The sequence below is a fragment of the Rhamphochromis sp. 'chilingali' genome, assembly GCF_963969265.1.
Source record: "Rhamphochromis sp. 'chilingali' genome assembly, chromosome: 11".
Lineage (NCBI taxonomy): Eukaryota > Metazoa > Chordata > Actinopteri > Cichliformes > Cichlidae > Rhamphochromis > Rhamphochromis sp. 'chilingali'.
In genome coordinates, this window is record NC_137938.1 from 18519895 (window position 1) to 18664073 (window position 144179).

The following is a 144179-nucleotide window of genomic DNA, read 5'->3' on the forward strand; positions in this document are numbered from 1 at the left end:
ACTCCTGAGGCTCTAACACACATCTAAAGAGTCAGAGAGGAGACGTGCAGAGGATCAAAACTTGAGGCAGAACACAGCAGATAAAGATGTGCATCAAGAATGAGACAGTGGTAGGAACGTGTTGATAAAGATGTGACAGAGCTGGATAGGAAGAAAAATGAGACAGACAAGGGGGAAGAGGGGGAAAGAGAGGATTGAGACAGTTAGGGGAGGTAAGAAGCAATGCTGTGACCTACTAATGCAGAACTGAGGAATTCTCACTGCTGACTCCAAACACATTCCTACAGCTTGCAAATATTAACCCCCACCTTACCACCTCTGCTTGCTTTTGAACACAGAAGGCAGCCACCTGGCCCGTATATGAGGAAACTATTCATTCACATTAGAATAGTATAGAATAGAATAGAATTCAACTTTATTGTCATTGCACATGCACAGGTACAGGGCAACGAAATGCAGTTTGCATCCATCCAGAAGTGCTTTAGTGATATAGATATATTAACAATATATATTAGCAATAATATAGATATGTGAGTATATTACAGAAATGGGTCTATTATGGTGTGTTATAATGTACACGGTATGAAGTATGTTGTGAATATTCTATAACTATAAGTATGTACAGGCTGTAGTGAGTACAAGCTATGTACAGGCTATGAACAGGATATAAATATGAAAAACTATACAGAATATGAAATAAATAACTTTACAGAAATCTGAGATATACAGCTATACAGAAATGGGAACTATGCAAGTTGTAAACAGTTGTAGGATTAAAAATTATCGAATGTACAGAATGATTATTTACACAGAGCTATACAGTAGTGCAGTTAAGATAAGTGAGATATAATTCCTACAGAGGCTATATAAAGTGCTAGTGGTTGTGAGTGGTGGTGGTTCAGTCCAGGTTAGCCAGGTTCAGAAAAGATTCTGACACACTAATAGGTGGGAGGACAAAAAATGAAAACACCCTCCACCCAGCGTGACACAGGCTCACTGTCCTCTCTGTGCTCCAATGCACAAAAATCAGGCAACACCATGGAGGCAAATGTACCAGAAGACTCATTTCACAATACCAGAATATAAAGAAGAGCTAAATAAGCAAACACATGTTAAGTGTATACAATTTTCTGTTAGTCTCATTGAGTTGAGAGAGAGTCATGTTACATATTATCATATTTTATTTAAATTCTTAAATTCAACGTGTTTTATAAAAGCCATAAAAGAGGTGACTTATACCAAACACTAAAAGATTGTAACAGTAGCCACTGAAGTTAGAGGCTGATATGGATTCTGAAATTAATTAAACATACATTTTTAAAGAGATGTTACTAACATATGTGCTAAGCAATTGAGAAAAAAAGCAATCATGATGATTCTAAACTATATGCACATCTCAGAAGAAGGAGTGCAGTAGGAGTGAATTTTTCTAGGCCTACAGTTCTCTACTGCACTCCATGTTAAGGCTTTACTGTTTAATGGGTACAGCACTATCGCCTGTACCAAGCTCCTGGGTTCAAAGAAACTTCCTGTACCCGTTCCTTTTCAAGTGTACAAATGAATAATAATAATAATAATAATAATAATAATAATAAAATATATGAATAAAGAACCCCTGTACCTGCACATTTTTAAAGGTCAGCTACATTAAGGTACAAATTTGCCACCAGAGGTTCAAGACTGGGCTCTGTGAGGTACAAATAAGTAAAAGCACGCAAGTACGGTTGCAGCACCTTAAAGAATGCCACTCCAGTGACAAGCCATGGTTCCCCCTAAAATACAAGAAGGTACTTTATGTTCTAGGAGTATATATGCTGGCACCATGATTGCTTTTTCACTGTAGCTGTACTTCAGATAATCTTTTTTTAAACTGCTGTTACTTCTGGGGCGATCGTGGCTCAAGAGTTAGGAGTTCGCCTTGTAATCGGAAGGTTGCCGGTTCGAGCCCTGGCTTGGACAGTCTCGGTCGTTGTGTCCTTGGGCAAGACACTTCACCTGTTGCCTACTGGTGGTGGTCAGAGGGCCCGGTGGCGCCAGTGTCCGGCAGCCTCGCCTCTGTCAGTGCGCCCCAGGGTGGCTGTGGTTACAATGTAGCTTGCCATCACCAGTGTGCGAATGTGTGTGAATGGGTGGGTGACTGGATATGTAAAGCGCTTTGGGGTCCTTAGGGACTAGTAAAGCGCTATATAAATACAGGCCATTTCTAAGCAAAATATCAATGTTAGCTATTAAAAATAACAGCAAATGAGTGCTATCAGCTCCAGTTAAGCATTGAATATAAACAGAAAGTGCACTACCCCGCTTAATAAAAAAAAATCCCTGCACTGAAGATTTTACTTGCATGGAAGTACAACATATTTTAACAGTGTATTCATTTATATCAATTTGTATAGCATTGCCTGATGGATATTTAGGTGTTAATGTGTAATTAACGTGCAGTTGGTTAATGTGTATGGTATAAAAGATTGAGCCTTTTATTGCATTCAATATACGGCATTTGAACATTTACACATTTCAACAGAGACAAAGCATCTGCAGTAATAAACCAGCTTGAATGTATATGAAACATTGCTAGGCAGCTGAAAATAATTCAACCCATGCATTTTTTAGAGGTAGAAAATTTTCTTTTACAAGGTCAGTTAGAGATTTAAACTGGTGCAAAAACTTGCATCCTATGCAACAGAGAGCTTCGTGCCAATAAAGGAGGAGGGCCCTATGGATGTCCAGATGGAGCTCTCGCAGCTCCGGCCCCATTTCAGCCCCATATCCTAGAGAAGGCAGACAAACACTGATGCAACTGGAACACTGAGTCCAGGGGGAATAGTTCTCACTCAGACCGTGAGAGAGCATTAGTACATCTACAGCAGTCACGTGGTTCAGCGCTTTCTCACGCTGGGCCTGGCTGCCTGTTGTGTGTGGCCCTTTTTCCTATCTCTTTCACACCAGAACTACATAATTGATAGCGAAGGCCAAGTTATGTTTTATAAAGTGAAACACATGAATGGCTTCCTCTCCACTCTAATGTTTAGATATACTCGGGTAAGTAAGTGGCAGCCTCAAGTTGAGAGGTTTTAAATAACTGATAGGTTCTTTGTCACTTCAAAAAGCCATGGCAATCCATTATTTCTGCCAAAGGATTCAGTATGGCAAGACACTTCTGTGGCCATGTAGTCAGCGTCGAAACTGCTTATTTGCTCTGAGTGTTGAAAAGTGATAATTAGTGCTTAATTAGCTTTTTTTTTTTTACAGTTTCCTTATTTTTTAGTTTGGCATAACATGATTAAAAATAAAATATACAACCCACTGATGTATTAGTACCAAACTCAAAATGTGGGTAAATCAAGCTCCAAGGAATTTATCATTAGTGTAAATAATGTCTAAATAATCCTACGTAAAGGGCAAGAACAACAACAACAAAGAAAATCGCTATAATAATTCAAAATGATGCACGGATCCCAAATATCATCATCCCCCGTGCACCGTGTATACCACACAGCTACACTTTGTGATGTACAAGCTGAAGTGCCACTCACTAATGCAGGAATTAAGGTCAATGAGCTGTACAATTATCCAAATTATTTCTGTGATTTTGCTGTACGTTTTGGTTACACTGGAGTTGAAGTTGTTGCTGCTTAATACAAACTAAATCAGTAACTGCACTGATAACGATTAGACTTCTTAGATATGAATATTTGTGAGGTTAATGAAGTTTTCAATTATAGTAAATTGAGTATGTTGTGGTTTTAGATGTTTCGGCCACACTATACAGTTGACAGCTTAGGCAACATTTTGACTATGCTTTGATATTTAAATCCACTACTGGGAAAACACCTGCCACAATAATTATTGTGAAAATAAGCTATTTACTATTCTCTTATGTGTTTCTTTTACACTAAATCTAACTCTCATTATGCAGTCAAATGCCTGAATATGGGGGTATTTTGTGCCTTCATTTTGTGATAATACAAAAGATTTTATACTTTTGGCCAATAATGCATGGTACGTAAACTGGTATTCCAAAGCATTAAATTGGGTATCTAGCAGTGAGTTTTTGGTGCAACCATTAGCACACTCTCCGTTTTGGTTCTCTTCCGGTCAATCAAAGGGATTTCTCATATCTACTACTCTATATCCATCTCCCAACTATGAATTTAGAAGGAAAATGAATAAAGATTTGCTCAAATTTAACTGGGCATGGTGATTTGGTGATTGATCTTCATTGTTCCATTGCTACAACCTGTACAAACCAGCCACCAAGGTCGGCGGCCTGTTAGTTTTGTACCAACACTAAGTCTTGGTTTAAATCAGATGTATTCAGATCAACACTCGGAACTGCGATCGTCCCCCTATTCAAACTCTAATCCTAGTCACGAAAACCTTTTTACTCCCCTTTGTCAAATGGCACACCCTTGCACAGAGACTCACTATCGGTGCGTTTTGGAATGAGCGCCTGGATCATATTTTCTTCAAAATGGACAGGATGGATTGTTAAGAATATATTTCAAAGACGAGGTTATATTATAGATTTCCAATATGACAGTAACTTGTCAAAACTACCTAATGAAGGCGAGGCCATGAACAAACAGCGGGTGAGGACGAGATGAGAGGGATGCATACTGATACCACAAACAAACAGTGAGGGGAAGTAGAGGGTGGGACGTGTCGGTCCCAAAGTCGGGAGCATGATGGCCAAATAATCCAAATTCAATCCAAGTTTCATATCAGCTGAAGCTGAAGATCCAAAACTGGGCCGAAGACACATTCACTATGTAACACAATCATTATTAACGCATTATTAATATGTTGAAGATTTACAAAGACAACGACAGACACAAAAACGACACAAAAGTGAGTGCCCCAACCCCATTCTTCTTTCCCCGTTATCCTCCCAGCTGGGCCCCAAAACCAGCCCTGAGCTGTAACTGAACGAGACTTAAGGAAAAACGGTTTTAAAGCAAACGTGCAAATTCTGCTAAGCAAACAAAAATGATAAAAGACATGTTTGAAAGATTGGAGAAGGATGGAGATGGGAAAAATGTTTCAGTGGGAGTGGGAGGAAGGAAAATGACTTTATGTGCACAAATCAAAGCAGATCCAAGAACAGGAATGAAAGAGGCAAAAAAAGGAAAGAAAAAAAAACACGATTACTTCCCAAATAAAACGCCGAAAGAAGGAAATAAGAAAATATTATAATAACATCTAATTCCATTTTTCTTTTACCTTTTCCCACGTATATTTTCCAACTTGAATCTTCCTCTCAGTCCCCTCATCCTTACTCTCGACTTAGTGCTTTGCCTCTTGACTTGCAGCCCTGCATCTCTATGTCACTCCAGCCGCATCACATTTTATCCACTGTTGTCTCGCCTCGTCTTTCACACAAACCATTAAAAAACAAACAAAAAACCCCCCATCTTTTCTTTATCCCGTTGTGGACGTAAGGGGAAACATGCCTTACAGACAAAGGAAATTAACACCAACCATGAGGAGGAAAAAGTGCAGGACGGAAAGGCGGCCGACAAAGTCAGAGGCAGTAAAGTGAGAGGCAGGCTGATCCGCTCCTGCTGCGGCTGCTTCTCAGTTTGTAGCTGGGACAGCATGGTGCTGGAGCTGTGCAGAACGGCTTCCACCGCACGGTTATAACCAGAGGACAAAAAGCCAAAAGTCTCAGAGGTGCCACAGAGAGCTGAGAAAACAGAGAACGCACGAAGAGGAGGGAGAAGGCATCAGTCATCGTGTGAGTGTGTGTAGCTGTGTGTGTGTGTGTGTGTGCGTGTGTGTGTTTGTGTGTGTGTGTGCATGCAGGAATGAAGGCGAGCGAGAGGGAGGGACGGAGATTGAGAGAAAGGAGGTGGGAGGGAATAGGAGGAGTGTATGTGGAAAGAGGAAAAGGGGAGGAGACATTTTTTCCCCTTTTTCCTGTTCACATTTTTTAAATTTTCTTTTTGTGCATGTGCGTGTGTGTGTGTGTGTGTGTGTGTGTGTGTGTGTGTGTGTGTGTGTGTGTGTGTGTGTGTGTGTGTGTATTTGCGAATGAGCCCTATACTGTCCTCAAGTACATGGCTAACATATCAGCAGGGTTATTATTCCACCTTTCCATGCCTGTTTTCTCCTCATCCTGTAACCCTTTGTTTATGGCCAGCTGTGTCTTTAAGCCCGTGCACTTGAACTCAGAGAGTGCTTTTCTTTCTCTGTGTACTTCCCCTCTGCTGGCCCCCAGCACACAGGAAAGAGACACAGCTTGCAGGAGAGAGAGAGAAAGACAGAGAGTGAGACAGAGAGAGAGAGAGAAAGAGAGAGAGAGAGCAGGACAGAGGGGCAGAAAGGGGCAGAAAGACAAATGCAGATGGGGGATGGGAATGGATTTTTAAATGGTGGTTCAAGGCTATGGAAGACTTAGTTTAAGAAATACAGTAGCATGTAAAGTGTGCAGACATGAAAATGAAACGAGGCTGAGCACTCTTTTCATTTTCATGGGCTTCTCTGATATTAAAATAACGATTGATATGTGTGAACATGTGAAGGAGAGGTGGGAGAACAGGCTCCCTTTTGAAATATTGATTTACAATATGAAATATTCCACTGTGATTGTTACATCATGGAAGCATACAGTGGAGAAAGTGCAAGGTTAAGGTCAGACCATTAAGCAGAGCCCTGCATATCTCCACAAAATCTCCATGGCAACTGCTGACATACAGGTGAAATGTTTCATAATAAGAAAACTCATTTGTGCTGTGGGTCATAGAGTGGACTATTATGGACTATTATACCAGCTTATCCTTTTATCCACTTGCCCATTTTTAAAGAAATGTACAGTTACCTCACCTTCACTGGTTTAATTGTTGAGACAGCAAAAAAGGGGGAAGGGGTGGACATAATGGACTCCATCGGAAGGCCATGGAGGCACACAGTAAACTGAACCTTACGCGACGCCTCTCAGACTTGCAAATGTTTAATTGCTCTTCAGCTGTCCCTCAGCATTTTCCAGTTTGCATAACAGGTTCTAAATACACCCTGTGACTGGAGGGTGCTTTAAACGTTATAGGGTTCATTTAAGAATCAATAGCATAAACATATTTTAAACAATGACGAATCTCCATATGTAAATCCTATTTTCCTAACTTTAATACCAAACTAGTTGAAATCCCAGAGCTTATCAACTCACTTCTCAGGTTTTTGAAATTCTGCCCTGACCTTGGAGTTTCACATTCACATGTAAATCTAAAAACCATCTAGCAGAGCGCTAGGAGGAAATTTAGGGGAATCAAGAGAGTGTTTCTTGAAATTTTATTTTATTTGAAAAAAAAACAGGAAATGCAATTTGCAAGCTTTTTGAATCTGTTTGCAGGCTGGTAGATTTTCCACCCACCACAATTCCCACCTGGAAATGTTCATTTATGAAGTATTTTCCCTTCTCAGATTGTTTCTTGTGTGAACTACTTATCTGTTTATCATCGGTCACTCGTTTTTAACAGGACTGCCTTCCAGCTTACTTCTTTTGGGCTTTTTCCTTTTTTTACTTAGCAACTTTAATCCTCCTAATTTGCCACACCTCTTGAAATTTAAATACTATCTGTCCACAAACAAGGAATAAACTGAGGAACCACTCGGAAAATATTGTGGAGAACTGGTGCTAAAGAAGAGAAAACAGCTACTTCACCTTCCTCCTTATTCCCAATAGCAGATATCTCCACAGGTTTGATTTTTTTATATCCTTCCTGGTACACACCCAGTGATTTGATTAATTCACCTAATTAATTGGACTCACTGTAAGAAAAAAAAAAAACCCCAAAAAGATATTTCTATATTACATGGTGGAAAACCTGGAAATTTTCTGTCATTTAATTGTTAATCTATCAGTTAAGTACCGTATTTCCCGGACTACAAAGCGCACCCGAATATTAGCCGCACAAGCTAAAATCAGGGGAAAATCCTGTTTTGTACATACATTAGCCGCACCTGACTAAAAGCCGCAGGTGTTTCAATGTTGACTTATCTTATGTAAGAGAATATGCACAAAGGGAATTGTCAGGAAAGAGATGGCTGTTTGGAGACATCACTTTTATTAATATTTTGATATTTGCATAACTTTTTAGGTATATGTACAAGTACCGGTAATTACAAGTACGAAACATGTACTGTGCTTCATAAATGAGTAACAAATGTAGTACATAACAATAACCTACAGCACACCAGAAAAATAGATTCGGACTACCTTTTAGGCTCAGGTGCAGTGACACGGCTTTAACAAGAAGAAAAGTCAGTCATTCACCACCATCTGCGCACTAAAACCACCAAAGTCCTCTTCTCCAGTGTTGGAAACGAACAGGCTCAGGGTGGCTTCGTCATCCACTCTCGTCATCCCAAAGAAATCCTCGTTGTCAGTGTCAGAGTCGAACACCCTCTGAAGGGCCGTGGCGGTGTCCTCCTCGCCATCATGCAGCAGTCCAGCCCTTCGAAATCCGTTGGTGATCGTGGATGTTTTCACACTTTTCCACGCAGTCAGAATCCACTGGTGGAGTTGGGCATAACTTGCTTTTCGCAAGATTATTGCCGCTCATCGTCCACGCCTCCCGCTGAACGCGTAGCGCTACTTTGAAGTTTGTTTTTCGCGCTACTTCGTACGGCACTACGTTGCCTGTGACATGTGACCAACATACCACTCTTGAACCCCGATCCTTCCGCCAGGCAACGTAGTGCCGTACAACAGCGGAACAAACAAAACAAATCCTCTTACGATATCACAAAAATCATGGACAAGCCATAGAAAAGCCGCACCTGACTAAAAGCCGCAGGGTTCAAAGCTTGTGCAAAAAGTAGCGGCTTATAGCCCAACAATTACGGTACTTTGTGTAGTATGGATTGAACTAAGGGGAGGGGTGCTGTAGTTGTGAAAGCTGCAAAGCCTATAAAAATACAGTTAAAAGTTTATAATCTATGCACCCCTTCACATTTTCTAAAGCTGTCTAGTGGGCAAGATGAGAGTCTTGGCTGGGCCGATTCTGGTCCCCGGGCCTTATGTTTAATACACCTGCACAGCACTATAGCACCATCAAGGATTGCTGTGAAAGACCCTTCTATTAAAAATGAATAAATAGAGGAGGGCTGTTGAACTTAACGTAATCAGATAATGAGCCATTCGTTCATTTTCACTTTTACAGTCAGATGTGGTAACAAACTTTTTCTAACAAGTTCACCGCATAATTTAATGGTGGCGTTCTGGTAAGAGTTTCTTTCCACTGCCCCCTTGTGGCTTACAAAGGTATGTTTAATTACATCTCCTGTCTTCTTTAGCGACATTTTAAGAGCATTTTTCTTTTGACATTCCTTCTCAAATCATGAGTCATTTTAAAACCTCTCAAAGACCAAAACTTTTACACCCACAGGTTGAGAGCAACACAGCCCCTCCCTCATGGAGAAGATGAAGGCTTGTTTCGCTCTTCCACAGCTTTAAATCATTTATGACGGGCTGGAATCTGGATTCTCTTCTGATTTTTGCTTGCCCTCCTTGACCTCCTATCTTTAATTAGAAAATCAGAAAATATGACTTTCTGTTTTTTTAACTGCTCTACGTCACTGGTGATTTTTTTTTTTTTATTTAGTATTACTTTTTGCATCATTGTGGCTGTGCATATGCCAACAAATTCTGAAAAGTTTGAGCTTCTTGTCAAATTCCCCAAAGCTCCCCACTACTTGCGCAACCAAAATAATGCCTCTGAGCATCTGAAGCACACTCGAAACAGGCAAAAATTTTCAGCATAGTGTTGTAATGGACTTAGCTAATTTGCTAAAATATCAGGTGCTCCCTTTATTACTGTCCCAGACAATTTTAGTTTTAAACTCTTTATTAGCAAACAGTAATTATCCTTTTTTTTTTAAAAAAAAAAAAAAAAGAAAAGAAAAGAAAAGAAACAAACACGTGTGGCTCTACAATTTCCCTCATTTTAAGAGTTTTGTCTTCACTTTTCGCTTTTTTTCTGCCCAACTGCTTTACTCTCACTGGTCTTCTCAAAAAAAGACAGCCCACCGTCATCTCCAAAGAGCACACAAATAAGGCAACCAGCTGGTGAAACTACAGGAGAACTACAAGCAAATGACAGGAGCTTAAAAAACAAACAAACAAGTAAATGCTGGACTTACCTCAGATGACGACTCCACATCCATCCGCCCTCTGTTACAGATAAACCCGTGTACATGGTTTGGCTAACAACTCTACCATGGAAAGAGAGTGTTAGCACCGCCCCCGTGTGGACGACAGAAGGTAGGTTTAAACTATTGCTACTATTTCTTGCAAATAGTATGAGAATTTTTCCTTTTTCACATTCTCGTTCACATACCTTTCTAGAGCAACTGCAGTTTGCACATTATGTCAATAATTATGTACATGGAGAGCATTTTATAATATTATAAAACACAATAAAAAAAAGAGTCTTTATAAACTACATCTTAAAACTTTAAACTTTGCACTGATATAGGTTTATAACTTCTCCTGAAAAATAATAGCATTTAGGTTCTCATAACAGGGACAAAGAAGTTACATGATACAGGGACACGCTTTGAACAAAAATCTTATTTCCTTTTAATTTAGCCTTTTCTTTATTCATGTTGTATTTATGCAGAATCAAAAATAATTTATGCACTTATACACACAAAACAACATTTTGTGTGTATAAATCCCAGAGCTTACCTTCTCTCTCATCAGAAATCTGAAAGTTGGCATGGGAACTGAAGATTCACATTCACGTTTGAGCTTCAAACCATCGGCAGTGAGCTACTGTACAGGAGGAAATTTTAGGGGATTCAACAGGGTGTTTCTTGATGGTTATTTTTAAAAAACAGGAAATATATTTTGCAAGCTTTTTCTAACAGAACCAGAATAGAAGAGCTTTTCTCCAAACAGAAAGTCAAACTGAACCAACAGTTATTTTGGTTTTTGTTTTTTCAAAATGATATTCTGTATTGAAATGTTTGTCCATTAATGTATGACTGGAGCTTTATTGTATGCCGTGTTTAAAAAACAACCACGTGACAACCACAGAGACACTGAGCCTTCTTCAAAGCATTAGAGGATAATTAGCATGCTTTAAGCAAAAATTGTGTTTACTTATAATTAATCAATTAAAATATCAATGGGATAAAGTAATGCGAGTTCAGGTTTGTCCTCTACATTATTACTCCATGCACCTATTTTGGTACAAACCCCTTTTATTGCCAAACACAGTGATTGGCCTTCCCTTCACATTCTTATCCTATTATTTCTCAGTTTAGGTCAAACTTCCAGTTTTGCAGTCCAATCTCACTACAAGGAGTACAGGTTTGAAATATACATTATTTACCTATATATCTAATGTGTATACATATATAAAATAAATTTCCATGCGGGGGCTTGTGACAAAGTGGATGAGCAGTTGTAATACTCTCCACTTGTCCCAGAAGTATTGACTTATTGACTTTTTGCACACTATGCACATTATTACCTCTATATATTTATTTGCTATAATTTGCTATTGTCAAAGTAACATTGCTGCACTTACTATCCCGGGTTTGTTTGTGTAAGCATTATGTTGCCAGCAAAACAAACATTCAGCAAATGAAAGCAAATACTCAGTTACATGTTGCTTTATATTTTGTTATGTTGCATAATTAATTCATTTGTGCATACTTACTTTGTTTTTTTTTATTTGTTTTCAGTCAAGGTGTAGGTCAGGTGTAGGGAAAAGCCCGCCCAATGTTTCCTGATTTTTAAAGTACTGATGATGTCATCTCTGACATGAGCTGGTTAAACCAAGAGGAGGGGTTTCTTTTACCATAGGAATGCTTCCTTTTGTTTGTTTTAAGATACAAGGGGATTTATTGAATATTTTTTCTTATTTAGAGCCATTTAGTTAGTAAAGATGTCAATCAGAAGAGTGGGGAGCTAACTGCAGGGAAATTGATAGCATTATATATAGTCAATCTCTGCTTGATTCGGAGGAGGAAGGAAAGGTGAGCTGTTTTACTGAATCCATGTACGTTTGAGTTTTGTTAATTAAGTTAATTTGAGGGAGTTTTGTTAAGTTTCACATATGATGGAGGTCACTGTAAATAAATTGCTCATCTCTAGGAACCCCAAATTTCTGCTGACCTATTACCTTTCTTGACGCTCGAGTAGGAGTACCTCACAGAGGTCTGGGAGTTTGAGAATCCTACGCAGTATCTTTGCTGTTCTTAGGACTGCGCTCTTCCGCTGGGGTTCCTTGCGTAATAGTAGTCCAACAGCATCCTGTTCTCATCCCTTGTCCATCTATGCCTTCTTGTTCCAATAGTAAACTTCTCATCACTGTGTCCTGGTTCTCCCAACACCTGAATGAATCAATCAAGCAATAGAGCAATTTTTTACAGTTTTTAACACAAAAATCTTTCAAGAACATGATATTTGAAGACCCTAATTATAAAAATTAACAAATACAGTTGACCTTATACCATTGTCCTGAGAAAAACAAAGTACACTCCAGGATCGAGAAGCTGAGAATCACTTTTAGCAGCAGTAACTTGAAGTTATAATTTTCTTTATGAGTTTTTATCAGTCTCTCACGTCATTGTGGAAGGATTTTGACTCACTCTTCTTTACAGCATTGCTTCATTCAGGTTTGCAGGCATTTGTTTAAGCACAGCTCACTTAATCACTTAAGATTCTGCCACAGCCTTTCAGTCAGTTTGAGGTCTGGAGTTTGGGCCATTGCACCACCCTGATTCTTATTTTCAGCCATTCTGTTGCTTCTGTATTTGGGATCATTTTCCTGTTGCATGATAGAGCTTTTGCTTAACTTAAGCCGTCTGACAGACGGCCTCACGTTTGACTCCAGAATACTTTTGGTATACAGAGAATCCATTGCCAAATCATCGGCTCCCCATTACCATGCTTGACAGCTGGTGCGAGGTGTTTGTGTTGATGTGCTGTGTTTGGCTTTCACCAAACATGACACCGTGCATTACCATCTCCTCTTTGCTCTCCTGTCCAAAAAACATTGTTCCAGAAGTTGTGTGGTTTTGTTCAGATGCAGCTTTGCAGATTTAAACTGTGTTGCTATGTATTTTTTCAAAGAGGGTTTCTCCTGGTAGTCTTTCCAAAGAAGTTGTGCTTGTTCAGTCTTTTTCTAATTTTACTGTTATGAATTTTAGCATTTAACATGCTAGCTGAGGCCTCCAGAGTCTGAGATGTAGCATGTGGTTGTTTTGGGGGTTTGGTACGGTCTGACCTTTGGGCTGTGCCATCCACCCCTGGTGAGATTGTGGCATTGTGTTAAGGCATGCCTGAAGTGCTCACACTTCCCAATGATCAGTTAATCAAAAAACATTTGATTAGCACCATCTGGCTGCTACTTAAAGTCTTAATTCCTATGGAAGCAGTAAGGGTGTATAATATATTTATTTGTTTATTTATTTAATTTCCAGTTGATTTTAATGGTGAAATTGTTAACATTCATTTAAAATCAAACCTGCCTGCAAGACGGGAACTTGAGAAAGACCAACTTTTTTTAATCTAAAAAGAGGGAAAGGGTGTAATGCATTGCAAATACAAAGAGGTATCGATCCACTGACAGGTGGGGAGAAGGAGTGGGGTGTGGTGAGGATTGATAAAGGTCAAAGCATGTGTGTGCTGCATCTGGCATACCTTTTGTTAAAGAGGAAATTAAAAGTTCCATACTCATCCGCATTACTGGGGACCAGAGAGAGGAGGAGGAGGGGGATGGATGCCCAGAGAAACAGTTTTCTGTCTTAATGCAGACAAACTCTTCCCTCAGGCCAAGGACAATCATTAGCTGAAGGGAAAGAGCCAGCATGTGTGTTATAAGAAGAGATCCTTATACTGGCACTGATCTTGAAAGAGCCTGGACGATCGATCGCATTAAGCTCCCTGTGAAAGAGAGAAATCAATATGTTTTTAAAGGCAAGGCAGGCTGCATGTGGCGTATGCGTGTGGGCTTCATTGATACGGCCAGATGCATTCAGGGAGAAGCTGTTCCTGAAAAAGAATCACATTTCGAGGTCAAGTGGTCTCATTTCCAATACTTCCACAAAATGGCAATGCTTCTGAGAGAGCCATATAACGGGAAAAGGTGGCAAAGTGTGTCTGAAGAGTCCCAGTTTGGGTTCCTGTTATCACAGCAGAATATCAGTCAATGTTTGAAGAGCCCAGATGACACACTGGCAGGGGGAAAAATCAATAGTTTTCAGTTGGATAAAGTTATACTAGGTGAGGAGTGTGAGAAATACGGGAGGGAAAGGAAAAGATAAATGACCTGTGAGTGTCAGAGAAAAGTCAGTGTTAAAGATACAATTCATTGCCTGCATGGGTTAATGGGAGAATATGGAGTGGGGCAGAGGTCAGCGAAAGAAAAACAAAGAAAAACAAAGAAAAACAAAGAGAGAATTGAATTCCAGTCAATTGTCAAAACAATGCTAATCAATACAAAACACAACCGCCACGCAGCAGATTTGTTGCTCTCACCCTTGCCTTGCCTATCTCTCTCTCTCTCGGGTATACTCACAGTAATAATTGACTCTTTTCATGGTATCTGGGTGAGTGAGTTCAACCCACTAAAGGCAGGAGTGAAGAAAAATGAACCCAAATGAGACAAACTCCCATGAGGCACACACACACCGACACACACATCTTATAAAGCGGGCTGTTTTTTAAAACAACCCTGATCTGATTTGATTAAGGGTGGTTCGGGGGGGGGGGGGGTACCAGTCTGTGGTTGCATAAAAAATTGAAAACAATAAATGGGTGGGTAAGATTTGAGGGGGATAATTCAGGAAGTAATATGTGAGAATGAAGATAAAGGAAGCAAGGCAAGAAATTTCAAATGTGGCTCAGTGTTGTAGAACAGGCCAGTGACTCTTCTTTTAAACAAAATACCACACTGCCCTCACATGGTCACAAAGAGAAACAAACTGAAGTGTTGAAGCACACTTCTTGCTTGAGTTTATCTTCTTTTTTGCACATAATTTGCCACTATAGTCAGAAACATTGTACATATATTTGTATTTAAATTGCTGGAATAACCAAGACCTTCACTAAAATATTTTTCGGCATTAATATAACCTTTATATGCATATTCTAAGTATTTTGTTTCACATTTGTTAGTAGTTTTTTTTTTTTTTTTTTTTGCTGGTATATACATAGAAAATAAACAAAAATCTCAATTTTAGCACTTCATACTCTCTCTGTAATATATATATATATATATATATATATATATATATATATATATATATATATATATTTAATTTAATATAAAAACAAATGAAAACATTTCTTCAGTGATTTGAAAATAGTCACTGCATTGCATCAAAATGATGAAGAAAAAACAATAAACCACCAAGATTGACTCGGGTGGTGGATTTTCTGCCATTTGTGATTCATGTGGAAAAGGAAAGTTTATGACATTTTTTGGTCTGTTTTTCAAAGTCTAAAGATTGTTTTATGATTAGTTTGTTATACACCATATTTTAGGAAAAAAGTCTACTTTTCAACATTGTAACAGTTGAAATATGTTCTAGTTTGATTTACTGTGAATTTAGAATTCCCTTTTTTGTCTTTTCCCCCAAATTGTTTTCTTTGATAATTTCAGAGAAAATTGTCGAAGTTTTGCTATTGTTTTCATATGTATGGCTCTCTGGCTTTTTAACTTTTAGCACCCTCTTGAGGTTAAAATATTTTGCCAAAGATGCTGGCTGATTATCACTCAGGGGTGGAGTCAGCACTGGTCTGTTTTGGAGGCTCCAAGAATAAATTTGTTACATATTTTTTAATCTAAGCAGACTGTCCCATTTTTTTTCCTTTAAGAAAAAGAGAAAAGCTTTTACAGCTCTTATATGCAATTCTTGTGTCAAACTCTAAAAATGTGTTTGGTTGTTTTTTACTATACATGCACAGTAATTGAACTGTCATGGGCTGGGTCTTTTGACCCAGCATGTTGAGTTTCATGCCTTTGTATTACAAAGTTTGTGTTTGTATAGTTTAAACTTCAGTTGGTTCTGTTTGAGTTCTGTTTTTTCTATCTAGGTTCCTCTCATCTCCCCACTATGTTGTTTATAGTGCAGTGTCCTCTGTGTTTAAGTCTCCCTCGCACTTCGTGTGTTTCAGTGATGTCTTTGTCTTCCTCCCGTCATCTCCTGTTGTTTACATGTTTCCCTCCTTGTGTTTCATTCAGTCTTCCCCGTTTGTCTTGTGTAATCTCCTTGTCCATTTAGGTTCTCCTTGTGTCTCTGTCCTGTTTCCCTCTCTGTGTTTATGTGCATATGTCCCTTTTTCTACTCCCATGTTCCCCTTATGTTCATTCCATGTCTCCTGCCTATCTTGTTTATCCATGTTCCCGTGTTCCCTCGTTTAGTTTTGCTTCCCCTGTGATGTCATGTTCATTTGCATCAGCTGTTTCACCATTTGTTTTCACTTCCCCTGATCGCCTCCTGTGTGCATTTAGTCTGTGAGTTTCATTCATTCCTTGTCCGGTCGTCTGCTATGTCATGCCATGCTTCCGGGTCTTCATGTAGTCAAGTTGTCACATTTAAGGTTTTTTCATGTTTAGGATGTTTCATGTTATATTTCTGGTTTTCCCCAGTTTAGGTTATTGTTTTGCTTCAAATTGATTTTGCCCTTTTATTTTTCTACTGCTTAATCAGCCATAATAAATAGCGCATTTTCTGTTAGAGTCAAGTTTAGTTTTTGCGTGTCTGCATTTGGGTCCTCCTCCTCACTCCACACAGTCAGCTTCCACCTGACTGTGACATGAACTTAGCACATGAAGCTCAAATTATGCAGTGACTCTATAAACTAAAAACGCTGCTGGCCCATGCCTACAGTTTTAGCAAAACTGCAAGAATTACTGGCCTTTCCTTCCACATTACCATATGTAAAAGCATGATTTTACTTACCAATCAAACATTTTGTCTGGATAACAGCACAAATAGTAAAGAGGGACATCTGAAGAAAGATGAGGAGAAGGAATAATAATAAGATGGAATGAAGATCACTAAGAATCAGTAACACAGCTGTGTAACTGATTGAAGCAGAGTCGATGTAGCTGACTTTGTTGTGGATCATGCATGTGCAAGGCTGAACAAGTGATTCAATTAAATCAAGCAGTGTGTCCGAAAACACCAAAATGATACATGCATCATCCACATATGTTGAAATTAAAAAATAAATAAATAATGTGTTTTCTGTAATCCTACTGAACTTTTATAACGACCAACATACATCAGCAAGAATAAGTTCGAGTAAGCACTTCTCATCACACTTCTCTGTTCATACTCTCTTCTTGAATTTTTCTCTGGATTAGAAGCTGTGTGATCATCAGCCCACTGATCAGCTCGTCTTCACAAGGCTTGAGCAGACACTGATCAAGCTTCATGTTAGGAATGGAAACAACACTCTGGGTGGCCCTCTTCATGTTGCCTAGCTAAAAATACATTTTCACAACATGAAACAACAAGTCAAACAAAAATGAACTCATTCTGAGTTGGGATTCATAGTAACATAGCATTGTTCCACAGCTTTTGCTCCAAGAGTGGTTGGTATATTTGTTTTTCAAATGCAAGACGCTCAACCTGTTGCCTGGTGTTTTTAATTTAATTCATTTTAGATGTATTTTCTATGTATGTTTAGATTTTGTTTTTGAAGCAAGTATCTGCATTTCAGGGGATAGGAATTTTTATTTCTTTGAAAAAAATCTCTCAAGGTGACTGTGTGTCAGTGCAGGTTCTCAGTAAAGCTGGAATTATATTTTCTGGGCCCCTGGCTCTCATGCAGACTCATTCGGGTCTGCATGACATATCTACATTAAAATTAACAAACTATGCATGCGCCCCAGGCAGGTTACTTCAAAGGGACTTCAAGGAAGCATAACAGAAATGACTACAGGGTTCCTGGATCTCCTGCTGTCTGTGTCCGTGCCTACAATGGAGTACAATTGAGGCCTTATAGGCCAACTAACACTGTTGATAAAATAGTCATCTTAAGAGTCTTGAATGCTTTAACTGAAGGCAGCTGGTTCTTGAAGATGCTTTATCCCATATCCAAAAGACTTCTTCAGTTCTGAAAACTGATCCAGGGTATTTAACTTCTAATGAAGCTATTACTTTGTGGTGGTCCTGAGCTTAAGACCCAGTAACACACTCAGACAGAAACTGGGAGGTTGAACTGCAATGCACAGAGTGCACTGACTGAGAGGTTTTCAGAAATGCTACGAAGAGTCATGGTATGACATCATATATCAGATTCTGTTTGGAAAGCTCTATACCATGACACACAAGGATCAGTTATAATATTAATAAGCACTGGTTCACAGCTAAGCTGGTTAGGCAGAGACTGGGAACGGAGAAAGTGTTGTGAAGTGGGGACACACAGGGAGTTTCAAAGTACAGCCAGTCCAGTTTAATCCTGTCGTTATCTTTAGGCCTGCTCAAAGGAGTGACACCAGTTCTCGGGAAACGACTTCCGCTCATGTCTGGAAAGGTCTCAAGCAGGCAAGCCTAAATCCCCACTCCACAAGCAACAATTCACATCTAGTGAACAGACTAAAGGGCCAAAAGACTCCCAACCTCCACCCAGTACTTTTCACCCATGTTCCCATTTCACCACCTTGACCATTCATAATACAACAGGTCTAGACATCCCCCTTATTGGTCATCACTTCAGAGGACTCTCCCCAACTACCACAGCCCTTTAAATATACTTTCAGTGCCTTCTTTTAGGACCCATAGTAAACTTCAACTGAATAAATAGTTCAATTTATCAATGCTACATGGATGGAACCTGATTTTTTTTTTCTTTTTTGATTAATGCTAGTACTAATCAAAGCAGAACTAGAAAACAATATTGTGACATGATTAGGAACAAAGACATTTAAATTGGAATTTTAAAAAGCTCCTTGAAGTTTATGACAAAAAAATATACTTGTGGGGTTTGCACCGACCCCAGTTGATAGGCTATGGGTTAAAGGAGAAGGGACACATGGACAGAGAAGGTAGGTGGTTTGAGAAAGGAGTAAAAGAGTCCATCTACAGTTCATAATTTGTTAGACAAAGTGACAATGTTTGTAGTTTTGCCTCTGTATGCTTCTGTATAAAACAGTTAAAATGTAGTTGAAGTACTGATTTTCTGCTTTAATTGAACAGGTTAAGTAAGAAAAATTAGTTCAGGACTTTGGATTTAAGTCTTTAGTCATTTTTATTCATAGTCCTTTATTCTCAGAGGCTCAAACATATTTGGACAAACTAACATCAATATAAATGTAAATATTGTTTTATCACTTGAATGAAAATCCTTTGCAATCAGTGACTGCCTGACGTTTAGAACTCATGGACATCAAATACTGTTTCCTACCTTGAGATATTCTGCTAAGCCTTTAACTTCAGTTGATGCTTGTTTATCTGCACTCAGATTTCTATTTAATAACTGAAAAACATGTTCTGTTGAGTTGAGATCAAATCAAAGATTTAGCCATTCATGAATATTCAATTTCATTCCCTAACAAAACCCCTCTTGTGTTGCTTTTGCAGTATGCTTTGGGTTATTAGATATTTCCACTGTGAAGCTCTATCTGGTCATTTTTGTTGCATTTGACAGAGTGTGATCAGCGACTATTACCTTGTACACGTCACATTTCATCCTGCTACTTCTATCAACAACATTGTTAAAATTGCATCCACCATGTTTGCCAAATGATGTGGTATCCTTTGGATAATGACTTGATTCTTTCTGCGTACTTCATTCTTCTCAAGTTAGTCTTGATTTAATGTCTTCAAATATGTTTTTCTGATATGTTCTGATGTTTACCTGCAAAACCTTCTTGTTCTTAAGTGTAACCAGTGATTTGCACTTTGCTGTAATACTTCGTTTAAATTCAACAAATAAATTCAACCTCCTTGAGCTCTCAACTCGATTAGATGTTGGAAATCATTCTGTCATTATCCATTTTAGTTTGTCATTTGTGAGCTTTCGGCCATTTGGTGTTTTTGAGATGACCAGGTCATGCCTTCTTTTTTTGTAATTTTGACCACTCCTAAAGTTTTTGCTGTCTCTATGGTAGTTTTATTCAGGATTTTTAGCCTTTTTTTAGCCTCCTTCACCTTGAATGGCATCACTTTGGGCTTCATATTTAAACTTACAGTGAAATTCTATAAAATACAAATTCATCACTTTTCATTAATATGGCTGCTTCCATGAAACTGCTTCTCAATAAAATCCGTTGAATCAAAGCTGAAAATCTGCACTTCGATCACATGTTCAACAGCTGATTTAAAATCCTCTGTGATGGTGGGCAGAGGCAAAAATAAATTTTGTCTTTGTCTTAGGAATTATGGACCTAACTATATATCCACTTGAACTAATTGAAGCTAATAGTATACAACACCAAATACCAGCCACCTATAAAACAATTCTGACATCTCTTTCTATGTGTTTCATAACCCCCATTCACACATTGAATTGACTTTAGTGATGGCAGGGTGGTGAATCGTCTCATGGATAATTCACACCTGGGTTCATGCTACCCCACCTTTTGACTGGCTTTGTGACCCCTAGTGATGACAGGGTGGGTCAACGACTCTCAAGACGACAATTTCTAAAGACAACTGTCCCATTAAAGGCTAAATACCTGAGACCTCCCATTAGCTTTTAGAACTGAAACAAACTCAAGAGATAACTGTTATTATTATTGGCAGCTAGAAATGCTATGACTGAGGTGTGTGTGTGTGTGTGTGTAGCAGGGGGTCTTCATGAATTTTATACACTGAAGTCCTTCCAGCCTTAAGCTGTTAGAATGGGCTGTTCTAATGACCTAAATAAACCTGAAGGCTGTTTGTTTGAATGGCTTCACTATATAAAATTCATGAAGACCCCCTCCTACACACACAAATGGTAAATGGCCTGTATTTATATAGCGCTTTACTAGTTCCTAAAGACCCCAAAGCGCTTTACATATCCGGTCATCCACCCATTCACATTCACACACGGGTGATGGCAAGCTACATTGTAGCCACAGCCGCCCTGGGATGCACTGACAGAGGCAAGGCTGCCGGACACTGGCGCCACCAGGCCCTCTGACCACCACCAGTAGGCAACGGGTGAAGTGTCTTGCTCAAGGACACAACGACCGGGACTGTCCAAGCCGGGGCTCGAACCGGCAACCTTCCGATTACAAGGCGAATTCCCAACTCTTGAGCCATGATCGCCCCAAACATGCACACACATGCACTAAACCAACTCCCAGTTTTGGGTTTGGGAGACAGAAACTCCAGATTTTTTTCTCCAGATCAGTCTTAAAACTTTGATTTTTGTTAAAGCCTATACTTTAAGATTTGTGCCTCCCTTAGCACTAATTAGCATCTATCTGTCTCTGTTCAGTGAATCCATGCACTTTATAGATGCTGCTTATTAAACAACCAGGCTTGCAGGAGTTTACTGACAACTTCACCCTAAAAATAAATAAACTTCTAGTATAGATCTCTCTCCTCAGGGTTCCTTTAAGGAAAATTAAAAATAATAATAATAATAAAGAAATGTAAAATAAAATAAAATAAAACAAAACAAAACAAAACAAAACAAAACAAAACAAAACAAAATAAAATAAAATAAAATAAAACAACGATTTTTGGCCCTCATAGACTCGAGGCAATAATTTTTAATTAAAGTGTAAGAACTAAAGAAACTGTTTGGTATAAAATGAACATATAAGATTCAAATACATTTCATTTGATCAATTACATTAAATCTAATGTACTTATGTACCAAATTTACACAGAAAATCATCATGTGATCAAATTACTTACTTAAAGTCAGCATTTTGGGCATAAACATTTTTTAGATCGGTCAACAATTGCTTCAGACCAGTGAGTCTAATATTTTATTGATTTTTTTTATGTAGTTAAAAGTTGAAAAAGTTAACATCCCACAATTTTAGTCTGTAAATGACCATTAAAAAAAATCCACGTTTGACTTCAGTGAAAGTGAGTTCAGCACAATAGCACCACCCATCCATTCTAGTTTATTTGGTATGTAACAGTTATGCAAATCAACCTCTTGAGCGCTTAAATAGTTGTAGGATACCGGCCAAGTCACTTCGAGGAACACTGACAAACAGCACTCACCTCAAACAGAAGGAATCTCTGCTCCCTATTGTAAGTAAAATTTGATTTCCATCGTTAGTTCTGATAAACACTTTTAATTGGTATCTTTCATTTGGTTATCTTTTGAAAATGTCCTCATTTCATGTCCGTGTGAACCGTGGACAGGTTTTTTAGATTCGTCTCAGCAACCCTGGTTACTGTCTAGCACGAGACCAACAGAGACCAATACTTCTTCTCTGTTCCTGTAAATCTTTAGTCATTTATTTGCGTTATCGTTCACACATTGTCGGACTTTTTAGTCTAAGCCACATTCAGACATGCGCGTCTTTATATTTGGTTCTATATGTTATATGGGTATGTCACTTTCCGTAAGCACCTGCAATTGGCAGAACTGGTCATTATGGGGGTGTCTCAGTCCATTGTAAGTAGTTATCTTGGCCAGGGTAATTGCTACATGTATTCCAACTTAATTTGTGTTTATATTTGTTACAAACTGCGGCCCTCTTGTCCAGGTTTGTCCAGGATTTCAATAGCAGTAAAACTTGACCGTGACATATATAAAAATTGTATTATATAAAAATCTCAGATGTAAAGCCACAATAATCTCTCCAAAATCACAAGCCTTTACCCCTCATTGGCATTAAACTGTAAGTTAAATTTAACACAGACTTAAAATTTCTACAAATTTACAAGATAAATCAGCATCTAACAGCAACAACACTTTAACAGTCTTAAGCGACCCGTTTACCCGTGACTGGGTCTTGGGTTATTAAGGTAATTTTCAAATTTACTCGTCAAGTTCATCTCACCTTATATAAGCTCATCATTGTACTAATTAAGTTATTTTCAAATGTAGCACGGCCTTCAGTTCCAGTTTCCCGAGACTTCAACAGAGAGCGTGAGAGAGGTGGTAGGCGTAGGCGTGGGGGAGTACTGTACTACTTATGCAAATGGTCACCATAGCAATGCAGCCCGCCGTTAGAATCGGTTATATGGTAATAATTAGCCAACGAACAGTTAATTAAGTCTGCTGCTAGTGAAGCTTCAGGTATGTAACAATCAAGCATGTAAATCCATTAAAACGTAACTTCATAATGATATATGATTCATAGGAACGCATTCCCTATGTGACATGTGTGTAGCTGTGGGGTACAGTTAATTACAATCCTGGGTTTGTTTGTATAGCACATAGTTGCTAAGCGCTTCACAGTTTGGGTGAAACCACACCTTTAAGAGGTGAGGACACTATTAGGTATCCCCCCACCCACACCCTCTTCCGCCTAGAAAAGCAGCAGAGTGAGGGATTTCGCTCTCTTTCACGCTCATCAGCTGTTTACTCCGGTATTCCATATTTGGGCCGGGCGGGCACTAGTCACCGCTTGCTCACTACACACAGCGAAGGAAGTGAGTCACGCTGACGGTAATCCTACGTCTCTGTTGCTTTACAGCCGAAGAGAACAAGGAAGGAACGTGCCGCCACGAGAGTTCCAGCGCATCAGTACCGAGGGGCAGACAAATACAGCAGGAGGGCACCGACAATAACTACGTTAAAATGTGAGTACTCACTTCTGTACTTCTAACTTTAATTTTATCGCGTTTGGTTGTGTAATGTGTTGAAGTTTTGTCGGCTGTGTTACGTCTGTTTGTTGTTGTAAATTTTATTTGATTGTATTTTATTAATGTTTTTTAAACATTTTATTTATTTATTTATTTATTTAGTTATCTAATCTCATCTCCGGAAATACCCCCCCCCCCCCCCCATCCAAAATACATTGTTTATTAATTGTTAATTAATACGTTGTTTGGGTGAGCTGCCTACAGCTGTACGTTTCTCGTCACAAACTTTCTGAATTTCCATTTGGGGGTTTCCGCACCGCCTGAAAACTCAAGCGCGTTATTTCCACTAAGTAGTGTGACGTTCCCTTCATCACAGCTGGCTGGAGGATATACATTTTTCGCTTTCTTATATTCTTTGTCTGGCTTTTTTATTTTGTATCCCAACGGTCCACAAGCACGTGAACACGCTTTGCGCCGTGTCCTCATCTGCAGGCGCGGGGGGAATATCGACGAAACCGCTCCTAAAAATGGCTCAACTAATCTTTCCTTTTCAGGGCGACATTTTAACAGAGTTTTGCCCTCGTAGTTAAACATTAAAGACCGCAGTATAAGCAGCTGGAACAAGCCTGTGCCTGAAAATAGGTCAAGTTGTTCCAAACAAACCTGTATCAGAGGTTTGCGTATAATGACAGCCGCTCGCCTTTAAACGAGCACAGTAAACATGGTGTGCAGACTGAGAAGCTACCTCATTTTCGAGCTCACCTAACTTGTGATTATAGAGAAAACAAACACCCCCAGTGATGCGTTTAAGTTCCTTCAAAACGTAAATCATCCATCTGTATAACTCCAAATGAACGTGTGTAAGACCATCTGTCTTCAGTAACATGCTGTTACATTTTGTTAATCATCCAATTTAAGGACTTCATTAAGAACAAAAGTTCAAGATAAACCAGGGATTTAAAATAAGAACATCAGTTTTTAAACAACCTTTTATAAATAAATCAAAGCGTTTTTACAGGCATTTCTTACTCTTTGTTCGACAGTAACTAAAATCACTGGTTCAAGTGTCTAAAAATGAAGGTGTAGGCCTGCTATAAAAAAGAAAACAGAAAACAATATTTATATTCAATTCTGCAGATGTGTGGTTTAAATAACTGTTGCGGTCGCATGTACCACAATCGTTGAAGCAATTCTTAAGATATTGTGCTGTTATTAATGGCTTTAATGTCTCTTAGCACTTGTCACCCAAACCATATTGACTCTTCATTGCAGATTCTAGCCTACCCCTGTTTACCTCACGGACAAATTATAAACTGGAAGTCCGAAATGGTGTCTGAGGGGGATAACACATCGATGCTCTCATAGTTCATGCTACAGCAAAACATTTGTTAGGGATTTAAAGTTGCTGCTTGTGTCACAGGATCACGGCTACCCTTAAGGGAAGGCTGTGGCTCCATATAGTAGAGAAAATGATTATTTTCTGTGACAACACATTACCCAGACTGAAGCAAGAGTGGCACGTCGCAAGCCACAATAACAAAGTACAGTTTGCAACTCAAAAGTTCAAGGATGGACTTTCTTGTCAGGGATAACAGGAAGATGTTAGCACTGTCAGCTGGTTTGTCTGCAGTTGGCCAAAGCCTTGGCCCAATTAAGCACATTTTTTCTCTCTCTGATCAAGTTGACACTGACACTCAACCCAAAACAGACATGCTATCAGAAAATAAACAGCACAATGACCTCAATGAATTTGCATAGTCAAATTACTTGGATGTCAACCTGGCATTTATAGTTTGCATCTGATTTGCCCGTGTACAAACTTTATCTTTTTGTTGGCACAGAGCATGGCAATATATGTAAAATTCACTCAGGACATCTCACCCATGCTCAACACTGCCCTGAAGGCAAAGAAAAATAAATATACACTTCAGGGAAAACTGCACAGGGAAGTGTGATAACTGAAGTTCACGGTCTTCCACACCTCACTGAAGTCATAGCAAAACACATGCACAGAATCACATGGATAAATTGTGTGGTTTTCTTCCTTCTTTCTTTGTCTACAGTCACAATGAAGCAAGAGATCAAGGCCGGGGTGGACTTCCTCAAACGAATGGCTGTGACACGTGGTAACTTAGATGGTGCCAAAGCAGAGTTGTTTGCAGAAAATCTTCAAAGACTTCTATGTGAAAAATACAAGGATCACTGGTACCCCGACTGTCCCAGCAAAGGCCAAGCATTTAGGTAATCATCACTGTTTAAACATTTACACAGTGGTCAGTGAGTGACTTTTTCCTGCAAAGAAAGAAGGCACCTAACTTTTAATTCCTGAACTTTTCACAGATGCATTCGCATAAACAGAAGCATACCCTGTGATGAAGTGGTGTTGCAAGCCTGCAAAGAGACTAACATCATGCCCACCAGCCTGGGATTTCCATCTGAGATGACTCTGTGGATTGATCCACTGGAGGTGTCTGCAAGGTGAGTCACCGGGTGCCTGCAGAGGCAGACAAAGACGCAGCCATTTCTCAGTCTGTTCTGTTCTGAACGAGTGACAGTTGTGATGCAATATGTGAAACAACAAGTGCAAACTTGTAGGAAGTCACAGGCTGGAAAATGGATGGCATGACTTAAAAATCATTTACTCCCTTCTTCACAGATCCAAAGAGAACAACAGTCCCTTTAAAGTTGCTTCTTTCGACAAAGAGGAGGAAGAGGAGAATGAAGAGTGTGTGAAGGATGACCTGGATGTGTCCTCGCTGGACTCACTAAGCCAGGAGACTTCAGATTACCACTCTGCCACATCTTCGGATTGTGGTTCAGCTTCATCGAGCGACACGGAGGAGGAGGCGAAAGATGGGGATGTGCAGGGAGAAAAAGAAAAAGAAGGGCAGGTTGCTGAGAAGGGAAAGATGGAGGATGAAAGCTGCAAAATAACCATGGTGCCCAGGATTCGAAAGCCACACGAAGATGGATCAAACAGGGTCAAATACCCAAGAAATATGGTACGTTTTTCTTGCTTTCTTTTCTTTTCTTTTAACAATCTGTTGGTCATTTATTTACCACAATGCTTCTTAGAGCAGTTATCTATGTGGCCAAACCTGTGCTTATGTTAGTAAAAGAAAGCACACCAGGGCTCGCAAAATCGCTAGCCCGACGGGGAGACCAAAATCTATCTCAGCCCCGCCCGTCGGGTTATCATATAGCCCGACGGACGGGGCTGAGATAGATTTTGCGAGCCCTGCACACTAATTAACAATAGTGCTACAAGAAATGACTTCTTTGTTACAATGAACCTGAGTACAGTAGCCTAGTCAGAAAAACCCACATGCAGCATCCAGCTGCCACAAATATACACTTACAGATTCTCATCACATATCAGTTCAATTCAGTTTTATATAGCGCTTCATCAGCAGCAGTGATCAACATCTGTTGATCATCTCAAGGCAAACACCTAGCGTAAAGACCCCACAATAATAAAGAGAAAACCCCAACAATTAGATGACCCCTCTTTAAGCAAGCACTTGGTGACAGTGGGAAGGAAAAACTCAGGAAACCTCTTTCCATACCTTTTGTAAATTTTTTTGGCTGGCCATTCATGAGGTCTTGTTGATGATGATTTCCAATAATGGAACGACCTCTGAGAGTTGAATGAGGTTTGAATGAGCTTTAAGGACTCTTGTCTACATAAAAGCTAATCCTAGCCTGCCTTTGTTGTGGTGTAGCAGATGTCTTAAGTTGTTGTGCTGGAAATCTGGTTGTCAATTCACACGGTTAGATCACTGCCTTAGCATTGCGCGACTATAAATCTGGGCAACTGAGCTACTGAAGGCAAGATTTTTTCCCTCTTAGTTAATTCACTTATTATATAGAATTAATGGCTTCAATAACCTATGCAGCTGAACATTTCTCTATGAAATAAGCGTGAGTTATCTGTGAATTATGCGTTATCCAGTTTTAAGGATTTATGGCCTTGTTGTTAGCGACCGTATAGGTCCAGTGTTGTGATTCATTGGATTTGTTGTTGTTATAAGAAACTGGCTTTATTTCTTTTGGATTAACTGACTCACACTTTTTGCAATTTCTTCCTTTACACAAGTAAGATACATGAACAGCTATTTTTAGTTTCATTTGCAAGTTGTTGTTGATGTTAGCTGCTGCTATATTATTACAGTGTTATGTTTTGTTGTTGTGTGCTTTAGAAAGGATTCATCACATATGGAAAAAATGTGTCTGTTACCATCCTTTCAGATTTCACTCAATCCAATCTTTGTCTCTGTTCAGGTGCCTCCTAACCTTCAGGTCATCTACCACCCTACACCAGTGTGGCCTCAGTTCAAGAAGCATGCTCCAGTTTTCATCAGCACTGTGCCACCACCTCCAGCCCAGCAGGTCGTTGGATACTACGTTGTGCCGCGGACCTTTCCGCAGTTCATCATCCCTCAGGCTCCCCTGCAGCCATGGCGAGCAGGGAAGGAGTAGACCAATTGTGAACTATGGGGAGGGCAAGTTTGGGGGCATTATAAGCATTATAAGCTGAGCCGTCTGATGTCAGGCCTGAGTAGAGATCTTCTTGGACCAAAAGGTTTAGCTGTACAGTTTAATTATTCCTTTCATAATCTGAAAAAAAAAACTCTTTTGTTTCTTCATTTTTCTTTGTCAACGACGGCTATTACTCTGCACAGGGATACCCCACAGCTCAAGTGAAAACTGCTCTTTGAATCTGTTGTGTTTGCACTGCTGCTTTTGTATTGATGAACTGTACTCAACAAGAACAACATCAGTCACTGGGTGCTTGAAGTTGAACTCAGGAATTCTCAGCAATATGTTTAATGCCAAAAATATGTCTTTTAAATTTTTTTTTACCATCTGTAAATCTTTGCAGGGTGTAAAAGTCACAGTTAATCACTGTGAAATGTGATTCAGGGTTTTTAAACTACTGTAGCAATAGTGACAATATCTGTCTATTAAGTAGAAGAGGCTATTTTTTTACTAAGCTGCTTGTAAATATTACCACATCCGATGAGCACTTTATAATCGTATATTTGTTGTAATTTATTCAGCCACCAATGGATGGCAGTCAAGTCACATACAGTCAGTTTTATATATATATTTCAAACTTTGGTTTTACTTTAGAAACTTCACTTTTCCAAACGTGAACATGTTTATTTAATAGCTTAAACGCTCTCTGCTGTAATATACAGAACGCTTGTGTCACTGTCTTTTTCTTGTTTGTTTGTTTTTTAATTTGAAATGGGCTTGCTTATAAAGTCGTGACTTTTTTATTGTTCATTGCTTGCTATGAGGTCCTGCTACAGCTTTATAAACCATGAATTGTTACTTTTCATTTTTTATTTATTTACATTTCAGGCTTACGCATTGATTGATTTTGTTCTTAGTTCTTGCTTGAGCCGCTTGTTTTATCGCAGAAGATTAATCCATGCAGTTTTTTCTGAAATCATTGTTCTGACATGAATCGTACTTTTCAGTAAAGTCTTTGCTGTTGCGTTTAAATCCTGTTTGTGTTTCTTCTTTTTTTATTCACTTGGCTGGGAAATCACCTGTATAAAGTGTATCCTCGGGCAGAACTCTCACTGCCGTCAGCGGAACAGCAGGATCTGGTTAGCGGAAGTACTCCAGTGCGTTGGATGCGTCACGTTGCCCAAGGTCATGACGCTGTGCCTCAGTTGAAAGGGTTTAGGAGAAAGGCTTTTTTTTTCCTCACTTTTTGTGTAGTCTATTTGGGGACTTACCTGTGCAATTTAATAAATATGGAGACATCGAAATCAGAGGGCACAGTTACATGAATGTTTTCAAAATGACAAGAAAAACATTTTCAGGTAGAAATGGAATAGTGACAGCAAACGATGTTAGTGAACCCTGACTACTGCATTGAATATAACCTAGTGCAACTCATCCCCGCCACGGCTCTGTAGCTATTGTGAAACTTGCGCAGTCCAGGTTTCATTGCGTCAGAATCAACTTGAAAGATTAAAATAAAAGCACGGGGGTTACATAACTGAATTTCCATACATTTGCCGTTTGGCGTTTTCTCTCAATTAAAATAACAATGATTGGATTTTTTTTCTTACACATCATCAAATAAAGAAATGTACAAAAGTTTATGTCATTTCACTGCACCTGCAACCTTCCTGTGCTTCACTGCTAAGAGAGTGCGCCACGCACGTGACGAGCGCATCCACCCGCGCACAAAGAAAGCGCTTATCAGACCAGCGCACACTCTTAAATAATAAGACATGCAAATAAGAGCGCAAAGTCCGCTGCAGTGTGGACAGTGTGACGGCGGTGCGCGCGAGCAGTGCGCGTAACCGCTCCGCGCCGGTTGGGCTGGAGCGGTGATTGTGGAGAAGACCCGAGAGTTTTGGTAAACCCGCATCGTGGATGAGGAACGCAAGTGAGAAGGGCCTGCTACGCGACTGTGCCATCGGACTATGCCTTACCCAGCTCTGGAGGAGAGCAACAGGCAAAGCATAGGGCGGGAAAGCGCAAGGCGACAAGGAGAGGGGAGCAGGCGGGCGTCTCGTGTGCGCTCCGGAGATGGAGATGACAAACCGCAGCCTGCACGGCGACTCCAAAGTCGACTGCGTGAGCTGCGATGGCCTGATCAGCCGAAACCGTGGGGACTCCGCAGACGTGTCGGTGCCACTGACACTCCCCGGGAAACGGACAACTCACATGGAGGGAGACGACCTTTACAGACTCCGAGACAGAAAATTATTACTGGAGGATAAAAAGCGTCTGTGCGCGTGGACTCTGGGCACCGCTCTCTTTGGGATACTGCTCATGATAATCCACGCAGAAATATGTCCCTATGTTTACACTCCGGTAGGTTTAAGACACGAAACACGTCAGTGTCTTTCAGACATTATCTCCACACCGAAATGCACAGCTTACATTTGAAATTAAATTAAATGTTTAACCATAAAACTTTATCTTGTATAGTTCGCTACCTTCTGTGTCAGCTGCCGCCTCTTATTATGTGGATTCATGTGAATATTTTTCTTAAAAGTTCTTAAAGCCCACGCTAGAAGTGATGTGACACATTGCTCTTTTGCGCATGTTGTAAAGCGTTTAAATGATAGCATCTTTAATGATAGCAACTTTGCATCTGCAAAGTTAGTCCGTTTGTTCAGCCCTTCTCTGGAAAGAGCAGACAAAGCTCTGACAGCAACATTAAGCTCACTTTCTATTTTCAGGAGCTTACTTTTTTATTGTTTGCCCTTGGACTCATGCTCAAATGCTAAATGAACAAATGAACACTACTGCTTCTACCTTAATTCAGAGGAGCTAAAGCCTGTAAAGACTTGTTCCACTGCTGGCAAGCAGCACCTCAAATCAATGTCAACCTTTTAATAATACACACCTAGATTTGATTTTTCTTAGAAGCACATTTCAGGACACAGCTTTTCATGACTAAATTCTTGGTTAACAAACAACACTAACCGCTTGCAGCTCCAGCAGCATAATCTGCACCTGGTGTTTGACCGTCCGTGACCCGTTAATTAGTTAGTTCATTTCCAGACAGTCTATTTGGTAGCACAGACTCATGATATTAAGATGCAGATCTCAGTGGATAACAATGCCAGTCTACACAATCAGCGAATGATTGACCCCCCCCCTCTCGCAGCACATGCCAGTTCCACATGTGGAAAAAAGTTACGACACGTGCTGCAGAACATCAGACCACATCCATGCTGTGAAGTCAGGGATTGATCATGCTGTCAGAGAGTCTCACATTTCTAATGCACACCAGGTACACCGCTCTGTCTGTTACATTCAATGAGGTTGACCTGGAGAAATTATGATGGTGAAACTAAATGTACTGGCATAAATATGAGTTCAGAATTTCAGTTTACAAACATGAACCAAGAACAGGTGCTGTTCAACTGCTCCTAACAGCAGGCATCGGCTTTGGTATGATGGAAATGCTGATGCACTGGAAAAGTGTTCTCTGCCCACAGTAAAAGCATATTATTTTGGAGAGGCTTCAGTTCTGATTTAACCATAGCTTATATAACTCATGCCAGGATTCATACTACTTTTTGTAACTTCATGCAGTGCCAAAGTCATGAATGTGAGCTGCACCATGGACTCTTTTGGGGGGGGGGTTATCACATAACAGCAGCGTTAATCAAACATAGCATCTATATCTTTCCCTGGAAGTGCACCATATAATATTATTTGTTTTTATGTCATTTTTATGTATGCTGCAGCATATATTTGGAGCGGCTCTATCAAAGTTAGCAATCGTCTACAAAGTTGTATTCAAGCAAACCTTTTTCGTGGTTATGCACAAAAACAAAGCTATTTATGGAACCTTTTTCCACATTTCACCTCTTCCCCTGCAGCATGATTGTTAACAGTACTTCAGGCGATCTTTCCACATCATTTAGTGTATAATTAGAGCGTTTGCATGGCTAGGCTAATGGTCTCTCTGTCTTGACTAAGGTTGTTCTAGTTGCCAGGGGGATGCACTTTGACTTGAATGTGACCTTGTGTCATCTTTTCTGCTGCTTTTTTAATTAACTGGCTTTTACAGTTTGAAACAATTTACATGCACCGAGACTGAAAATGTGAGCATTCGATCATTATTGCAGGCATTTGAGTGATTCTGAGACTACAGGTCAAAAAGAAAGTTTGTGACAGATTGGTCCGCCTGAACATAAATGGGAGATTTTTGTCTCATACAGAAAACATCATTTGGTAGACAGCCCATACATTTTTATAGCATCCTATTGTTGTATCAAACAGCACCTCTCACTAATCATTACTTTGCAGATTATATTTAAACTTAGTCAAAAGCATTCCATGTGCCAAGCAGGTGAAAGTCCTGATAATGAATGTCAATATCATTATCACAACTTTAACGTGGCTATATTTCATCCACTGACTACACAGACGTTTGTTTTTTAAACTCATCACAGCAAAATAATCAGCAGAAATGGATCATCTGATCAAAGGTCAAACAAAATGGGGAGAACATTTTTTTTTCACACACGCAGGGCAGCCACATTTGGTATCCGTGTCCCAATCCCCATAGTGGAAATGACTTCTGTGTGAGCTTTGCTTTTGCTTGATATGGGTCAAAAATGATGTAAATCTTTCTCTTTTTGAATTTGACTTATGTAAATGTAGGCTGTGCAAGCCAGATGTGTGGGTGTGCTGCAAGTACTACACATCCTGTTCTTAAAAATGATGAGTTTAATGTTTCGGTGGTTGCTTTTCCTGTTTCACTTTTATGAATCTACATTGCCTGCAAAGTAGCTGCTGATAGCGAACATAGGTTTGCATGATTATGCCCTTTGCACTAAGAAACTTGGGAAGTCACTGGCATTCTTTGAAAATATGAGTACACAGCATGCGTATATCAACAGGATGAGCTGGTGGTGAGCTTCAGGCTTGGTAGGTATAATGTAGACATCAAACAAAGGAGGCAGCTTGATTAGGATGGATTTTATTTTGTTTGCTGCTTCCCTTTATTGGGATGGTAGTTTGGAGGTTAGTACTGTTGCATTATGGCAACAAGGTCCTTGCTTCAGATACAGGGTGGGCATGGGGTGGCTTTAAATTAACTATAGGTATAAATGTGAGCATGAGTGATTGTCTGCAACCCTGAACTGGACAAGTTGAAGAAGATAAATGGATGCTTCCCTTTCATTTGGTTGAAAGTTTTGAGGTAATTACTATTATTTCTTTAAACATTTGTTAGCAAATGCTTTAATTTTTTCGCCTACTCTTGATTTAAGACTTACCCAGTAAACATTCACTTTATAATTTTCTGTTTCTAAATAGTATATTCTGAACTCATATGGGCATATGGCACAACAGAGAGATTTCAATGTATATCACCAACCAGACAGCAGGAATGTAAAAAACAAAATGAGATGAAGAGGCAGTCAAAACAAAGCAGCATCTCTCTGACGTTAAGAATGCAAGATTTTTTTATTTTTTTTTACCTTTTCCACTACACTACTTTTGATCTTGTCTGATATTCTTTGTAAACCCACACTTAAATTTATTGCAGAGAATGTACATGAACGTTAATGAAACCACAGTGGCTAACAAACCAAACTCGAAAACTAAAGTCAGATGCATGTATTATTACTTTGGAAAGTATTTATTTATTACAAAACTCAACCCAGACCGCTGACTATTGCGCTAGATATAGTGTTTTGTTTTGTTTTTTTATATTGTTTTGCCATACCTTGGGTGGCCTGTTCTGGTGACACTGGATCCTCATTTGTCCAAGACCATCTGTCCAAGTCTGTTAACCCAAAGTAGGTTAAACAGGAAAATGTTACAGAAATAATTTTAGAAACTCGGCACGAAACATGCTGTTGAGCTCTGTGTTATGGTGTGTGGTGAAATGTTGAGCTTTTGCGGGGTCTTCTAATTAGTGCTGGATGAATCACAGACGTGATGTGGATGCTACGGGAGAGACTGTGGAAAACAATGTACCTTGCCAATGGACGTCACACCATACCACCTACACACTCAACTCGCCTCAAGTTTGAAAGTTTGTAATTATCTTTTTGTCAGTAAAACCACACTGAACTATGCTTCTTGTGAAAAAGCAAAAAAGCTTCCACTAATACATCACCTGCACTGACATGTATGGCTCAGCATTATAGACAAATATAGGGCCTTTTAAAACTGCTGAGACCAAGGTGATTTGGTTTTTGATTCATCACGTGACACCGTCTCAATTTTACGATGGAGCAAAGCATTATGGTGTGAGTATCTGAGCCTGTAACTGCTTGTTCCGTGGAATGGAAAGTATTTAATTACAAGCACACATTACTTTAATTAAGTGGTTTTGTATGTATTTTTTGGAGTTCACTGTAGAATCAGTAACTCCTTTTTCATTAGGACTAATTACTGTAAATTATGTGAAGCTCATTTTGGAAAGAGTCAAAAAGTAGCCTGCAATTGTACTGTTATGTAACAGAAAGACAAAAATTGTTCAATATAATATATTATGGAAAGAGAAATTCCAACAATACATTCATCATAAACAAAAAGGGGGCTAATGTACATTTGAGAAAACATCAGATTGTAGAGACTGATTGGTGACCATGCAAAGTAACAGAAGTGCAGCCATTATTGGGCAGTAATAAAATACATGCAGTTTGGCTAGTAGCTTTTTGATTTGTTTTTACTATTTTGTAGTTGTGGATAGCATTTCGTGTTTTATAAAATTGAATATCTTAGGTCTAGTATTATTTTTTAACCTGGTGAGTGAATTACTCCCATCTGGGCAGTTTCTGGAAGGCAGGTGTTTGACTGACAGCCATTGTATACAACAGCAAAATGGTTATTCCTACTCTTTCCCAAGAATAGTGGGGAATTTTATTTTTTATGTTTGTTTTTGATCATTGAACAATTTGGCACTTTTTTCCAAACAAAGCAATTGATCGATCCCTCCACTGGCATGAAACCTTTTTTTTTTTATTATACTTTGTGAATACAATCCTAATTCCAAAAAGGCTGGAATGTTGTGCAATATGTAAATAAAATCAGAATACAAAGACTATGAAACGTTTTTTTTCATGAAAAATGTTACCTCGTTTTGAATTTGATGGCACATCTCAGAAAAGTTGGGATGCAGGCAACAAAAACAGCTGGAGGAGCATTTTGCAGCTAATTAGGTTAACCACTAACAAGTCAGTAACATGACTGGACATAAAACAAGTCTAATCTTAGAGAGGCACAGTTTTTCAGTAAATATGGGCAGTTGTCTACAAATCAAAAAAGAGTGGCTACAATGTTTTGAACATTTCAGAATAACGTTCCTCAACATAAAATTCTAAGGATGTTGAATATCTCATCATGTACAGCATGTACAGTCATCAAAAGAATGTGAGAATCTGGAGAAATATCTGTGCTTAGGGGACAGAGCATCTATTGTTAATAAAATATCAGTTTATGAGATTTACAAATCATTACATTCGGTTTGTAGTTACGTTTTACAGGGCCAATCTTGGAATGGGGGTTGTGTTTTATTATTATTTATGTATTTTTTCCACTGTGATGGACTTATGACATGTCCTTCTGGTGTCCTGTGAGAGCTGCAATAGGTCCCAGGCTCCATTGCAAACCTGAGCTCTGCAAGCATTTAAGACAATATATTGATAGATTTTTTTTCAGATTTTTTTTCAGTGGATTCTTTAGTTTAGAAAGATGAAAGGATAAAATTTACAGTGTCACACAGCAGACCAAGACAAAGACGTGCGTTCTCTTCACAATGCCTCAGAATAAATGAATTTTCCTTAGATGAAACAAAGCCAATCCCCGTTTTGAAATCAAAAGAAAAATGTCATATACAGACTGCACCAAGGACAAACTTTTTTACTGCAAATGGAAGAATTTGACTCTACCTGAGGAGCATGTTAACAGTCTGGAACCCATACTGGCTAACAGTAACCATATGTAGCAAGTTTCTGTCCGTTGAGAGCTCTTATTGTGTCTTTTCTTTTTTTTTTTTTTTGTGCATATTTAGACCAAGAAGAAAAGAATGTTCTGATATATATATATATATATATATATATATATATATATATATATATATATATATATATATATATATATATATATATATATATATATATATATATATATATGTTAGATAATTAAAATATTGTGGTTAAAAGAAACATATTACAGCAACTTTTAAAAATTATTAGTTATTTATTTTTCATCTTTCATCCCTTTATGGTCTGGTTTGATGTAATTTCAGGATATTGTTTTTATTTTAGGTGGATTTCTAGTAAAATGTTGTTTTTTTTTATAAAACAGGTGGATGAAGGAACACTAAAACATAATTTCAGCAAATAATTTCTCATACTCTAGACTTAAGAAGTCACTTGGATGAGTGAAGAAACATTTCTCCCACTGAAAACGCTGTCCACATGAAAAGAATCCACTTATTGGGTTCTCATTCTCTAGGTTTTTTTTTTTTAAATTAAACTTCATTCTGCACACTTAATACTCAACCTGGCCTGGACATGGCACCCCTGGCACACTGGTTTGTGTGCTGTGACATGTTTTTCAAAAAGCTGGTTTCCTATTTACACTTTGGCATAATCAGATTGTTTGTTGTGGGTTTTCATGCTTTTTGAAAAAACTGACCTGATTTCCAAGTCATTTAAATATAATTGATAAAGACAGGAGAGTTTAATGCACTAACATTGCATATCAATCAATCAAAGCTTTATTCGTCACATGCAGGTTGCCCTGCAGTGAAATGCCCCCCCCCCCCGACCTTACACATATAGCACAAACATTACATAGGGATACAGGTCGGAGATTGGCAGAATCAGAGAAAAAACATTGAAATGTACACTACAATGGGGAAAGTACAAGAGGAAAAAAAGAGACCCCTACTCATGCTATGCTTCCATGGTAGGACAACATGAGAACAGGAAACAAAAAAACTCCTCTGCACAAAAAAGCACATAAATGTCCACAGCACAACATTGTGAAGACATGACAAGCCACAGGGGTGGGTGGGGGGTGAGGAGTAATCCGAAGCGAACACAGCAGCCGCCCTGCACAGCGCTACCATTCCAGCGCGGCACACAGACCCGCCGTGTTCCCTCGCAGGAAACAAGCATCGAAGGCGTTGGAAAGGGAGGGGGGATGAGTGAGTGCCTATCAGTGTAAGTGTATGTGTGTGTGTGTCCATAGTTCAGCTGAGATATATGTTATTAATGATATAAATCAATGGGGTAAAAGAAGAAATCAAAGATATATTTGGTGTGTGTGTGTCTGAGAGAGCGTATATTCATATGTCTTGATGCATTCTCAATCATCCAGGTAAGTAAATCTCCAAAAGTTGATTCTGTTGAACAGATGAACAGAATCAACTTTTGGAGACGTGTGTGTGTGTGTGTACTTACTTTAAAAAAGACTTCTTATTATGGACAGTGGGTGCCGTCATATTGCCTGCTCAGGCTCCTCAGAAGCTGATAGAGTATGTCCTAATTTGAGCGTTCACCTTCCTGCTCCGCTATCTGGCCTTCCTCCACCTCATCTCCTGATAGCTCTAATCTGACTCTCCTTCCACAATTCTGAGTTTAATCTTTTCTGTCTCTCCCTGCCCTCTTCTTCCTGAAATAGGCTGAAAATATGAGGTAGTAAGTCCTGCTGTCCACTTCAAAGGAAACTAAATAAAATGCTTTGTTTCAGAAGAGATAATATCACTGGGCATTTCTGAAATTCTACTAAATCAAAGTTAAGACTAATTGATGAAATGATTTCGTTTATGGGAGTAGAATCACAATATCTGCAAAAAATGATCACTTAATCTCCCTTGTGGTCATAAAATGTAGAAGCTGCAATTCCTGTTATTTTGAAAAGAAAATCCATTTGCTCTGTTTGCCAAACAGACACAAATATAGCATCAATAGAAAGTGCATTATGTCCTCTTGACATTGCAGCAGGACTCGTATAGATTGCATAAATGGCCTTTGACGTAGAAGTCAAGTACTTGATTTGCATGTAAGTGTTTTCGCTCAGTGCTACAGAAGGGACTAGCAGCTATCCAGTTCTTGGACTATATCAAACCTTGATATATGAAAACATGAAAAGCAGTGAAATTTTAGACATTGCAGAAGAACAGCTGTGTTTTCATCACTCACGGTTCTGTTTTCTCTAACTATCTGTTTTCTTCTCAGGGCTCAAACATTGCATTGATCATCAACTGCTCCATCAGCCTGTCAACTGGGTGTCTTCTGATCCTCATTATAGCTTTCCATTATAAGGACATCCAGGTGAGTATGCTTTTTATGTTTTTTGGCATCGCTTATTGAACTATTACTTATTGTAATTCAATGTAACTCAGCATTAGTTTGGTTAAAATTCAATTTTTTTAGAGATACTTAAAGGCAGCTTTTTAAAAAGCCCCTCTCAGGCCATGTCTGGTAGCCTCAACACTGATTGTCTGTGATATTTGCTGCATGCAGGAAAACCCCAAATAAAAATCTCAGCCCACACAGGCATGCGCAATATTGCAGCTGTAATGTTTTTCCAGTCTACGTGGCTTGCTGCCGATTTGTGTGGGAATTTAATATACATGAAGGGATTTGGTTGAAATTAAACAGAGTAAACATTCTTTCATTTCCCCTCTTGCACAGTCACAGCATGCATGTTTAAGAGTAGTAACAACAACAAGTACAGAAAGAACTGTGTGTCTGTTTTGTAACAGTTTCTTTCATTTTTGCCTGCTGGGTTTGTATTCTTACCTACAGAGTGTTTAGTTTGGTCATAAGTCGCGTGTATCTGATACAAGAGGGGTACTGTCCAAGTGTGTAGAGGAGATAAGGAAGGACAGGCTTAGGGTGGGGACTGATATAGAGACAGTGTGCAGTGATGCATGATGTAACTGGTGTCAGAAGTGGCAGGCTAAATCATTCAGACCGTCTCAAAGTGTCTTAGTTGGTGGATTAAAGACAAAGTAATAATTAACAAAATGATGAAAGAGGAAGTTCTAAGAATGTCCCTGCTTCACTTTCTTAAACAAAATAAAGCTGCAGATTGAAGAAGTGGAAATATCTGAGTCACAATTTCAATACACATTCATAGTTTATCTCACAGGCTTCTGTCAAATATTTCTGGTTCAAATCTTTAGCGGGCCAAAAATAATTTTCTTATCATTTCCCTTTTAGCACAGCCCAACTATCGTATACTTGCAATCTTTCCCGCTTATAATGCAAAGTATGCATGTCGTAGTAATCCACATAATGAGATTATACTATGCGTATCCCAAAGTATTTTGTTCTTTCTAACAACTTTTTATTCCCCATCATAACTTTGCTGAGGCAATTGATAGAAATGGAAGTCATATAGTTAAAAAACACATCAGCAAAATGAAAGCACCCTGCTAATGTCATTAGCAAATATTGTAGGCAAATTCAATTCAGTTTAGTTTTATTCATATAGCACCAAATTATAACAGCAGTCACCCTCAAGTGCTTTATATTCTAAGATAAAGGCACTTTCATAATACACAGAAACCACAACAATTGGGCGACCACTTGTGAGCAAGCACTTGGCGACAGTGGGAAGGAAAAACTCCCTTTAAAACAGGAAGAAACCACCGGCAGAACCAGGCAGAAGAGAAAAGAAGAAAAAAAAACAGACTATGGAAGACAGCCAGTGATGAACAGTAACTAATGCTAACTAATGATTAAATGCAAAGTGATGAATAAACATATAGTAAGTGAAATAAAAATGGAAGATGAAGCTAATGACAGAAGCTTTGGAGAAAAAACATCACAGATTTTATTGACACCATATTTACATACCATCATTACATTAATTGCATATCCACTGTATGAGAAGAAGATGCAACTGTAATGTTATTGTCTTCCATCTCCAACTGCACTTTGATCAAATTCCTTTCTATTTTTACTCTTTACTGTCCTTCCTCATCTCTCAGCTGTTCATCATTGACCACAACCAGGTGGACTGGCGTATCGCCATGACCAGCCACAGGATTATTGTCATCACCCTGGAGCTGTTAGTTTGTGTTATCCATCCTGTTGGATCATACTGGGGGGTGGGCCTCCATGTGAACTCCTCTTCCACCGTTCCCACTCCATCTCCACTGTGTGTTTCCAGCCACCACGGCGAGACCCTGATGGACATGGAGCTGCTGTTATCAGTGCTGATGTTCCTCCGCTTGTACTTGGTGCACAGAGCCATCTTGCTGCACAGCAAAGTGCTGCTGAGTGCCTCCTACAGGAGCATAGGCTCACTCAACAATATCAACTTCACCTTTCGCTTTGTTCTCAAGGTACTGATGAACAAACACCCAGCACGCATGCTGCTAGTCTTCATCCTGTTCTTCTGGCTCACTGTGTCCTGGATGCTTACACTGTGTGAGAGGTATGAAGCACAACTGAGACTTTGTGTAATCAAACTGATTCATAATCGCATTAAACTGATTTTTCATTTGCACGATTGCAGGCATTACAATAACAAACCAAAGATTTTCAATGACAAAATGAAAGTTTTCTCATAAAAAAAAAAAAAAAAAATTAATTAGCTCTTTTTCTTAATCTCTCTTCCATCTTCACCCAGGTGTCAACTGACTATTATACACAGAAACACCAAAATGCTCTCCAGTAGTTTAACATTCCTCTTCAGGGTTTGATAGTCAGTTTGACTTTCTGGTTCAAGATGGATTTCCAATAAATGATTTCATAATTCTCCCCTAACAAAATTCTTTTTGACGTCTGCCAGCTAAATGTCAGCCTGATCCTCTGCAATCTGCCTGGCTGTTTAAACAGCGTGAGGTCATTTGTTCGTTTGAACCTTAATGGGAGGTTTGCCTTCAGTTTTCCACTTCTTTCTCGCATTCGTGTATATTTTGACATTTTGATTTGTCAGAAGTAATAAAAGAGCTTATTACTGATAGCAGATAATTTCACCAAATCTGTCAACACGCAACCATTATGCTAGCTGATTACTAGATCCGTGAGCCAGACGGATAAAATGATATGTTATCTAGCTGTGAGGCTTCAGCAAAGTTTATATTGGGCTTGTACTTTTGATGTTTTACAAGTTTATACTGGTTTCGACTTCCCGAACTCCTGAGTGCTGTAAAAAAATCTGCACTGATAAGGCGGTTTGATTAGTACGCCACACCTTCATCAAACAGACTGTGTTTGAGATGTTAAGAAACAAAATGAAGAACCTCAGAGAGTCAGGGAGAGTGTCACAAATAAACTTATCCATTGCATCACTTCAGCTCTTAATTGTATTTGGTGATTCACTGAAATAGTTAAATATAAGAAGGGATTTAGCCTGTAACTGTATCTATAAACAGGTTTCTGGATTAGACTGATATTAGTCAGAATTATCAGCTGCTACTTATACTTATACTCCAGAGCAGTTGTTGAATAGGATTAGAGAACTAATCCTATTCAACAACTGATATTAGAAAACAAACAAAGAAACAACCATACATACAAAAAAAAAATGTTTTCTATCTCATACAGTTTCACAACTGGGGAGTGGGGTTAATTGTGGTAATGTTTATTTTTTAACTCAACTAATACCTCTTTATAATATGTTTCATTACACTTCAGTCTCAGTGCTACGTTGTTTCCCCTGCAGGCAGACCAAAGAATCAACAGGCCATATGGATACAGCGCTGTGGCTCATAGCCATCACCTTCCTCACAGTTGGCTATGGGGATGTGGCACCCAAAACCAACTGTGGCAAGGCAGTGTGTCTCTTCACTGGAGTCATGGTAACTAAGCTGATTTGAGAAAATGTAGTACTGAAAATGATTTTAGATTCACATAAAAACTAAGGGCATACTGAATAAAATAAAACACACAATGCTTGTTCTTCATCAAATGATTGTTTTGGCCTTGTATCAGACAGTGTATGAAAAAGGGAAAAGTGTAGCATCTTTAGCATAGCATCTTTATTTTTAATGCACTTTACATCCAACAATGTTGGCCAAAGTGCTACAAATATAAAACAAAGAGAAAACAGTTTAAATTACATATAGAATACCTTAAACTTAAAAAAAATAACAATTGATAACAAACATATTAAGAGACATCAACAAGTCCTGCTGTGTACAGTAAGGCCCAGAAGTATTAGAACAAAGACAAACATGAAGATTTTCAGCTTTAATTCCAGAGGTTTAACAAAGGTATTCCATGAGGAATCACAATCCTTTATATACAACTTGATGAACTTGATGAAGTTAGACTGCCTAAATTCTAGCACCCAGTCGCGTTCAAAGTTTGGTGTTTGTGAAGTGTGTAGTCTCATTTAGATGTTTAATCTGGCAAAGTTTAATCTGGCTTTATTGTTCTTGAGTCTAACCAGTGGTTTGCACCTTGTTGTAAATCCTCTGTAATTCCATTCAGTGAGTCTTGATATTAGACTTTGTCAGTGTCTGCCTCCTGAGGACTGCTCTAGATGTTGTGAAGAGGATTTTCTTATCGATGGTAATAATTCTGTAATCATGCACTTTAGTTGTTAGTGGTCTTTCAGGGCATTTGCTTACTTACTGAGATGACCAGGTCGTGCCTTCTTTTTAAGACTGTAGCAGGATGTTCACAGCTTTCATTATCTCCCTGATTACTTTAATATGTTTTTTCAGCCCAATGATGGCCTCCTGTTTGCTGTTTACAGGAAGCATTCAGCAAATGCAAATTCAACAATTTGAATCAATTTCAAATCTGTTATCTGCTTATTTTGTCATGGAATAAAAAGGAAAAAGACCTAATTCATCTGAAACTACTTGGCATTCAATTTTCCAATTATTTTTGAGCCTCTGAAAATTAGGGAATGTGTATATTGTAATTCTTAAATTCCTTAATTGAATACTTTTGTTATACTCCTAAAAGTTTGTACTTCAGTCGCATCTTGACTGTTTGAATCAAAGAACTTTGTGGTGATGTATGGAGACAAAATGATAAAAACTGTCTCACTGTACAAACTGTTATCTCCTTACAGTAGCTGTGAGACAAAAACCCTCAATTCAATAGGGAGGCACAGGGAGTGGAGTTTTTTAAATCTTTGCTTTGCTTGTCTTTGTTACCACTGAAACCACCCGACACACTTTTGAGTGCAAAAACAGACAATAACACACAAAACCAAGAGCTTCTGTCACTGTTTTCACTTTGTCACACTATGTTGTCTCTAAATAGGTTGAATTTTCTGTTATCTTCCATTTTGTTTCATTTCTTCTCTGTTCTGTCACACTGTATTACATGTTGATTTCATGGATAGCATGAAATCAACATGCTATCCATGTTGATTTCACTGGAGGACTTCCTTTTGCGCAATTGATTTCATTCCTGTACTGTGATCTATTAGCATCTTTTATCGTCTGCTAGGGTTTATTATGTTTTATCGAATCCCTTCTCCGTGTATTTTAGCGTCATTTGTTCTACTTCATTCTACCTTCTCACCCTTAATGTTCTGTTCCACGTGTTTGTTTCATTCCCTTCTGTTCCACTGCAACAACTATTCATCCATTTTCCTATTTCATTTTTCCTATTTCATTTTCAGGTCAGTTCAGTTTGGTTCAGTTCACTTCTCCGCTGTTTGCAATCCAGCCTATTCTGCACTGTTCCACTAGTTATCTTTGATACATTAAATTCTTCTTGCTTGAATGCCTTCCTTCCCTTGTGTGTGTGTGTGTGATTTCGATTGCAGCTGTAAGTTGACACAGTGTACTTCTGCAAGACCTTGATATTACCAGGCGCTCACATGAAAAGACTGAGGGAGGGAAGCTGTCAGCATGCAGTGTACCCTGTGCAGTTGCACAAAGATCTATGTGAAGTGTGATGGCTCTGCTGAGTGTGCCATAGTGTCTCAGAGAATTACAGCCAGGTTTAAGGTTTTTCATGTGTAAAAGAGCAAAAAAGGACATATATGAACATCTTAAAGTGAGATGTTTTTCTTAAAACAAGTTCGTTTTTTATGTTAATGCAAAAATGTTGGTAAGTGAAGACTGAAAAAAAAGCTGGAGGGAAAGGTCAAGTGAGGGCAAGCAAGGAGTGGCTCCGTGTTTGAAATGGCAACACATTTTGCTGCTGCCTTGAATTCTGGTATAAGCAGATAAGAATCTCGGCCATGGCTCTGGATGTGGGCACAAGTCCGGTTTAGACACCTCTGTGACAGAGTGGAAAACAGTCCTCCCAATCTTTCCCTCTCTCTTTCTCCATCTCCCTTGTTTTCATTAAGTTCCCCCCTTATAAGGCAAAACTTTCCACCATATCCATTTTAGGTGGTTTATTGCCTTTGGCACCACTACAACAGGAGGGTGTGCCAACCTGTGCCCAGGGTTTGGAAAAAAATAGATTTCCCACTCCCATCAGCAGCTCTGGGAGCTAGAAACTTGGGGTGATACTCACACCTGTAATATGGTTGAAAGCTTCAATGTTCAGCACTTTGGCCTCTGTCCAGCTATAACTCAATTTGCAGCTGTTTTAAGGAGTTGACACCACTTTTTGCATCCCATCCCTGTGTGAGGATGGATCCAAGGAAAGAGTTTGTACCTCCCAGGTTTAGCAGACGATGTAATGATAGATATTTTGTGGCTGGTGGAATGAAGGATAAATATATCTTTCAGAACTCTGGCTCAAGCTTTATTGCTCATGCTTGGTCTTTCTCTCTCTCTCTCTCTCCTCTCTTTCTAATGCAAGCTGAAAAGTGGAAAACAGGTAAAAACTGGTTAACTTTTATCTTTATTCGTAATGGATATGAGTGCAGTGTTTTGTCTCTGTCTCCACTGATACATCTTTTTATAGATGTGGATGTGTTTTGCTTTGAGACCCATTCGAATATTCACCATCATTCTGTATTTCCCTATCCAGGAATAGCGCTAAGCTATTCTCAGAGGAAACCCACACTATTTTAGTGCCACTGAGGCCCGTCTAAGCATTGAACTTTTTGTGTAAATTTAGTTTTGATTTATTAGATGGAAGTACAAGGATCAACACTGAGTTTTCTGAAGAAGTTCTTTCCTTAGAGGGTAATGGACACGTAAAAAGACACGCTGGCCGCTGTCATTGAGCTTAACTTGCAAATTCAGGCTCATCAGTTTTGTCTCAGTATTCTGGATCAGTCTTACACAATCGCTGACGATCTGTTGAGACGACAACAAAAATACTAAAAGCTCTGTGTGTCTTGGGTTTTAGGGTGTTGCCTGCACCGCCATGCTGGTTGCAATCGTTACAGAGAAGCTGGCGCTGAACAAAGGAGAGAAACATGTGCACTTCTTCATGATGGATATCCAGATTTCTAAAAGGGTAAGAGCATGCAACAATTTTCTGCAAACCTGTATAAACACACAGTAATCAGCCGGCATGCCTTTTTTTATCAAGTTCTTTCTTTTTTTGTTTTTTTCATTGCTTCTATTTGAAATATTCTGTAGTGGGTCATGTGACATTTGCATGTATGGGTCTTTTCCTGCTTATTATTCTTTTACTTCAAAGTTGATATTTGTGGTTTTGCTTGTTTTCCCCCTGGAATCGCTGCAAATCATATATCCTTTGGGCTACATGAAGTAGGTTAGTAGTAGCTATCGGTAACTGTTCATACCCACATTCAGTGTGCAGATTTGAGAACCATTTAATTTAGATAATCCCTCACAATGAACACCATGTCCGTGTTTGTTGCTGTCAGAGTCAATGGGACAATGTGTGGTAATGCAGTTGTAAGAACAGAGCAACTGGAAGTCTGTGCTGCATTGCCACACAGCATTGATACAACAAACTAATACACTTTGGTATGCTTTGTATACTTGGTATTCTGGGCAATAAAAAGGAACCCACAAGAAAAGGAGAATTTGAGTTTTTATGGTTCGAAATTCTGTGAAAGTTTAAAGAAAATATTGTTTACTAATAGCTAAATATAAATGACATCAACAGCTCTCTTGTCCAACAAAAAATAATCTTGATAACAATTTATGTTAATATAAAAGTGTAACACATACATTTTCTGAGCTGTGTTGAAGTTCTCATAAATAGTGGCTCTAATTTTTTTAGCATTTGCATGAAAATTTTTGTGCAACAATCCAATAAACATGTTGTAACCATCAATTACCCTCCCTCCCATCACTGGTAGCTGCAGTGTTGTAAGCCAAACAAGAGACAGGATAAAACGGATAGAGATGTCAGGATGGATGAGTCACTGCTTTCCATGTTGCATGCACGCTTTGGTGTTTGATTCCTTTACTACAGGATTGTGTGGGAAAAGAGAAGGGAGAACTGCCGGGCTCTTGATGTCCTTTTCAAGGCGTCAAACAGAGGAAATAATCTTATCTCTGTCAGGAAAGAAACTTGTGTCACTTCAGGCCTGTGCAGCAGCGGGCAGGAAACTGCTGACGCGTGTGTTTTGCTTTTAAGGGTGTCTGAAAGTAAGTAGGAGAGGAGTGTGGTTGCAAGTGTCTGCTTGTTGATGGGAAAAAGGGAAGTTACAAGAAATCATTTTCAGTGTCTTGGTAATACGCAAAAATGTGTAATGACTGACAGATTGTGCAGGCTTGGTTTAAAGCTGTGTTTTGTATAAAGCAGTACAGCTCCCCCCCAAACCGTGTAGCAATGTCTGACTGAAGTAGAAGCACTGCTTTGGAGGATACAACCATTTCCTCTCTCCTGGTGGCTGCATCCTGTCACAAGGTGCATCTTTATGCCTCGCTTTTGGTTGTTTTGGTTTGTGTGTGTGCATGTGCATGCATCCTCCTGAGCTTACTGGTGCAGTCCAGATTTACACTGATGGGAACAAGGGAAGACATCTGGATGCAAAACACTGACAACCTCTATTAATAACCCTCACAACAAGGTCGTAGTGACATCATCACAGGGTAGTTACAGTGATTTGAGCAGGAAGGTAAACAGACATGAATAGAATCAAAGAAAAAACAAAACAAAACAGGAGAATACAAGCGAAATCTAGAAATCTCAAGTTCCTAGTTTAGCTGTTATGGCCTGTTTTATAAATATCTGTATATAAGACTCACTGACCATAACAGCCACTATCTGAAAACAGCATCATTGTACAAAAGGGTGGAACAGGAAAGGCTATCTGGATTTCATCAGCTGGCCTGGACGATGTGTGCTGTACTAAAATCTTTAAAAGTTAACAGTTAGCGGCTCTGCACGAATTTTATCAGTCGAACATCCAAAGTTGATCGATATGTGCTGTCACCACATTTCTGTATGTTTAAGCAGTCAGTTCAAATGTTTCTTTTCCCAGATCCGCCATGCTGCTGCTAATGTGCTAAGAGAATGCTGGCTTCTTCATCGTGCAAACGTGACAAAGGGCAACCGCGGTGAGCACAGAAAACACCAGAGATGCCTTCTGGAAGCCATCAGAGTGTGAGTTACTGTATTGCAAAATAATACCTTCAGGCGGGGTGTCTGCGTGCGTGTTTCAGTCTGTGTGAGGGGTGTACAGTATGTGGGTGGTGGTTTGTGTGCCTTACATGTGTATTTTATGGGTCATTAACTAATTGTCAACATGCTCGGAGTCACCAATTTAAAGATGCTAATTTAGATTACTAATTAGATTTGTTTGCCTCTTTTATGTGGACAGGATATGTGTGAACAAGTGTCTGTTCTTCCTGGCAAGTAAATAAATAAAAGGCCCCTTTTTTAAATGATTATTTGAAGTTTTTGACAATAACTGACAACTATTGTGCAAACCTTTCGGGAGATACTTTTAAGAAGAATCACTTTTTTTCCTCCATAAATTGTGTCTGCTTGTAATTGAACAAGTTTCTCTTCTAAGAACAAGTGGATTACACAAGACAGGATGTCTGAAACGCTGATCATGTGGTACATTATCCTGACAACAGCAATACATGTGTGAGAATATGTCAGCCTGTGTGAACGGGGTCGTACTTCCTGCTTTGAACTGTTCTAAACTATTATAACTAAACCCTGTGTGGAAAGTGTGAGAAGAAGGCCCCTCTCTACTCTAAGAGTAGAGACCAGGTGCTTGATTGCAAAATTGGTTTTCATATGTCTTTGTTAGCTGATTGTCTGGATTATCTATTGAAGGAACTAAATTTAGACCTTTTCCACATTCGCCGCAAACCTTCTAGTAATGTTTTATAGCATTTCAACAAACTCAGCATGACTCCTTTAATACTGAGTAATTGAATACTTGATTGTCAGAATATTCCTCAAATCAGAGTTTCTGTAAGTGTTTTATCTCAGTGTAGTCACTCATATTGGACGATCAACACTTCACAGCATTTATTTTGTTTACATTCCTGTGCCTCAGGATAGCATTTAAAATACGGTCTAATAAAATACAGTTTGAATTTTTCCACGTGTCTCAAAAATCACATTTACAGTTGTTGGGTTTTTTTTTAACTTCACAGATTTCGGCATTTACGCCTTAAACAAAGAAAACTAAGAGATTACGTCAGTGAGATGGTGGATCTCCCAAAGGTAAATAACAGCACATATGATTCACTGTAAAACTCCATTTATTTACACTTACAGGCCATTACATTTGGTATACATGTTCAGTCGCTCTGTAATGCAGATCTCTAATCAGCCAATCACCTGACAGCTACTCAGTGCATTTAGGCTTGTACGTCAGGTCCAGGCGACCGGCTGAAATTCACACCAAGCATCAGAATGGGGAAGAAAGGTGATTTAAGTGACTTTAAAACAGGGTTGTTGATGCCATACCGGTTAGTCTGCATATTTCACAAATCTGCTGTGATTTTCCCACACAGTCATGTCTAGGGTTTTCAGAGAATGCTCTGAAAAAAGGAAATATCCAGTGACCAGCAGTTCCCTGGCCACTAACTCCTTGTTGATGTCAAAGACTGAGCAGACTGGCAACAGTAACTCAAATCTCAAATAACCACTTTTTACAACCAAGCTATGCAGAAGAGCATCTATGAAAGCACAGCATGTTTAACCTTGAAGCAGATGTGCTACAGTAACAGAAGACCACACTGGGAGTGACATCTGCCAGCTATGAGGAGGAATCCGAAATTAAATATTGCTGTTTGGGGTTTCTTAGATAGAGCAGATAAATGCATACAAAAAAAACTGGATGATGAGATTTTAATTTGTCAGAAGTGAACAGGCACAGAAAAGGTTTCCATGAGGAAAAAACACATTAAAAAGACATCACCTAGTGAGAGTCACAAATGTAATTCTGGAGCGCTGTAATTGCTGGAATTATATGAAAATGTGCCCAGTTTCACTAAATAAGCCGTTCTATGGTTACCTTACAGTCAGTTACGGTCTAACAATCTACTCCTGCTTACTGACTGAGTGCAGCTGAGCCGCAGCATAAAAAACAAACAGCTTCAAACAAAACAAAAAGCGATCCAAATGTTTTTGTCTGATTCCCTCAAAATCACTGTCAATCAGTCAGTAATCCACACAAACTCTGCAACATACTTTTAAAATGTATCTGCACAGAGTTCAGTAACGTTAGACTTTTGGTTCTAGTTTGAACTCCAAGTGTGTTTTCTTTTCAAAGCCAAAATATTTGTGTTGTGTGGTGGATTTCAACAGATGCAGATGATTATGTGCGACCTCAGTGCCAACTGGAATAACTCCTATCGGGAGCTGGAGCAGCGAATCCTCTCTATGGAGCAGAAGCTGGACGAGCTGAGTCGCTGCTTCCAACAAACGTCTGATCTGCTGTCTCAGGTTGTACGTCACCGCAACCCAGAGATCAGGTAAACAATACTTACAGATGCCAGTGTCCCTGCACAGATCTGCTAAAAAACACACTGTAAGATGTCATATATCATACGTATATTCACTTTGGAGAATAACAAAATTATTTTGTTGGGGTTTTTTTTGTAGGTGACACGACTGCACGCAGTTGTTAAAAACAGTCCGTAGTGTTTTCATCTGAAGTATCCACGAATCCTCTCCAACCAGAGCTGCTTTAGACTCTTAACATGCTGAACCACTTGGAGGACTGGCATACTCACTAAAGATCATCTTTTGGCCCCATTCTGAGTGTACTGCACAGTGACTCACTGCTGTTAAATTATACAGATAAAATAAGACCTAAATTCACTGCTGGGAAATCCGAGTGCATTTTCAGGAAATCTGCTGGGCTTTCAAGCAAAAGGATTGGTGACAGAGCCCAAGAACTAACCTGATCTCAGTCAAGGACTGTGGAGGATCCCTTAATCTGCAATAACATCAGATCTGTAAACTTCTATTTGCAAGATATTATTGATGCTCTACATTCCTAGCTTATTCCTGTGGAATAAGCCATTTTGCATGTTTTAATTTTTGCAGTATTTCAGTGTTAATCCAACCATTTTCCATCATCTGAGACACACAGTGTCTCAATAATTCATCACTGTTGTGCTCTCCTGTAGCCGTTTAAGTAAATCTTGAATGAAAATGTGTTTAACGGTAATAGACTTTGGTGAGTGAAGAGAATGAAGTGAATGTCAAATTAAACTTGATGAAAAGAAAGTTTTATTGCAAACTCTAAGTCGAAGGGATCCCATGACTATTAACTGAAACTTGCAGACTTGCGTCGGCCACAGTTTGACGGAAGAAAAAAAAACATCCAACACTTTACACCTGTTGAAAATAAAGAAACTTCAGTGGCCTTATAAGCTCATCTTTTAGCAATCCAACTGCTCCATCTAGTGGACAATATTAAAACACACAACAATAATCATAATAATAAAAACTACACGACTTTCTTCCTGATAATTTCGGATTCTTCAGCATCTCAAAGGAGCATAACATTTTCAGCTGTATTAAAACAGAAAACAAGATTTAATCAAACCTCTGTACAAATGTCACTAATAAGAAAGCACTTTGTGAGAACAGCTGCAAAACTGGACCAACTCTCTCTCTCTCTCTGGAGGATTAACTGGAGTTTTGTTTAAACTTAATCCAGTGCTGGAAAAAAAGCCTCCTTGTTGGCTACCTTTATTTTTATTCATTTTATTTTATTTTTTTTTTAACTCCGGTAGTTAGTGTAGCAGCAGAAAAATGTATGAGAAACTAAATATGTAACATTTGCACATGGTAAAAAAACATGTTAATAACCATCTAAAACATGCTTATAATTCAAAGTCATTTAGAATGAGTGTGTTTATGTTTTTGCTTTATTTCTGTCACTGGAGGACACATTAATTAAACAGACTGGTGACAAGCAGGTGTCATGTGTGGCATATCTATTTTGATTTGTTGCTTGAAGAAATAAAAACTGATCTATTCGTACTTCTGTCACACCGTAGGCTTCTTTGGTTTGTTACTTGTCCTGTTTTTAAGCTGGTGCCATATGTATGCTGAAGGCCTGGGAAACAGTTCTCCGCAGTCACATGTGAAGGGCATTCTGCATGTTCTCTTGACTTTTCTTTTCCACGTGCAGCCAGAGGGAGGTTTTTTTGGAGACCCGCCCTTCAGGTGCTGCGCCAGGAGTTTAGCTCCTGTGAAAGTGTCCCCACAGCTAACACAGATGTAGCTTATGGCCTCCGCGTGCTGAATACAGTGTCTCAGGAGGTGCAGCCTGTGTTTAAAAGCTCGTCCGCATGGGCACTTGTGCGACCGGTGGCCTCGGTGGAGGTACCGGTGGCTGATGATGAGCGAGGGCTGCCGCAGGACAGCGCCGCACTGCCTGCAAGGGTAAGGCGCCTTGGAGCGCCAGCTGCTGTTCATGCGTTTCATCAAAGCCAAGCGATGGCTGTCATTCTCAAACATGGCTAGGATGGTTGGCATTGGTTGTGAGGGGGGGTTAAAGAGCGCACCCTCTTGGTATGTGTCCCGGGGTCTTGAAAGCACAGGAAAAGGGGAATGAAGGTTACTTGAAGGCGGTTGGTTTGGCTGAGCTAGGGCACCATTTGTCCCTGACGTTTGGCCATCACTGTGTGTTCCATTAATGGCCTTGCTCACGAACTTGGTTGACTGCAGCTGGATTTTTGTGCTCTGGGCTCCTCGGTTATCCTTTGCCAACAGTGATGGAGTAGTAACAGTGCACGCCTTGGTGCTGACCACTGACGTGTGAACTTTGGTTACGTGCTCTACTAAATATTTCTCAGAGGTAAAAAGGAATTTGCATATGTTGCATGCTTTCGGCATTGACTCAGAGCAGAAAAGCACCAAAGGCGATTTTCTCCCTTTGGGACACTGGTGGCTATAGTACAAGTTTTTGTGACTGAAAACTTGGCCACAGATGTCACAGGCATACAGAGCCAAGTGGTGTTTCTTAACAGCACTCTCAGTTAGAAAGGCCTTCTTGCACAGAAAGCATTGATATTTTACTCTTACGCCACTGCAGTGCAGCAAGTGGAGCTTAATTGACTTAAACGGACCTCTGCCGCACACAGTGCACATTACACTATTGGCAGCAGGAAAGGGTGCACATGTCGTTTGGGAATCTGGACAGTCTGAAAAATGACCAGAATCATTGGGAAAACTGGAGTTGGAGCGACCATTTGTTTCAGAGTGATCTGGAGGCAGTTTATTAGGTTTAGAGTGTGTCATGACTTCATCTTCAGAAGCAGAGCTTGTTGAATCTTCTGCCATGTCGGAATCACTTTCAGTGCTAAGATCTTCATCATCTGCACCCAGTATGTACGCCACACTGTTTTTAGGCATCTCAGGCTTTATATCAGCTCTCTGTTCAGACCTCAGTGCTGGCAGTGAGTCATGTTGAACAGTATCTGCATTTTGCTGCATTGTCTTCTCATTAGGAGAGCTGTCACTGCTCTGCCTCTTACAAATCAAAGAGGAATCTTCTTGGATAAACTCAGAGTCTGTACAGTGTTTCTCTGCATGCTTGTTCAGCTCCCAGACATTGCTGAAAGACTGATGGCATTTGTTGCAGACAGGTGGCAGATGCGCATTATCCAAGTGTGTAGAGAGTGACGTCAGGCGACGGAAACTAACCTTGCAGATGTGGCATGTGGCTTTGGTATTGTGGCTTTTATAATGTGAAATCAATTTCTTTAAGTTGTGGATGTTCTGCCCACATTCCCAACATTTTGATACTAGGTGCACATCTTCGTCGCTGCTCGAGTCTGCTGACATAACAGTCTGTGAATTTTGAACAGAAAAGACAAAAATCAGTTGAAATAGTCCAGAATATAGCACCTTGTTCCTGCATTTACTTTTATACCTGTGGCCCCAGAGACATGTGGACAATGAGTGGACTAAACATTCTGACATGGTTTGTAGTGATGCACTTTGGTTCGCTCAGAGTTCTCTTTAATTGGGCTTCTTCTGTTAGCCATTTAGCATGAAACCAAATCATGGGGAAAAGCTACAAGTTTACCAACTCATCAACTGATTTGGACCAGAGAAAACAAACCACAGGTGTGAACATGCTCCTAAGATTTACAAACACTGTCTGAAATGGCTCAAAAACAAATGGTTGAACCAGATTTTCTAATGAACCATACGTTGGTGAATAAAAGATGGACCGATGGCTAGCTCACAGCACATCAGTGACCGTGAGCTAAAGTTCAGCCTCACACACCTGCTCACATGGCTGCAGGCTTTTCGTTTGTATTTATGATGTGTGAAGACATAAAACATTGTATAGAAGAGACAGAAAAATACATCAATAAGACACTGAAATATTAACCATTGATGAGGCCACAAGATTAGAATTTTTACAGTAGCCATTTTAGTTTTTTGAAACCAGACTGATGTGAAATGGTAAATGTTAATGGCACTAATGGAAACCAGAATTAACTAAATTAACTTTTTTTTAAATCAGGTGATTTTCCCCCTGTTGGCCATTAGATGAGATGGTTCAATGAATGATTAAGGAACTTTAGCACTGGCTTCACTTTTCAGAACCGGAAGCTACATCTATCTTTTTTATTCAGTTAAAGAGCTTCTAATATGTCAAAAATATAGTGTATAGTTTTTCAACCTTATTGTAAAGCAAAGCAGCCCAACCTTTAAAGTATTTGTGGCATTTTTTTTTTATTTGCACAAGTTGGTAGTCTGTACTTGCAGTTTTATGCCCTAATGGAATTAAAGTTAGTTAACCAACTTCCATGCTTTATTTCAAGAAGAGCGCGAACCCTAAGGTAGTCAAGTGGCAATCTGTGAGGCAGAAAAATTAAGTCGTCATGGAAATGCTAAAAACTAAAGTTACTCTTGTTGCCAGCTGATCCACTTTCCAAACACTCTGGTATTAAAAGTCCTAAATTTGTTCTCAAAAGACAGATAGAGAAAAACTGTTTCGACTTCCATTAGTTCCCCTGTTTACTGCAACTCCAAAATAATATGAATATTTTTGTAACTCAACATCGGGTGGAGCTAGAACAGGCATCTGCTTCCACATCCATCTTTTACGTGCAGTCTATTGGCTTCCACAACTAAATAAGTTAATAATAAATTAATATTTATAACTGAACAAACATTTAAATGCCATCTACATAGCTTAATATCTGTTATTATCTGGAAGCTTTGTTGTTGAGTAAACCAAGGTCTTGGCTAGAAAAAAAACCCAAAGCAAAACAAACACAAAGAAATTAAAATCACCCCCTAAAATTCAAGATATTACCTCTCTCCTGTGATGCTGTGACAAGTATGCACTTTTTCAAAGTACACAGGTTAATAACAAAAATAAAAACAATTCAATAAAATTTTTCAATACTTAAAATAAACATACTTTGTTTAGTAATGACTACTCTTCTCAGGCATCCACACTCCAGTATCACAGTGCCACTTTGCCATTGAACTATCAACATTTGCTGGAAGAAACAACACACGTTCTCTCTTGTGGCTGACTTAATACTATACTAGATGCACTTACCCCGTCCACAAATACCGGTAACAGCAGACGGTTCGTGCAACTCATTTACTGTGAAAATATAAGTAGCTTAACTTGGTATAATGAGCAAATCCAGCTGTAGGTGGGATAAAAAACAGGTCTCCATATTTCAAAGAGAAAAAGAACAATCCACTTTTACCTCGGGAAATCCTCCTGTCCTTTATGGCGTCCAAGATCGCTGTTCCGAACTCATCTACATCCGGTTTGAACCGGAAGAGATGAGCCTCCATCTCCCACAATGCATCGATGTGCTTTACCCACTGAGTGGACAAGCCAAGGCAACTCTAAATTATTCTTACTACAAATATAAATATTTTGCAGCTTGCTGCTGCAATTTTTAATCTACAGATTTATTAAAAAATAAATCTTTAATGCAAAGCGATCTCATGCTAAATTGCTAACAGAAGAAGCCCATTATTTATTTTATTTTATTTCATTAATTTTTATTTAAAGAAAATTATGAGACACCTTACTTTTTTCTTTCTGAAATCAAGCTTATACACTAAGAAACGTATTCCCCTGCATCTTCTAAATATCTCTTTTTATGCATATATGTTTATATGCATTTTATGTTAAATAAGCAGAGTGAGTGGATGCCTGAACAATGGAGAAGATTTGAAGAACCCTGGTGATGTTAGAGCTGTAGTAACTAAAGAGGGATAACGCTTATACCAGGAAGATATGGCAAATAGTATTTTAAGCTGGGTTAAGAAGAGAAGTGATGGTCAGTGAGCGGAAGTAATAATTTATGCATAGAAGGAGCACTACAGATGTGATGTTTGCCTAAAGGGAGGGTGTTACAGCAAACAAGAGGAATGAAAGTTTGTAGAAGCAAGATGGAATTCATGTTCGAAAGAGCGAGAGGCAGGTGTAAGAGTGCAAAGTTGCAAAGAGTAGAGGTAGTCAAGGTAGATGAGCTTAGATATTTGGGGTCATCCATCCAAAGTAAAAGACAGTGCACAAGAGAGGTGAAGAAGAGAGTGGAGTGAGACAAGTGTCAGGCGTGATTTGTGTCAGAGAGAGGGCAGCAAGAGCAACAGGGAAGTGACACCTGTCATGATGTATGGCTTTAAAAAAAGAAAGACAAATAAGATAAATGAACCAAAACAGTTAAACAATGTGAAGCAAAGGAGAAGATCATAAAGATAGATTTTCCTTATTCATTTATAATATTATCCTTCCAGATGTGTTTAGATCAGTGTCATATTAAAACAGTGGGGTTTTTTTAATTACTAGTTGAAATTGAGATTGTGCTGCAAGTCCTTGACGATAAATAGATTAACTTTATAAATTAAACAATTCAATAGATTTTTTGGCTAGGAGCTGAGCATGCCGTTTTTCTTGTTTTTTTTATGAAGAGAGAAAAACAAAACAAAACACAAAATACTGCGGGTTTACTTAACCCGAGATCAATCCAAATGAGTGCATAATTAAATAGTCGAAGTCAAGTTTTATTCAAATTTTTAAAAATGTGACTCTTTTTTGAAATATAGATTAAAATGTTCTTGTGTAACAGCTTTATCAGATTTAATTCATTCATTCATTTAAAAATGAAGTCAAGTCAATAAAGTTTAATTTGACTTTGACTTGACTTCATTTTTAAATTAGGATGAAACTATGAAAAAAATCTGTTATACAGCTTTCATTACTGGGGAAATTTCAGATTTCAAAACAATGATTAAAACTAATTATATTATATTATATTATATTATATTATATTATATTATATTATATTATATTATATTATATTATATTATATTATATGTGTGATAAAATAGTTCCTGACAGGGGAACTAGTCATGTTTTAACTGTGTTTCAAATCGACTTCTTTTACATGACGAACAAGATGCATTTGTTTTGTACAAAAGAGATTTCCAGGCGGGTGGAACATTATCGCTTTCCTTATCCGCTCAGTTGAACCGTACACGGCAAACGCCAAGCCACGAAACAAACACTTCACCAGGAAGTCTTGGCTAGCGTTGTTTATAACCACCGTTAGGGTTGACTTATAATGATAGCTTCTAGCTAATTTTTACGTTTAAATGTTAACGATATTAAAAGCCATACCTTGAGGCGTCGGTATTAGAGGTCTGTCTTTTAGGAAACAGAATTTTAATTATAAATAATAGCTTTATCTCGGCTCTACTACCCGTCGTTTACAAGCTTTCTGTAAACATCAGCTGTTCCAGGTGAGTCGCGATATGTCCGAGTCCGGTCACAGTCAACCCGGCATGTATGGGCAAGGGCGCAGGAGGAGGCGACGCCGAGGGGACAGAGATGTTGGCCCTCCGGGGCAAAATCTGTCCGGACCCAGTCGAGATCGGGATTACCAACCGAGAGAGCGAAGGGTACTTCAAACGATATACTGCTTTGGCCTCTGATTTTATCTTCTCTACATCAAAATACTTACTCGAATCATTTTCTTTCCAGGATGGAAGCGAGGATCCACCAGGTCCTCTAATTCAGAAGACCCCCATCATTCTTGCAAAACCTCCCGGAGAAAGGGTAGGTGGGCTTGTCTTTGAGACCACAAACTATAGTCTACAGTTTAAATTTGTGAGGTATCATTTTGCTTACCCTAACCGAATAGGAAGAATAGCCAAAATCAAAGAATATTCACAATGCCAGAACAAAACGAGCCGTGCTTGTTTGTGCTTACGAAGCACTTCCATCTCCAATTCGTGCTGTTGTTTATATATTCTAAGGCTAAGCCCTCACAAAATACACCTGTCAGTGGAACACCAGTCCTTGAGAAGCCCATCATGCTAATGAAGGCCAGGGACGATGGAGTGAAGCCAGGGACACCTACTGAGTCAGCTGCACAGTCCTCTGGTCCACCCTCTAAGATAGAGAGGGAAGGGCAGCGACCTACTCAGCCTGTATACCAGATCCAAAACAGAGGAATGAGTGCTTCTGCATCGAGCAGTGCATTGGACCGTGAGTTGTTATAGACTCTACAAAAAGACATTTTATTTTCTTCTCCAAATTCAAAAGTATGTTCATGTGCAATAATTAAGGCCACAAGTTTTCATGTGACTTCCAGCCATGGTTGGGCAGTCCAAACTCCTTCCTCCGGAGAAAATGAAGCACAGCATTAAACTGGTGGATGATCAGATGAATTGGTGTGACAGTGCCATGGAGGTAAATTCATAGCATTTAATACATTTAGTTGATTTTGCAGATTTAAACAGTGCTTTCAGTTTACTTTATGATATGTGATCAAAGGAAACTGAGTGATGTTGTTGTGATGTGTTGCAGTATTTGAGGGACCAGACAGACATGTTGGTGGTGGGAGTTATTGGCTTGCAGGGAACTGGGAAATCCACCATCATGTCGCTGTTATCTGCCAACACTCCTGAGGAAGATCAAAGGTAAGGTTAAAGAATAAGATCAAGATGTAAAGTGTTCTGCACTACACACACTACTGAGGTTTTTGCAGACACATGACAACTAAATATACGGTGTTCAGTTTGGACCTGTGACAATCATGCTGATGGGTTAGGATGAAATGAATGGGACACCAGTTAGAGACCATTCCACACCTGTATAGCAACCACTGGGAAAAATCTGTATTTCCTGGATGGAGGTTGGCGGCAGTTGCATTGAAATGATTGCCAAAGTTTCAGTTACACCGGACTAGATACTATTTCATGACTTGCATTTAAAAATTTGGAGTCCCTGATGGTTTGGCAAAAACCTCCTTGTTGAGCAATATCCGCATGACTCACGTGAGAAATATCAGTAGTGTTTTGGTTTGGGCCAAACTCATGCACATAGGCTTAACTGGTGATTTTTAAATTGCAGAAGATTTGAAATGATGAAAGTGCTTAATTACACAAAAAGACAGGAAAAAGGTCTTTGGCTTGTCTTAAAGCACGCTGAGTGGTCACTGATAATAGAAAAGTACTCTATAATTGCCATTCACTTAAATTGATCCAACACACAAACTGTAGGGAACGGCGATGTGATGGCTGAAGCTCAAGAGATGGCGCATTTCATTTACTATTTAGAAGGTTATTGGTTTAAACCCTAGGTGCTCCAGTCTGCATGCCAAATATCCTTGGGCAACAAACTGATTCCTAAATTCCTCTCCGATGCATCCATCAGAGTGTGACGCACATAACCCAGGAGGTGCCCAGGAGGCACTTTCCCTTATTCAAGTGAAATGCCTACTTAAGTTAAGAGGGAATGAGGTAATACAACCGTAGAACTTGTCTGAATACATTTTATCCCTGCCATCAAAACGCAGAACATCTAGTTCCCAACCACTGAGCCGTGGCACATAGGTGTGTCGTGGAAGATTGTGGTTCCACTCCTGCAGGGAAAAATTATCAATATGCTTTTTGTAACATTTTGTTTGGTGGTGTGCCATGTGATTTTTCTAATATGAAATATACTCAATATAATACTCTATATTTGTCTGATAATTACAGATGCATTTCTTTTTTTAAAGGATCAATGCGAGTACTTTAATAATTAATTTGAGAAAAATCACTTGAACAGTTCTTTGGAGGTGATATTGAATAAAAACGTGTGTTTGTTTGAACAGGAGTTTTGTATTCAGACCCCAGACTCAAGAAATCAAGGAAAGAGGTGGAAATCAGAGCACAGGGATTGATTTCTTCATCACACAGGAGAGAGTTATCTTCTTGGATACGCAGGTATGAATGAAGTATTGTGATTAGAAATGACAGTTTCTACGGTTTACTGTAGTATTTTCTTTTTGCTGTCAGAATGTAAGTTGGTACAAACTGTCTGTAATGTTAACCTTGGAACTGCAAGATGTCTAACTGTGGTTAAGGATTTGTTGTGCTGAAGCAACAACATGTTTCACTGTGTTTAAATGTCATTCTTCAGCCAATGCTTAGCCCATCAATTCTGGATCATCTTATCAACAATGATCGGAAGTTACCTCCAGAATACAATCTTCCTCATACATATGTTGAGATGCAGGTATGTGGCTGGCCTGCGGAGGACAGTATATAATAATATGAATGCTGGTGCTAAACACCTGTGAACTTTAGTTTTGGGATTCATTGTTTGATGTTGGTTTAGTGATCGTATTTATTCTTTTCTACAAATAAAGCATGTTTGTACTCTCTGTATAATTCTTCTACAGTCTCTTCAGATCGCTGCCTTCCTGTTTACAGTGTGCCATGTTGTAATTGTGGTTCAAGACTGGTTCACTGATTTGAACCTTTACAGGTAAGTATTTTAGGTCTGCGATGGACCTGTGCTCTCAAGATGGTTGTGATTATAATTTTAAAGCCCAATACTCTCAAAGGAATGCTGAACATTTCATGCTATATCTTAAAAGGATATTTGTTTTTGCTTTTTCATAAGCTCAGCAATGTTGTTCTTTCAGCCAGTCTGACATTTTAAACAGGCAAATCCAGACCTGTGTAAAATGTCAGACTCCATGCCCATCTAACATGTGCTGACATTTATTACCTTTTGTACGCCACAATCCATTTGGATCAGTTCATGACTCATTTTCTTCACACAGCATAACAAACAATCTGAGCAACTCTGGCTATGTGATTAAAAACCTTTTCCCTTTGCATAGCATTCTTGCCTAATGCTGAAAATATTGCCATTAAAAGCAAGTTTTCACTGGCTTTGTACATAGCTTAAAATGATATCTCTGTAGTAGAAAGCTACAGTTTTAATCAGCACAAATATTGATATGATTATGTATTGTTTTGGCATCCTTTGGTGAAAAATCAATGTCAGATTACCAAACAATGGTTTTTACCAGGGCTATTGCCAAGTAGCATCTCACATTGGCACAGCAGGAAAATGGCAGATTCTGTATATTTACATATGTAACTATCCAAGCAAATTTTACCTGTACTCTTTCCACTCAGTAAAATGATCTAATTCTCATTATTATTGCTTCTTGTGACACAAATTGATTCCACAGCTGAAGTTATATTATGGTGTCACCTTTATGGACAGGTTTCTTCAGACTGCTGAGATGCTGAAACCTTCCACACCATCTGCAAGCCACGACAGCACCGGCTCTTCAGGCAGTGATGACGGAGCAGAGTATTATCCACATATAGGTGGCTGTTTAATGCTGACGCGCTATATTTGACACACAAACCAAATTTAAGCATGTCAAAGTTTAAATTTCTTTCTCCCCCAGTTTTCCTCCAGAACAAGGCCAGACGGGATGATTTCTGCCCAAGAAATCTGAAGAACATGCATATGGTGGTCAACAAATTAATGGCTCATTCTCACCTCAAATACAAAGGTGCAAAACTACAACAAATTTCTCTTTATGTTAATGTTTTATGTGTAAGTAGTAATGAATGCCAGTAAGGGAGCTGGTAGAAGAAAATGAATGTGATATGGTGGCAAAAAAAAGTTAAGTAAATGGTAAGAAATTATCTACATTTAAAGTACTGGGACGATCGTGGCTCAAGAGTTGGGCGTTCACCTTGTAATCGGAAGGTTGCCGGTTCGAGCCCCGGCTTGGACAGTCTCAGTCGTTGTGTCCTTGGGCAAGACACTTCACCCGTTGCCTACTGGTGGTGGTCAGAGGGCCCGGTGGCGCCAGTGTCCGGCAGCCTCGCCTCTGTCAGTGCGCCCCAGGGTGGCTGTGGCTACAATGTAGCTTGCCATCTCCAGTGTGTGAATGTGTGTGTGAATGGGTGGATGACTGGTTGTGTAAAGCGCTTTGGGGTCCTTAGGGACTAGAAAAGCACTATACAAATACAGGCCATTTACCATTTACTGTGCAAATCTTGAGTCACCCCTCAAAACATGAATGGAAATGCAGTGTATAAGGAAAATACGAAACTTTAAAGTCAGTATTTGGAATGACTACTTTTTCTCTCCTGAACTCTCTTAGGAAAGCTTTGTTATCATTTCTTTAAGCAGTCTTCAGGAACTGTTCTCCACATTTATTGAAGGACAGTCAAAACTCTTCTTTCGACGTTGGCTGCCTTTTGTTACATTTTCTATGGATGATTGCAAACAGTTTTAATTATTTTTGATGTCCAAGTTCTGGGGAGGCCAATCCATGACTGATATAGGGCTGGGCAATATGAGGAAAATCTATATTGTGTAATTTTTTTACTATATCAAGATACATGATATATATCGCGATATGTTTAAATAACCTCCAAAACAAGTGTCATTTTCAATCATGCAGTGCCAAAAATGACACTGGTGTACTCATTTAAATTTTTTCTACAAAGAATCTGAATGAATTGACATGTTTTATTTTAACAGTAACCATCAGTTTCATACAGGGATTTTTCACAAATGACTATGCTGTCACAGTAAGTCTCTTTCTGTGGTCAACACTACACCTTTAACAAATAAAGATCATAGCAGCACAAAAAACTTTGAGCAATAATTAACGAGACAAAACAACTGAAATTAAAAAGGTGCTCCTTTGTGCTTTACAACATATAAAAAAATGTGATGACCTCAAATTATAGAGACAAAAGTCTACATAATGACTATAAAAACGACTGACCAAGAACAGTCACTGTTATCACAGATGGTTTATTTGAGGTTTTCTTTGGTGTGGGGAGACATTGACATGCAGAGTTTAAATTGGTCTTAATTTTGCAGTTGAACTTGTGGTACTGATACCTTTAGGGGCATAATTTTACAGCATGTTTCGCAAATTACCCCATTTTGTTTGGCATCCTCCTTGTGAAAGTCAAACAATAGCGAGTCTCATTCCCTTGCTCATCCGATACTCATGCTGTTGCTATTTTTCCTTATCCAGGAGTATATAGAGACATATCCTCAACGCAGTTGCTGGGTAGAAGAATTTCTGGGTGGGGGGTTTATAGCGCCCACCCCCAGACTGATAGTGTTCCTGTGAGTGTTTTTCTAGCCAGGTATGCTTTCATGGCATTGACAGTGTGTTTGGGATCATTCTCCCATGATCAATGTCAAAATTAATCCTTTTCTGCATTCATAACTCTATCAACACCACTGGCTGAAATACCTCCCCAAACTATGACCCTCTACCATGTTATACAGATGGCTGTAGACAATCACTGTTGTGCCTCTCTTCTGACCTCCATACATATCACTGATGATTTAACCCAAAAGTTCTAAATGTGCATTCAGGAGTGGTAAAAGGCTCCATCAGGTTTATGGTGTTTCTAGATAAAAACCTTTTGTTTGCTTTGTACTTGTGAGCAAAATGATATTTTGTGACTGTTCAAAGGTTTTTAGTGAATGTGTTTGGTTTTGTAGTCCTGTAAACAAAGCATCACTTCTGAAGTGGATTAACAGGCTGGCCACAACTATAACATGTGTTTTATTCTCAGGAACATTATCCATGCTTGACTGCAATGTCTTCCCAGGCCTGGGGCAGGACTATCTGACAACCGAGGTCAATATGTTTTTGCTTCCTGTGCAGGAAAATGACGGGGAGGATAATTTGACCAAAGCAGGTTACAAACATTTATTCTTCTCATAAGGTAAAACTCAAGTGACATCTCGTGTGTTGTGTGAAAAATAAATGAATCTTTGTACGTTGTTTAGGGTCAGGAACGTACCCACTGTTCTCTCTGCTCCCCGGCTATAGAGGACACCCGGCCTTTTCCACCATGGTTTCAAAACTCCGCAGCCAAATACTGGCCATGCCCCGCTGTCAGCTGTCACACACTATTCTCACTGAGAAAAACTGGTAAACATCATATCAGTACTATTTATTTATAAATGAATAATTATTTTATTCATATTCCACTATTCAAAAAGTGTAGGTGACTAATCCATGGTAAAAAAAAAGTGAGACAACCAAGTAAATACATCCTGCACCCAGGGTGAGAATCAGTTTTATGTTTTAAACTGGTTTGCTCAACAAAGCCATCATAAATGTCATTGTTTTTGAACTCTCATAGAAACAGTTTTTAATCCCTGTGGAAGAAATGCAAAATATCTATTAGAGATGAGGGGTCTCTCTGCTTCCCTTTACTTTCAGTGACTACAACCTGCTGTCTTTTTGTTTTGTTTTTTGTAAACAACAGAAAATGAGCGCTGGTGGTTTGTTGTGAAATAGTTTTCTGAGGTGCAACTTGCTGCATGTACCTACAAGCACAAAACTTTCAGAGTAGTGAAAAATATTTCTTGCTGTGGGATATCAGGTTAATTTTTTTCTGAACATGCTTAAAACAATATCAATTGAAAATGAAATACTACAGTGAAAAGAAACATATTTCCATGCCATATAAAGAAAGTAAAAGTGTTAATAATTAAGGTTGGTGCAGAAATGCATAATATTTGGATTTTTTTCTTCTTTGTACTATGTCACTGTAATTTTGTGAAATCTTGAGACATTATTGGGATTTCGTTTAAGTTTATCCCTCTGTTTCCTGTCTTAACTTTCTTTGTTTTCACAGGTTTCACTATGCAGCTCGTATCTGGGATGGTGTGAAAAAGTCCTCGGCCCTCTCTGAATACAGTCGTCTGCTCTGCTGACACGTGTTTAACTGCTCTTATGTACAGTTTTATTTCACTGATCAGATCACACAAAGACAAAAGAAGTGCAGCTGAATGGGATGTTGAAAAAAAAAAAACATCACTGGGACATAAAATAAATATAATTATTCAGACTTTGAGTCCTGCTTGTTCTATAGTGTCCTGGGACTGTCCTCAGGAATTCTGATAGTTACAGATAAAGTTACAGCCTGTGCAGAGGTGGTGAGCGGGAAAAGAAAGTGTCTTCTCTCAGCACATGTCTAATAAAAATGCGAGAATAGTTTTTAAATTCAAGTCATTCTTGACTGTGTTTCAGTTTTGATGCACTGATACTTAACATGTTTTATAAGGTGAAAATACAGATTTCTGTCTTGTTATTACCTTTGTAAAAAGTATGGTAAAAATGAAAGAGAGAACTGGTGGGCCTGGTTTTTTAAAGATATATGTTGTATTGTAGAATGCATGTAGCATGCATCACAGTCAGTTTTTTTTTCATTCAGTGCCACTAGAGTGGTTGCATGGTTAAAACATACTCTGCTGACAACTGAAACAGTCACTGGTTATCAAAGAAAAAAAAAAAACAATTCACGTCCGTTCTAAAAGAAAATGATTTGCAGCCTAAATGCAGCCTAAACATATTTTAGCAATAGAATGAAACGACTTTAAAGAATATTCCATCAAATATATGATACAAAAATCAGCAATTTAATAACACTAAAACTTCAGCTATGAATAGAAGCATATATATAGCCACCTGTCATCAATACACTGATACAAAAATCAATAAGGCATTTTATTATCACTAAAACTTCAAACAAATAAACAAACTGGAACTAAACAGGTTTTTAAACTAGTTTTAATAGATATTATTCTTCCTCATACATATGTTGAGATTCAGGTATTCTATGTTATTCTATTTTAACTTTGGAGAATTCTAACTAATACCAATTTAATTATCTAGATATAGGTTCTATGAAGTCTATTCATATATACATATATGCTGTTTCAAAGGCTTGTTTTTGATAGTCAGGTTCTTTCATTGTCAAAGGAGGAGTTAAGGAGTGGTCACAGCAAGAAGACCACTTCCCCCCAATAAGAATTACTTATAAACTGAACAGAAACTAAACAGAAATTCACTTCTATCTGACCATCACACAATGCAGATCTTTGTGCTGATCCTTGGGATTGTGCTGCTCCCTAAAGGCAAGTTTTTGTTCAGTTATCTGTTCTTTAACATTTTTAAACCAGCAAGTTCTGTAATATTCAATGAAATGTTTTCTTTTTTAATGCTTTTACAACAAGTGTCATTACATCTTAGTAAAGGTTTGTCAATTCTACAAATGATTGCACTATTTATTGTACTGTTAGCCATCTATTTTTCAAACTGTTTTAGTGAATGTTTTAGAATATGTCCATGCATTGGAAGCAAGAGAAAGTTTACTTGTCTTTATCTTTGTTTTATCAGCCTGTGCTTTGAAATGTTACGAATGCATACCGGACCTCTCTGGAAGCTGCGCTCAGACAACAAAAGAATGTCCTTCCAACACTCAGTGTGCATCAGTCAGAATAGCTTCATACGCAGGTTTGATTTTGTATAGTTCTTATTTTATTCTTCTTTTAAACTGGTTCAGTTTTCAATGGTTCGTCTTTTTGTTGCAGGTGGTTCAAAACTGGTTGATATTAAAGGTAAAAGTTGTGCTGCGGCTGAGGAGTGTGTTCAGGCCTCAATCAACTTTGGAGGCGCCCGAACTCTAATTACCAGCAAGTGTTGCACCTCTGATCTTTGCAACTCTCAAGATGCCCCTGGTAATTTCTATCATGCTTCTTGGTATTTTGAAATCTAATTTCCTGTTCTTGAAACTTAAAAAATAAAAAATCTTTTTATCAAATATGTTGAGAAATTTTAAAGTGGGTCAATCGTCGTATTTGCTTGAATAGATCAGGGCAAAATAATCAATCTGTGAAAATTTCCTGATTGAAAATTCTCAAACAAACATATTAGTAACATATTGTTTTCTGTTGGTTTTTTTTCCAAGCTGATGTTTTTGGCACACAGTTAAAATAAGCAGGGAAACAAATATTACAAATATTTCTGTATTCAACAGAGGGCAGCATCTCATCTCCAAATGGGAAAAAGTGCTTCCAATGTGTTGGAAACGATTGCACACAAACTCTAAACTGCAACGGAAATGAGGACCACTGCATCTCATCAGCAAGTAATATACCGACAGGATTCAGTGTCTGCATGTTTGTTCTTTTCTGCTCAGACAAATGTTCTGTTATTCCTTCCTTTCATTTCCTCAGTGACTGCAGAAGGACAAAAGGTGACTGTAAAGGGCTGCGCCTCCAAGCTGATTTGCTCAAGCACACAATCTCCACAGATCACAGGAATCACTGCAGCAGAAATCAGCTGCTGCCAGGGTGACCTCTGCAACAGTGCTGGGATGACAACTACATCACAGCCCAGTAGTACAACTGCTGGCACTACAGCTGTTGGCCGTCTGCTCTTTGTCACAACGCTGATCTCTCTGGTCTTGTTCTCTTAGCTGATGAAACAACAGCATCACATCCCAGCTTTTCATATGACTGTCACAATGTTTCCTCCCATTTCACCAGACCTTAAAAAATTATTGAAAATTTTGTAACTAAATATAATTTTCGGTTTGTGGAAAAAAATTAACGAATAAATTTCTTAAAATCCTATATGCATCTCTGTTTCCTTTAAGTCTCAAAATCATTTTGCACGCACATTTAAAGGTTATCGTAAGGAGTCAGTGAGACATTTTCCTGAATTAATAGAAAAGTAAAATACAAATATGGTGGATTTTGACAATTAAATTCAAATTTCAAATTCAAATTTTATTTGTCACACACACACAACCATACACAGTATGACATGGGGGTGAAATGCTTGTAGCTGTACAATGCCCGACCATTAAATGACAGAAGAAAAGTTCTACAATATTTACAATTTACTACAAAAATTTGCAAATTAACTTAGGAATTTACAGTAAAGAATGTGCAAATAGCAGAAGAGATTATAAAGATAAGGATTATAAATTATAGGAATTATAGGATTATAGGAAATGTGTGGTGGTGCGTGTGGTGACGTGTGTGAGAGTCCAGTCTTATAGTGACGTGTTTGGGAGAGTCCAGTCCTACACCTGGTTCAGGCCCCGAATAGCCTGGGGGAAGAAGCTCCTCTTCATTCTCTCTGTTTTGGCCTTAAGGGAGCGGAAGCGCTTCCCAGACCTCAACAGTGAGAAGAGTCCATTGTTGGGATGGGAGAGGTCCATCATAATCTTCCTAGCTTTGGACTTGCACCGCTTGGTGTAGATGGACAGCAGGTCAGGGAGCTCTGATTGAATGATGCGTTCTGCCGAGCGCACCACCCTTTGCAGATCTCGTCTATCCTGCTTGGTGCTGTTCCCAAACCAGGTGCAGATGTTTGACGTCAGGACGCTCTCGATGGTGCAGGAGTAGAAGTTCTTGAGCACCTTCAGTGGCAGATGAAAGTCTCTAAGTCTTCTGAGGAAGAAGAGACGCTGACGGGCTTTCTTAACCAGGGTGTTGATGTGACAGGACCATGACAGGTCCTGAGTGATGTGGACACCCAGGTATCGGAAACTGTCCACTCTCTCCACTGGCGTGCCACTGATGATGAGGGGTTTGTAATTCCTCGCCTGCTTTGTAGTGAAGTCCACGATCAGCTCCTTAGTCTTGCTGATGTTTAGGAGGAGGTTATTCTCCTGGCACCAGGTCTCCAGGTTCCTAATCTCCTCCAGGTAGGCCGTCTCGATGTTGTCGGAGATCAGGCCCACAACAGCAGTGTCGTCAGCAAACTTGACAATGGAGGTGGTGTCGGATGTGGCTACACAGTCATAAGTGTACAGTGAGTACAGCAGGGGGCTTAAAACACAGCCCTGAGGCACTCCAGTGCTGAGTGAGATGGAGGGGGAGACTTGTTTTCCCACCCTCACTGATTGGGGTCTGTCTGTGAGGAAGTTGAGGATCCACTGACACAGTGATGAGCTGAGTCCTAGATCCGTCAACTTGGTGAAAAGCTTAGAGGGAATTATTGTGTTGAATGCTGAACTGTAGTCCACGAACAGCATCCTAACATAATTCCCTCTGCCAGTGTCCAGGTGACTCAGGGATGTGTGGAGCAGGTGAGATATGGCATCGTCTGTGGAACGATTAGTCCGGTAAGCAAACTGAAGTGAGTCGATGGTGGGAGGAAGTGAAGAAGTGATGTGATCTCTCATCAGTCTTTCAAAACACTTCATCACAATTGAAGTCAGTGCTACTGGACGGTAGTCATTGTGGCAAGCGGGCTGTTGTTTCTTTGGAACAGGGACAATAATGGACCGTTTGAAGCACGTGGGAACCACAGCTTGGGCCAGGGAGAGGTTGAAGATCTCCGTGAACACCGGTGCTAGTTGATCAGCGCAGGCTCTAAGGACCCGGCCAGGGATTGCATCTGGTCCTGCTGCCTTCCTGGTGTTCACCCTCCTGAAGGTGTTCCTCACGGCATGCTCTGTGATGACGAATGCATTTTCTTCACTGGTGCACTCCGAGCGCGCGCAGCCGTTTGTTGTTTTAATTGCTGCGGCGTCGAAGCGAGCATAAAACGTGTTCAGCTCATCAGCCAGTGAAGCATCGGCATTCATCATTGAAGAAGCTGGTCGTTTATAGTCCGTTATAGTCCGCAGTCCTTTCCACAGGCTCCTAGAGTCGCACTGTCATAGCTGTGACTCTAGTTTTTCCCCGTAGCTCCGCTTTGCCTTTCGGACCGCGCTGCGCACGTTGTAGGACGCAGCCTTGTATAGGTCCATATTACCGGAGACAAGCCCTTCATTGTAGGCAGCGGTGCGTGATCTCAGAGCGTCGCGGATGTTTTTATCCACCCACGGCTTCTGGTTGGGAAACGTTCGGATGATAGTTCTTTCTGCTGTGTCGTCCGCTAGTTTCCCGATAAATCCCACAACCGCTTCCGTAAACATGTTGATGTCATCAGAGCTGCGCCGAAACATGTCCCAGTCTGCGTCATCCAGTGCGTCCTGCAGCGCGGCCACCGATTGGTCCGTCCAGCGAGCGACCTCCCTCCTGATTGGTGGTTGCTGCTTTAGCCTTTGTTTGTAAGCAGGTATGAGGAAGATGGCGGAATGGTCCGATTTTCCAAATGCCGGCAGGGGTTGAGCCTTGTAACAGTTCTTGAACGGGGTGTAGCAGTGGTCTAATGTCCTCGTGCCCCGGGTGGGGCAGTTGATGTGCTGGTAAAGGTTGTGAAATGTCCGTTTGAGATTCACTCTGTTAAAATCTCCCATAACAATGAGTGCGGCATCTCGGTGAAGTGTTTGTTGATGTGTGAGAGCCTCATGTAGCTCACATAAGGCAGTGTCCGAGTCTGCGTGAGGCGGAATGTAAACAGTGCAGGCAATGACCGCAGTGAATTCCCGAGGGAGATAGAAAGGGCGACACTTAACGATCAAAAGCTCCAGATTGGGCGAGCAAGAGCGTGTGAGTGGGGAGATGTTTGTGCTGTCGCACCATCTGTTGTTCACCATCAAACACACTCCACCACCTCTTTTCTTCCCCGACTCCATTGTCCTGTCCATGCGGTAAACCGAAAAGAACCCCGTCGGCTGCACGGCGTGGTCTGGTATCGCTGGGTTCAGCCAAGTCTCGGTGAAGCAGAGGAGGTTGCAGTCCCGAATGTCTCTCTGGAACTTGATTCTGGCTCTGAGGTCATCAAGCTTGTTCTCGATGGATTGAACATTGGCTAGCAGGATACTGGGCATGGGTGCGCGGTGTGCGCGAGCCCGTAGCCTGTTCCTGATGCCTGTTCCTGAATTATGTGTAAACAGAATAGCACAGAGTTAGTGAAGGAGTGCTTACAGTGCAAAGTGTACTCATTATTCTTGAACTGTCACCTACTAACTGCCTTTCAAGTTTGTGTGACTAACACACAACCAGATGATGATGTAGAGTCAAAAGTGTAAATACACTGATCATGGGCATTATTGGTCCAGCTAGGTTTGGGTGATTTGCATTTTTTTTTTTGCAGATTGTATTTACTCTAATATAATCTATTTAGAGTATTTATATTATAATATATTATATTATAATCTAATTTATTATATTAGATTATATAATAATTATATAATAATCTAATACAAACTCATATAAGATTTGTTTGATGTTCTGGCATAAACACACATATGAATACATTCTTAAAATGTATGTGTACGCAGTGTTGGGAAGGTTACTTTTAAAATGTATTCCATTACAGAATACAGAATACATGCCCCAAAATGTATTCTGTAACGTATTCCGTTACGTTACTCAATGACAGTAACGTATTCTGAATACTTTGGATTACTTAATATATTATCATGCTTTTTACAACAACGTGAATGTACTAATGCTGTGTGATTTATTACTATTACTGAAGGTCCGCGTCTCCGAACTGTAGTAAAGGGACCTCTGACTAATACGGCGGGGTCTCTGTCGGCTCGTAGCCGAAAAATAGCTTTACTTTGTTGTGTGGGTCAACTTTTCTTGCGAGAGACAGAGAGAGGCGTTGAAAGACTGCTCCAATTGTTTTCGGAGGAAAACACGAACACGGTGTACAGTCGAGTCTTAATAGTTTACTTACAACTGGGCTCGTCAGGCACTCTTCTTGGCTGAAGTGGTTGTTATTATATTTACATGCTTCCAGCTCCCGTTTTTCCTCGATGACAACTCGTACCTTTCCACTCCCCTTTTTCTCCCTCCTCGCTCACAGACCCATAACGTGTATGGCAGTCCATTCTCCCTGCAGCACGGACTACACTGCCCATGATGCTACATTCTTTAGAGCTATGCTTGTAGCATTCTGCCTATTAGCTTAGCACAACAACAACAACAACAACGAAAAGGCGCTCTCTCACCCAGGAAACACACAGTCGCAGAGAGAGAGAGAGAGCGTCGCCCTGTAACCATGGCAACCGTAACGCTGCCGCCTGGAACAACAGAACGCAGCTGTCAAACAAAACCCAAACAGTCCTGACCCGCGACAATATGAAACAGGAAAGTACCGCAGTGTAATCCATTTATTTCAACAAAGTAACTGTATTCTGAATACCACCTTTTTAAACGGTAACTGTAACGGAATACAGTTACTCATATTTTGTATTTTAAATACGTAACGGCGGTACATGTATTCCGTTACTCCCCAACACTGTGTGTACGCGATAGTCAATATTATGGGTTATCAAATTAATAAGACATAAAGAAAATATGGCTGAACTAATCTACCGATCCGCAGTAACTCGTTAACAGATTTGCCGCATTATGGCGTTAATGTCATTTTAAGGAGATTAACGCTGACAGCACTAGTGGGAATCCAATGAATATGACTGCACATTTACACCGACATCATCCTAGTGCAAAGGCAAATGGAAGCAGACAAAAACTACGGAGCCCCGCAGGGGACATGGGAGAAAAAAAAATTAAGACGGACTTTTGCGAGATCTCGCAAAGCTACGGCGCCCCGCAGGGGACATGGGAGAAAAAAAATTAGGGAGAAAAAAAAATTAGGGAGAAAAAAAAAAATTAAGACGGACTTTTGCGAGATCTCGCAAAAGTATTGCGAGAGCTCGCAAAAGTATTGCGAGATCCCGAGTTTGTTTTGCGAGATCTCGCAAAACTCCAACAATGGCGGCAGCTACTTAGTTGTAATATTACTCTTTCTGGGTCACAAAATACACTTTTAAGATATTTTGAGGCGTGAATGTAGTTGTGTAAACGTCAGATACCTGCTCGGTTTACAAGACATCACATACTTGCAAAAGTGCTCCAACGTTTTTGGAGATCTGACACCCACTAGCTCGAAGCTAACGGGAGGTCGAGACCTACTACAGCCCGGAGGAACACCGCTTTCCCGGCACATCGTGCCTCGACCTCCCGGTCGGCTTCGAGCTGGCGGCCACTAGCTTGAAGCTAACGGGCGGTCGAGACCTACTACAGCCGGGAGGAACACCGCTTTCCCGGCACATCGTGCCTCGACCTCCCGGTCGGCTTCGAGCTGGCGGCCTCCGAAGAATGCGGCTAAAACTTTTGCGATACTTTTGCGAGCTCTCGCAATACTTTTGCGAGATCTCGCAAAAGTCCGTCTTAATTTTTTTTTTCTCCCTAATTTTTTTTTTCTCCCTAATTTTTTTTTCTCCCATGTCCCCTGCGGGGCTCCGTACAAAACAAACTCGGGATCTCGCAAAACTTTTGCGAGATCTCGCAAAACAAACTCGGGATCACGCAAAAGATCCTGCTCCTTTTTGATAGCGTTTCAGTTGAAGGGTGCGGTGCTACGGTACGGGGCTCCATACGGTGCGGACATGGAGGAGGATTTAGAACATTTCTTGCGGTTAAGAGAGGTCCCACACGACGACATCATGCACATGCAACAAGACAAAGTACGTATAAACAACAAAGCATTAAACACCGCGGTTCAAAAGGCGAGTAACTTGTTGAAAAACCGAGGTCATATATGCAGGCCTTTAATGTTAATTCTTGTAAATATGTTCAGGTTCATTAAACATAACTCGTTAAGTGCACATATGTTTTGAAATTTCAAATCGTGTCCAAATTCATGGGCTGCATCCTCCCGAGGACTCGGGCTTCGTGGTCTACGTGGGCTGGGTCCTCAGAAGGTCGGGTAGGCCGGAAGTAAATGGCTGGGGAAATTGGACGGTCTAGCCTTCTGATTAGCGTCACCGCTGTCTCGGTGGAGTGTAATAAGCTCGTCCGTCTGCTCCTTTCTATCTAAAATATAAGACGACACTGGAGTAAATTCTCGACCATCTCACACTTCTGTTTAATCAGTTTTCTGTTTGACGTTGATTAAGCGGTGTAAAACCAAGGTGGAACCCACCTGGGGGATTAATAAAGTTTTATTTTATCGAATTTAATCTAATAACTTTAATCTCAGCCAAACCGTTTTACTCACGAACAAATGAAACACTGAAAAAAGCCAAACATTAACATTTTTAGGTTGTCTAAGTGTTTTATATATTACGTTTAGCCTGAGTAGCAAAAGTCCGTGGTGATCTGAAAATAATATGCCGGGAGTTGTGCCATTCTCGGCGGCTTTAGTGACCCTTGAGCTCTTGGCTACCTATCGAGCTGGTGGGTAACAGACATCAAGGAAAACGTCGAAGCACTTTTGTAAATATGCGATATCTTGATAAACCGAGCAGATATTTCAAGTTTATACACCCACGTTCTCCCCTGAAATATGTTAAAAGTTTATTTTGTGACCCAGAAAGATTAATAACGGTCATTTTAAAACTTATTACTGGCTGCCATTACCGGAAACTGGAGTTTGGCTGGGCCGCACTTTGAATTCTGGGATATGGTGGGCCACGAAGCACACACCCGACCCATCCTTCAAATTCGGTGAAAAGTGAATGTTTGTAATTCTTTGTATTACACCCCCTGGCATATGTTAATTTTGTTCTGGTTGTATACATGTTCTGTATACTGTTTCTTAATAAAGTTCAATAATTTAAAAAAAAAAAAAAATCGGTGAAAAGGAGGACGCATTTGTCCGCTGCATTCGGAGGAGTTTACGAATTTAAAATAGAATCTTTGTAGAGATTGCCATAATTGTTGTACATTTCTGTGCAAATTTAAAAAAAAAGGAGTCTATGAATTTGGATCGCATCGCTGTGACATAATCGGTCTACAAAAGCGTCCTCAGGAGGATGCAGCCCATGGATTTGGACAATGTGATAAATAAAGTTAAAAAAAAAAGAGGTTGCAGCCCATGAATTTGGATGTTGTTATCTGGCTGTGCCATTACCATGGTAACATGGACACCATGGCACCAAATACTTGGTGGAACTTACCTTACTTATACCTTACTAGCAAAATATTTTTTAGTAACGTACTATATAAATATCTACTACTATTACTATACTAATACTAACACAGCAACAGTAAAGTAATAAGACAGAAGTTGACAGAGTAACTTTTGATAATGATCATGAACAGTGATTAAGAACTCTATTCTAATACAGTTAGTATTCCATGTGTGCCAGTGTGGCTTCCTAGAGTAAAAGTATATTAATAGCATTTCTCTAATGTTTTATGTCTGCAGGTGGATAAGGCAGTGCTGTTCGTCATGACTGATGGACAAATGGCAAAATACATAAGGACATATGGTGACAGAGTAGCTGTCCAGTCCTTCTGTCAACAAACTAAGTACAGCACAGATAAAGAGACTCTTCTGCAGAACCTAAGAGATAAAATTGCGACACGGAAAGTAAGATCAAAAACCAAAGGAATGCTGTGTGGTTCATCAGGTGTGTTCCACAAGCAAAGTGAAGGGATGGCAAGACAGAGAAATAAAATACTGCAGGAGAGAAGACCTGCAGAAAAATTGAAATCGGATGGCTTCATTTAAGCAGTAATGAATACCGTCAAGTGAGAACCAGAAATGGTGGAGGAACAAGACATGCAAGAAAGATGAAACACTGTTAACAGTTCAGTCCTCATCTGAAGAGGATTTTTCTGTCAGCATAACTGAAGAAGATTCACCGGTGACATTACTTGGATTTGACAGTGAGACAGATGATTTTGTCCCAGATCTACTTGAACATGGGGATTCATCTGACAGTGACACTGGCAAACAGGTTTGTTAAAATAAGAAAGTTATTATTACAAATAATGATCACTTTAAAGTTACTGTATTTTGTCGTGTTTAGTAGTGCTCGGTGGTAACATGCGACATTTTCTAATTTTGTTGTACTATTGTACTAGGTATGACTGTGCAACTGCAATAAAGAGTTGTCTTATTCAAGTGCTTTATGTACATCTACGAATATTTGCACTTCTGTAGGATGAAATTATTCCAGGAATTTGTTGTTGACTTGTGTGGTAAGGTACATTTAATACATCTGTGAAAGACTTACAGCTTTGTATTCATTGACATGTACAAAATGACTGGCTGCTGAAAAAATAATTGAATTATTTTCGTTTGTGTCTTGTGTTTGTTTTCTGGTTCACAGATTCACAATTTCCAGATGGAACACAATCCAAAAAAACTGAAATCACTCTGTGAGGCAGTGACAACACAAAGTCCAGGAAAATCCCATCATATGCATTCAACCCCAACAGACATTAAAAACACTGTCGTGGGACAGCGGCAGCAGACTGACTCAAGTGATCATGATTTCCCTGACCACTGCTCTGAAATTATTGATCTGACCAGTATAGTTCCTAACAAATCCTTCAAACTAGAGTCCCGGGACAAACTTCCAGAAGATTTGGAATTTTGTTTTCCACACATAGACGAAGCGGATACGGTTGTATGGAATCCTGAAGAGGATCTTGTCAGAGCAGATGGTGATGACACAGTCGTGATAACCCTGAATTATGTCAACAGTGAGGATCTCAGACGGGTAAGACCATGGACAGTTGTGGTTGATATGGTTTAAGTGTGACAAAATATGGAAATTTATTAATAATCAAATTCAGTAACTTGCATAGTTCTGATTTTAAAAAAAGCTGATCATGCATTCCTGCTTGGACAAAATTTAAGTATGTGTGTTATTTTCTGTAATATTCTTTTAAAAGAAATAACTTACAGTACTGTGAAACAATTGCTCGATTTCTATTAATCAGAATTCATCTCTTGTTTGTTTAAAACTTGATTTTTTTTTTGCAGCAATAATACAACATTTTAAGTAGTAAGAAGTACATCAAGATCTGATAAAAACCTGTGGAATTCCACTGTAATATGTCTTTTTACTCTTGTAAGTGAGACATGTAGGCTGAAAATAAAGAGGTGTATTTTTGTTCTATTTCTTAAGACCTATTGACATATTTTGCAGACTTTTTAAGAACATTCATGATTTAGAATAAGCCAAGGTAGAAGATTGAAGAAGAGTCTTCTAATCTTGAAGGGTTAAGGTGTCTGTTGTCAATTAATGCAATACATCCTTCTCAGAATGCTGACACAAATGGATTACCTATGGATGGTTTCCTGCTACCATTGTCTTCAGCTAATGGCTTGCCCACACCCCATATGCAGTCAATACAGGAGGAAGCACCCCAGATTGCACAGGTAAGATGGATCAATTCAGGCAACCATAAACACCTACCTTTACATACTGTAGAGATGCCAAAATTTCATGCTATTTTCTGAGGATATGGCAGTTTGTGGGTCCATTTGAATTAAAAGGATATTGTCAGTTGAGAGACAATTCCAGTGTTTTACATTAAGATAAGATTAAACAGGAAATTTAGTCTTGAAATCAAATTATTTACATAACACAGCAGTGAGACATTGTTTTGGTGTCACTATTGTGTTCTCTACCTATTTTGCACAGAAGTGAGTCTTCTCATACATGTAAAGAACACTTGTATAATTTTCTGTGAGGCATACAAGGACATCCATCAGGCCACAATGTTAATGTTATATATAAATTGTCAGTGCAACCATGGTTTGGGAATGTACAGCCCACTAAAATTAGACAAATAAATTTCAAACTTTTTCAGAACATTGATATTGTGTAATCTGTACAATTCATTTGCATTTCTTATGGAATGTGCATGTTTTGTCTTTTACTCAGGACCATGGACTGAATTTCATCGCACAAGGTTTGCCTTTAGATTCAAGCAACCAACTTTCCCCATCAAATTCAGGAGACCCACAGAGCCCCCTACATGTATCAATTCGCAGGATAAAAGTTGTTGATGATCTTTTGGCTGTATTTATGGACAGTCGCATTCTGAATGAGACTTTAAAGATGAACTTTGTAAATGAAAATGCTGTTGATGATGCTGGGGTGTCAAGGGAGGTTTACACTGCATTTTGGGAGCAATTTTTGGAACAGTGTGAAGGTGAAAATGAACGAGTTCCAAGGCTGAGGCCAGACTTTAGTGAGGCTGAATGGCAAGCTGTTGGGCAGATATGGGTGAAAGGCTTACTAGACCATGGTGTCTTTCCAGTGAGGCTGTCAAGGGCTTTCATTTTAGCTTGCATCCACGGAATGGACTCAGTTGATGTAGACATTCTGATTGCATTGTTTCTCAACTATCTCCCTCCTGTTGAGAGATCAGCTGTTGAGAAGGCGCTCCAAGGCACAATGGATGAAAATGATGAAGAGGACCTGCTTGACCTCTTTACAAGGATGGGTTCCCACTTCCTACCACCTAAGAACAACATGCAGCCTGCCATTGAAACAATGGCTCATAAGGCCATTCTCCAAGAGCCAAAGTATATAATGGATTGCTTCTCCACACCCATGGCACATCTGCAGCTAAAACTGGCAGACAAGGAAAGTGTGTTGTCTCTGTATGAGACAAAGAAGGCCACAGGCAAAAGACTAGTGCAGCTATTTCAAACAACAAAATTGATGCTGCCTCACGGAGAACAAATAACATTTAACCATCTTCAGCGTTATGTTAAAAACGCTGATGAAACCAAAGCTGAAAAAATCCTGCACTTCTGCACAGGATCTTCTGTGATATGTGTTGACAAAATTTTGGTGTGCTTTACCATTTTAATGCTGAAACTGGGCTCAACAGAAGGCCTGTTGCTCACACCTGTGGAGCTACCCTTGAAGTGCCATGCACTTACAGTTCTTATCCTGAATTTCGCACAGAGTTCAAGGTTCAAGGTTCTTTATTTGTCACATGCATAGTTATACAAGTATAACACACAGTGAAATGTAGCCTGACACGCTCCTCGACATGTGCAAAAAAATTGGGGGGGGGGGGGTGTAGAGGAAGAACATTTTATATATATATATATATATATATATATATATATATATATATATATATATATATATATATATGTAGTATATACATTGGGTGAATGTGCAGTAGTAGCAGCAAGCAGGTGAATTCTGTACATTAATATGAATAGACATCTGACTATTTTACAGGATAGACAATATAAACATATTTAAAATTAAAGGAATTGAAATGTACATTGTGCCTTGGTTTAGTGTCTGGAAGAGTCCTGTCTCAGTCAATTATAGATGATGTGAGCGGGCGGGTGTGTGTGTTTAGGGCACGGATGGCTTGGGGATAGAAGCTCCTCTTGAGTCTCTCTGTCCTTGCCCAGAAGATGCGGAACCTTCTACCAGATTGCAGAAGTTGGAACAGTTTGTTGCCAGGATGGGACGGGTCCTTCAGTATCTGCGCTGCTCTAGTCCGGCATCTCCTGGTGTAGGTGTCCTGAAGCGGGGGGAGAGCAATCCTGCAGCAGCAGCAGAGTTCGACAATGTCCTTTCCAGCAATTACTTTGAAATGGACATCATTTGAACTTGATGAGTGTACTAATGGTTACAGCTGTAACTGTTATTTGTATGATTATCCTTGAAGGAAATTGCCGTCCCGGGTTTCCTCCGTGGCGTGAGCGATAAGCAGAGTTTTGTCCTTTCCTTCTAAGATTCCTAATTATTTAAAGTAACACTCAGGTATGCCGTTCAGCTGGGTTAGTTACAGCGCCGGGAGCAGCTTGGGAGAACAAGGAAACACAGACTGCTTCAGGTTGCCTTCCCAAATCAACTCAAAGGTTTATTTGATACACAGCAGTTTATATAGAGAAAAAAAGGTTCGTGTGTCGGCTTTCCCAGTTCAAACCGGTACAGACTAAATAAGGAAACGTCTTCCTGCCTTCTGAGCAAAGTATCCCTTGTGTAGTTTATCAGTTCAGCTATAATTTATGATCATCCCAGCAAAATACACTCCTAGACATAAAATACAGAGTTCTTTCATTAGTGAATTCTGAAACAAACCACCTAGCCTTTAACGAGCCTTTTTCTAAGAGATAAGGAAGGGAGGATGGGAGTAAGGAAGTGGTCTCATCTCTGTGGTGTTTTCGACCTTGGGGTACCAGCTTGTGAGTCCTACACATTAATTCTTGGGTCACAGAGAAAGAGAAAAACAACTAGTAGATGGGCCATATTGAGTAACAGTTTTCCTGTATAAAACAATATCCTGTAAATGCTTACCGTGGTATCAAAATATCATAACAATCCTTGAGTTCATAAATTCTGTCTTGTTTCATTTTGTCATTGAAGCATTTGATATATTCAGCCGTATAACAAGCAGTCACAAATTTAATTTTCTGATGGTTTAGTTGTATGTTAGGTCAGATTTCACAAGGACTCTTTATTGTTTAAAATTCTTTGAAAATGACCGCATCTTTAACTTCTGTTGAAAACAAGGTTTGTGTTTAGCGTTAGAGAGACATATCACATCAAAATTTGCTGTACACATTGTCATTGTTTTCTTTTACTCCTGCCATCAGCCAGAATAAAGGCTCTCTTTTGTTTTAAGTTCATTATCCTCTCTCTCTCCTTGTCTGCTTTTGGGTACGTTCTGTCAACACACCTGCATACCCTGCAGTGACACACATTGGCTTGCTGTTTATCCATCTAGAATGTTTTGTTGTGAGTTGCCTAGTTTTGGGAGATATTAGCTGTAGAGATCTCTTCCTTGTTGAAAAACAACATGAAGCTACATAAGGTCTACATAAAGACATTGCTACTAAGCATTAAGTACCATGTGAAACAAGAGAAGGGTAGGCTTGTACAGTCAATATCTCTAAAATTGGGCAACTCACACTAAAACAATGTGGATTAAGGAATACTACAGCTAGCGAACAGAAAAATGTGTAAATTTGATTTTAGGGTGAAAAGTCCATTAATATTAGTAAAGAATGTCACTATGGTTGCGAAAGAAGTTATTGAAAGTTAATGATAAGATCCTGTTTACAAATTCTTAAAGCTGATGTGGCCTATAAACATCTTGTAACAATAAGTCCTATTTTCCCTTGATTAGCTTCCAAAATGTTTACTAGTTGTTTTGTTAAAAATCATATTGCCATCACAAGTTATTTTTTTTGAAAGGACTTTGCCATAATGTGACATACAGATGATTCACAATTCTTTATACCGTCTTATATAATTACAAATTAACAAGCAATGATAATCAGATTTAACAGTTTCTTGGATAAACAAGATTGTAGGCCAGGATTTCTAATTAGATTAAATAGTATATATTGTTAATTATAAAATATTGCTACATTTTTGACAGATTATGCACTTCTGACTACCCTTCTCTGAAATTAAAGTGCCTGGGAACACAGGCAGTCAATACACAGATGTTGTCGATATGCTTTTGTCATTTGCAATTTTTTAGTTGTCTGTACTACATAGTCCAAAAAAAAATTAGAAATTGATTAGATTTCAGTTTATTTGTCCGGTAGTTCAACAACACATATCATCCTTTCAGAAGTGGTGAGTTTTGCAAAAATAGCATTCGAATGTAACAGAACAGGTGGGTGCAAAGAATTTGTTATTCAGCTGATAAAATAAGCTTCAGATAAATTCAGTGACCAAAAAAGAATGTTTATATCTATTAGAAATTCTAAGAGTTCAAAAGGTCTCAATTTAGTTCTTTATTTTTTCAGTTTTGTTTAACCAACATTAAAAAAACTAAAGCTCTTCTGGAATCAGAATAAATAGTTAAAAAAAAAGAAGCAAAAATGACATAAAATAATTATATTTTTAGTCAGAGAAACTTGAGTTCAGAAAAATGCCAAGGTGTCCCCTCTCAGATTATGATGCCCCTTAGTACCATTTCATGTAGCCTGCCAATGTGACAGTTGGCGTTATGATATATATAAAGCAACAAGGCATAATATCATATCTCTTCAATTTTAAACAGTATTCTAGCCAACATCAACAACTAAACATTCCCATCATTAACAAATAGAGATGGTGTAAATAAAAACTCAACTCAATTATTACAAAATACTCAACATAAACCACCATTATCTGAGTAAACACTGTACATTAAAACTCCTAACACATTAAATTAAGACTTGTGTCTTATGTTTTGATCCATGTATCAAGCCAAATACACAGTTAAAGTAATTCGAAGTAATACACATAGACATGGAACTTGATAACATTTGACAGAACATTACAATGTTTTTGTGCTAAAGAACACTCAGAATATCATTAACAGGCAGAGACTTCCCTTTATACTTTAGTTCACTGACCCTCCTGGAACACAACAATAAATATTTCTATATAAGATATTCTCATAAATGACTGTGTACTAGAAAGCTTACAGTTTACAGTCTGTTTAACATCCAGAAGTTAGCTTTCTCACATATAGCACAGGTCAATTTTGAGAAATGTTCTCTGCTGCAGTGTATGCAATTTACACTAATGCCATGATGTTCTCTCTTAAATGCATGTACAAGTTCACAGCCTGATATGGGTCTGTTGGTGGAGTCAGATGGGACTCAGTCATGATGATATTGCACAGTTCATATACATCGGGGTCACATGGTTTGGTCAGTTGAAAAAACACTCAGTTTTACACATTTCAACATGTTCTTCTTCAGTGGGGCAAAGGAAGTCTCTTGTCCCGTAGAGCTCAGGTAATGTATACATTACATTAGGTCGACCACTGGGGATATTGATGTTTGTTGATGGCCTGATGGAGTGTGTATTCCAAACCTGTGCAGTGTCATCCAGCTCATCTGTTAAAAAGAATACAGAAATTTAAGAAATGCGATCGCATGTACATATATACATATACGCGAATCACGATGAGACAACTCACTCACTGAGAGGAAGGTTTCTTATATTTATGCAATTTATTATTTTTAAACAATCGTGTGCATTTTTGTAATCATGTACTTTACCTAATGCCATCTGTACAAGTGTTTCACACACTAACTACGGTTACTGTTATGCTGTGATATCTTAGATTAGTACTATTAGTCTTATTACTACCTGCTTGGCTCATCTACTCACCTCATAATAATCAATTTGTTTTATGTCACTGATCATTGTATTTTGTATTTGTAAGTTATTTTGATATCCCAATCAAAATAATTCCAAATTGTAAATAGTTAATATTATAGATAAGAAATTTTCATATGCCATGTCAACATAAACAACATAGATGTTAGGTCTGTGAAGGTTCTCAGTCATCCAGGTCATCGTAGTCAAAGGAGCTTGCAAAGAAAAGCGTCTGGACTTCTATAAGTTGCTTGAAGACGTTTCACCTCTCATCCGAGAAGCTTCTTCAGTTCTAAGGTCAAATGGTGGAGAGTCCCAGATATAAACCTAGTGGGAGTAACCCCCCACAGAGGGACAAAAGGACCCCCTGATGATCCTCTAATCGCCTGAGCCAAGGTGTGAAACTGGGCCTGGGTCCCAATCAGCCAGTTTCGGGTGTCTTCATTGTGAAACCTGGCCCCACCTTATCATGCGAATTCCTGAGGTCAGATGGCCCAGGATGTGAGTGGGCGTTAAGGCGTCTGGGAAGGGATCTCAAAACTGGATTATAGATGGCAGAGAGTTGGTGTCGTAAACCCCCGCCTCTGTTCAAAGATGGTCGCTCACAGTGGACATAGATGGCTTCTTTCACTCCTCTTTCAAACCATCTGTCCTCTCTGTCCAAAATGTGAACATTGGCATCCTTGAAAGAGTGTCCTTTATCCTTAAGATGCAGATGGACTGCTGAGTCTTGTCCTGTGGAGGTGGCTTTTCTGTGTTGTGCCATGCGCTTGTGAAGTGGCTGTTTGGTCTCTCCAATGTAGAGGTCTGAGCATTCCTCGCTGCACTGTACAGCATACACCACATTGTTAAGTTTGTGTTTTGGCGTTTTGTCTTTCGGGTGAACCAGTTTCTGTCTGAGTGTGTTGCTGGGTCTGAAGTACACTGGGATGTCATGCTTGGAGAAAACTCTCCTGAGTTTCTCTGATACACCGGCTACATAGGGGATGACAATGTTGTTGCGTCTGTCCTTCTTATCCTCCCTCGCTGGTGTCTGGTCTTCTTTTCTGTGCATCTTTGCTGACTTTATGAACGCCCATTTAGGATAGCCGCACGTTTTGAGTGCTTCTTTACATGTGTGTGTTCCTTCTTTTTTCCTTCAGGCTTAGAGGGAACATGTTCTGCCCGGTGGTGTAGGGTCCTAATTACTCCAAGTTTGTGTTCCAAAGGGTGATGGGAGTCAAAGAGGAGGTACTGGTCCGTGTGTGTGGGCTTCTGGTAAACTTCGATGTTGAGTTTGCCGTTCTCTTCAATGTGCACAGCGCAGTCCAGGAAAGGCAAACAGTCGTCCTTTGTGTCTTCCCTGGTGGACTTGATGTTTTTATCCACAGCGTTAATGTGCGCAGTGAAGGATTCCACTTCTTGTGTCTTGATTTTGACCCAGGTGTCGTCCACATATCTGTACCAGTGGCTGGGTACTCTTCCTTTGAAAGAGCCAAGAGCCTTCCTTTCCACTTCCTCCATGTAAAGGTTGGCTACAATAGGTGACACGGGGGAGCCCATGGCACAGCCATGTTTTTGTCTGTAAAAGCCTTCGTTGTACTTGAAATATGTAGTGGTGAGGCAGAGGTCTAACAGTGTGCAGATCTGATCGGGTGTGAAGTTGGTCCTGTCCTCCAAGGAGCCGTCTTCTTGTCCTCCCTCTAAGCCTGAAGGAAAAAAGAAGGAACACACAAATGTAAAGGAACTGAAGAACCTTCTCGGATGAGAGGTGAAACGTCTTCAAGCAACTTAAAGAAGTCCAGACGCTTTTCTTTGCAAGCTCCTTTGACAACATAGATGTTACTGTAGTCTTGGTTGTTGAGCTCTTCCTTAAGGCGGCCGATTGCTTAAACCTAAATTATAGTATTTACACAATTTTTCATTTCATTTACTCCCTGCTCCTCTCAACCGCTTCTTCCTGTCTTGTCTCTTTCTTCCTGCAAGTCTCTCCATTCCCTAAACCTGGCACAGGTCTCATCTCTCACAATACTTCGTGTATTACCTCTCTATCACTTCCTCAGTTTCCTTTATCTCTCACTCACACACACATGCATCCATGCACGCAACAAAACATATTTTATTAACTCACCTGGATGAGTCCCATGCAACAAAACTGAAGGAGGTTTTTGTCCAGAAACCCACCATCAAAGTACCCGTTGTCTCTGATGTCTGCAAATAAGGATAACCAGAACTCCAGACACTGGCTGCGAAGAAAACGCCACCAGTATTCAATCCTTTGATTGGCGGTACTTGCTCCCTCCAAGTAACTCTCAAGGGTGTCGTTAGGAGCCACGGGCACAAGGAAACGCTGAAAGCCTCTAACATGGCCATTTTCAGTTCCAAGATCGCCCCTCACAACTCTAGGGCAGCCTTTAAACGCTGCACCGCTTCTATGTAATACCCCCCGATCACTTTCGGATTACTATTTGTTGTGTACGCATTAAGCCAGATTATTTTTCTCGAGAAACCGTCAATACTACCATTGATACAGATACCATATGGCTTCAGTTTGTCGTAGGAGTCCATGTGCCAGATGAAATTCGGCCCTTTTGAAAAATAGTTCCTTCGCCTGAAACGTCTTGCTTGCCTCAGTGCGACGCCTCGGGGATCCAGCTCCTTCAAAACCAAGCGCACATCCTCTTTCCTCACGCGTAGTCCATGTTCCCTGCATTTAGCGTACATCCATCGGTATCCGTGAAGCTGCCCAGAGTACTGCAATTGGTTGTCTATAAATTCAACCAAGACGGCCAGGTCAGAGTACGCTTTGTGGCGAGTGTGTCCCCTTGCGCTAAGAACTCTCTTCAGATGTCTTTCGCTTATATGAAAACTGTGTCTACTGCAAAGCACAGTTTTAATGTCTTTATAGTTTAGTCCAAGCTCAAAGTAAAAATCTATGAATCGCTCAAATGGGTGTGTGTCCTCCATCGCTGTGGTTGTTTCTAAGGTTTCAGTGCTGATTTGGAGGTCCATGGTACAGACTTTTGCGAGATCTCGCAAAAGTTTTGCGAGATCCCGAGTTTGTTTTGCGAGATCTCGCAAAAGTTTTGCGAGATCCCGAGTTTGTTTTGCGAGATCTTGCAAAACTTTTGCGAGATCTCGCAAAAGTCCGTCTTAATTTTTTTTCTCCCATGTCCCCTGCGGGGCTCCGTAAAAAACAACAAGCACGCATGCTACAAACTTTACCCAAGTCATTTAGACAGCCGTTAGCACATGATTCTCCTTATGGGGACCTGATATGTTTAATATGCTGCTGAGAATATAGCCCAGAAGAAGCGTATAGTATATGTTGTGATATTTTGATACCACGGTTAGCATTTACAGGATATTGTTTTATACAGGAAAACTGTTACTCAATAAGGCCCATCTACTAGTTGTTTTTCTCTTTCTCTGTGACCCAAGAATTAATGTGTAAGACTCACAAGCTGGTACCCCAAGGTCGAAAACACCACAGAGATGAGACCACTTCCTTACTCCCATCCTCCCTTTTTCTTTATCTCCTGGAAAAGGCTCGTTAAAGGCTAGGTGGTTTGTTTCAGAATTCACTAATGAAAGAACTCTGTATTTTATGTCTAGGAGTGTATTTTGCTGGGATGATCATAAATTATAGCTGAACTGATAAACTACACAAGGGATACTTTGCTCAGAAGGCAGGAAGACGTTTCCTTATTTAGTCTGTACCGGTTTGAACTGGGAAAGCTGACACACGAACCTTTTTTTCTCTATATAAACTGCTGTATACCAAATAAACCTTTGAGTTGATTCTGGGAAAGCAATCTGAACAGTTTCTGTATCACTTTGTTCTCCTAACTGCTCCCGATATCGTAACTAACCCAGCTGAACGGCATACCTGAGTGTTACTTTGAATAATTAGGAGTCTTATAAGGAAAGGACAAAACTCTGCTTATCGCTCACGCCACGGAGGAAACCCGGGACGGCAATTTCCTTCAGTATAGCTTTTATTTTGGAAAGAGACATTTCTCTGTAATAAACTCTCTTTTCCAAAGATGAGTGATTCCTCAATCAGATAGATTTACTTTTTTTTATTATTATTTTTGTTGTTTCAGCAACATTAAATTTAAAAACTGTACTTTTGAGTTAAAATATATATTTATAATTTTAATAAATGACAAGTTAAAAAGGCATGAACATTTTTTGTATCGAAAAAATATAAAACCGTGACACCAAAGTATCAAACCGAACCGAACTGTGAATTTTGTGTATCGTTGCACCCCTAGTATTCACATAGTGCATAAATAGAAAAGCCACAAAACAACTATAAAGTGTAATTTGTACTATATACAAATGTACATGCTTGTATGTGTGTTTTAGAAGGTATTTATTGTGTGTATTGTTACGTGGTCAGTCACGTTTGTTTCCGTCATGGTCCAGGTGAGTTGGCTGTTTTTTTCATGTTCTCACTTCTGAGCAGAGCCTCTTCCCTGCCCCTGTTTGCTCAGGGGCTAACAACAGGCAGTATTTAGGACCCGTGTCCTTATCTATTTCTCAATAGTTTGTCAGCTTACAGGCTTGGTAACAGGCCACCTTTGCCCCTTGTAATTTATGTCTATGATTAACTTACATCCTTCTCCTTGTGCTCACAGTAGTTCCACAGTTCAGAACTGCCACTGTCTCCCCAGCCTTCTCCTTGCTGCACCTCCTCTAATATCTCTCTCCCTCTGTTCACAGTGCCACCTGTTTGAGACCTCCACACTCAGTAACTTCTCTAGTGTGCCCTTGTTTAAACTTTCACGCCATGCAACCTCTCCTTATGGCAATGTTTCATTTGACGTTTTTGCAGTAAAGCTTGTGTGAGAACAGTAACCTTGGCACTCATGATTGAATCTGCGTGTGGGTCCACGTTTGGCCTCCGGGCCCCGTTGTAACAGTTTCTCCTATAACAGAATCAGTCTGGGTTTTCACTTCGGGCTTAAACTGGACAACTGCACATTGATTTATTGAGAAGTACATTTTGTCAAACACAAACAATTTAACAAAAAAAAAATGTAATTTGTATGCCAAAAAGTAAGTTTTTCTACTTTATTTCAATTTCAAATAGCATTATCTGCTTTGCAGTTAAACTCATCAAACTTAAATTATGTTATTTGTATGTCTATGGGGATATATTCTGTGTAGGTCTTTAGTGCTAATGTTTTAGCCGTTGGCTGTAATGTTAGCTAGTTCATGGCTATAGGAGTCTGGGTCAGTTGTAACAGCAACAGTCTGGATTAGTTGTAACAATAATGCAGATGTTACAACTTACCACACTATTACTTTAACTTATATTACAGTTTTTTCTGATTGCTTAAGCACATTTTTTTGTAACTTTTGGCTAATTTTGCAAAACTCTTCACACAAATAAGAAAACCTGTCACCCAATAATCAAAACATTGTAGTTCTCTTGTAAAAGCAAACACAGCTGGATTAACTCTTCACACCTTCGTAAAAATGGTCTTTCCGTATCAAACAGTACACACAAGCCATCATCTACTAAGCACACAATGCGCCAACTGCACACTGATGATATGAATACAAAACACATCTGGCTTTTGCTTTCTCTGTGCACAAGGTAGGCTATGTCAGTTTGAGCTCATACTTCTGTCATAGATCCATAAGCATAGAGGGATCCAAACTTCAAATACTGGTGTTTATTCAAACACATCAAAACAAACACAAGTGTTTATTTCCAAGTATAGGATTACAGTTTTTTCTGATTGCTTAAGCACATTTTTTGTAACTTTTGGCTAATTTTGCAAAACTCTTCACAGAAATAAGAAAACCTGTCACCCAATAATCAAAACATTGTAGTTCTCTTTTTTTTTTTTTTTTTTACATAAAGAAATGTATTTGGTGCACATAAAATAAAAAATTAACTATTTTACATGTTGTACAAGTATTTTTGTACCTTTGGGTTTTATTATTATTATTATTATTTTTTTTTTTTTTGTTTTGTTTATTTTATTTTCACTTACTGAATACGGGACAGACTTGACTGGGGGAAAGAAGGGGAGAAAGAAAGAGGGAAAGAGAAACAGCTGAGAAGAGGGACGGGGGAGAAGGGCAAAAGACAAAAACCAACAGAACGGGCAGAGAAAAAAAAATGCATATGCACATTGTAGTTCTCTTGCAAAAGCAAACACAGCTAGATTAACTCTTCACACCTTCGTAAAAATGGTGTTTCCGTATCAAACAGTACACACAAGCCATCATCTACTAAGCACACAATGCGCCAACTGCACACTGATGGTATGAATACAAAACACATCTGGCTTTTGCTTTCTCTGTGCACAGGGTAGGCTATGTCAGTTTGAGCTCATACTTCTGTCATAGATCCATAAGCATAGAGGGATCCAAACTTCAAGTACTGGTGTTTATTCAAACACATCAAAACAAACACAAGTGTTTATTTCCAAGTATAGGATTATTTGCAATCGCCATAATGACTATATGGGTTACTTGGTCTGCAGTGAACATGCTTCCTCTGCCCCCAGCATCTGGTCATCTAGCAATTCTGTAAAGTAACAATTTCAGTATTTTTACATCAATGGTATTGGTGTGTTTCTCATTGGCATATGGCAGTGCTACAAATCTTTGTGCGAAGTGACTGTACTAACCGATTCTCATTTCAAGATGTCCTTATGGTACTTGCTACAGTGTAGCGGCTCGAGTTAGGCTGGACCCGTTGGCCAGCTACCCTCAGGGTCATTCCACGGTTAATTACATGGTCCACTATTGTAGCTCTGATGTCATCAGCAATTCTATTTCTTACTCTTCCTACCCTTCCTCTCCCCCCCTCCTCGTCTTCCTCTTGCTCCTCCTTGTCCTTGTCGTCCTCTTCATCCTACTTCTTCACCTCCACGTCCTCTTCCTCGGCCTCCTCTACTTCTCACTCTTTCTGCTCCCTCCATTGTACTCCGCACACACAGCTTACCTGTATTATAGTGCTTAGGCTGATTGCAAAGTGGACTAATTATCTAAAACAGTCTTCACATGTGAAAGTGTGCCAGACAGTTGACAAATTAGTGTTAATGATAGCCATACATGTGTATACTTTTGCTAGGAGTGTGTTGGAAATTTGGTAATTGAGTGTTGTGCAGTGAATTGTGCCTACAGTTTTGCAAAGTGTGTGTTACAAAATTGCAAACTGAGTGCAAAGCAGTTTTTGTGCTTTTAGTTTTGCAAACTCAGTGAGTGGTTTTGCTATAAGTCTGAATAGTTTTAGAGATTGTGCTACAGGAATCACAGTTAGGGTTTAAGCATTCAGAAAAAACTGTAAACAAGTTGGGGCAATGACATCAGCAGAGAGAGGTCCACTGGTCACTTTTGTATATGCGGTTAATGCCATTGGCAACACAATTCCTCCACTGTTTGTGTTCCCACACATACATTATGCAGACCACTGTGTCAGAGATGGACCAGTAGGAAGTACTGGTAGTGGAAATAAATCAGGATGGGTGTGAGAAACAGATTTCCTCATCTTCCTGAAGCACTTTGCAAACCACACCAAGGTAAGCCATGATAAAAAGTAATGGAATTGCGATGCTGGTGAACAACTACATTTTTTCAGCTTCATTGTTATGTTCAAAATTGGTGCAAGAGTTGTAGGTTATAATGCCCACTGAGCCAATGAGGCCAAACTCAAGAAAGACCAACCAAAATTAATGAAATATTCAGTTGCAGAAAATTCCATAATTTGTCTTTTTTGGGGGGTTGGAATATGTTCAAAAGCTAGATTTCTGCATTCTGTCACACACACACAGCTACATAAATGGATGTAAGTGCATCCATGTGTTGAATAAACAAAGATTACATGTTAATGTTTTGTTAGTACCCTTATTTCATCGTGTTACATTTTACCCCAGGATATGTTACAACTAACCCAGACTATGGGGTTAATTGTAACATTTCACTCTTTGTGTCACTCTTTGGCATCCTCCTTGTGTAAATCTCATTCTCTCGCTCATCTCAAACTTGCACTGTTGCTATATTTTTCTCTATCCAGGATTATATAAACTCATATTCCCAGCGCAGTGGGCCAGGTAGAAGATTTTCTGGTTGGTGGGGGTATATTGCCCACCCCTTGGCTGATAGTGTTCCTGTGAGTATATTTATTTATTTATTTCTTTTGCCTGTCCCGTTTGGCTCTTTTGCCATCAGAATTATTGTCTAAAGGCGAAGAAAGATGCCCAACGGATTTACTTTACCAAATGGACCATCCCAGCCTTGCCGTAATGGTCTATTTGATTCACCCTTTGTTGTTTATTTTATTTTTTATTTTCACTTGCTAGATACGGGACAGACTTGAATGAGGAAAAGAAAAGGGAGAAAGAAAGAGGGGGAAAAAAACAGCGGAGAAGAGGGACGGGGATAAAGGGCAAAAAACAAAAACCAACAAAATAAGCAGACAAAAATACATATATCAATCACCTGGATCACCTGTTGAGAAAGAAAAAAGAAAACAAGCATTTAACAAGGGATAAACAACATCATGATGATCTATGGGAATATAACAGTAAATACTAAGTGTTAAACATTATTGTGCAGCACGTAAGATCGACAGCGCACAGTGTGCTTTAACGTAGGAGCCACAAAGGGTGTATTTTGTGTGTGTGAGCACCGGTGTGTACAACTGTGAGCATGAACGCGCTTGTTTTTAAAAGGTTCCTTCATGTAATGATCTGCTAGAAGGTGTGGGGGGGCCACAGCCCCGTCCTCCAGGGCATGAAGCAGGTATGGAGGAGATCAAAACTCCAGACATCCAGAGGCCCTCAGAACACAAGAGACCACGGAAGACCAACAGAGGGGCAGCCGCGCCACTGTCCCAGAAAGAGCTGAGGAGAGTCCCAGATGAGGGCTCACTCAGCAGCCGCGGAGCAGAAGCCACGGGGAGTTGCAGTGACGTGCCCGTGAGCTCCGCCGGCAGCCAGCTGTGCCAGAGTGACCGAGCCCCAGGCAGAGAGGCCGAGGGCACCCCACCCCCAAAGTGGCCCAAGCGAGCCCCAGGCTCCAGGCCCTGATAAGCAGCCACCAAGGAGTGAGCCGGTGTGTACCTGGACGCCCATCCCCGGACACAAAGACCCACCAACGCACCGATGTCTGAGGGCTGAGGGGAAGTGGTGGGGGGAGATAGGCCTCCATGCCTTGGAGGGCCTGAGATGTCCCCAGAGAGGTGGCGTCTGATACCCGACCTGATATATGGACACAGACATACAGGCACACACAGATACAAACATCCATTCCCACCCTCATGCTCTCATATGCAATTACTCAACACTCACCCAACGTGGAGACAGACACAAAGAGACACTGTACACACGATCACACTCCCCAAGCGTACTCTGCCGATTACAAGATGAACTGCCAACTCTTGAGCCATGATGTTGTTCAAAGGTTTTTAGTGAATGTGTTTCTTTTAGTAGTCCTGTATACAAAGCATTACGTCCGAAGTGGATTACAGTTTTTTCTGAATGCTTAAACCCTAACTGTGATTCCTGTAGCACAATCTCTAAAACTATTCAGACTTATAGCAAAACCACTCACTGAGTTTGCAAAACTAAAAGCACAAAAACTGCTTTGCACTCAGTTTGCAATTTTGTAACACACACTTTGCAAAACTGTAGGCACAATTCACTGCACAACACTCAATTACCAAATTTCCAACACACTCCTAGCAAAAGTATACACATGTATGGCTATCATTAACACTAATTTGCCAACTGTCTGGCACACTTTCACATGTGAAGACTGTTTTAGATAATTAGTCCACTTTGCAATCAGCCTAAGCACTATAATACAGGTAAGCTGTGTGTGCGGAGTACAATGGAGGGAGCAGAAAGAGTGAGAAGTAGAGGAGGCCGAGGAAGAGGACGTGGAGGTGAAGAAGTAGGATGAAGAGGACGACAAGGACAAGGAGGAGCAAGAGGAAGACGAGGAGGGGGGGAGAGGAAGGGTAGGAAGAGTAAGAAATAGAATTGCTGATGACATCAGAGCTACAATAGTGGACCATGTAATTAACCGTGGAATGACCCTGAGGGTAGCTGGCCAACGGGTCCAGCCTAACTCGAGCCGCTACACTGTAGCAAGTATCATAAGGACATCTTGAAATGAGAATCGGTTAGTACAGTCACTTCGCACAAAGATTTGTAGCACTGCCATATGCCAATGAGAAACACACCAATACCATTGATGTAAAAATACTGAAATTGCTACTTTACAGAATTGCTAGATGACCAGATGCTGGGGGCAGAGGAAGCATGTTCACTGCAGACCAAGTAACCCATATAGTCATTATGGCGATTGCAAATAATCCTATACTTGGAAATAAACACTTGTGTTTGTTTTGATGTGTTTGAATAAACACCAGTATTTGAAGTTTGGATCCCTCTATGCTTATGGATCTATGACAGAAGTATGAGCTCAAACTGACATAGCCTACCTTGTGCACAGAGAAAGCAAAAGCCAGATGTGTTTTGTATTCATACCATCAGTGTGCAGTTGGCGCATTGTGTGCTTAGTAGATGATGGCTTGTGTGTACTGTTTGATACGGAAAGACCATTTTTACGAAGGTGTGAAGAGTTAATCCAGCTGTGTTTGCTTTTACAAGAGAACTACAATGTTTTGATTATTGGGTGACAGGTTTTCTTATTTGTGTGAAGAGTTTTGCAAAATTAGCCAAAAGTTACAAAAAAATGTGCTTAAGCAATCAGAAAAAACTGTAACAGGCAAGCCACACCTATAACTCGTGTTTTTTTTTTTTCTCAGTAACATTATCCATGCTCGACGGCAGTGTCTTCCCAGGCCTGGGGCAGGACTATCTGACAACCGAGGTCAATATGTTCTTGCTTCCTGTGCAGGAAAATGATGGGGAGGACCAAAGCAGGTTACAAAAAGATTTATTTTCATAAGGTAAACTCAAGTGACCTCTCATGTGTTGTGTGAAAAATAAATGAATATTTGTATGTTGTTTATGGTCAGGAACGTACCCACTGTTCTCTCTGCTCCCCGGCTATAGAGGACACCCGACCTTCTCCACCATGGTTTCAAAACTCTGCAGCCAAATACTGGCCATGCCCCGCTGTCAGCTGTCACACACTATTCTCACTGAGAAAAACTGGTAAACATCATATCAGTACTATTTATACGCAAACGATCCGTGGGAATAAAGCAAGACAACCAAGTATAAATGAGGAAATACATCCTGCACTCAGGTTGAGAATCAATTTTACGTTTTAAACTGTTTTGCTCAACAAAGCCATCATAAATATAATTATTTTTGAACTCCCATAGAAACAGTTTCTATTCCCTGTGGAAGAAATGCCAAATTTCTATTAGAGATGAGGGGTCTCTCTCTGTTCCCCTTTACTTTCAGTGACTACAACCTGCTGGGTTTTTTTACAACAGAAAATGAGCGCTGGTTGTTTGCTGTGAAATAGTTTTCTGAGGCATGGTGAAACCTGCTGCATGTACCTGCAAGCACAAAACTTTCAGAGTGGTGTAAAATATTTCTTGCTGTGGGATATCAGGGTTTTTTTTTCTCAACATGCTTAAAACAATATCAACTGAAAATTAAATACTACAGTGAAAAGAAACATATATTTCCAATCCATATAGGCATGGGAAGTAAAAGTGTTAATAAGTAAGGTTGTTGCAGAAATACATACTATTTGGATTTTTTTTTCTTTTTATTATGTCACCATAATTTTGTGAAATCTTGAGACATTGTTGGGATTTCGTTTAAGTTTATCCCTCTGTTTCCTGTCTTAACTTTCTTTGTTTTCACAGGTTTCACTATGCAGCTCGTATCTGGGATGGTGTGAAAAAGTCCTCTGCCCTCTCTGAATACAGTCGTCTGCTCTGCTGACACGTGTTTAACTGCTCTTATGTACAGTTTTATTTCACTGATCAGATCACACAAAGACGAAAGAAGTGCAGCTGAATGGGATGTTTGAAAAAAACATCAAAGGGGCATAAAATAAATATAATTATTCAGACTTTGAGTCCTGCTTGTTCTATAGTGTCCTGGGACTCTCAGGAATTCTGATAGTTACAGATAAAGTTACAGCCTGTGCAGAGGTGGTGAGCAGGAAAAGAAAGTGTCTTCTCTCAGCACATGTCTAATAAAAATGCGAGAATAGTTTTTAAATTCAAGTCATTCTTGACTGTGTTTCAGTTTTGATGCACTGATAGTTGAAAATACAGATTTGTGTCTTTTTTATTACCTTTTTTGAAAAGATAAGGGGAAACGTGCAAGTTAATAATATACCACTGAAAACTGGTGTGTCTGGTTTTGATTGATATATGCTGTAAGATAGAATGCATGTGGCAATAACGGTTACATACCTTTTGTGTGGTCGTCGGTGACTTTCATTTCTCATGAATCACAGTCAGTTTTGTTTTTCATTCAGTGCAAGAAATTAAGCTGTCGTCAAGAACTACCACACAGAGTGATTACATGGTTAAAGCATACTCTGCTGACATTTGAAACAGTCACTGGTCATCAAAGACAAAAAAAACAAAACAAACATTTTACGTCTGTTCTTGAAGAAAATGATTTGCAGCCTAAAATATTTCAGCAATAGAATTAAACAGCTTCACAGAATATTCCATTAAATATATGATACAAAAATCAATAAAGCAATATAATAACACTAAAATTTCAAACAAATACACAAAATTAAAACTGAAACAACATGTTTTCAAACTAGTTTTAATAGAATCCCATCAGGACTAAAAGAAAAATGCAGCATAGATGTTATTCTAATTTAACAGTGGAGATTTCTAACTAATACCAATTTAATTATTTAGACTCAAAAACACTGAGTTATAGGTTCTTTGATGTCTTTGCCCAGTTGGTTATTTAACTTTGCAAACAAAAGAAGAAAAGCTACATGGAACACAGAGGTCATATTATAACCTTTAAGAAGCAAAATACGGATGTGTTATAATGTTCACATGAAGAATTCAGCAGATTGCAATTCTGTAGTAGATTAGTGATGTTGGTACAGGATATTTGTACAACAGTTTCGTATCTGGATTTTAAGTCATTAAAAGCTAGTCAATCATTCAAGGTAACCAAACCATATTCAAAGTCTGAAAAGTTTTATTGTTGGACTAGCCTTCTCTTTGAAATAAAGACATGTTTGAACTATGCTTCCTTAGCTTTAATGAGATATCAGAAGCATCTCTAAAAAGAAATCTAAAAATCTCATTGAGGTCAATATGTTCTTGCTTCCTGTGCAGGAAAATGATGGGGAGGATAATTTTTCAAATTCAAATTCAAATTTTTATTTGTCACATACACAGTCATACACAGTACGATATGCAGTGAAATACTTACACAACTGCTCGTGACCTGAAGAAGAAAAAAAAAGGCTATGAATAAGATAGGAAATAAATATGAAAAATTAAAAAGGGTAAATTTAACAAGGAAGGAATAAAATAAAATATAAAAATTAAAGTTAAAAATGAAATAACTGTACAACAAATACACAATACACAGTATAGAAATATATAAGAATGTATGAAGAAATATAAATATATATATATACAATAACAGCAGCAAACAGTGCAAATATGCTTAAAGTGATTTAATGATGAAGTGATTATTGAAAACAATGTCCAGAATGTCTAGTGTGTGTGTGTGTGTGTGTGTGTGTGTGTGTGTGTGTGTGTGTGTGTGTGTGTGTGTGAAAACCATATGTGTGGGTCGGTACTATGTGGTGGTGTGATTGAGAGACCGTATTGCCTGCGGGAAGAAGCTCCTCCTCAGTCTCTCTGTGTTGGTCTTCAGGGAGCGGAATCGCTTTCCTGACCTCAACAGAGAGAACAGTCTGTTGTTGGGATGGCTGAGGTCCTTCACAATCTTCCTGGCCTTGGTCCAGCACCGCCGGGAAATTTGACCAAAGCAGGTTACAAAATCTTTTCTTCTGATAAGGTAAAACTTCTGAGGCCTGTTGTGTGACAAGTAAATAAATCTTTGTATATTGTTTAGGGTCAGGAACGTACCCACTGTTCTCTCTGCTCCCCGGCTAGAGAGGACACCCGGCCTTTTCCACCATGGTTTCAAAACTCTGCAGCCAAACACCGGCCATGCCCCGCTGTCAGCTGTCACACACTATTCTCACTGAGAAAAACTGGTAAACATCATATCAGTACTATTTATATATAAATGAATAATTATTTTATTCATATTCCACTATTCAAAAAGTGTAGGTGACTAATCCGTGGGAATAAAGCAAGACAACCAAGTATAAATGAGGAAATACATCCTGCACTCAGGTTGAGAATCAATTTTACGTTTTAAACTGTTTTGCTCAACAAAGCCATCATAAATATAATTATTTTTGAACTCCCATAGAAACAGTTTCTATTCCCTGTGGAAGAAATGCCAAATTTCTATTAGAGATGAGGGGTCTCTCTCTGTTCCCCTTTACTTTCAGTGACTACAACCTGCTGGGTTTTTTTACAACAGAAAATGAGCGCTGGTTGTTTGCTGTGAAATAGTTTTCTGAGGCATGGTGAAACCTGCTGCATGTACCTGCAAGCACAAAACTTTCAGAGTGGTGTAAAATATTTCTTGCTGTGGGATATCAGGGTTTTTTTTTCTCAACATGCTTAAAACAATATCAACTGAAAATTAAATACTACAGTGAAAAGAAACATATATTTCCAATCCATATAGGCATGGGAAGTAAAAGTGTTAATAAGTAAGGTTGTTGCAGAAATACATACTATTTGGATTTTTTTTTTCTTTTTATTATGTCACCATAATTTTGTGAAATCTTGAGACATTGTTGGGATTTCGTTTAAGTTTATCCCTCTGTTTCCTGTCTTAACTTTCTTTGTTTTCACAGGTTTCACTATGCAGCTCGTATCTGGGATGGTGTGAAAAAGTCCTCGGCCCTCTCTGAATACAGTCGTCTGCTCTGCTGACACGTGTTTAACTGCTCTTATGTACAGTTTTATTTCACTGATCAGATCACACAAAGACGAAAGAAGTGCAGCTGAATGGGATGTTTGAAAAAAACATCAAAGGGGCATAAAATAAATATAATTATTCAGACTTTGAGTCCTGCTTGTTCTATAGTGTCCTGGGACTCTCCTCAGGAATTCTGATAGTTACAGATAAAGTTACAGCCTGTGCAGAGGTGGTGAGCAGGAAAAGAAAGTGTCTTCTCTCAGCACATGTCTAATAAAAATGCGAGAATAGTTTTTAAATTCAAGTCATTCTTGACTGTGTTTCAGTTTTGATGCACTGATAGTTGAAAATACAGATTTGTGTCTTTTTTATTACCTTTTTTGAAAAGATAAGGGGAAATGTGCAAGTTAATAATATACCACTGAAAACTGGTGTGTCTGGTTTTGATTGATATATGCTGTAAGATAGAATGCATGTGGCAATAACGGTTACATACCTTTTGTGTGGTCGTCGGTGACTTTCATTTCTCATGAATCACAGTCAGTTTTGTTTTTCATTCAGTGCAAGAAATTAAGCTGTCGTCAAGAACTACCACACAGAGTGATTACATGGTTAAAGCATACTCTGCTGACATTTGAAACAGTCACTGGTCATCAAAGACAAAAAAAACAAAACAAACATTTTACGTCTGTTCTTGAAGAAAATGATTTGCAGCCTAAAATATTTCAGCAATAGAATTAAACAGCTTCACAGAATATTCCATTAAATATATGATACAAAAATCAATAAAGCAATATAATAACACTAAAATTTCAAACAAATACACAAAATTAAAACTGAAACAACATGTTTTCAAACTAGTTTTAATAGAATCCCATCAGGACTAAAAGAAAAATGCAGCATAGATGTTATTCTAATTTAACAGTGGAGATTTCTAACTAATACCAATTTAATTATTTAGACTCAAAAACACTGAGTTATAGGTTCTTTGATGTCTTTGCCCAGTTGGTTATTTAACTTTGCAAACAAAAGAAGAAAAGCTACATGGAACACAGAGGTCATATTATAACCTTTAAGAAGCAAAATACGGATGTGTTATAATGTTCACATGAAGAATTCAGCAGATTGCAATTCTGTAGTAGATTAGTGATGTTGGTACAGGATATTTGTACAACAGTTTCGTATCTGGATTTTAAGTCATTAAAAGCTAGTCAATCATTCAAGGTAACCAAACCATATTCAAAGTCTGAAAAGTTTTATTGTTGGACTAGCCTTCTCTTTGAAATAAAGACATGTTTGAACTATGCTTCCTTAGCTTTAATGAGATATCAGAAGCATCTCTAAAAAGAAATCTAAAAATCTCATTGAGGTCAATATGTTCTTGCTTCCTGTGCAGGAAAATGATGGGGAGGATAATTTTTCAAATTCAAATTCAAATTTTTATTTGTCACATACACAGTCATACACAGTACGATATGCAGTGAAATACTTACACAACTGCTCGTGACCTGAAGAAGAAAAAAAAAGGCTATGAATAAGATAGGAAATAAATATGAAAAATTAAAAAGGGTAAATTTAACAAGGAAGGAATAAAATAAAATATAAAAATTAAAGTTAAAAATGAAATAACTGTACAACAAATACACAATACACAGTATAGAAATATATAAGAATGTATGAAGAAATATAAATATATATATATACAATAACAGCAGCAAACAGTGCAAATATGCTTAAAGTGATTTAATGATGAAGTGATTATTGAAAACAATGTCCAGAATGTCTAGTGTGTGTGTGTGTGTGTGTGTGTGTGTGTGTGTGTGTGTGTGTGTGTGTGTGTGTGTGTGTGAAAACCATATGTGTGGGTCGGTACTATGTGGTGGTGTGATTGAGAGACCGTATTGCCTGCGGGAAGAAGCTCCTCCTCAGTCTCTCTGTGTTGGTCTTCAGGGAGCGGAATCGCTTTCCTGACCTCAACAGAGAGAACAGTCTGTTGTTGGGATGGCTGAGGTCCTTCACAATCTTCCTGGCCTTGGTCCAGCACCGCCGGGAAATTTGACCAAAGCAGGTTACAAAATCTTTTCTTCTGATAAGGTAAAACTTCTGAGGCCTGTTGTGTGACAAGTAAATAAATCTTTGTATATTGTTTAGGGTCAGGAACGTACCCACTGTTCTCTCTGCTCCCCGGCTAGAGAGGACACCCGGCCTTTTCCACCATGGTTTCAAAACTCTGCAGCCAAACACCGGCCATGCCCCGCTGTCAGCTGTCACACACTATTCTCACTGAGAAAAACTGGTAAACATCATATCAGTACTATTTATATATAAATGAATAATTATTTTATTCATATTCCACTATTCAAAAAGTGTAGGTGACTAATCCGTGGGAATAAAGCAAGACAACCAAGTATAAATGAGGAAATACATCCTGCACTCAGGTTGAGAATCAATTTTACGTTTTAAACTGTTTTGCTCAACAAAGCCATCATAAATATAATTATTTTTGAACTCCCATAGAAACAGTTTCTATTCCCTGTGGAAGAAATGCCAAATTTCTATTAGAGATGAGGGGTCTCTCTCTGTTCCCCTTTACTTTCAGTGACTACAACCTGCTGGGTTTTTTTACAACAGAAAATGAGCGCTGGTTGTTTGCTGTGAAATAGTTTTCTGAGGCATGGTGAAACCTGCTGCATGTACCTGCAAGCACAAAACTTTCAGAGTGGTGTAAAATATTTCTTGCTGTGGGATATCAGGGTTTTTTTTTCTCAACATGCTTAAAACAATATCAACTGAAAATTAAATACTACAGTGAAAAGAAACATATATTTCCAATCCATATAGGCATGGGAAGTAAAAGTGTTAATAAGTAAGGTTGTTGCAGAAATACATACTATTTGGATTTTTTTTTTCTTTTTATTATGTCACCATAATTTTGTGAAATCTTGAGACATTGTTGGGATTTCGTTTAAGTTTATCCCTCTGTTTCCTGTCTTAACTTTCTTTGTTTTCACAGGTTTCACTATGCAGCTCGTATCTGGGATGGTGTGAAAAAGTCCTCGGCCCTCTCTGAATACAGTCGTCTGCTCTGCTGACACGTGTTTAACTGCTCTTATGTACAGTTTTATTTCACTGATCAGATCACACAAAGACGAAAGAAGTGCAGCTGAATGGGATGTTTGAAAAAAACATCAAAGGGGCATAAAATAAATATAATTATTCAGACTTTGAGTCCTGCTTGTTCTATAGTGTCCTGGGACTCTCTTCAGGAATTCTGATAGTTACAGATAAAGTTACAGCCTGTGCAGAGGTGGTGAGCAGGAAAAGAAAGTGTCTTCTCTCAGCACATGTCTAATAAAAATGCGAGAATAGTTTTTAAATTCAAGTCATTCTTGACTGTGTTTCAGTTTTGATGCACTGATAGTTGAAAATACAGATTTGTGTCTTTTTTATTACCTTTTTTGAAAAGATAAGGGGAAATGTGCAAGTTAATAATATACCACTGAAAACTGGTGTGTCTGGTTTTGATTGATATATGCTGTAAGATAGAATGCATGTGGCAATAACGGTTACATACCTTTTGTGTGGTCGTCGGTGACTTTCATTTCTCATGAATCACAGTCAGTTTTGTTTTTCATTCAGTGCAAGAAATTAAGCTGTCGTCAAGAACTACCACACAGAGTGATTACATGGTTAAAGCATACTCTGCTGACATTTGAAACAGTCACTGGTCATCAAAGACAAAAAAAACAAAACAAACATTTTACGTCTGTTCTTGAAGAAAATGATTTGCAGCCTAAAATATTTCAGCAATAGAATTAAACAGCTTCACAGAATATTCCATTAAATATATGATACAAAAATCAATAAAGCAATATAATAACACTAAAATTTCAAACAAATACACAAAATTAAAACTGAAACAACATGTTTTCAAACTAGTTTTAATAGAATCCCATCAGGACTAAAAGAAAAATGCAGCATAGATGTTATTCTAATTTAACAGTGGAGATTTCTAACTAATACCAATTTAATTATTTAGACTCAAAAACACTGAGTTATAGGTTCTTTGATGTCTTTGCCCAGTTGGTTATTTAACTTTGCAAACAAAAGAAGAAAAGCTACATGGAACACAGAGGTCATATTATAACCTTTAAGAAGCAAAATACGGATGTGTTATAATGTTCACATGAAGAATTCAGCAGATTGCAATTCTGTAGTAGATTAGTGATGTTGGTACAGGATATTTGTACAACAGTTTCGTATCTGGATTTTAAGTCATTAAAAGCTAGTCAATCATTCAAGGTAACCAAACCATATTCAAAGTCTGAAAAGTTTTATTGTTGGACTAGCCTTCTCTTTGAAATAAAGACATGTTTGAACTATGCTTCCTTAGCTTTAATGAGATATCAGAAGCATCTCTAAAAAGAAATCTAAAAATCTCATTGAGGTCAATATGTTCTTGCTTCCTGTGCAGGAAAATGATGGGGAGGATAATTTTTCAAATTCAAATTCAAATTTTTATTTGTCACATACACAGTCATACACAGTACGATATGCAGTGAAATACTTACACAACTGCTCGTGACCTGAAGAAGAAAAAAAAAGGCTATGAATAAGATAGGAAATAAATATGAAAAATTAAAAAGGGTAAATTTAACAAGGAAGGAATAAAATAAAATATAAAAATTAAAGTTAAAAATGAAATAACTGTACAACAAATACACAATACACAGTATAGAAATATATAAGAATGTATGAAGAAATATAAATATATATATATATACAATAACAGCAGCAAACAGTGCAAATATGCTTAAAGTGATTTAATGATGAAGTGATTATTGAAAACAATGTCCAGAATGTCTAGTGTGTGTGTGTGTGTGTGTGTGTGTGTGTGTGTGTGTGTGTGTGTGTGTGTGTGTGTGTGTGTGTGTGTGAAAACCATATGTGTGGGTCGGTACTATGTGGTGGTGTGATTGAGAGACCGTATTGCCTGCGGGAAGAAGCTCCTCCTCAGTCTCTCTGTGTTGGTCTTCAGGGAGCGGAATCGCTTTCCTGACCTCAACAGAGAGAACAGTCTGTTGTTGGGATGGCTGAGGTCCTTCACGATCTTCCTGGCCTTGGTCCAGCACCGCCGGGAAATTTGACCAAAGCAGGTTACAAAATCTTTTCTTCTGATAAGGTAAAACTTCTGAGGCCTGTTGTGTGACAAGTAAATAAATCTTTGTATATTGTTTAGGGTCAGGAACGTACCCACTGTTCTCTCTGCTCCCCGGCTAGAGAGGACACCCGGCCTTTTCCACCATGGTTTCAAAACTCTGCAGCCAAACACCGGCCATGCCCCGCTGTCAGCTGTCACACACTATTCTCACTGAGAAAAACTGGTAAACATCATATCAGTACTATTTATATATAAATGAATAATTATTTTATTCATATTCCACTATTCAAAAAGTGTAGGTGACTAATCCGTGGGAATTAAGAAAGACAACCAAGTATAAATGAGGAAATACATCCTGCACTCAGGTTGAGAATCAATTTTACGTTTTAAACTGTTTTGCTCAACAAAGCCATCATAAATATAATTATTTTTGAACTCCCATAGAAACAGTTTCTATTCCCTGTGGAAGAAATGCCAAATTTCTATTAGAGATGAGGGGTCTCTCTCTGTTCCCCTTTACTTTCAGTGACTACAACCTGCTGGGTTTTTTTACAACAGAAAATGAGCGCTGGTTGTTTGCTGTGAAATAGTTTTCTGAGGCATGGTGAAACCTGCTGCATGTACCTGCAAGCACAAAACTTTCAGAGTGGTGTAAAATATTTCTTGCTGTGGGATATCAGGGTTTTTTTTTCTCAACATGCTTAAAACAATATCAATTGAAAATTAAATACTACAGTGAAAAGAAACATATATTTCCAATCCATATAGGCATGGGAAGTAAAAGTGTTAATAAGTAAGGTTGTTGCAGAAATACATACTATTTGGATTTTTTTTTCTTTTTATTATGTCACCATAATTTTGTGAAATCTTGAGACATTGTTGGGATTTCGTTTAAGTTTATCCCTCTGTTTCCTGTCTTAACTTTCTTTGTTTTCACAGGTTTCACTATGCAGCTCGTATCTGGGATGGTGTGAAAAAGTCCTCTGCCCTCTCTGAATACAGTCGTCTGCTCTGCTGACACGTGTTTAACTGCTCTTATGTACAGTTTTATTTCACTGATCAGATCACACAAAGACGAAAGAAGTGCAGCTGAATGGGATGTTTGAAAAAAACATCAAAGGGGCATAAAATAAATATAATTATTCAGACTTTGAGTCCTGCTTGTTCTATAGTGTCCTGGGACTCTCCTCAGGAATTCTGATAGTTACAGATAAAGTTACAGCCTGTGCAGAGGTGGTGAGCAGGAAAAGAAAGTGTCTTCTCTCAGCACATGTCTAATAAAAATGCGAGAATAGTTTTTAAATTCAAGTCATTCTTGACTGTGTTTCAGTTTTGATGCACTGATAGTTGAAAATACAGATTTGTGTCTTTTTTATTACCTTTTTTGAAAAGATAAGGGGAAATGTGCAAGTTAATAATATACCACTGAAAACTGGTGTGTCTGGTTTTGATTGATATATGCTGTAAGATAGAATGCATGTGGCAATAACGGTTACATACCTTTTGTGTGGTCGTCGGTGACTTTCATTTCTCATGAATCACAGTCAGTTTTGTTTTTCATTCAGTGCAAGAAATTAAGCTGTCGTCAAGAACTACCACACAGAGTGATTACATGGTTAAAGCATACTCTGCTGACATTTGAAACAGTCACTGGTCATCAAAGACAAAAAAAACAAAACAAACATTTTACGTCTGTTCTTGAAGAAAATGATTTGCAGCCTAAAATATTTCAGCAATAGAATTAAACAGCTTCACAGAATATTCCATTAAATATATGATACAAAAATCAATAAAGCAATATAATAACACTAAAATTTCAAACAAATACACAAAATTAAAACTGAAACAACATGTTTTCAAACTAGTTTTAATAGAATCCCATCAGGACTAAAAGAAAAATGCAGCATAGATGTTATTCTAATTTAACAGTGGAGATTTCTAACTAATACCAATTTAATTATTTAGACTCAAAAACACTGAGTTATAGGTTCTTTGATGTCTTTGCCCAGTTGGTTATTTAACTTTGCAAACAAAAGAAGAAAAGCTACATGGAACACAGAGGTCATATTATAACCTTTAAGAAGCAAAATACGGATGTGTTATAATGTTCACATGAAGAATTCAGCAGATTGCAATTCTGTAGTAGATTAGTGATGTTGGTACAGGATATTTGTACAACAGTTTCGTATCTGGATTTTAAGTCATTAAAAGCTAGTCAATCATTCAAGGTAACCAAACCATATTCAAAGTCTGAAAAGTTTTATTGTTGGACTAGCCTTCTCTTTGAAATAAAGACATGTTTGAACTATGCTTCCTTAGCTTTAATGAGATATCAGAAGCATCTCTAAAAAGAAATCTAAAAATCTCATTGAGGTCAATATGTTCTTGCTTCCTGTGCAGGAAAATGATGGGGAGGATAATTTTTCAAATTCAAATTCAAATTTTTATTTGTCACATACACAGTCATACACAGTACGATATGCAGTGAAATACTTACACAACTGCTCGTGACCTGAAGAAGAAAAAAAAAGGCTATGAATAAGATAGGAAATAAATATGAAAAATTAAAAAGGGTAAATTTAACAAGGAAGGAATAAAATAAAATATAAAAATTAAAGTTAAAAATGAAATAACTGTACAACAAATACACAATACACAGTATAGAAATATATAAGAATGTATGAAGAAATATAAATATATATATATATACAATAACAGCAGCAAACAGTGCAAATATGCTTAAAGTGATTTAATGATGATACGGGCGACACGGGCGGTTGCCCGGGGCGGCATCGTGGTGGGGGGAGCCATCACGCGCATGTTGACCCGATGTCATGCCAGCCCATATTGGGAATGGTACAGGCACCGATCGGTTTTCTATCGCCCATTTGCTGGGAGTAAGGGCGCCCTCCGTTTGCGAGGTGCGCCTGCTGCTTGCAGCACAGGGAGGAGAGGGCGGGGCGGCGGGGGATTATCTGGCTGGAGCAGCATCTAATAACCAACTCGCGAAATAAAGCAAAATAAAAACAAACTAACAAACACGAAAACACCAGACATTATGATACAGACTTATAATTTGCGCTGATGTTTTTTCGAAATTCTATATGCGAAAAGTGAGCGCGAGAGCCCTCGGTGCGTCTGCTTGCTGCTGAAGTCAAAGTAAACTTTATTGTCATCTCCGCTACATACAGTCCAGTATATAGAGAGACGAGACGACGAGGCTCCAGTTACAGCAGTGAAAGTAAACAAACAATATATATAAGAAGAGTAAGAAAATAAATATACACTTTAGGACCAGGGGTAAAGGGATCAATAACAATTTAAAATTCATAATTTACAGTTTGATGATTTAAAGTCTCACACACAACCCGTGGAAAGGGGAGGAGAGTCCTGCTGCTTCCAAGTAGACCACATTTCATTCATAATGTTGTAAATCCAAGCCTATTATGTATTCATGATTTGAATCCTGGGTTGTGCGAAATCCTCGAAATAAATAGACAAAGTGAACTAAGGTGTAGGTTTATTAGGTTATGTTGTGGTGATCCCTGAGTTGGGGGATGGGTGTTCATACTGGAGTGTAAAATTAAAACCAATGGAAGATGGACAAGAAAAGTTCAAAGCCATCATTTCTTCAGTTTAGAATAACGAAAAAAGAAGAGGAGGAGAAACGAGCAAAAGATACAGGCAAGCAGATATGTCATTAGATAATGGCAGGTCATCCTGAAACAATCAGAATCAGAATACTTTATTAATCCCTAAGGAAATGATGTGGGTTACAGTTGCTCCAAAAAGAAATGGTAAAAATAGTAACAGTAACAGAATAAACTCCAAACATTACATTATGTTACCGATTTTAATATTAATTAGTCAGTGTCAATTGTTGAGTTGTTCTGTTCTCATTGTATGATGAATTATGATGGCTGTTTGGTGGCTGTTTGCATACTATGCGCACTCTCTCTCACTTCATATGTGTGTGTGTTTCTCTGGTGAAATTCAGTATGGTTCCGACAACAGTTTTATGTTAATGTATAATCCTTAATATGTTTTATGTGTGTGTGTTGGGGGGGGCGGGGCGCCAGAGGGAGTGTTCGCCCAGGGCGCCAAACAGGCTAGGACCGCCACTGTTGGTACAGGATATTTGTACAACAGTTTCGTATCTGGATTTTAAGTCAAAGCTAGTCAATCATTCAAGGTAACCAAACCATATTCAAAGTCTGAAAAGTTTTATTGTTGGACTAGCCTTCTCTTTGAAATAAAGACATGTTTGAACTATGCTTCCTTATTACCAGCTTTAATGAGATATCAGAAGCATCTCTAAAAAGAAATCTAAAAATCTCATTGAGGTCAATATGTTCTTGCTTCCTGTGCAGGAAAATGATGGGGAGGATAATTTTTCAAATTCAAATTCAAATTTTTATTTGTCACATACACAGTCATACACAGTACGATATGCAGTGAAATACTTACACAACTGCTCGTGACCTGAAGAAGAAGAAAAAAAAGGCTATGAATAAGATAGGAAATAAATATGAAAAATTAAAAAGGGTAAATTTAACAAGGAAGGAATAAAATAAAATATAAAAATTAAAGTTAAAAATGAAATAACTGTACAACAACAAATTAGAATGAAGGGTAAATTTAACTGGGAAAGAATAAGATAAAATATATAAATTAAAGTTGAAAATAAAATAACTGTACAACAAAAAAGTCCTCGGCCCTCTCTGAATACAGTCGTCTGCTCATCACAAAGACGAAAGAAGTGCAGCTGAATGGGATGTTTGAAAAAAACATCACTGGGGCATAAAATAAATATAATTATTCAGACTTTGAGTCCTGCTTGTTCTATAGTGTCCTGGGACTGTCCTCAGGAATTCTGATAGTTACAGATAAAGTTACAGCCTGTGCAGAGGTGGTGAGCAGGAAAAGAAAGTGTCTTCTCTCAGCACATGTCTAATAAAAATGCGAGAATAGTTTTTAAATTCAAGTCATTCTTGACTGTGTTTCAGTTTTGATGCACTGATAGTTGAAAATACAGATTTGTGTCTTTTTTATTACCTTTTTTGAAAAGATAAGGGGAAACGTGCAAGTGAATAATATACCACTGAAAACTGGTGTGTCTGGTTTTGATTGATATATGCTGTAAGATAGAATGCATGTGGCAATAACGGTTACATACCTTTTGTGTGGTTGTCGGTGACTTTCATTTCTCATGAATCACAGTCAGTTTTGTTTTTCATTCAGTTCATTCAAGAAACAAACATTTTACGTCTGTTCTCAAAGAAAATGATTTGCAGCCTAAAAATATTTCAGCAGATAGAGAATTAAGCAATTTAAAAACTTTACCATTCACTTAACTTGAATTATGTGGAAAAATAATTCAAATTCTTATTCAAAGGACTGTTTTTTGATAGTCAGGTTCCTTCACTGTCAAAGGCAGAATTAAGGAGTGGTCAGAGATAGGAGACCACTCCCCTCGATGAGAATTGCTTATAACCTGAACACAAACTAAAGTAGAATTCACTTATGTCTGACCGCTCCACAATGCAGAACCTTGTGCTGATCCTTGGGATCGTGCTGCTCCCTAGAGGCAAGTTTTTCTTCAGTTATCTGTTCTTTTGAAGAAAGTTCTGTAATATTCAATGAAACATTTTCTTTTTTAATGCTTCTACAACATGTTTTAGTACAACCCAGTAAACGTTTGTCTACGTTCTACAAATTATTATACTAATTACTGTACTGTTTGCCCTTTATTTTTTAAACGGTTCATTTTAGTGAATGTTTTAGAATATGTCCATGCATTGGAAGCAAGAAAAATTTCACTTATCTTTATCTTTGTTTTATCAGCCTGTGCCTTGAAATGTTACGAATGCATACCGGACCTCTCTGGAAGCTGCGCTCAGACAACAAAAGAATGTCCTTCCAACACTCAGTGTGGATCAGTAAGAGTGACTTCATATGCAGGTTTGATATTTTATAGTTTTTATTTTATTCTTCTTTTGAACTGGTTCAGTTTTCAATGGTTCCTCTTTTTGTTGCAGGTAATTCAAAATTGGTTGATATTAAAGCGAAAAGTTGTGCTGCGGCTGAGGAGTGTGTTCAGGCCTCAATCAACTTTGGAGTTTCTCAAACTCTACTGACCAGCAAGTGTTGCACCTCTGATCTTTGCAACTCTCAAGATGCCCCTGGTAATTTCTATCACGCTTCTTGGTATTTTGAAATGTAATTTCCTGTCCTTGAAAGTAAAAAAAAAAAAGAAAAATTTATTTATTTTTATTAAATATGTTGAGAAAGTTTTGAAGTGGGTCAAAACCTTTCTTTCAATCGTCGTATTCGCTTGAACAGATGAGGTCAAAATTATCAATCTGTAAAAATTTCCTGATTAAAAAATCTCAAACAATAAACATATTAATAACATAAATGGTTTTTCTTTTGTTTTCTGTTGTTTTTTTTGTTTGTTTTATTGCTGATGTTTTTGGCACACAGTTAAAATAAGGAGGGGAACAAATATTACAAATATTTCTGTATTCAACAGAGGGCAGCATCTCATCTCCAAATGGGAAAAAGTGCTTCCAATGTGATGGAAACGATTGCACAAAAACTCTAAATTGCAATGGAGATGAGGACCACTGCATCTCAACAAGAGGTAACAGGCCGACAGCATTCAATGTCTGCATGTTTGTTCTTTTCTGCTCAGTGATTCAGTGATTCCCTCTTTTCATTTCCTCAGTGACTTCAGGAGGGCAAAAGGTGACTGTAAAGGGCTGCGCCTCCAAGGTGGTTTGCTCAAGCACACAATCTGCACAGATTGCAGGAATCATAGGAACAGAAATCAGCTGCTGCCAGGGTGACCTCTGCAACAGTGCCATCAGTACAACTGCTGGCCTTCTGCTCTTTGTGACACCGCTGATCTCTCTGGTCTTGTTCTCTTAGCTGATGGAAACAACAACATCACAGCCGAGCTTTTCTTATGACTGTCACAATGTTGCCTCTCATTTCACCAGAGCTTAAAAAATAACTACATTTTTGTAACTAAACATAATTTTTGGTTTGTGGAGAAAATAAATGAATACATTTCTTAAAGTCCTGTACATTTCTCTATTTTCTTTAAGTCAATATTATCGGCTATCAAATTAATAAGACATATACAAAAAATATGGTTGAAATAATCAACACTTGGCTGACTTTTATCATAGATATTAGCCAGTGATTTATTTTTCTAGAACGTAGATTATTCTGTCCCAATATTTAACTGCATTTGTTACTCACTGCTTTAAAGGTTAATGTTGGAAATGGGTAGAATTATATTTTATATTTTCTCCATCTAATGGACAAATCTTTTTATAGTATACAGTTTAAACATAGACTTTATTAACCCCACACTGGGGAAATTCACATGTTACAGCATCACATGTGTCAGGAAGAAAAGTGAATAAAAGATATAATATAAAAAAAATAAGAAAATATAGCACATCAAGAAAAAAGCCACAATAAACCTATAAAGACTAATTTGTACCATGTACAAATGTACATGCTTGTAAAATATACATGTGTATTTTAGAAGGTATCTATTATGTGTATGTGTGTATTGTTACGTGGTCAGTCACGTTTGTTTTGGTCATAATCCGGATGAGTTGGCTGTATTTTTCCATGTTCTCACCCCTGGGCGGAGCCTCATCACTACACCTGTTTGTTCACCTGTCAGTGATCCAGGGCTAACAACAGGCAGTATTTAAGGCCAGCTTCCTTATCTGTTCCACACCTGGGGCCTGTTCTTCGTACCTCGCTAAGTAAGTTAGCTGGATTAGATTGTTGACGATTTCGCGTGATCCTGGATCGTTCGGTTCCCCGAAGCTCATCCGGGACTTGCTGTCATAGCAACAGAGCCGTAAGCGTAAACCTGCTCGGGAGCAGGTTTACTTTATGTAAACAGGATTAGATCGCGGCCACGCAGGTATGTCCGCTTCATTTATACGAAAGCAACAGCGATATTCCACCACTGTTTCACCATAAATAAATAACATCAATGTAACTAAAGACAATGCAGCACTTGATCCTTTTATTGATGTCACACAGATACATACAGGTCATTTCCTAAAAAAGGGAAATGTACTATTAACATTCTATTACATGTATGTGATTATTACAGATGTAATTCATATTTCAGAGTAGTAATAGTAAATTACTTCGTGTAATCAAGATGAGAGACCACGGCTATAAAAGCGAAGGTGGATTTGGGAAGTCTGTCGCAGCCATGTCCTGTCCGTATACGCGACCAACCCATTGTGGAAGGTGCAAGATTGATAAGGAGAGTCCTCAGAATTCAGCGTATATTGCGGGATAGACAGGATCCTTTAGCTCAGCGCGACAGTGTGCTCATAGAGAGATATCGATATTCCCGTGAGGGTATTATTTACTTAACCAACTTGTTGACGAGGGGGTGCAGGACCACCACCTGTCTTTTTTTCCTCTGCCCTTTTCTTGGTTGCTGTTATGAACAAACTAACAGAGTATTACAGGCCAGTATTACCTTGCCAAGAGACGCAAAGCAATCTAAGAGATAAATATTACCATTCTGTAGAATACTCCTGTATTCCACTTTTACTTGTTCCCATGTTCTTGTGGGTCCTGTTGTGGCTCTAATGTGAAAGGGGATATAATATAACATATTATAATATAATATAATGCCATATGATATTGGACAATATAGTGTCATATGATAGATCTACCCTACCGCCTACTGGTGTTGGCCAGAGGGGCCGATGGCGCGATATGGCAGCCTGGCTACAACCGTAGCTGCCTCCACCAGTGTGTGAATGTGGGAGTGAATGAATAGTGGTATCGTAAAGCGCTTTGGGTGCCTTGGAAAGCGCTATATAAATCCAATCCATTATTATTATTATTATTAAATTACCTACGAGTTTGATTTGTCAGCAACTTTCTGCCAGCCCTCTCTCCTTGCTTTTGCAGCCTTTGCAGTGTTCTCTTGCGTTTTAATTAAACTCTGAAACTCCTGAAATCCCTCACTCATGAGTTCTTGCTCTGCTGCCGGAAAATACCAAGCACGCCCCTTCGACATTTTCGCCGACCAATCAGCGGGTTGCCGATCAATGTTTCTACTATCGATGCGTAGCCCCTTTTACGACACCCAGTGATGTCACATTCCTGCGTCCAGCTGTACTAATCGTCAACAGCAGGTGTGTTCGGGGAACCGGATTAGCGAGCTCACGGTTAGCGCGATGATTTGATCTTGGATGTGTCATTTGATCTTGGATGTAGTAAGCGACGTACGAAGAATGGGCCCCAGTTTGTCAGCTATCCTAGGTTGTTTGTTTGTGTTGTGTTGTGTTGTGTGTGGGTCCAGATCCATGCTTTGGCCTCCGGGCCCCATTGTTACAGTTTCTCCTAGAACAGAACCAGGCTGGGTTTTCACTTCGGGCTTAAACTGGACAACTGCACATTAAATTTTTGTGAATCACCACACAAACTGATTGCATGGTTAGAGCATACTCTGCTGACATTTTGAACAGTGTTCGGTCATCTAAGAAAAATCATTTTCAAGTCTGTTTATAAAAATACAATTATTTGAAGTCCACAAATGCTTCAGTGGTGGGTCAACTATCTACTAGTGTTTGTCAACTATCTGACATCAAAATAAATGAAACATTTTAGTCAAGCAAGAAATGTTCCAGTGTCTTAGCTGACAAGAACAGCACCTGGTTTGGTTTTCTTCTGCTGCTGTAGCCTTTCTGCTCAATATCTGCTGTCAAATGCCTCAGAAAGAGCTAAACATATGATAGATATTAGATATTAGTCTCTTAACATGCTTATGCCTTAATACAACTTTCAGCTTTCATTGGTGCTATCAAATCAGATAATCAACATACAATTATAATTAAAGTAATAATTTTGATAAATATGTGTCCAAACCTTTGATTATAAAACTGTAACACTAAATCTACAGTTCACTGGCTGATTGGGTGTAATAGCAATATATTAAAAATGTATTAGATTGAACACCTCAGTATGTCTGAAGTATTGCAGTTATAATGTGTGGTTTAGTAAGACAGGAAAATGTTTGTGAGAGTGTACACATGAATGTTGCTGTGGTATTGTTGGCTAAGGGTAAACGTAAATACAGTAAAATCGTAATTCACGTCGACAGTAATGACACCCGGTTACGTCAATCGGAGGTCACTAAAATCAATATTGAATCGGTGTGCAACTTTGCCAAAACAATGTCGGACTCTGTAGTTTTCTCTGGTCCCCTCCCCAATCAGACCAGGAGTAACATGTTTAGCCGCATGTTCTCCTTAAATTGCTGGCTGTCTGAGTGGTGTCCAAGAAACGATGTGGGCTTCATAGATAATTGGCACACCTTCTGGAGGAAACCTGGTCTTGTTAGGAGAGACGGCATCCATCCCACTTTGGATGGAGCAGCTCTCATTTCTAATAATAATAATAATGTGTTAATAGACCTCTCTGCATTGAATCATATCTGTTATTAATCCCTGTCTCTCTTCCACAGCATGTCTTTATCCTGTATTTCTTTTCTCATCCCAACCAGTCGCAGCAGATGTCCCCCCTTCCTGAGCCTGGTTCTGCTGGAGGTTTCTTCCTGTTAAAAGGAAGTTTTTCCTTTCCACTGTCGCCAAAGTGTCGCTCATACGGGGTCATATGATTGTTGAGTTTTTCTCTGTATCTATTATTGTATGACCTACTGTACAATATAAAGCCCCTTGAGGTGACTGCTGTTGTGATTTGGCCGTATATAAATAAAATTGAATTGAATGTTAACTGCAGTAAAAAGGTTAAAGTACCACATGTGCTGTCAGTGCAGTGTCTGATCTCAGACCTGCACAGCTTCCGTTTTAAACACTTGATGTACTCAGCTGCATGAAGAGCACATGAGATTTTCTCTGACACAATTAAATAAAACATGATGAAGGTCAAAGGTCATCACTTGTATGCTGAACAAAAAATTGGTAATCTGGAAATCTTTCACAGTTTTTTGCCAATAGTGTGTTATTTACCATAAAGTAATTCAGAGTCATTCACACCAGAGTAAGAGAGGATAATATATTTTTAAATATACTTTCTACAGAACTAAATATAATATCTTTATGTAAACGTCCAGAGCCTCTGTGGATTTGCCAAGTATTTATAACATAACGCAAAGCAACAGCCTCCATCACAGTGTTCATGAAATGCTGGGTTTATCAATCTTGTGGGGCGGGCATATTGTTGAGTTCAGAAGATTTCCCTGTAAGGGACCTGGTGGTGAACATTAGTCTTCCGTCCTTGCGATGAACTTCAGTCTTCCTGATGTTTCTGAAATGGTGCATCTCTCAGTAGGTTAACAGAACATGTGACACCTTTCTGTGATAATAGAAAGGGAACAAGTTTCTCCAAACCTCTGGAACGAGGAAACCCAGCATGGTCTCCCTCACCAGTTTTCGCCCAGGATGGATGAAGCTGTTGATGATAATGTGGATAATCAAAAGAACAAATGACAGATCTATGAAACAAGCTGCTGGTTTTATTTAAAGTTTCCATGTTAGCAGACCGTAGAGCAGGCTCCGGAGCCGCATGCGACTGTTTTGTCCTTATACTGCGGCTTCACATGGTTTGGGAAAATAAATTAGAACTATTTAGCTGACGTGTATTTTATTTGTGTTTAGTTCTTTTTTTTTAACTTGTAGTTCTAAATTGGAAGATTGTTGTGATATTGAAATAAAAATAATAAAATTATATTTTATTATTTTTCATCGCTCAAAATAAGCGTCACACTCGCAGAAGCCGGTATACTCGCCAAAACGCTGTGCATTTATCAAGACTTTCAACCCCAGATAGACAAATGGATCTTCGGATCCACATTATGTCAGCAGCTGTTCTCCACCGTGAACTATGTTAAAAACAAACACCGCTAACGCCTCACAGATGACAGCTTACAGTCCTGCGTAAAGATGAAAGTGACTTCAGCCCCGATTTGAGAGGCGGTGCCCAGAGGTTCAGGAGCAGAAGTTCCATTGTAAACATACCACGGCAGACCCGCTGCTTTTCAGCATCCCGTTATTGACCACTTGCTGTACGCATACAGTCGACGGTAGCTTTTCAGCTCACAGCCCGACAACACAACAGCAGAGAGCGTGATTGCAGGTGCCGCTCAGGGGCGTCCGACTCCCATGCAGCGGCACTGTAGACCACGCCCCGCCACACACATTAACCAGGTAAAATACATATTTAGGCAGAATTTTGCAAATATCTATTTTTCATTTTTTGGCAGCATAGTGCTCCCCCTCCCCCAATTTTTAAAAGTCAGATCAAGGCTCCAAAAGCCCAAAGGCGATAAAACAGTTTTTGTTTGCTACATGGATCATTTTAGTTCAGCTGGGTGTCTTTCCTTTTGTTATATTTCTTTAAGAGTTCAAAATGTGTTAATTACATAAATAAAATGTAATTTTCTCTGTAGCACTTCATGGATTTCATAAGCAACACATTTGCTCTGTGGATTCTTTTGAAAACCAGTTAAAAAACTTTTCTGTTCACACAAGCCTTTTGTTGATCTACGTATTTGATATTCTTTACATCATTTACACTTGATCTTGACTGCACCTCCAAGAACTCGGCTGTTAAACTCCTAACATTTGCAGATGACACCACTGTCATTGGCCTCATTCAGGATGGTGATGAGTCTGCATACCAGCAGGAAGTTGAGCGGCTGGCACTCTGGTACAGTCAGCACAATCTGGAGCTGAACAATCTTAAAACTGTAGAGATGACAGTGGACTTCAGGAGACATCCCTCAACTCTGCTCCCCCCTTACGACATCAGACAGCCCTGTGTTGACTGTGAAGATCTTGAAGTTCCTGGGTACCACTATCTCGCAGGACCTGAAGTGGGAGACCAACATCAACTCCATCCTCAAAAAGACCCAGCAGAGGATGTACTAGGAAAGACAACTAGGAAAGTACAGTCTTTCACAAGAGTTGCTGATCCAGTTCTACATTGTGTCTGTCCTGTGCTCCTCCATCACAGTCTGATATGGTGCAGCCACTAAACAGGGCAGGAGCAGACTGCAGCGGACTGTACGGGCAACAGAAAGGATCATTGGCGCCCCCTTGCCCTCCATCCAGGATCTGTACCTCTCAAGAACCAGGAAACGGGCAGGGAAAATCATCACAGACCCCTCACACCCTGGACACAAACTTTTCTACCTGCTGCCCTCTGGCAGACGGTACAGAAGTGTGTGTATATATATACTTATATATATATACTTATATATATATATATATATATATATATATATATATATATATATATATATATATATATATATATATATATATATATATATTAGGGGTGCAACGATATTCGTATCGATATTGAACCGTTCGATACAGTGCTTTCGGTTCGGTACGCATATGTATCGAACAATACAACATTTGTAATTTATTTTATCAATTTTCCTTCTGACGATGCTGTCTGTGTTGAGCGCTCAGTGAATCTGTGTTCGACTACTCCGCCTAGGCTGCACTGTCGAGCGCAGATCCACTGAGCGCTCAACACAGACAGCATAGTCAGAAGGAAGAGCGCAGGGCAAGCTAGCGAGACAGAAGTTAAGCTCTCCTTGCAACAGGCAAATTGAACGTCATTCAGATCTGGCGTTTGGAATTATTTTGGTTTTCATGTGACGTATGACCCTGAAGGTAAGCGAGTCATGGACTAAAGTAAAACAGTATGTTGAATGTGCCATGCAATGCTCAATTACATTGGTGTGAACTAGTGTGTTAGCGCAGTTAGCTCGTTAACGTGTTGGCCGTCTAGCCCCATGCACGGAGCGATCGGCGGTAGCTCGTTAACGGAGATTTGCCGTGTTGTGGCGTTAAGGTCATTTCAACGAGATTAACCTGAAAGCACTAGTGGGAACACAACGAATATGACTGCACATTTACGCCGACATCATCCTAGTGCAAAGACAAGTGGAAGCAGACAAAAAAAGCAAGCATGCTACTAACTTTAGCCGAGTCATTTAGACAGCTGTTAGCACATGATTCTCCTTATGCTGCTGAGAATATAGCCCAGAAGAAGCGGATAGTATAGCTTTTATTTTGGAAAGAGACATTTCTCTGTAATAAACTCTCTTTTCCAAAGATGAGTGATTCCTCAATCAGATACAGGGCTTGCAATATCGCTAGCCCGACGTCCCGGAGCTAGCGATTTTTTCAGTCGGGCTACCAAAATCTATCTCTTCCCTGCCCGTCGGGCTATTGTAGGAAAAATATATGTCAATGCTTTTGCATTCTTTCGGAAATGTAGCTGGGTAATTATGTCATTGGCATCGGTGAGCCACTGTCAATATGTGACATATTGAAGTCGCGTTTGAATTTGCGCTTGTTTTTTTGCTTTCACTTTGCAATCGTGCGAACTGTGTATAGAGAGCGACAGCACTGATCTGTGAGTGATGATAATTTGTGCACCAATTCCTCTGACATCGTCTTATTAATCGTCATGTTTGCATAGTAAGCTAACAAGTGAAAACTCTCGCAGCAAGCTTAAACATGTGAGAGGTTGATCGCGCAGAGAATCGCTGAACTTATGTGAGTGAGTGTGTAAAAGCATTTCAGTTCTGATGAGCCAAATAAGACAGGTCAGGGTGAAGAAGTGACAGCCAAAGAAAAGCTTACCACAAAACGGAGAAGTTATGACAAATCAGACTATGAGGCAAAAAGAAAGTGCAGCTTTATGGTTTCATGGACAAAAGAATTTCTGTGGCTGCAATATGATGAGCTAAATAACCAGGGCTGCACATAAGTGGTCCGCAGGTGCGCATTCGCTGTCAAAATAAAAAACACGCACAAGGGTTAGGGTTAAATTTAAAAACTGTACTTTTGAGTTAAAATATATATTTATAATTTTAATAAATGACAAATTAAAAATGCATGAACATTTTTTTGTATCGAAAAAATATCGAACCGTGACACCAAAGTATCGAACCGAACCGAACCGTGAATTTTGTGTATCGTTGCACCCCTAATATATATATATATATATATACCGTATTTCCCGGACTACAAAGCGCACCTAAATATTAGCCGCACAAGCTAAAATCAGGGGAAAATCCTGTTTTGTACATACATTAGCCGCACCTGACTAAAAGCCGCAGGTGTTTCAATGTTGACTTATCATATGTAAGAGAATATGCACAAAGGGAATTGTCAGGAAAGAGATGGCTGTTTGGAGACATCACTTTTATTAATATTTTGAAAAACAAGTTATGGGTACATATTTGCACATGTAGTACATAACAATAACCTACAGCACACCAGAACAATAGATTCGGCCTACCTTTTAGGCTCAGGTGCAGTGACACAGCTTTAACAAGAAGAAAAGTCAGTCATTCACCACCATCTTTCTCTTCTTCCTACGCACTAAAACCACCAAAGTCCTCTTCTCCAGTGTCGGATACAAACAGGCTCATGATGGCTTCGTCATCCACTCTTCTTCTCTCCTTCGTTGTCACTTTCAAAACCAAAGAAATCCTCGTTGTCAGTGTCAGAGTCGAACACCCTCAGAAGGGCCGTGGCGGTGTCCTCCTCTCCATCATGCAGCAGTCCAGCCCTTCAAAATCCGTTGGTGATCGTGGATGTTTTCACACTTTTCCACGCTGTCAGAATCCACCGGTGGAGTTGGGCATAACTTGCAAGTTTATCGCCGCTCATCATCCACGACTCCCGCTGAACGCGTAGCGCTACTTTGAAGTTTGTTTTTCGCGCTACTTCGTACGGCACTACGTTGCCTGGCGGACGGACATGTGACTAACATACCACTCTTGAACCCCGATCCTTCCGCCAGGCAACGTAGTGCCGTACAACAGCGGAACACACAAAACAAATCGTCTTACGATATGACAAAAATCACGGACAATCCATAGAAAAGCCGCACCTGACTAAAAGCCGCAGGGTTCAAAGCTTGTGCAAAAAGTAGCGGCTTATAGCCCGACATTTACGGTATATATATATATATATTAGGGTCTTGCAGTCTCGGCTGACTGTTCTGTCTACCAGTAGCTGGTGTTTTGCGCCTCTGGTATTCTTGCCAATTCCTTTCTGTGTCCCGCTCATGTATTGACCCATGTGCCTGTTCATCTTAGCCGATATGATGCCTGACAGGAGCTTCCATGTAGTACTGAGGCAGGTTATTGGTCGGTAGTTGGAGGGGACCGGTCCCTTCTTGGGGTCCTTGGGGATCAGGACCGTCCGACCTTCGGTTAGCCATTCCGGGTGTGTCTCGTTAACTAACAGCTGGTTCATTTGTGCTGCCAGACGCTCGTGGAGTGCAGTCAGCTTCTTTAGCCAGTAGGTGTGAACCATGTCGGGCCCTGGTGCTGTCCAACTCTTCATACTGGAGACCCTTTCTTGGATATCTGCCACTGTGATGGTTACTGGACCCTGTTCAGGGAGGTCGCTGTGGTCTGCCCTCAGATCCACTAGCCACTGAGCATTGCCGTTATGGGTTGCGTCCTTCTCCCATATGCTCTTCCAGTATTGCTCCGTCTCCAGCCTTGGTGGTGCTGTTCTCTTATTATTATTGTTCCCTTGCCACTGAGAGTACACCTTTGCTGGTTCTGTGGAGAACAGCTGGTTTATTCTCCTGCCTTCTATCTCTCTGGTGTACCTCCTCAAGCGGCTGGCCAAGGCTGTGAGTCTTTGCTTGGCAGTTTCCAAGGCCTCAGGTATGGACAGCTTGCTGTATTTCTTATGCACCTTCTTTGTCGCACCTTTCTGCAACTCCGTTAGTTGGCTAACCTCCCTCCGTGCTACTTTGATCTTGCCCTCTAGCCTCTTTCTCCATGGAGGGTACTGCCCCTTGTGGCTGTTCAACTTGTAGCCAAGCATCTCACTGATCACTGCTGCCGTATTGTAGATCAGCTTGTTAGTATCGGTAATCGTGGTTGTAGGTATTGTCCGTAGTGCTGCATTAACATCATCTAGCAGACCTTCTGAGGGTACTTCACGTAATCTTGGTAACCGGCTACGGGGGATCCAGGTTTCAAGCTTGGCCATGATCCTATTTTTCAGGTCAGTTCCTCTCGCACTCAACGATCCTTCTCCTGTCGCACTTGGGGCTATGTACCCAATCTCGGGTGGGGGTGATGATATCTCCCCCCTGACCTGGCGTCCTGACTCCTCCTTGCCGTAGCATTTGTGTTGTACCTCGTCAATCTCTAGCTGTGAGAGCAGTCCCTTCTTTATATATATATATATATATATATATATATATATATAAATAATGGTATCTATGGGATTTTTGTAAGGTGAGAACCTGTAGGTTTTTACAAAGGAATCTCTGAACAAACATGCAGAACCTGATTGACTTAACGCTGTATGCCTGTTACCTTCTGATGAGACGTGTTTGCAAGACAGGAATAATGAGTACATTTTCCTTTTTCTTTTCTTGAGATTTTTTTTAATAATAAATCAGCTGAATTTAATTCTCCCACACTGTTCTTCTCTTTTTTCTTCCCATATTTATACTGCACACTGAAAAAGTGTGTATAATGAAAGAAAACAGGTTTGAATTCTGCCCCCACTCCCTCCCCCAACCACATCTATCAATATGTACCCTCTACACACCCCTTGAATCTGTGTCATATTGTCATGATCCTGGGTCCTTTTGACCCAGCGTTTTGTGTTTTCTCTTCGTGATTTTGGTTCTGTTCTTCCTCTGGTTAGTGTTTACTCTGTTCTGCCCATGTGTTCCTGTATCTAGTCCGCGTTTCTTAGTTTGTGTCCTTTCATGTGTAAGTTCCTGTTTTATTGTGAAGGTCTGTGTCTTATGTGAGTGTTTTCAGTTTGCCTCCCTAGTCTCGTCATGTTAATTACTCCCAGCTGTGTTCCCACCTGTATGTAATCCCCCTGTGTTCTCTGAGTGTATTTAAGTTGTGTCTTCTGTCATAGTAGTTGCTGGTTCGTCTGTGTTGTTTCCCCTCGGTCTCCCTACGTCTCTCCGTATGTATTTCCCCGGACCTCCCTGCATCTTCGTTTCTGGTTTGTCTTATTAGTTTACCCAGTTTAAGTTTCTAGTTTCATGTTTTGCCACCCTTGCTGTTTGTATTGACCCACTATTATAAATAAACACTCACCTGCACCAGAACTGCCGCCCTTTTGGTCCTTACTACAAATCCACACGGCTTGCCCCGCAAACCGTGACACATATAGCCCCCATGACCAGTCACACTCCTTCCCCTTCAACCTGCCTTTCCCCTTTGTCACCTTATACCATCCTCTCCTTGACTCCTGATCATGTGAGGAAGGAGCTGGAGAAGCTCAAGACCAAAAAAGCAACAAGCCCAGATCACATCATCTCCAGATTTCACTGGAACTGTGCAGATTCGCTATGTGAGGTGATCATGCCCATGTTTATTCAGAGCCTGGAAATCCTAAACGATCACCACAGTGACGCCTATTGGCCACTGAATGTAATAAACAATGTGCTTCAGAAAATAGTATTTTCTCCCTCTGTTACCTAACACATGTGAGGCTGTTTCACTTCCTGAGTAATTTAGTACAATGCACACTAAGCCAAATCGTAAAGTATATTGAGCAAACACTGCTATGTTGTTGTGTTAAACACATAGGTTTTCCAGTGGTTTCGGGACGGAGTCAGCTTCATTTTATGCAAGTTACCTGCCCAGTTTTGCAACCCTCAAAGAATTGTTTGACTGAAGCTTTGGCTACGTTCACACTGCAGGCGAAAGCGCATCAAATCCGATTTTTTTGACCCTATGCGACCCATATCCGATCATGGTATGACAGTGTGAACGGCACAAATCCGATATTTTCAAATCCGATCTGGGTCACTTTCATATGTGGTACTGAATCCGATACATATCCGATGTTTTAGAAAGCGACTGCTGTTTGAACGGTCAGGTCGCATTAAATCCGTCTTTTACGTCACCGACACAAGACAGACGCCAATTATCAGCGCCAGAGAAGCGCCAGAGAAGACATCGCGAACGCTTCTCTGGCCATCCCGTGTAGATATCAGTGAAACTGTTGGGAAGACAATGTTGGAGAAACGTGAACATTTTATTTGTAGGGGAGAGCGGGGTAAGTTGTCACACTCTTCACACTGACTAACTTTTACTGAGCACCATACATCACAACGTAATAAATGTTTCACCAAATGAAAGACGGAAGTCTCGGGCACATATGATGTATTCATTACATTTTCATATCTTATCTCATTACGGAGTTGTAGACTGTTGAATGGAGAATGTGCACTTGTGACAATTTGCCCCATCGGCAGGTAAGTTGTCACACTAGATTATCTTAAAATATGAACACAAATACTTAATTATGATTATTGATTTTAATTGTTAAATTCAAACCAAAACTGGAAATTTGAACAATTATGCCAAGAGAATTTGGAAAAAAACAATTATTTCAATCCAATACACATTTTAATCAAAACATTAAGTAGAAAGAAAACTTTAGTTTGAACTTTAAACTCAAATGTTCTCTGGCTTGCACATAAATCCATCATAACTGAATGGAATGCTGCAAATAACTTGCTTTACTTAACATGTTTATCCTCTGAACAAAACAGATGCCCTATTTCTGATTAATCAGACTCAACTTCATAGTCACAATTCTGGCACACATAAATTGCCTGGCCTGAGGTGCAAGCATCATGGGCCCATTTGTTGCATTTCACGCATTTTACCAAGGTCTCTTTTGGACGACTGTTTGAAAATGGCTCCACACAGACAAGGCAGAAGCACTCTTCATCATCTGATGATGACTCTTGAATTATTTTTCTTCTTTTAGCTGCGTTGTTCTTCATAGGTCCAGATGTTTTCCCCCCTCGCGTCCCTCTTTTGAAACAGCTTTTTGCTAGATTCAGCCTTATTCTTTTCTTTTTCTAGTTGCTGCTTCACTGGCGTGTCGGTTAGAATTGCTGATTTGCATCGTTTTCTTCCTTTGCTGGATGGTTTTCGGCGGCCAGCTTTTGGATATGGCTGGATGTCCTCTGGAGTTGGTAGTCCGCTGTCAGTAATTGCAGTGCGGTAATTTATGTCAAAATCCTTTGCTGTACTTGTGATTGATTTGTTCTGCATCTTTACCTGCCTGACTGCCTTTAACATAATGTCAGGTGGTGTTCTGCCACGCTCTGTCTTTCGTTGATAATTTCGAACCATCTTACTTTCTTCCTTCCTTCCTTAATTCCTGCCTCTCCTTCCTTTCTTCAAAAACCTTATTACAAATACAAATGAATTACAATATCACAATTTTTTGGAGCATTTATTTGTACTGGGGCAAGTTGTCACATGTGACGACTTGCCCCAAAGTTAATGAGACAACTTGCCCCAAACTGACATTTATGCTAATTTTGGCTAAATGTCAGGGTTAGCTCAACATAGCACATCAGCTGAAGTATCAAAAGACACGTTAATGTCTCCTCTATTTTGTGTAAAATAATAATCTGTAACATCTATACCTAACAAAGTTGTACTGAAGAAAATTTAAAGTGATTTATTTTTCCTTTTAGGTCAAAAAAATAAAAAAGATGTGCTCACCTCAGATTAGAGCAGTCTTGACCACATGTGAACAGGAGGTTGACTATAGAAGAAGAAGTCACACAAAGTGGCTATTTCATTTTTGAGATAGAGCCTCTAGTGTTGGAGTTATGAACAGTGTGACAACTTACCCGTGTGACAACTTACCCCGCTCTCCCCTACTGTATAATCTGCAGATTCTGACAGAAATCTGCAACTATCCTTTGAAGCACCGCTCCTCTCTAAAACAGCAATAAGGATCATTATTAGGTTATTTACATTATTATGTAAATAACAAAATAACTTAAAGCAAAAATTGGGAAATGTAAAGTCCGAACTCTTTATATTAAGGGTCATCTATCAAACAATACTGTTTGCTCTGGGTCTAAACAGAGCGCGTTGTGTGTGAAGTCTTCTTTTGCGCATGCGGGCCGCTTTGAGCGTTCACACTAGAGCGCGTTTGCTGTCGCATTTTATTTGTAGTGTGAACACGCAGACAAAAAAATCGGATTTGATCAAAAAATCGGAATTGAGCATTAAGACCTGCAGTGTGAACGTAGCCTTAATGTGAATGTCATTAGGTCTGTTCTACATGCTGTTACAGGTAGAAACTGCTGGGACATTAGGTTTTATTTTTAAATAATTCAAAGGTGAATATACATGTAAACAAGACTAAATGTTCTTTCTTCTAAATAACTAAAAGATAAGAGCTTATTTCACATTGGCCCATGTCTTTTTGAATCTTGACATGTCTTGGTTTACAAGTTGCTCAGTGGCAGACAAGGAACCTTTCCTAAACTTTATTTGTAATCTATACTGCTGTGGATGACACAACTTGTGAAATGGATATGATGTCTGTCTGACAGGTTTGGATTACATTAAACGTGCATGCCTTTTGTTCTGTTGTAAATGCAGCCACCCTGGATGTTAACAGTCAATTCAATCATCACAACTCTGCTGATATGAGTTTGCGATTTTCTGCTGGGAAGCAGCACAGAGAGGGACAGGAAACGAGTTAATTGTTGTAGAGGGCCAGCTCTCTCATGGCCAGTCCCTTAGACCCCATAGAGGAGTTTAATGAGAGGAGGGTGTTAGCCAAGCAAATGTCCATCATGGACAACACTCAAACTCATCACCTGCATGTGGAGGATTATATTAGGCTGTATAACAAAACATGTTGTAAAGACCCCTTGTTAGGTTTTGTATTGTTGATTGTCATTTATGCTTAGAAATATTTACTCACATATGCTTAGCAGTGTATAATCATTTGTAGATTGAAAGAATGTCTCATCCTAGGAGGTCTGTAACGGCTCTGTGTAGCATGAAGGGGGAGTGCGTTCACTCCCTCTACAGAGTGTTCTGGTGTAGATCACACCTCCTAGGAGAGGTCATATCTTCTCTTGCTGATATATGGTATAGCAAACACACGTATATCTGTTTAAGTATAAGAGCCTTTTGTTCAGATGGACCCGCTCCTGGCACCAGCGTTTGGGGAGTCTTCACAGGGTCACACCTTGACACCCCCCCCCCCCCCCCCCCCCCCCCCCCCACACACACACACACACACACACAGGCAAGGTACTCTTTGTGTGTATGTAGACGTCATATGTTAATGAACCTATGCATATTCATGTAACCTCAATAAAAGAACAGTGGTACGGGAGAACGAACGAGAGCGACTGGGATCAAGCGAAGGAACGGCGCCTGTCCGGTTTTCTCTCCCGTGCACGAGAAACATGAAGAAGCTTGCCTACTTGTGTCTTGCTTTGCAGTGTAATTATATTGTCTTCAACGTTCCAGCGGATGGGTTCAAGCTACAAACCTATCACCCCCCTTTTAGCACATCCCAGCACACCCACTCACTTCACCAGATGCACCTTGTTTAGTTCTCTCACCTTTGATTGGGTGTGGTGCTTGTCCTTAATTGCACTCACCTGTCACACATTATATAAGGACTGCATTCACTTTTGGCTCACTCTTTCTTCACTCCCACACAGGGCGGCAGCAGAGCATTGGCAGTCCATGTATGTCCTTCCTTCATTCCTTCCTTGCTTTATTGATTTGAGAATAAAAGGAGCACCCTGTGAATGATTAGATGACTGCTTATTCTTATTCTAATCGGATGAGCCCATGATGCTGATTACTTAAACCCTGAGCCTTCCTTTCCTTCATAACAAAACACATACAATAGATACCTGTTAAAATACGCACGTATATTCTATCACTCCCAATGCACAATTTACACTACTCCCATTTTTCATTTGTTTTTCTATTTTTATTTTTTCTAAGATATCTTTAATTCACTCTTTCTTCCTGACATTTGTGATGCTGTAACATGTGAATTTCTGAATTTCCCCCGTGTGGGATAAATAAAGTCTACATCTATGTCTAAACTGACACGTATACCAAAATGTGCCCATTAGATTCAGATAATATCTTCAGAATTGTCTCGAAATAAACAGAATGAGGTCTAAGGGACAGAATGATCTACGCTCTAAAGCAATAAATCAGCATTTAATTCGTATGATAAAAGTCAGCCAAGTATAGATTAGTTGAATCACAGTCCTGTCCCGATGCGAAAAAATAAGTTTATATAAAATGGTCTCTATGGGATGTTTGTAAGGTGAGAACCTGTAGGTTTTTACAAAGGAATCTCTGAACAAACATGAAGAACCTGATTGACTTAACGCTGTATGCCTGTTACCTTCTGATGAGATGTGTTTGCAAGACAAGAATAATGAGTACATTTTCCTTCACTAACTCTGTGCTATGTAGGCATTTTGTTGACATTCTTTTTAAAATCCACTCAGTGCAAAAATGTTTTAGAAATGACCAAGATACAGACAGAATTTTAAGAAATGTATTCATTTCAAAAGTGAAAATTAGATTTAATCTTTACATTTTTATTTTCTCAGAGCTTTGTGATAAATGGGTGAAAGTATTTTGAAGAAGAGAAGAACAATTGGGCTATGATGCTGTTGTTTCCATCAGCTAAGAGAACAAGCCCAACAAGATCAGCGATGTCACAAAGAGCAGAAGGCTGGCAGTTGAACTGCTGGAGCTGTTGCAGAGATCACCCTGGCAGCAGCTGATTTTTGCTCCAGTAATTCCTGTGATCTCTGGATTTTGTGTGTTTGAGCAAATCATCTTGGAGGCACAGCCCTTTAATTTAAGAGTTACATCTCCTGAAGTAACTGAGAAAACAAAAAATATTTTACTGTGCAGCACATTTGAACCAAGGAATCACTGAATGTTCTTATGAGCAGAAAAGAACAAACATGCAGACACTAAACACCGTAGGCCTGTTACCTGCTACTGAGATGCAGTAGTCCTCATTTCCATTGCAGGATAGAGTTTTATTGCAGTTGTTTCCTTCACATTGGAAGCACTTTTTTCCGTTTGGAGATGATATGCTTCCAGCTGTTAAATACAGAAATATTTGTGATACTTCTTTCTAGGGCTGCTCGATTATGGCAAAAATGATAATCACGATTATTTTCACTGAAATTGAGATCTCGATTATTTGACGATATTTATTTAACAATAACAATGTATTGAATAATGACTTTAAAGATTGTCAAAAAATAATATAAAATAGTGTGCAAATACTGATAACAGTGCAAATGTTTGCAATATAAAAAATAAATGAAAAATGTAAACATCTATGTTTAGTGAACTTTGCAGTGTTGCTCTGTGGTGCAGCTACGACACTGTAGCAAAGTTTACACACTATGTCTACTTGTTCCATGTCTGACTCCGCGAACCCATAATGTTTCCACACCACTGAAGTTTTTTTTTTACCTCCCTTTTCAACCAACAGCAGTCACTCTCCTCTCCAAATAACTTCTGCTTAGCTTTCCGAGCTTCCCTCGGGTTCTCTTAATTGTTGTGACATGTGTTCGAAATGCAGAGAGGTGCACTCGATTTGCCACACGGAGCAGCGCGAGAGTAAAGCACGAGGGAGGGGCTAATAATCGGCTCAGTCATTTTTAATGATCTTTGAAAGCCCAGATCGTAATCGAGATTAAAATTCGATTAACTGAGCAGCCCTACTTCTTTCACTGCTTATTTTAGCTAAGTGACAAAAATCAGATATAAAAAATGTATACGTTTATGTTATCAATATGCTTATTCTCTGTACTTATTGAGATCATTTTAAAATATTTTAAGGTTTTACTGCTTTTGCTGTCAGTGATAATGAGACACTCTTTAAGAACGTTTACACAGATGGGGTCACTGTGCCCTCAGACCCTCAGAACAGCATGGTGACTAAGGAAAAAGAAATTTTCCTCCTGACTCACTCCAGAACTTTCTCCAGTTAATCAGTAAAATTAGACTCATTAATCCAAAGTACTTAATTTCTTACATTTTTGTGCATCATACAAAATTTGAGTTCCCACAAAACCAAGTACAATTTCAAAATACCAAAAAACATGATTCAAATTACCGGGAGCATCTTGGGAGTTGCAAAGATCAGAGGTGCAACAATTGGTGGTAATTACAGTTTGGAGATATCCAAGGTTGAGTGAGCCATTGAAGCATTGTTCAGCCCCAACACATGTTTTGATTTTAACATCAGATTTTAAACCACCTGCAACCAAAGAGGAACCATTGAAAACAGAACAGTTCAAAAAAGAATAAAGTAAGAACTATAAAGTACCATATTACCTGTATATGAAATGGTTCTCAGTGAACCACACTGAGTATTGGAAGGACAATCTTTTGTTGTCTCAGTGCAGCTTCCTAATAATGCTGGTATGCATTCGTAACATTTCAATGCATAGGCTGATAAAACAAAGATACGTTAAATAAACTTTTCTTGCCAGCACTGCACGGCCAAATTCTAAAACATTCACTGGTATAAATAAAAAAAATTTTTTTTAAAAGAAAGACAACAGCATAAGAAATAGTGCATGAATTTGTAGGCAAATGTAGGCAAATGTGTAGTGGGGTGTAACAATACATTGTAAAAGCATTAAAAAGGAAAATCTGTAAGTGAAAGTTAGTATACGCATCTTTGAAAAGAAAAGGCTAAACAAGAAATAACTGAACTAAAAACTTGCCTGCAGGAAGCAGCACAGTGCCAAGGATCAACACAAGGATATGCATTGTGTGATGGTCAGAAACAACTGAATTTTAGTTTAGTTTCTTTTCGGATAATAAGTAGTTCTCATGAGAAGGGGCAGTACTTGAGGGGAGTGATCTTCTCTTTCAGACCACTCCTTTATCCTATGTGCACAGTATGTCATTGAAAACCAGAAATACTGGTTTAAGATGCTATACTTTTCACTTACACTTTGACTCAACTCTTTGTACCAGATTTTCTGCACTATAAGGCACACTTAAAATCCTTCAATTTTCTCATATACTGCTTCACTGACCAAAGCACCTGAAGTGCTAGTGCATTCACAGAGCATCGTTTATTCTGAACTACTGTAGGCCTATACTGTTTTTCCTCACACTGCTGATTTGTCTGCAGCTGTGTTACTTTCAGTCTATACTGTGTGTTTAATATTGTCATTCTTTTTCAATATCTGCTACCAATATGCTTATCCATAATTGTAGTTGGTCTGATGCTTTGATGTGAACATGAAGGGGAATACTGAACTATCCTGTGTATGCTAAACACACTTAGAAGTACAAGGCCAAGAACTTTTGATCATAAAAATAGCAAATATCTCAACCCCAAGATTGTGTTTTCAAGATTATATTTTGTGCAATTTACAAAAAATTTCAAGACTTTTTAATTTAGATTTGCTTGACTCATTTAAATATTCTCCTCCTGAAAGTGAAACTCTTACAAATGCATATACCGTTGGTCCAGATCCAAAAATACTCCTGTCATCAACATTTAGTCATAAAACTGACACTGAGCCTAGCAGTTTTTACAAAGGAATCTCTGAACAAACATGCAGAACCTGATTGACTTAACACTGTATGTCTGTTACCTTCTGATGAGATGTGTTTGCAAGACAAGAATAATGAGTACATTTTCCTTCACTAACTCTGTGCTATGTAGCAGGGGCGATTTTAGCCCATTTTTGAATCAAAGCACCCCCAAAGATTTCTTACTTTTTTTTGACAATATTTGCTGTTTGTGTGACACACTGCTAAAAATATAAAAAGCATAACCTTTTAACAGGAAAAGTATAGATACCCCCCCCCCCCCTCCCAAAATGGTTTGTTCCAGCTCCATGTTCCCCTGCTCTGGCTCTAGCTCCGTTGCTGCCAGAGGGATGGTGGCTGAGACCCAGCTGAACGGAGGTGTAAGTGCCTGGCTTAAAACAGGACATGTTAGCTGCATATAACCTTCAGTTACTCTTTATATAGTTAGGTAGGAGTCAGACCATGCTTCTTTTTGCTGAAAAACATTATACCCAGGTAGAGATGGACCCATCCGATATTAGGTATTGGTATCGGTCCGATACTGACCTAAATTAGTGGATCGGATATCGGAGAGAAATAAAAAATGTAATCTGATCCATTAAATATGAAAAATGCACCTCACAAAACGGCTGTGGCATGCCGGACATGTCGGTGGTCTAGTTGAGCATTTGGAGCCTCGCTACCAAACCGGCATTTCATCTCTGAGAAAGTTATCCCAGAGAAGTGAAGCAAATGTGTAAGTTCATCTCTGAATGTTTGTAAAGCATTCCAGCGTTTAGCAACAACCGATATATGGAGCAACTGCCTCTTCTCTCTCCCTCCCTCCCTCTCCTGCTGCTACTTCAATCATGAAACTGATTAATGATCAGCTGATCGGCTTTTCTGTCGCGAGTCCGTTTCTCTTGTTTGTTCGCGCCAGAAAGAAGAAACCAGCGGCTGAACAACAGCAGCACGTTTAAGCTTTATAAGCCGTTGTTAGAATTTATTTAATATTACTTTCTACACCAGGATCCTTTTCTACGGAGCTGACGGCTGGTAACTGTGCAGGGGCGGATCTAGCAAAGTTTAGCCAGGGGGGCCGATAGGGCATTAACAGGGAAAAGGGGGGCACAAAGGCATACTTTTCTTTCTTATTCTCATTTAAAATGTCTAGCTTTTAATAAATAATTATCTGAATCTTACACCTAAAGCTTTAATCTGATTTAAAATGCATAGAAGTCCATTACTGTATATAGTAACTATTAAGTCTTCTATACCTAGTAAGCTAGTACTTTTTCCTTTGGGAAGGTACCATCTGTGCAGTCTGCAATTCTGTTGAAGAAAGATGTTGAATCTATTTAAATATTGTAGAAAAATAATTGATTTCTGTGCATTTTTTTTTCACACTGCATCAAATTAAAGTTGATTACGTCGGTATCGGACATAAAAAAGTGGTATCGTGCCATCTCTACACCCAGGTAAGCTGGGTGTAAAAAAACCTGTTTTCCGGCGATGTTTGCTACCCTACACAGCAAATCCAGCATGTCCAAATTAACACTGTCGGATTTGATTTCAACACTATTAAAGTGTCTATATGGTTCCACACCAGAGAGTGTTAATTTAACTCTTTTTGGAGAGTTGGTACGTTAACTCTGATTTAGTGTTAAACACCAAATTTGTCTGGAGTTGATAATTTAACACTTGGTGTTAAGAGTTTATATATTAACTCTCAAAGAGTATTTTAGTTTAACTACATAAGAGTTATCTTCTAATTCATTCTAAAAAGTGGGAATTTTACTGTTCTGAACTTCTAGAAATTTCTTTTGGAAATAAACATTTACTAAAAAGATGCAATGGTTTTTGAAAAACATTTATTCTGAACTGTGTACCACCATTTCAAAACATTTTCTGAAAGATGTAACAGTATACATGTTCTCACTTTCATTAGAATTTTGTTTATCAAAAGGTCTGACATGGTAAATGCAAATAACAGCATTCTCAACACTTATTTCTTCAATACAATATGCATGTCCTTCATTCATCACTTTGTGGAACTTCAACGCACTTCTGCTCTCCCCCATATTCCATCTTCACAAGCATATCCTGTGCGGAGATCGAATAAAAATTAGTTGACACTAATTAATGGCACAAATAATCCAGTAAACAATTGCAGCACAGTAAAAAACAAAGGGATCATTTTTGAGCCATTACTTGTGTAAAGTATTTTCCCAAAAGACAAGGACACAGGCAACAGGTAATACTGAACTAAATGTAAAACCTCAACCTTTTTCATTTTTACCTAAACCGTGTGCACAAAACTCTGGAGGGATCTATGCTAATGTAGAACCCAGTCAGGACGTCTGGGCGAAACAAAAAAAAATTGTTTTCCGCGATGTTTGCTACCCTACAATCCGTCCTACACTGTAGTAAAATCAGCGACATTTGACCGTCCTGTTTAAAATCTAAAACTTAAAATCGTCCGTAGCCTACTGTTGTTACCACTGTCCTGTTTTAAATGGATACTAACTAGCTAACTGACCGAATGCCCATTAACCTTATAACTCCTGTTGTGTGTGTGTGTGTGTGTGTGTGTGTGTGTGTGTGTGTGTGTGTGTGTGTGTGGAGCCACATTCAGGTAAAAGTGTAAGATCAAATGATCCGTCAATCAAGAATAATGTTGGATCAGTGTTTCAATATTTATATCTTTTATTAGATGTTCATGTGGTTTGGTTATTTTCCTTTTGGTTGAAAGTAAACTGAGAGAGGACTTTTTGTTAGTGATCTTAATAGTATTTTTTCATATTAATGTAATTTTTCATCTAATTGAATACAATCTATTTGTGTATGATTGTCAGTCCAAAGAGGGAGAGAGGAAAGAGGGAACGTGAGGAGAAAGTACAAGGTCAGGAAAAACCAGGTAAGAAAACAGACAGGGAGTACTAACAGGCAAAACAGAAACTGTTAAACTGACAAAGAGAAAAAACCTGATTTTACTCATACAATCTGGAAGTTGTGTCCTCCCTATATTAAATCTGCTGTACAGGATCTGCAAAACAAACTGGGTTGAAACATTTTTGACCCTCTTTAACAACATTCCAACATAACATTATAATGGGAGATTAAAATAAATGTAATATTTTTATGTGGTTCAGCCACAACTCAGTCAGTCATCTGCTGCGACCGGTTGGGGTGAGAGAAGGAAGACAGGATAAAAGACATGCTGTGGAAGAGAGACAGAGGTTAATAACAGATATGATTCAATGCAGAGAGGTCTGTTAATACATAGTGAGTGAGAAAGGTGACTGGAAAGGAAAAACTCAATGCATCATGGGAATCCCCCGGCAGCCTAAGTCTATTGCAGCATAACTAAGGGAGGATTCAGGGTCACCTGGTCCAGCCCTAACTATATGCTTTAGCAAAAAGGAAAGTTTTAAGCCTAATCTTAAAAGTAGAGCTAGTGTTTGTCTCCCGAATCCAAACTGGAAGCTGGTTCCACAGAAGAGGGGCCTGAAAACTGAAGGCTCTCCCTCCCATTCTACTTTTAAATACTCTAGGAACAACAAGTAGGCCTGCAGGGTGATATGGTATTACAAGGTCATTAAGATAAGATGGGGCCTGATTATTTAAGACCTTGTATGTGAGGAGCAGGATTTTGAATTCAATTCTGGATTTAACAGGAAGCCAATGAAGGGAAGCCAAAACAGGAGAAATATGCTCTCTTTCTAGTCCCTGTCAGTACTCTTGATGCAGCATTTTGGATTAGCTGAAGGTTTTTCAGTGAGTTTTTTGGACATCCTGATAATAATGAGTTACAGTAGTCCAGCCTGGAAGTAATAAATGCATGAACTAGTTTTTCAGCGTCACTCTGAGACAGGATATTTCTAATTTTAGAGATGTTGCGCAAATGGAAGAACGCAGTCTTACATATTTGTTTAATATGTGCATTGAAGGACATGTCCTGGTCAAAAATGACTCCAAGGTTCCTCACAGCGTTACTGGAGGCCAAGGTAATGCCATCCAGAGTAAGAATCTGGTTAGATACCATATTTCTAAGATTTTCAGGGCCGAGTACAATAACCTCAGTTTTATCTGAATTAAGAAGCAGAAAGTTAGCGGCCATCCAGGTCTTTATGTCTTTAAGACATTCCTGCAGTCTAACTAATTGGTGTGTGCTATCTGGCTTCATGGACAGATAGAGCTGGGTGTCATCGGCATAACAGTGAAAATGTATGCTATGTCTTCTAATGATGCTGCCTAAGGGAAGCATGTATAATGTAAACAGAATTGGTCCTAGCACTGAACCCTGTGGAACTCCATAATTAACCTCAGTGTGTGAAGAGGACTCTCCATTTACATGCACAAATTCATTTCCCCAGATTTGAAGGATGGGTCGGGTGTATCCTTCATGGCCCAACCTATCATAGAATTCATAGCTTGGCCCAGCCAATTCCAGTTTCCAACAATGGCAACAGCTACTTAGTTGTAATATTACTCTTATTACCCTTTTCAATACTTTACCAATTAAATTTTTCGCTACTCAGGTTAAACATGATATATAAGTCATTTAAATAACTTACAAAATTTGATTGTTTGGCTTTTTTCAGTGTTTTTAGAGTAAATTAAAATTAAAGTTATAGTTTTCACACAACTGAATAAATGTAAAACAGATAACTGACTAAACAGAAGTGTGAGATGGTGGAGGATTTACTCCAAAGTCCTGTTATATTTTAGATAGCAAGGAGCAGACGGCTGTGCTTATTAAACTCCACCGAGACAGCGGTGATGCAAATCTCTTCGGAGGACCCGGCCCACATTGAACGCGAAGGCTGGGTCCTCCGAAGGCTGCAGCCCCTGAACTGAGACACAGCTATTATCATCACCCATCACACTCTGTGAGACGGAAAAATAAAGAGAAGATCACACTTCCATCCATCCATCCATCCTCATCCGCTTTGTCCGGGGCCGGGTCGCGGGGGCAGCAGCCTAAGCAAAGAGGCCCAGACCTCCCTCTCCCCAGCCACCTCCTCCAGCTTATCCGGGGGAATACCAAGGCGTTCCCAGGCCAGCCGAGAGATATAATCTCTCCAGCGTGTCCTGGGTCTGCCCCGGGGCCTCCTCCCGGTGGGACATGCCTGGAACACCTCACCCAGGAGGCGCCCAGGGGGCATCCTTGTCAGATGCCCGAACCACCTCAGCTGGCTCCCCACCAGAGAGGTGACATTCCATGTCCCTATTGCCAGTCTTGGCAGCCGGGGGTCAGTCCGCCAGGGCCTCCGCTCCTGGCCGCCACCCGGCACACAATGCACCCGACCCCTATGGCGCCTCCTGCGGGTGGTGGGCCTGCGGGAGGATGGGCCCATGTCTCCTCTTCGGGCTGTGCCCGGCCGGGCCCCATGGACTAAGGCCCGGCCACCAGACGCTCGCCCTCGGGCACCCTCCCCGGGCCTGGCTCCAGGGCGAGGCCCCGGTAACCCTATCCCGGGCAGGGTAAACTGTTCCCTCGGTGTCCTTTTCATAAGGGTCTTATGAATCGCTCTTTGTCTGGTCTCTCTCTGTGTGTGTGTGTGTGTGTGTGTGTGTGTGTGTGGGACCAGAAGATCACACTTCCTCTTTTCAAAATTAATATTTTTCAAATTAAAAGGAAGAAAGACAATAAAAATAAAAAACCCTTTGGTTGCATTAGCAATTTTCCTACAAAGTTTTACTGGAATCAAGGTACAGGTACAAAGTAAGCGTTTATTAGTAAAAATAACATGGCAGCAGTTCAGTTCAGTTCATTTTTATTTCAAACATTTCAAACATGTGCCTTCACAATCATTACAAAATATCATTCCATTATTTGTTTGAAAAGGAGTAGGCTGAAGTATTTACTTATTTGTCGCTACCCCCTCAAGTTTTACCTCTCATTCATTTTATTTTTTTTTGTCTTAAATTAAACAAACAACATATGAAACATATGAAGTAAAGCAAAACAAAACATACATAAATCAAAAACAAGAAATTAGCAAGCCCCACCACAGTTTCTTTCATATGAAAAATACAGAATGTGTATATTTGCAGATACACAAGTTATGGAAAAATAAAAAAACAAAAACAAAAAAACAAAAAAAGAACCGCAACACCATTACCAGCAACATTACCGTCCTGGGTTAACCCCGATTTCTTCATTCTTATACTTATTTAAAATTAGGTTTTTATATTTTACTTTAAACTGTTTTATGTTTTTACTGTCTTTTATTTCTTCTGTTAGACTGTTCCATAATTTAACTCCTGCAATTGAGATAGACATAGTTCTTAAAGTTGTTCTAGCACTTTGTATTTTTTAAATTCCATTTCCCTCTTAAGTTATACCCACTTTACAGATTTCTTTGAGAAGCAATTTATTTCTTACTTTATACATTATTTGCGCTGTTTTAAGCTTCACCAAGTCTTGGAATTTAATAGCTTGCATTTTGACAAAGAGTGCATTTGTATGGTCCCTGTACCCCACATTATTTATTAATCTAATGGCCCTTTTCTGTATTATAGTTATTGTTTGTGTGTTACTTTTGTATGTGTTTCCTCAGACCTCACAGTAGCTCATATATGGCAGTAGTAAAGCACAGTATAAAATGTGCAGTGCTTTCTGATCCAACATATGCTTTGCTTTCCCCAGGACGGCAATGCCCCGTGCCAATTTCCCCCGAACAAAAGTAATGTGTGGCTTCCAACAGAGCTTGTGGTCAATGATCATCCCAAGAAATTTTATTTCATTTACTCTTTCTAAATATACATTGTCAACACATATTTCTACTTTGATGTTTTTCTTTTGGTTTCCAAACAACATAAATTTGGTTTTATCTAGATTCAATGATAATTTATTTATATCAAACCACTTCTTTAATATCGTTAATTCCTGTGTGATCATCCCCAAAACCTGTGGCAATTCCACACCTGAACACAGTATATTTGTGTCATCTGCAAATATTACAAACTTTAAAATCTCTGATACTGCAACTTGTGGGGATAGGTTAATTGGATAATCCAAATTGCCACTAGGTGTGAATGTGAGTGTGAATGGTTGTCTGTCCCTGTGTGTTGGCCCTGCGACAGACTGGCGACCTGTCCAGGGTGTACCCTGCCTCTCGCCATATGACAGCTGGGATAGGCTCCAGCGCCCCCCGCGACCCTGAAAAGGATAAGCGGAAGCAATTGGATGGATGGATGGATCTCCGATACTCTGCAGATATCATTTAAGTACATAATAAATATTTTTGGACCCAGTACTGAACCTTGAGGTACTCCACAAGCTATATCCATCAAATTAGATTTATAGCAGTTAAGAAAAGATAATGCTGATGTCCTCTGTGTTTTAAATGTTTAACATTCTCACTATTGTCTCCTCAGTGGATCCTTACTTATGAAAGGAGTGCAACCTGTTAAACTTGTATCTCAAGTTTTGTGCTTTAAATCAAACCAAAACTGAGGAACATGTAAACATTTAAACAAACATCTAACAACCCTTTTCCACTTATACCGACTCAACTTGACTTGACTGAGTTTTTAGGGTTTTCGATTAGGTAGTAGTACCTGGTACCAGGTACCTATTTAGTACCTGCTGGGTTCCAAGCGGACTGAGTCCATTTGAAAATGTGATTTTGGAGCCGCAGTTTATTCAGCTGGAGTTAATATGCAGATGTCTCAGTATGTGAATGATATTATTGTGGCATTACTTATGAGTATGCCTAACATTGTTCAATGGGCTGAGGAGTTAAAACACACTTTTCAGCACATCAGATGGACTGTTCAAGTTCATATATAACACTTTTCTACCCTACCTGAGCACTCAAAGTATTTTATACACCGCATCATGGTCTTCCCTGACTACTCCAAACTCATCATGGAAAAACGAGCGGCATTTAATCCCTATAAACCGCTGCTACACGAAAGGAAGATCAAGTTCTCCCTACTGTTCCCGGTGGTGCTTGTGCTGAAAATGACAGAGAGCAGAGGTGAGTTTATCGACCCAAAAAAAGCCCAGGACTACATTCTGTCTTTACCTTAAGAGAGTTATTTACTGTCAAGGGCTTGGATTTAAAAACTGCCCTTTTTTTTGCCCTAGCATTAATTAACATGCAACTGAATAGTGGGCCTTGCCTGCTGCTCAGTTATAGTATTTCAAATTATTGATATACTTTGCACCTCCTAACTGTTTAAGTTTAACTATTATAGGGCCTCACACTTTGATTTGATTTATTCACTAGTGTTAGTTTAGAGAAAACGACACAATCTACTTGGCAGAGAATCTCACTAAGACTGTTAAATTACTCTTCAAGTAATTCACTCCTCATGAGGCCTTTCTTAGTTTGTCAAGGGACAGTTCGAACCTGCACAGAGGTGTGTTCGGGCAGCTAAGTCCCAGAATGAATACTCTGCTCACATTACATTGACTTGTTATGCTGCTGCTGCTGGCGACGAGTCCTGTTTAGGACTGTCTGACTGGTCAGAGTCAGGGACCACAAAGTTTATGTTTTAGTGGCTCTTAGCCCACCTGAGGGTGACTAGTGTTCTCGGTCACCCCAGATGTATTTGCTTAAACAGTTGTTTTTTTGTTTTTTACTTCCATACCCCATTTTACTTGTAGCCAGCCTTTCAAATATTGTCCACTCGGTATTGAACTCCTGGTTTTAATAATATGTTACCTCTCTGTTATATGTCCAATACAAACTGCATGATGGCAAATAAGCACAAAAGGGCCCTTATCTTAACTACCTGGAATGTAAAGGGCCTTAAACATCCAAAAAAAAAAAAGAAATTTATGACATTTATCAAATCAAAAAAACTGGCACTGGACTTCTGGTAAGCCGCCGCATGGAGTAGTCACGTCGTCGCTCGGCTCCGCTCCGCTCAATTCCCTTTTCAAACTTTACTTTCCTAACCTTTCTTTAAATCAACAGCTAGACACATACCTATATCCCCCTACGGCGCACTCTAATGGCTTCAAAATCAACTTTGAAGAATAAGGCAGGTAAAAAAGATGACTCACCTCCTGACCTGACGGTGGACGCCGTTGCTGGGCTGTTAACCCAACATAAAGAGGAGCTAGCAAAAGAACACAAGGCTGAATTTATGTCTTCCTTCACTCAGCTGGAGGCAAAGTTTGATCAAATTTGCCTAGCAGTGGATAAACATGGCCAGCGTCTGTCTTCACTCAAGCTGCGGCGGAAGATGCAGCTCAGCGGATTAAAGAGCTTGAGGAAGCATTTGGTAACCTTCGAGATGCTAACTCCAAACTGCCCGCCAAAGTCACCGACCTAGAAGACAGCAGGCGTCAGAAAAACCTGCAATACTTGGCTTAGCAGAATCCACGGAAAGCGGCCACCCAACTGACTTTTTCGCCACTGCCCTCTGTGAAATCTTTGGTGATGACATACTGCCATCTCCTCCAGAAATTGACAGAGCTCACCTTACATTTGCCCAGAAGCCGAAACCGGGCGACCGACCACTACCAGTGATTCTACGCTTCCACAGTTTTCACACCAAAGAGCTCATTATCTAAACTACCGGGACCAGCGGATTCATATCGTGGAGGATTACTGCCCTGAAATCTCAAACCAGAGGGCTGAATACAGAGAGGTGATGGCAAAGCTTTACAATCGAGGCCTGAGGCCCTCATTGGCATATCCTGCCCGTCTCCGTATCACCCTCCGAGAGGAGGTGGCTATGTTCCGTTGAAGAGGCCCGGCGATACATCGACAACCACCCTACTGTGCAGCCCGCACAGTAACTGACACAGACTGTCTTTCTGATCAACACAGCACCTTTACTCGGACGATAAACCCCACTTTTTTCTGCCCTTTTCTTCCTCTTTTCTTTTTTAAGCACCCTACAACCTTTTCAAAGGGCCTGGACTCACGGTCAGCACCTGAGATACGATCAGGTGGCATAGCGTTTTAATTCCATACCCTCCTTTTCCATCTTAACTCAGATGTAGAGGCATTTATATATTTATATTTATTTAATTTATTCACTTGCATTGCCTTAATTACCACTGTCTATGTAACTATATCCCACTTTTTTTTGTTTTGTTTTTTTTAAATTGGGGTGCGTTTTTGCTAGTATTTTTGTTTGCTTGTTTTTGCTATGGGGCTGCTTTTCCCTACATTTTCCATACCTTTGTACTGTGCTGTTTGTACTAACAGAGTGCGCTGTCAGTCTTCCTTTGTGTTTTGGTTTTGTTGTTGTTTTTTTTTTTTTTTTTTCTTCTCTTTTTGTTTATAGGGTAGTTACTCTTCATTCTTGATTAAGGTTTCAAGTACATTTTCCAGGCTTGAGTAAGAGCCGAGTTAGTAGTAGTTCTGATCTGGAAGCTGTTTCCTTTTGGAGGAATACATGTTGTATGGGGGAGCTTGCTGCTGTGTTCTCCAGTAGCTGTCCTTTGCTCAGGGCGAGGGAGGTGGGTTCAGGTGGGTTTTTTTGTGTGTTCTTGGGAGGTCTCTTTTTTTTAACCCACAGAACTCGTATGGGGTGTTATTCCATGTTCTCTTCTGGGCTTCTCCCATACTTTTCTCTCATCCAGGTATAACAGACTGCTTTACATCCCTTCATTATCTTCCTATAAGCTTACATGACTAGTCCCTTAAATCTGCTTAGCTGGAACGTTAAAGGCTTAAAGGGGCGTGGTCTGATATAACTATGGCATGGTATTCACAGGCACGTGGAATACTAGTCAAGTAGTTTTTCAATTCAATTTTATTTATATAGCGCCAAATTACAGCAGCAGTTGTGCTTTATATTGTACTGTATGTGGCAGCACGAGGTGAGAATAAAATAAATACTCTTCACAGTTTAAAAGACAACGCCACTCCGGGAATTTCACCCAGAGAATACTGGAAGTAACACTAATCACCAAGAAGGCAGTTAGGTTTGTTATACTCAGTACAGAGATGAGGTTCAATGATAAAACAAGTTGACAATTTATTAATAATTATTTAAAACACCGTATAAAAACACAATCATAAATATCCATGTACAAATATGCTTAAAAAGGTATTCAGAGCTGAGGCTTACCAGTGGAGGGGCAGGGATGCCACGCACAAACTCAAAAAAAGAAAACACACCAAGACACAAGTGCAACACAAAATCACACACTCACACTAATAAACTAAACAAGGCAGGTGTGTACACTCAAAGGATCCCACCACCAAGGCATCCTAGTCTCCTCCACGTCGGCACTCCGCATCTGAATAAAAGAAACAAAGAAAATTTTAATATATTACAACAAAAATAAAATGTAGCGCTGGGGGATAACCCAACTGCAGGACCACACTGGTGATCTGCAGCTAGAAAAAGGGCCTCCCACCAGTGGCGTAACAAAAATCAAAACAACAGATCAAAACAACAGAAAAAAACAACATACAATCTGGATAAAACTTTAAAATCTGGAGCAAACGGAATCGCCGTATTGCTCCAACTTGCCGTCTGCCCAACTATAAGTTAATCATCCGGTCAATCAATATGTACGCCAGCTGACTCCCATAACCGGCATGCATATGGCCGCTGTCCACGCCGACGTCCACTTTAAAAAGCTGGCAGCAGCAGGAAAAGAAACCTCGCAACGGGAACAGACGGTAAAAGCAAAGCAAAGCAGCAGCACTTCAGTTAGCGTAGCGTAAAACTAAGGCCCACACTTCCTGCAAAGCATAATAAGTAATTACTATAAAAGAACAATAAAAGGCAGAGATCGCAACAAAATTGAATTGCGTACCGAGTAAACCGCGTCATAGGAGGCTTCTACAGCTATGACCTAAAAACAATTTCTGTTTACCACCAAGTAAGGTAATGTACACACTACAATGAGTAAACACCTACCAGCCGCGATGGAGGCTTCAGAATGATCTCTGCAACACCAAAGGGAAGTCAGGTGACCAAAAAGGAGATCACAGGTAAGTGATCCAGGAACGCTCAAATGGCCACTATTTATACTAGCGCCCCCTAATGCGCCAGGCTGAAAGTGGGTTGAACCAAGGAATAACATTCATTCTGCCACATGTAGATCCTACAATAATAGATACAGAGAAAAACAAAACAATCATATGACCCCCTATGAGCAAGCACTTTGGCGACAGTGGGAAGAAAAAACTCCCTTTTAACAGGAAGAAACCTCCGGCAGAACCAGGCTCAGGGAGGGGTGGCCATCTGCTGCGACTGGTTGGGACGAGAAAAGAAATACAGGATAAAGACATGCTGTGGAAGAGAGACAGAGATTAATAACAGATATGATTCAGTGCAGAGAGGTCTATTAACACATAGTGAGTGAGAAAGGTGACTGAAAAGGAAAAACTCAACGCATCATGGGAATCCCCCAGCAGCTTACGTCTATTGCAGCATAACTAAGGGAGGATTCAGGGTCACCTGGTCCAGCCCTAACTATATGCTTTAGCAAAAAGGAAAGTTTTAAGCCTAATCTTAAAATTATAGTATCTGTCTCCCGAATCCAAACTGGAAGAGGGGCCAATACAGGAGAAATATGCTCTCTCTTTCTAGTCCCTGTCAGTACTCTTGCTGCAGCATTTTGGATGAACTGAAGGCTTTTCAGGGAGTTTTTAGGACTTCCTGATAATAATGAATTACAGTAGTCCAGTCTAGAAGTAATAGCTGTTCATAACACTTCCTACATTGAAATAGACGGCAGCGTGAACTATCGCATGTCTGCCATTACCTGCCCAAAACCGGAAGTGACGTCATTTTCTCGGAAAATGTAGTTTTTTACTTGTAGGCCTTATAAGCCTATACTGGTGTTTTTAAAAGTTGTGTTTGACTTTATGCTTTTCTGAATAGTTTCTGGGATGCTTAGAACTCAAATTGCACTGCTTTAAATAGTTTATCAGAATCAGAATACTTTATTGATCCCTGGGGGAAATTATTCTTATTATTTTATTTTATATCCACATGCTTTTTTCTTTCCAAATTTGATTATAGGATTGTTTTTTGTTTTTTCTGCAGTATATAAAAATAGGTGAATCTCAAAAATAAAACTATGACTACACCAGAATAAATTTCATGTTGTTGTAAACTATTTTTTGCAACTTTTTTGTATTTAAAGTTTTGAGGGATAAACCTCTTAAATTTCTCTAAGTAGCAATATATGTAAAATAAAATTTGGGCTATAACAGTTGTATTGATGTATAGCAACTTGAAATGCTCCCAAAAATGGCACTACAGCATGTAAAAATATAAAGTAAGCTCTGGCGGACTTGGTTCTATGGTAGGTCTTAAAAGGTTAATTCTGACTCTTTCTATGCCCGACAAAAACCCACACTACTATCTGATAATACCTTTATGGAATTTGTAAATAACCAAATTAAACTCTTTTTAGACACCAACCTTTCCCCAAATATTTCTAGCCTTTTAGTTTGGGACTCAATGAAGACCTATCTCCGAGGACAGATCATTTCATCCATCGATTCACTTCCGCTTATCCTTTTCAGGGTCGCGGGGGGCGCTGGAGCCTATCCCAGCTGTCATAGGGCGAAAGGCGGGGTACACCCTGGACAGGTCGCCAGTCTGTCGCAGGGCTAACATATAGGGACAGACAACCATTCACACTCACATTCACTCGCACATTCACACCTAGTGGCAATTTGGATTATCCAATTAACCTATCCCCACAAGCTGCATGTCTTTGGACGGTGGGAGGAAGCCGGAGTACCCGGAGAGAACCCACGCAAACACGGGGAGAACATGCAAACTCCACACAGAAAGACCCTGGCCTGATGGTGGAATTGAACTCAGGACCTTCTTGCTGTGAGGCAACAGTGCTAACCACCGTGCTGCCCAGAGTTTGCCCAGATCATTTCATATACAGCTAATATGACGAGGGTAAACTTAAAAGAAAGGCAAGAATTGGCTGGTAAAATAAAAACTTAGACCATCACAATGCACATAATAAGGACTCTGAGGTTTACAAGAAACGTATTGAACTCCAAACCAAATTTGAACTTCTTTCAACTCATGCAGTAGAGAGGCAACTCTTAAAGAGTAGGAGTACATTCTTTGTGCATGGAGAGAAATCGGGCAAACTCCTAGCTGACCAAATAATGGGTGTAAAGGTAGAATTTTGGTAGAATTTTTCAAATCATTTGCCCCACAGCTTGTACCTCTACTCCACTTGGTTCTATCTGCAGCATTCACACAGGGCAAACTGCCAACCTCCTGGTACGATTCTTCCATAACTTCAATTGCAAAAAAGGGGAAAGATCCAACTGAGTGTTCATCATACAGGCCAATTTCGCTTTTGAACGTTGACTTTAAGAACCTAGCTGAAGCACTAGCCCACAGGTTGGAAAGGGTACTGCCAGCAGTCATATCTGAAGATAAGTCTGGCTTTGTTAAAGGGTGCCACCCCTTTTCTCAACATCCGACACCTTCTTAATATCCTGCACACGCCGTCCAAGGACACTCCAGAATGTGTTCTTTCCCTTGATGCAGAAAAAGCATTTGACCGTGTAGAATGGAACTATTTATTTACTGTGCTGGAAAGATTTGGGTTCGGTGCCAACTTCATCTCATGGATCAAGTACTTATACTTGTCCCCTGTTGCGTCTGTTTTCACTAATAGGCAGAAATCAAAACCATTCCAACTTAAACAAGGCACATGTCAGGGTTTCCCCCTTAGCCCGTTGTTATTTGATCTAGCTATTGAACCCTTAGCAATGCTTTTTCGAAGCAGTAAAATTGTCCAGGGCATACAAACAGGTCAAACTGAACACAAAGTCTCTCTCTATGCTGACGATTTATTGCTTTTTATTTCAAATCCAAATACTTCCCTATTGTCTATATTGTCACTACTAACGCATTTCAATCAAGTCTCTGGTTATAAATTAAATCTGTCCAAGAGTGAAGTTTGTCTATTAAATGAAGAAGCTTTTCCAATAGATTTGTCGGGTTTCCCCTTTAAAGTGGTCAAAGAGCAGTTCACCTACCTGGGTATTACAATTACAAGAAAGTATAAACAACTTCTCAAAGCCAACTTTTTTACACTTGTAGCACCCAACTCAAGTAGCTCTGGATTAACCCTCGGTTAAGATGGTGATAGTACTTTGAGTGGGGCCCTGGGTACGTTACTTATTTTATTGGTAAACAGGAGAAACGATAGCTAACCAGTTTTAACCTTTGTACTTAGAAATCTTAATGTTGGCGGTGCCTCCACTTAGTGAAAATAAGGAGTTCTGTTTAATCTTCACTAAGAATAATGAATTTATCTAACATGCTAAACCTCTCTTTTACCTTTTTAATAACCCTTATCACTTATAACCTCTGCAAATCATAAATATGACACAACACAAAACTTTAAATTCAAAATGTAAGATTTAGTCAAACCAAAGTATGATTTAAATAAAAAAACAATATTCCAAGTTCTGAAGTGTTTCCTTACAATT

At 39.4% G+C, this 144179-nt stretch overlaps 7 protein-coding genes and 4 long non-coding RNA genes across 14 annotated transcripts in view; 9 read left to right on the forward strand and 2 right to left on the reverse strand.

Moving 5' to 3' along the window:
- Positions 1 to 22146: 22146 nt before the first annotated feature.
- On the forward strand, positions 22147 to 29167 carry LOC308406150 (protein BTG3). Its single transcript, XM_080897018.1, has 6 exons — positions 22147 to 22164; positions 23562 to 23667; positions 25734 to 25911; positions 26011 to 26148; positions 26327 to 26672; positions 27952 to 29167. The coding sequence occupies exons 3-6, from the start codon at positions 25739 to 25741 to the stop codon at positions 28147 to 28149; spliced, it is 855 nt and encodes a 284-aa protein (XP_080753144.1). The 5' UTR covers positions 22147 to 22164; positions 23562 to 23667; positions 25734 to 25738; the 3' UTR covers positions 28150 to 29167.
- Positions 29168 to 29891: 724 nt separating this feature from the next.
- kcnn4 (potassium intermediate/small conductance calcium-activated channel, subfamily N, member 4) lies at positions 29892 to 50146 on the forward strand (the record flags this gene model as incomplete). Of its 3 annotated transcripts, none has more annotated exons than XM_080895871.1 (10): positions 29892 to 30513; positions 38364 to 38459; positions 40127 to 40378; positions 40484 to 40575; positions 41809 to 41944; positions 44868 to 44885; positions 45363 to 45473; positions 47422 to 47543; positions 48554 to 48623; positions 49713 to 49883. In XM_080895871.1, the coding sequence occupies exons 1-10, from the start codon at positions 30226 to 30228 to the stop codon at positions 49881 to 49883; spliced, it is 1356 nt and encodes a 451-aa protein (XP_080751997.1). In that variant the 5' UTR covers positions 29892 to 30225. The 3 variants fall into 3 exon arrangements, with proteins under 3 accessions (XP_080751997.1, XP_080751995.1, XP_080751996.1); XM_080895869.1 differs by adding an exon at positions 50010 to 50146 and having other exon boundaries at positions 29894 to 30513; positions 40127 to 40575; positions 49713 to 49879; XM_080895870.1 differs by lacking the exon at positions 44868 to 44885 and having other exon boundaries at positions 29896 to 30513; positions 40127 to 40575.
- Positions 50147 to 50619: 473 nt separating this feature from the next.
- On the reverse strand, positions 50620 to 55261 carry LOC308405324 (uncharacterized protein). 2 transcript variants are annotated; one of them, XM_080895868.1, is made up of 2 exons: positions 55109 to 55261; positions 50620 to 53216 (listed from the first exon to the last, which is right to left on the reverse strand). In XM_080895868.1, exon 2 carries the CDS (start codon positions 53208 to 53210, stop codon positions 51408 to 51410), a length of 1803 nt encoding a protein of 600 aa, XP_080751994.1. In that variant the 5' UTR covers positions 53211 to 53216; positions 55109 to 55261; the 3' UTR covers positions 50620 to 51407. The 2 variants fall into 2 exon arrangements, with proteins under 2 accessions (XP_080751994.1, XP_080751993.1); XM_080895867.1 differs by lacking the exon at positions 55109 to 55261 and adding an exon at positions 54952 to 55082.
- A 1612-nt stretch (positions 55262 to 56873) lies between these two features.
- Positions 56874 to 64556, forward strand: smg9 (SMG9 nonsense mediated mRNA decay factor). The gene is made up of 14 exons (XM_080897641.1): positions 56874 to 57057; positions 57150 to 57317; positions 57400 to 57474; positions 57675 to 57906; positions 58013 to 58110; positions 58228 to 58340; positions 59519 to 59630; positions 59827 to 59922; positions 60089 to 60174; positions 60928 to 61034; positions 61118 to 61225; positions 63270 to 63395; positions 63487 to 63631; positions 64344 to 64556. Exons 2-14 carry the CDS (start codon positions 57171 to 57173, stop codon positions 64420 to 64422), a joined length of 1524 nt encoding a protein of 507 aa, XP_080753767.1. The 5' UTR covers positions 56874 to 57057; positions 57150 to 57170; the 3' UTR covers positions 64423 to 64556.
- Positions 64557 to 64700: 144 nt separating this feature from the next.
- Positions 64701 to 67116, forward strand: LOC308406563 (uncharacterized protein). The gene is made up of 5 exons (XM_080897643.1): positions 64701 to 65625; positions 65888 to 66004; positions 66082 to 66228; positions 66528 to 66638; positions 66727 to 67116. Exons 1-5 carry the CDS (start codon positions 65580 to 65582, stop codon positions 66966 to 66968), a joined length of 663 nt encoding a protein of 220 aa, XP_080753769.1. The 5' UTR covers positions 64701 to 65579; the 3' UTR covers positions 66969 to 67116.
- A 7248-nt stretch (positions 67117 to 74364) lies between these two features.
- On the forward strand, positions 74365 to 94120 carry LOC308405543 (uncharacterized protein; the record flags this gene model as incomplete). The annotated part of the gene is made up of 6 exons (XM_080896214.1): positions 74365 to 75095; positions 75223 to 75339; positions 75471 to 75863; positions 76412 to 76528; positions 77037 to 78031; positions 94042 to 94120. Exons 3-6 carry the CDS (start codon positions 75486 to 75488, stop codon positions 94118 to 94120), a joined length of 1569 nt encoding a protein of 522 aa, XP_080752340.1. The 5' UTR covers positions 74365 to 75095; positions 75223 to 75339; positions 75471 to 75485.
- Positions 94121 to 96013: 1893 nt separating this feature from the next.
- LOC308405461 lies at positions 96014 to 97456 on the forward strand. The gene is made up of 3 exons (XR_013973335.1): positions 96014 to 96167; positions 96251 to 96395; positions 97113 to 97456. It is a non-coding gene; the product is annotated as an uncharacterized lncRNA (long non-coding RNA).
- Positions 97457 to 99091: 1635 nt separating this feature from the next.
- LOC308405683 lies at positions 99092 to 100327 on the forward strand. The gene is made up of 3 exons (XR_013973380.1): positions 99092 to 99245; positions 99329 to 99473; positions 100191 to 100327. It is a non-coding gene; the product is annotated as an uncharacterized lncRNA (long non-coding RNA).
- A 1880-nt stretch (positions 100328 to 102207) lies between these two features.
- LOC308405485 lies at positions 102208 to 103621 on the forward strand. Its single transcript, XR_013973338.1, has 3 exons — positions 102208 to 102333; positions 102417 to 102561; positions 103278 to 103621. It is a non-coding gene; the product is annotated as an uncharacterized lncRNA (long non-coding RNA).
- A 4187-nt stretch (positions 103622 to 107808) lies between these two features.
- Positions 107809 to 109395, forward strand: LOC308405579 (urokinase plasminogen activator surface receptor-like). The gene is made up of 5 exons (XM_080896251.1): positions 107809 to 107925; positions 108183 to 108299; positions 108377 to 108523; positions 108871 to 108981; positions 109066 to 109395. The coding sequence occupies exons 1-5, from the start codon at positions 107862 to 107864 to the stop codon at positions 109266 to 109268; spliced, it is 642 nt and encodes a 213-aa protein (XP_080752377.1). The 5' UTR covers positions 107809 to 107861; the 3' UTR covers positions 109269 to 109395.
- Positions 109396 to 139528: 30133 nt separating this feature from the next.
- The window catches only part of LOC308405171, a 5193-nt gene continuing 542 nt past the window's right edge, over positions 139529 to 144179 (reverse strand). Inside the window, exons 1-2 of the long non-coding RNA XR_013973284.1 lie at positions 140611 to 144179; positions 139529 to 139981 (exon numbers count right to left, since the gene is read on the reverse strand). The exon at positions 140611 to 144179 is cut by the window's right edge and continues 542 nt beyond it. This is a non-coding gene — a long non-coding RNA (uncharacterized lncRNA). The remainder of the gene's footprint in view (positions 139982 to 140610) is intronic.

Bases quoted from the DNA above. Each gene is read 5' to 3' on its own strand.
- LOC308405324 (XM_080895867.1), bottom strand. From the start codon at position 54,996: ATGAGTTGCACGAACCGTCTGCTGTTACCGGTATTTGTGGACGGG. The intron at 53,217-54,951 runs GTAAGTGCATCT...CAAAATTCACAG, and splicing joins TACCGGTATTTGTGGACGGG to ACTGTTATGTCAGCAGACTC.
- LOC308406563 (XM_080897643.1), top strand. From the start codon at position 65,580: ATGCAGATCTTTGTGCTGATCCTTGGGATTGTGCTGCTCCCTAAAG. The intron at 66,005-66,081 runs GTTTGATTTTGT...TTTTTGTTGCAG, and splicing joins CAGAATAGCTTCATACGCAG to GTGGTTCAAAACTGGTTGAT. The intron at 66,639-66,726 runs GTAATATACCGA...TCATTTCCTCAG, and splicing joins CCACTGCATCTCATCAGCAA to TGACTGCAGAAGGACAAAAG.
- LOC308405579 (XM_080896251.1), top strand. From the start codon at position 107,862: ATGTCTGACCGCTCCACAATGCAGAACCTTGTGCTGATCCTTGGGATC. The intron at 107,926-108,182 runs GCAAGTTTTTCT...TTGTTTTATCAG, and splicing joins GATCGTGCTGCTCCCTAGAG to CCTGTGCCTTGAAATGTTAC. The intron at 108,982-109,065 runs GTAACAGGCCGA...TCATTTCCTCAG, and splicing joins CCACTGCATCTCAACAAGAG to TGACTTCAGGAGGGCAAAAG.
- LOC308406150 (XM_080897018.1), top strand. From the start codon at position 25,739: ATGAAGCAAGAGATCAAGGCCGGGGTGGACTTCCTCAAACGAATGGCT. The intron at 25,912-26,010 runs GTAATCATCACT...AACTTTTCACAG, and splicing joins AGCAAAGGCCAAGCATTTAG to ATGCATTCGCATAAACAGAA. The intron at 26,673-27,951 runs GTACGTTTTTCT...GTCTCTGTTCAG, and splicing joins TCAAATACCCAAGAAATATG to GTGCCTCCTAACCTTCAGGT.
- smg9 (XM_080897641.1), top strand. From the start codon at position 57,171: ATGTCCGAGTCCGGTCACAGTCAACCCGGCATGTATGGGCAAGGGCGC. The intron at 60,175-60,927 runs GTAAGTATTTTA...CTTTATGGACAG, and splicing joins ACTGATTTGAACCTTTACAG to GTTTCTTCAGACTGCTGAGA. The intron at 63,396-63,486 runs GTTACAAACATT...TACGTTGTTTAG, and splicing joins GGATAATTTGACCAAAGCAG to GGTCAGGAACGTACCCACTG.